Source organism: Acanthochromis polyacanthus, chromosome 5 (assembly GCF_021347895.1).
Source record: "Acanthochromis polyacanthus isolate Apoly-LR-REF ecotype Palm Island chromosome 5, KAUST_Apoly_ChrSc, whole genome shotgun sequence".
Lineage (NCBI taxonomy): Eukaryota > Metazoa > Chordata > Actinopteri > Pomacentridae > Acanthochromis > Acanthochromis polyacanthus.
The window spans coordinates 28504782-28626677 of NC_067117.1; the positions used below are offsets into that span (position 1 = coordinate 28504782).

Below are 121896 nucleotides of genomic sequence, written 5' to 3' on the forward strand. Positions count from 1 at the left end.
TGGGGTCATGTTCATTGTTGCATCTTTTTCTTCACACCAATCTGTGGAGTAATGTTGGAAGCATCATAACTTGAGAAATAATGTAGCCAGAGTCCTGGAATTTTACAGGCTCATTAATATATACATTTGGTCTTAATAAGAATAATAAGAATAATTCAAACCAGTTATATGATGGTGCAAATTTGTGTCTATTCTGACATTCTACCAAACATAAAATCTATATTTTTCACCTCAAGAGGCATTTTTTCACCTGTGATTGGCACCAATAGGAGCTTTAGAAATGTAGAGAATGGTTAGCCTAGCCGTGCTAGACCCACGTTTCTGAAGGCACAAGGGTCTAGGGAAGCTCGACAGGGAGGGAGGCGGGCTAAAAGGTTGTCTATCAAATCACTCTGCAGCAATTGGGTAGGTATACAACCAATCAGCGCAACGAATAGGGTGACGTAGTTCCTAGAGCGCCGGATTGTGGCTAAGTCCCATTAGCTTCCCAACCAGCGGAGCCAACTGGTATATTAAGGATTTGCCATATCCTGTTGGCATAAGTCCAAATACGTCTTTCGTCTCAATGAAACACTTCAGTGCCGTCCTTTGTTTATCTTTCAAGTTGAATTTTAGCTTCAAATCTTTAAGGGCTGTGGCCAAAGCCGAGTCGAAAGACAACTGTTTATTGTGCGCTGGTTGTTTCTGTCAGAATCGTCGCGCCTCTGTCGTCACTTAGTTACACCCGCCTTCTGACTCTACACTTCATGGTGATTGGTCCGGCCAGTTTTAGGAGAATCCAGCCTCGAGCCTTATGGAGGGTAACTAGACCCACCCTGGCAAAGAATTAAATTTGTTGCCGTGGGTTGTCTAGCGCGGCTAGGCTAGAGAATGGTGTCAGTCAGAGGCATATTTTGTGAGGAAAAAAAAAAGTAAATTACATGTTTTGTTTTGTTTGCATTGATGACCAATATTATGACAATCATTGGGCAAGTATGACAGATGAAACCACTCCAGTAGTGTCCCAACTGGAAGAGTTATACAATATTGGTTTTACAACTGATATGGCTTCAAGAACGACACAAAAATCAAAATGTCTGCACTCCTCTTGAAGAATTTTAACTCAAAAACTAATGTTACCTGGTTTTACCCCGGTTTTACACATGATGAACTCAATCAATTTTCACCACTTCATAAATGCTACGATGGTAAATTGTAAATTGACAGCACTTACACTGTACCTTTCTACCTTAGTTGAAAATTGAGCAACTTGAAGTTCAGAACCCCAAAGAATAAATTCTTCCATCACTGACAAAAGGTCTACTTTCCAGAAGTTGTGTATTATTGTTGACTTACAGCTACAGAGCTGGCTTAATTCCACCTCTTCAGATTAAGTCACAGAACTTCATTAAGTAAAATCATCTCAACATTAACTTAGTCCAAGGTTCACAGAGAGGACAGTGTAGCAAAAAGTGTTCCTTTAAGGATGGCAGCCAGCAGATTTGTGACTAAAAAGCAGCTCCCACTGAGAGCCACGCAGCTTATCTTCCACCAGCCTGCATGAACAGCTTTATTTCCTTTCTCTCCCAGCAATGAAACATTACAGTCTGTCAATCCGCTCTGTAATTGGTCTAATGTTGTTATTCGCTCGTGTTTATTTGTGTCGTTGGAATTTCACCAATTAGCCGAAAAGCCAACACATGGAGCCTGAAGTGCTGAAACCGCCTTATGTCCCAACATGATCTGTCTGACAGAAGCACACATCGTGTTCGCTCACAGAAGAAGCAGTTTGCCGTCAGGAAAATGAAGAGATTTTGCATCTACATTACAAATTTATGCAGGAAAGTGTTCAAAAGCTTAACAGTTTTACTAGTTAGACAGTGGTGGTTCAACAGTTGAGGCTGTAGGCTCCTAAACAGATGGTTAAAGGTTCAAACCCTCCATGATTGGGCCCCTGAGCAAGGCCCTTAACCATATCTCCAGGCCCCAAATTAGATATTGGAAAAGAGAATTTTACAGTGCTGTAATGAATTTGTGAAAATAAAGGTTTTTTCTTCTTATGGAGCACTTGTGGAGACTAAAAAAAGTCTCTACATTGTATAGTTTATGAGTTATTGCACTACCAAGACTATGTTTTTTTTTTAAAAATCAAAGAATTCAGAGCTATAGCCTCACAGAGTAACAGAATCAAAGGGGTAACAAGGTCGCCAGGCATTGCGGAGTAACAAAATAACAGCCACAAAGTACCAGAATGACACAGTAACAGGATCAGAGTGACCAAATACTGGCGTAACAGTATAACAGAGTCACTCAGTCAAAGAATAACACAGAAAAACAAAGTAAGAGTCACAGAGCAGAAGAGTTACAGACCAACAGTCGCAGTGTAACAGAGTCACACATTAGGTGCCCACAATTTCTCTGTAATAACCATAATTATCATAATTATTGCAATTTTAACTCCTCAAAGTCAAAAGTGTTTGACTTTAATTGGTAGCAATGATTATTTTGCAAGCAGAGGTTTCAAAATAGATCTGCAAATCCGTCACATTAGGACCTAATAATCTGGGCCAAACGTCGGTATAGACCAGATAGGCCTCTGTAGATTCTCAGTTATTCAGGTCATGGTAATCCTAGGAGCTTCACTAGAAAGCAACTGGACTTTTCTTTTATGTCCTTGACATTTTACCACTCATCCAAGAGTTCAGAACTGAAGAACCATCTTGGATGAGAGGTGAAACATCTTCAAGAACTTAAAATGAGAAGTCCAGCAAAGACCAGATTTCTCCTTTTGATTGCTGGAGGATTGAAACAAAAGTAAATTAGCCCAAAACTCCAGTGTCTGAGCCCCGTCTAACAGAAATGCAACAGCATAATATCTACCAGTGGCATGCTGCTTCTGACCTAAAGGAGTAAGTAATGTGTGACGAACATGAAAATTTCCCATTTGCCAAAAATATCTGGATGACGACACTGATCAGCTTTCCACGGTGAGCTTTCTGCATGGTTTACTGCATCCCACAATGCATTACAGTCATGGTTATGGGCTTTTGGTTCTAGATTTATTTTAGGTCTTCTAAGAATATGACAAAATCTGCTCGGTCAAAAATATTTGTAAAAATCTTCTAATATTTGGTTAAATGTTCTTTGGCTATTTTTGTCTTATTATTTCAGTAGCCGTCCACAAGCTTTGACCACTCCTCTTGAGATAATTGGTACAGTTAAGCTAAACTTGTTGGCTCTTTGCCACAGACTTGTTTCCTAATCAAAGTCCACAGGTTCTTGATTGGGTTTAAGTCAGGACTTTGGGGAGACCAGTCTAAAACCTTAATTCTAGCCTGATTTAACAATTTCACTTCCATTTTTGTTGTGTGATTGGGGTCATTGTCTTTTTGTAAAACCCAACTGCATCCAAAACCCAACCTTCTGCTCCAACCTCAGTGCTTGCTCTTCATTATTCCATTCATTTTGTGGAAAGCAGAATAACAGAAGTCTGCAGCATCCTATGTATCATGGTGGTAGGAAGTGCAAACAAGAAAAGGCATGAGTTAAGGTGCAAACTCCCCCTCTCTGGTCAGTATTATTAAAGTTGACACATAACAGGATGTTGTGTTTTCTCATTTTGTCACTGCACCAAGGGAAATGAATCACGCACACAAACACTGAGAGCATCTGAACACACACATCAAATCTGTGCCAGGATTACAACCCAATTTCCTTCTAACAACTTGACACATTAGTGAGAATTGACTGCGATAATAAACACAGTGTTCAATAAAGAGCTGAGATGTGGGAACTGACAGATTGAAACGTTGGACTCTCGAGGGTTCGTAGCTGTCAGGGTGATGAGGAGAGTCTCAGGGCGACTGCAGGGAGCTGCACAGTGCTCACCCGCACATGTTCACGCTGTTCTGTTCGTGTGTTCATACAGTATGTTCATGCTCACGCGTGGGACTCAGTACGGCAGCCCTCCACTGCTAATACAGTGTGGCAGCTTGTAGTGCAAGAAAACAGAGCCATGTGGGTTCTCTGCACAAATGACTTATTTCTACAGCGTTCGTATTTTTGGAGGACAGTAGTCACGCTCTGTCAAAGAAGCAGAATGCATCAAGACAAGGAAACCTCAATAAAAATCTTCTTTAATCAGCTGAAAATCTATATGTGGAATACTGTTTATCAGATCATATACACAACTGTTCAAAAGTTTGAGGTCACTTAGAAATGTCCTTATTTTTGTAAGAAAAGCTTTTTTTTTTCCAGAAATCCAGTCTAGACATTGTTAATGTGGTAAATAATTATTCTAGCTGGAAATGGTTGATTTTTAATGGAATATCTCCATAGATGTACAGAGTAACATTTCCAGCAACCATCACTCCTGTGTTCTAATGCTACATTGTGTTAGCTAGTGAAGTTGAAAGGCTCATTGATGATTAAAAACCCTTTGTGTAGTTATGTTAGCACATGAATAAAAGGGAGCGTTTTCATGCAAAACATGAAATTGTCTGGGTGACCTCAAACTTTTGAATGGTAGTGTATATAAAAAGCTGTTTCATATTGTTGTTTGTTCAATATTTCAGTTATCAGCTGCCTTTAACAAACACCATTAACCCAAGTGTCACCAGCTTGACAGAATTGTCTGAATAGACTTGTCAGCCTTCATAGTCCAATCAAGACTAACAATAGCACACTTAGTTTTTTGTGAAAAGATGGTCCCAAAATAAAATAAAGCTTTAAAAAATGAAAACTATCGATCTTACACGCTCGATAGAAAACAAGACATTGTGTTTAAACAACCATGCATCCCTATAGTTTAACTTGTTGTTCCAGCAGTGCTCTCAATTAGTCTGACCATTCTGTAGAACATAATAGTATGGCTGCACCACTATTGGACATCATTGTCCAATAGGGGAAAAATGCCCTGGTTTGTTTGTATTTCTTAAAATCAATCACGGGTGAAGCTCAGCAAAGGACACGGCTTCAGCATTCCCTCAAATTAGTGACAGTGGAATTGTTGTGGTGGAATATTTTTATGCAGAGAGGCAAGCACTGCCATTAAAATGAACAATCCACTGCAAAAAAAAAAAACTAGCATGACTGCCTTTTTGTACATCCAAATCCTCAGGAAAACTTGAAATTTTCAGTGTGGCAGGTTGCTGCTCGGACATTGTTGTTGCCGTTTCCAGTGCCTACAAAAAGTATTCACCCCTCTTAGGAGTTTTTCCCTTTTGGTGCTTTCTACCACTGAACATGGTCAACTTATTCTGGCTTTCTGGACAAAAACTAACCAAATAAGACAGTTATTGACAAATAGAAAATAAGGGATTGCATAAGTATACACCCTCTTGAAAGTGACTCACGTAATTCAGCCGAAGTCCAGCCTCACAAGTCGCACAATTAGTAGGACTGAGATTATCTGAGTGTAAGGAATGTTTCATTGTAGTATAAAGACACCTGTATCTGTCCAGTCATTGGTGAATCAGTACTCCTGGCTACAATTACACCATAAAGACAAAAGGACACTCCTAGCAACTCTGTGAAAAGATTATTGAAAAGCATAAGTCAGAGGATGGGTACAAGAAAATCTACAAGTCACTGAGTATTCCTTGCAGTTAAACATTGCTTTTAGTCTTAATATCTAATACTCATTGGTGTCATTTCTGGATCCTTCTGATTTTTTTTATGGATTTTACAGATCCATTGGGTGAATCAATCAGGCATAGAAATGGGTTGACATGTAAGGGCGACTTTAGCTTTAGATGCTGTTCAACTGAGTGACCCCTGAATGAAAGTGGCCCAACCAAGAGCACAGAACATTTAAATAAGGCAACTTTAGAATCAAGTTGCATGCAAGTTTATCAGTTTGATGCACTACTAAGGGTTAAATCATGGGTCCAACTCTGGAAAGAGGTTATGATGAAATTTCATGGCAGCTGTAGTCTTTTTTTAAGCTAACAAAGTGTTCACTGGTAAATGTGTTGAGTCACAAAAGTTTAGATAGAAAGGGTTGTATTAGACTACAGAACTAACGTTAAATAAAAGAAACATCTTTCAAAAATATCAAGTTGCATGAATGTAAAAAAAAAAAACCTTTCTTGCTTAATTAAAGTGACTGCATATTTTCAATGATCACATCAAACTCTTTTATTTATCACAAATCATTGTCAAACACTGCCATTTGTTTGTTCCTATTTCCGGTGATCACTGGTGACACTTCTGCATATCCTTCAATTATAAATTTGCGTTATTCTCTGTAAGCATCGTGTGGCTGTTTATTAGTGCCATGACGCTGTTATAAATAGCTTTACGGATGCATGTGTGTGTTCCTGAGAGCCTCACACTGCTCACTGGTACATACAGTACATCTGCAGGCAATTCAAGACATTTCCTGAGGGATATGCTACCAAGTCTATTCTCTTTCTTAATGCTTAATCCCACCATCCTTTTTGCATACTGTGATGTTGTTTTTGTTTATTGTTGTATTGTATTATATTGGGACTGACATGTGAGTGGATATATAAAATGAAACTTGAAATATTACCAGTCGCTCTGCATACATTTTTGAATGATTTCCCACTAAGTTGGGTGAACACGTGTACTGAGGGACTTATTAGGGGCTGCTTGTTAGCAGAAGCTCCACTCTGATAAAGCAACAACTCCCACGTCTATGACAAACAAGGGGCAATGAATCACTAGAGAGAGCAATCTGCTTTGCTGCAGAAAATAATCAGATATGCACACAGCGAGGACGCCTGCCTGTCATCTGAAAACTTTGAAGGGTTTTGTTTGGTGCTTCACATTCGGAAACCGCCTTTGAAGCTTAACTTCGCTGAGGCACTGATCTTATTTAGGAGGCAAAGGTTTTTGCTTGTAAAGTGGCCTCATGTCTGAGACCATCAGGACACGATGTGGGAGAAGCCGAGTATCCAATCAGAGCCGTCCCCTGCTGTGATTGACATTCTCCCACTGTGAAGTCCTGGCACCCTGCGCTCACTGACCTACCTGGCATTTCGCTCTGAAAGTGCTGCCAATGTCGCTTTCTAGCATCGGCCCACCAACCGAACTGTACAGCCGTCACAGCAGCAGTGCGACTCTCAAATGGCTTCTCGGAAGAATAATAAAAAACTTTCACACTCACATGAGTCATACTCTCGTCAAACAGCTCATTAAACTTTCTGAAACTTACATCCACTCTTCCATTCATAGAATCTGGCACGAACAAAAAAAAAACAACCCAAAAAATACTATTTATTTCCATTAAATAACTGCCAAGACAAGATGGCTCCTACTTCAGTGCAAGTGTTCTTTAAACAACCAGTAGTTAGTCAGCGTAGTTGGGCAGCTGTTTGATGCTACCTTTAATGTTACTGAACAAAGAAACACGGCACTCTTTCAGATAATGTAATGACTCACTGATCATGTTGGCAACAACAGTTTTCACTAGGGATAGTTTTGGCTGATTATCCTTCCTGATATTTGGCATTTTTCTGATGATCTGTGTTGTTACTGATGGATTATCGATGAATTAAATGGACTACTTCAGCTCCTCTATCTGTCTGTCACCACTCTGCGGTCTCAGAAATGTCTTTCAAGCAGCAAAAACTGAACAAGAGACACAAGCCGTTGGCATAAACCAGGAAATTAGCTTCTCTCAGAGTGGCTAAGGCTAAGCTAGCGGTTAAGTTACAAGACAGCCACAGGTTAACCAGAAACAGAGTCTGGAAAATAATCATTAATAATGCTTTAAGATATGAACCTTAGTGGGCAATAAAAGTGATAGAAGAGTGAAAGATTAAGATAATATAGAAGAACAGCAGACGTAACTGCAGGACACAAACTGATTAATCTCAGTTGGTCTCACATAAACAAAGGAGAGCTCCTAATTCAATCATTCCTATTTCTATTTTACATATTCACTTATAGTCACCTTTATTAATAAAGAAGCCTAGTTATAAATGATAGGTTCTCTGCTGTCACATGATGTTAAAACATTACAATTAATGTACATCAGTCACAAATATCGGTGATCGATTTTTCTTGATTATCAATAATTGACCCAAATACAAAAAAATGCTGCTGAATAACCCGCACTGTGGACCTCTTGTTGTTGCTCTGTCTGTGAGAGTAATTACATAAAAACCATCAACACTCAACTGACTTTTGCTCCTAGTTTTGATTGTACTTGGTTTTGTGACTTCAGCTGTCACTTGCACTGTCTTTGTCACCACGGTTACTCGGTTACCATGGTTAATGATTGCTGAAACATCACAGGAATAAATTTAAAACTCAGGTATACTGTGAAACAGAGAGATTTTCCTGGTCCTGGTAGACTTAATTATCATTGTGTGAACTTACTTTATGTGAAACCCCACACGCGAGTTTTAATGAATAACATGTTCTAATAATCATCTTTGGTCCAACTCTACTCTGTTCCAGTACCCTCGAAATCATAAAGAACATCCATTCTGAGGAGCTATTTTTATACTTGTGGCATCCCACCAGTCGGGGACACATGTCAGGGGGTATTGGGGTTAATAGGTGCTTTCCTTGCTACAGAGATGAGGGCATTTATTTCCACCTGTCTCTTTTAAACAATCCTCCACCATCAGTAATCTTTGCAGACTGCAGGGTGGCCGCCACACTCGGCTCATCTAATAGCATGTAGAGCAGCGACGGAGGCAGGCAGGCTGCCACTTATATAAGACAAAAGGAACAACTCGGCTTCCCTCCACGCTATCTGACTGCTGTCTAACCCACATCCACGCTGACACATCATCCGACAGAGCCGCTCGCTCACACAAACACCGTGTTCGCTCTGCAGCCGAACCGGAGCTTCTTCTTCTGAGGGGGGGAGCCTCCATATTGACAAGTGATCAAATCAGATGTGTGTTTACGCAGCAGAATAATGTTATGTCACCGCTGATTTATTTTTATGTCAACACAGCAGCTGTGACAGAGCAAAAGGGAAACACTGTCATACTGTCTGTTTCCATCATCTGAGAGGAATATGAAATAATGACGTCTGCAGACACCTAATATAAAGGATTTCTATTCATCTAAACACACATATCGACATGTTACTGACACTTTTTTGTTCTATATACCTGATTAACTACTATATCTGTCATCTGATTCCAATGTAACAGAACGAAATATCAGAATTTCTCCATAACCTCCTTAAATCTGGTGTTCATTTACCGTATATTTCATTTTGTATACACACCAATTGAAGACCATAAATTGGCAAAAAGGGGAACTCTTTGTAGGGCCATTATCAGCATAACTTAAAGACAAGTAATTCCAGAGATCTCAGACAAATAGCAATGACTAGTCAAAAGCAGGAAAGAGGCACAAACTAAACCTACAAGGACAACAAACCAAATAGAAATAGATATCGTTCGCTGTGCACCAAAGCACTCCAATATACTGCAGTGTTGTTTGGCTGAATTACAGCCATATATCAAACACAATGAAATAAGATATTGCAAAATGAGGAAGAGACAACTTCTAATTAAGCTGCTTCCTCAAGGCTCTCATATAGAAAATATATTTATTTAAGACTAATAAGCATAATGACGCCTAAAATGTTCTCTGATCTGTCGGATGAGACTTTCCTTGTTCTGCACCTTCAAGTAACACATGAGCACTACTTTAAAACAGAGAAAGAAAGAAAACATTCATCTTGAATTTACAGGATATTAAACCCACATGGACTCAGTTACCTCAGATTTTTTTATTGCTAAACTGAAAACGTGATCAGTCAGGTTTGAACAAACAGTAACTAACATCAAGTCAGTCATTACTTTAACAACTGTTTATGGCCTCAACGGCTAAATCTGGTTTTAAAAATTGTGTCAATGGTCATTTTGGACATCACTGCTCCATTAATGAGATTTGAAAGCCTACAGAAGGCTTTGATGTGGGAACTCACCCTGCCTCTGCCTATTGGAGCTTCTGTTGAAAGACTAGAGTGATTTGAGTAAGCTTAACATGAATGTACTTTATATCAGAACCTGTCCTGTTTACAAAGTGTAGCTAACCTAGCAAACATTTCCCCACACTGTAAACCATTTTAGGACAGGGAGTGTTTAGTCTGGACCTCCTGGTTGACCTTTCTGTTGTACTTTGAATGTTCTCCATCTTCCTCTCGCAGTCCAAAGACATACATGGCAGGTTAACTGAATCTAAATTGGCCTTTGGCATGGCTGTGAGTGGGCTGTCTGTCTGTTTGAGTTAGCCTTGTGATGAACTGGCATCCTGTCCAGGGTGAACACGATGTCCCGACCAATGTCTGCTATAATAGGATCCATCCGACCCTGATTCTCTATGAGATGAAGCAGCAGGCACAGGTAATGGAAGATGGATGATGGACTGTTGTGTGTTTTCAGTAAGCTAGTTTAGCGTCGGTCTAAGAAAGCATGACCTGTTTTTAGAGTGTGAAAACGAAGCTGAGGATTGAGTGATCAAAGCAAAAACAGTGTCAATACATTTTATTCAAGAAATGTTTTTGGTCCTGATGTGATTTTGAAACTTTTCAACTTCAGCGCTCCCTGCTGGAATTCAAACGCAGAGCCATTGTATATTTAAAAAACAGCGTTAAAAGCATACATAATAATAGGGAATATACACTATAGTTCAAAAGTTTGGGGTTACTCAGACAATTTCATGCGTTCCATGAAAACTCAAAGATCTATTTATGTGCTAACATAATTGCACAAAGGTTTTCTAATCATCAATGAGCCTTTCAACACCATTAGCTAACACAATGTAGCATTAGAACACAGGAGTGATGGTTGCTGGAAATGTTCCTCTGTACCCCTATTTAGATATTCCATTAAAAATCAACCATTTCCATCTAGAATAGTCATTTACCACATTAAAATTTTTTAGACTGGATTTCTGATTAATTTAATGCTATCTTCATTGAAAAAAAATGTTTTTCTTTTAAAAATAAAGACATTTCTAAGTGACCCCAAACTTTTGAACGGCAGTGTGTATCTATGTAAAATATTTTTGGATATTTCTTTAAATGCTACATAGCAAGAACATGGATGAATGCATATGTATGTATACAGTCATAAGGAACCTTGTGTTTGGATTTAATGAATGAGACCCACTTTGAAGAGAAAAATCTTTGTTTATACTGTAACTTACCAAAGTTTCACCTCATTTATGTGCGTGACCTAGTTGCTTCTTAAAAAACACTGCAATGAATGAGCTATTCATTTTGTTTTCATGTCATTTTCCTGATCTTTTGGACTAATTTTACACTCATTGGACAACATCAGGCTTGCTATGCAGTGTATATAACTCTCCCAAAATTTCCTTAAACTTGCCAGTGGATTCATTATTTTATACATCTATTGGTCTGTCTACTTAGAGGTAGCAGAAACAAGTAATCAAAACATCACTGACATATTATCACCTTAGCATTTATAAAGTTAAAGTTCATTTGGGGCGTTTTGTTGCAAAAAGTTGCATGTTTATACATCAAACGATTATGGAACACCATTATTTGTTTTAGTTGCAGTTCTAACAACCTGATGAATCTAAATCAAGCATTTACTTCCCTTAGCTCTGTTTTTAGTGTCTGCCATGAAATATATATCTGGCTCTTTGGTGTACAGCTGCATGTACACCAAAAGAAATAAGGTTTTGGGTCCAACAACCCAAAAAAGAAGCTGAGAAGGAAGACAGCTGATAATTCTCTCCAAGTTCATCACTACCAGAGATACCTTCCACATGATTACATTAATTTTCTTTGGTGTCTTTTGATTCATTGCTATTATCTAAAAAATACAATTCTTTGAAAGTTTATGCAAAACACGCAAATGAAACTGTTGCTATAGATAACAAGGGGCATGATTGTATTTCAGTGTTATTTGGAAGGAGAGTAGTTGTTGTTATTGTTTTCATTTTACATAAACTGGACTAAACGTATCGATGATCATGTGGGGTTTTCCACTCTCTGTCTTGCAGGTTTTTCAACTGGAATGCACAATGATGGATTTCCTCTTCTATTTTTGTCCCGATGTGACATCAAACATCTTCTAAAAAACACTTAAAGCAGGTCTGAGCAGCTACCTGTCTGAATATAAATGCACTCATCCTGCACACAGACATGCATCCTCCCTAATCTCCGCTGATTCTCATTTATCACTCGGATCTAATCCATCTGAACAGAAAGCTCGGCATCGGGCATCTTAACCTGAGCGGGAAACGCAATCCACCTCATTACCAAGCTCTGAGCTGCAGCACGACATCTGGGGCGTTTGAGATGAAACCCTTATTGGGGAAAAACAAGTGACATGAGAGAAAAGATCAACCGGGACATCAAGTACGTTGAGACAGGCTGATTTCTTTTTTTCCTTCAGGCAAATCCGCCTCATATTACGAAACATGGCAGACTTACTCGAGATCTAAAAGCAGCATAAGCAGACAAGTCACGATCAGGTGAACCTTTTTTGAAATAAAGTCACATATTCGCCTCCAGATAACCTCCCCTGACAATATGCTCGCGCAATAACGAGACGGTGTGGCTACATGAAACCTTTTTAAAATCATCCAAATGTCAAGTACGTGTCAAAAGACATCAGGCGAGTCAGACTGGTATGGATTTTCTCAGACAGGAGATGAAGAGAGGAGCTGAGGTAGGAGGATGCTGACGGTGCTGCAGCTGAGATCAGGCTCAGTTCAGAGGTTGGCTTGTTGAAAGAGGCAGCAGCTGCTCGGAAAAGAAGGAACCAGAGTTAGAATCCACCTTCAAAGGGTGTTTGTTTGTTGCAACAGGCTTGGTCATCCAAAATCTAGTTATTTTCAAAAACTGCCAGCCACGACTTCTGAGTAAAGCTCTGATCAGAAAACCCTTTTGATTCCCCGGACGACTGATCAGCTTGTAAGATCAGTACTGGGACTAGACATTTTGAATTTGTATCATTTTCAAAGCCAATTAATCATTTTATATTTTAGACTATGATAAACTTTCAATAGTGACTCAATAATGAGCAATAAATGAACAAGGGAACTTCAGACGGTCCATCTGTCATCCTCATTCTGCATCATCACTGTCAGCTGTTGAGTTGCACAACAGTCACTTTGGCATCTGTGAAATGTGGCACATTGTATTGTGGGATTTGAGCAATAATTAGTTTTTCTGTTCCATTGTGAAATTTGTGAGGGTTCTCGTAGTTGATAAATTAATGCATTCAGATTTCAGGCACTCGAATAAAATGGTAGACTGGAAACGCAGCGCGCTTGATGTATTCAGACACCCACTAAAAATCTACATTTATTTCTCAGATCTCATTTTTTCTGACACTATTTATGGCCAGCATTCCTCTGCAGGGTTCAGACTGCGTGCAACAACGTATGTAGGTGCGACCAGGATATTCAAATAACTCTCATCAAACCGGTCTCTCAGACGACTAACCATACACTTTGGAATTGCAATTATTCATGAGAATCATTAAAAGCTGATTAGTCAGAATGTCTTACAGCAACAAACAGCAATCACAATTACTTATTAAAGTACAAAAAAGGGTTTAAAACACAATAAAGTATTCACTGTATAACCAATTCTATTCAAGCTGACTACAACAGACACAGCAGGGTACAAACACTGGCCCCAAAAGCACTTTTCCTATAAACAATCACTTGAAAAAGTTTTTTTGTTAGTTTTTTTAAATAGTGAATTGATTTTTCTGAGTGTTGAAAAAGAAAAATGCCAAATCAAAATTTGGGTCCAATAATATTTGGAAAGTCCAGAAAAGCCAGATAATTATTTTTACTCAGTTCATGTCTGTGGGATTTTGCACGTCTGCAGTTGGTTCGAATGTAAAAGTATGACAAAGCATGATGAAACATGCCAAACAATTTTTGCCAGATGCAATAGTGGGCAGCAGGTGATCAATCAGTCTCTCCTCTGCCCACTGACGCCCCATATCACAGAAAACATAGTCTCACATAGCCAGATCGTTCTCTAGTGCTGAGACAGAACAGTGTAGAATGGTCTGACTGCACCTCATTATCATTCTGCTTTGTTGGGGAAAAAAGTTCTGGCTTGTTTGAATTACTTTAAACCAACTACAATCTTGTTGGATGGAGCTGAGAATAGGATCCAGTAACTGTGTTCACTCAAAATAGTAACAAGGCTTCTGGTTTGGTGGAACATTTGCTCGCAGGGAAGCGAGAACAGCCATTAAAATGGAAAATTTACCAAAATAATTGCACAATCAAAAGGTTTGGCAAACTGTTGAACACTCTGGTGAATCAGAATAATGGTGTTTTACTCTGCTGCTGCTTTGCTTTTGACCAGTAGTTTGAAGATGCAAGAAATTTTTAAAGGTCAGTTCATGGATTCTGCATCTTCATATTTTCATGGGTCCATGTGGAGCAAACTTCATCATCAAATCTAAAGCCAAGGAAGAATTCCAGAGTTGTTTATGGCAGGAAATAAAAAGGAATTTCCTTGTATTTGTATTGACACTGCATGGCTTGTAAGGATAGGATATAGCAGCTAATCAGCTAATGAGCACCACCAGGCTTCTTAAACAAACTGTGGCCAGTGATAACTGAAGAACACATGGTCCTTCGTACTGTGGAGAAGACGTATCCACGGGTGACTACAGGTTTCATTGATAAAATGAAGCCGTGGGTCATTGTGTTACTGTGGAGTCTGTGGGTTGAGCTCAGGTAGGAAATTAATTGCTGCAGAATGATTTCATGTGGAGGCAGGTAAAGCTGCTACACAAATACTGGATGATGCAGAAGACAAAGACCAGTTTCAACAGCAGCATAGACACAGAATGTCTGACAAAGGTTCTGCTTACAGTGTTTTTCCTGCTCCCAGTTGGTTGTACTGCATATTGGTGAATTTAAATGGAGCTTTCTGTTAGCGCTAGTAACCAAAGGCGTCACCAAATCAGCCAGAAATCTTACAGCAGCATTAATGTCTGGGCCTCCAGTGGACAGAATTCCACAACAGAGTTTGACACAACAATACCAAACATCATGCAACTGTTAAGGAATAATTATTCTATAACTGGTGAATCTACTTTCTCTGACCAGTTCATGACTCAACTACTGCTCCCAACTGAAAAAATAACTAAAAACTGCAGTGATTCATATCCCTCTAAACACTGCTCATCATTCTCAGAAGCACCGGTGCCACTAATAACATCAGTAATAGCTCATTTCATAACTGTTCCAGCAGGTCAGTGTGGACAATAACATACTCTAATCATCAGAGGGAGAACTAATAACCCAGCATTTAGCATCGGCTAGAACAACAGGTTAAAACACCCAGGTAGCAAACCTCCCAAGGCAATGAGATGGTTTTAGAGGGCTGGCCCAGCAGTAATATAAAAATAATCATAACACTGGGTCAAAACGGTCTGTGAGTCATAGTTTGCAGAGTTAGCTCACTGTTGTGTCTTTGTTAAATTGACTTCTCAGTGTTTCAGTACTTCAGTGTTATCCTCAGTGTGCTGGAAGCTGGAGCTGACCCACCGGATGGGTGAAGCCGTCATTAAAATGACAAATCGCTCCTCTGTTGGAGGAGTCACCGTGTCCTATAAGACCTTTGGGGCCATTAGGGGTTGAACAGAATTATCAACAACCTGATCTGATTTAGCTCCACAGCTCAAAGGGTTCTTCCATTTCTTTTCCTCGAGAGAAAGGTCAGCCTTCAAAACCCCAGACTCCTCCTCCTCCTTCTGGCCTGTATTTACAGCTCATGTCTGCTTGATCTGCATTGAGGATTCTTCTGTGGCCCACTGAGCCAACCTTATTCTGTCAGCTTCAGGGAGCCGAGACAGATCCTCCCTAACCTCTGTGGACTGCCGAGGCCCAGAGACGCTGAGGTCCAGGAACAGCTTGTCACAATCAGCAGCTTCAAGGCTCTATTAGCATACAGACATCACCTCGGACATGGAAATGCTTTTGTGCGAGAGGATACACAGGCTCTGTTTTCCAGTTCTGTGGCAGGGGTTTTGCCAGTTACAGCTCCACGAATTATAATTAAAATTAAAGAGGCATCAACTCTTGATTTTGCCACTTGAGGGCATGAAGAACACTGTAACAACATTAAACATTAACAGCATTACAACAACTTTAAAGCTGCGTTCATTATTGTTTAAGAACATTAGCTAACTATTGCTACTTACACATCCAGCAGACACAGAGCAGCATTAGCTTCCATTAGCATCCATTTGGAGTTTCTGTATAGCCAGCAGGGTCAGAAACTTTCCTTGTCGCTCCGTTTTGGTCTCCACCACTTCCTATGGTGACCTACTTAATTGCAAAATACTCCATTATGTTCGCTATTTGCTAATTGTAAAAGTAATGTCAATTAATTGAAAATAGAAAACATAAAATAAGCGAGTGCATAAGCATTCATCTTCATGTACGGCATGGAGCCTGTATGAATAGGTCTCAGTCAGTATTGCACATCTGGATGCTGCAATTTCCCATAATGCTTCTTCCCAAAACTGCTCAAGCTCGAAGACACCAGGTTAGCAAGAGCAATCAGACCAAAACAATGGACTAAAAGACGCTCAAACACTCTTGAACTTGTCAGTGAAATCAGTGTTTTCCACATTTTAAACTGTAAACTGGACCACAATAATCTTTTTAGGCTGCAGAAATCACAATGCGAAAACACGTAAGCAGTTTATGTACGAGAACAATCCACCCAAGCAGCTTGTCTTCAAGTGCTTATCTCTGACAGGGAAATTTACATTAAAAAAATACAACATTATGGTTCTGACCCTTCAATCAAGCATCAAATTCACATCTTTTACCACAATCTGCAAAAGCCAAAAGGAGATTCAAGTATAAAATCGATTATTAACGAAGCAAAACATTTCTGAAAAGTAAACTACATTCTAATACAACATAAATTTATCAAGTAAATTGACTTTTTCCATTCACTCTAGTTAATTGTATCGCTGCACATTTGCACAATACATGGATTTAAAATTAGCATCAACTATAAAGAAACTATGGCATTTGTGGGGTGGATTCCAGCTGTGGCCTGTGCTGGAGTATTCAGCTTTTAAATATAAATGACATGTAATTGTTTCGGGGGGCAAGCATAGTCCAGTTTTGAAAAAGTAAATGATTTTGGATTACTTTTGTTAGCCTCATAAGCTTTTACAGAAGGAATATAACCATGGGTGGAATAAAACCCCTAAAGGTGAGCAAAAACTAGTAAAAGATTCAAAGTGTACATGTCAGTGTCATTATTTCCCCAGATAACCAAAGACCAATAACTAATTACTTAGTTAGTGGCAAGAATTTTGATGATTGATTACCTGTCATTGTCTGAGATAATATTCAAAGGTGGTTATTTTCTAGTTTAAAAAAACAAAATAAAGCAATTTGAACATTTTAACTTGAGGAATGATGATGGACATGTGTCACCCATTTCTGACACAAACACTAAACAGTCAATTGATGATTTAATGAATTAACTACCAGAAGTGTGGAGAATGAAAATACTCATTAGGTGCATCCTCAAAGTACATCTGTGATTAAATAAAACAGCCCTGCTTGAGGAAAAATCAATCTGACTAAAACCACAACTTCGGGGGGAAAAAATGAGCACAATATGAAGCAAAACTATTTAGGTTTCAAAATCAGATTTTGTCTCTCTCTTCGGGACAGAATGTGAGGATAGAGGACCTGCAAATTGGAAACAAATTGGCAAATCTTCAGATTAAGCAGACTGAAATGATATAGAATAAATGTGGGCTGTTGGGGGCCTTTAGAAGCTGAGATACTGCACCTCTTTGGATATAGCAAAACTGTATGGTTTGATAAATTAGATATTCAGAAAGCAAAAACCTGAAACATGAAGATATGTGCAGATTAATGTTCATCAGGAAACGCAACAGATGGACGTTTTGATAGAAATATCAGCACTGCAGTTCTGTATAAAAGTAGAACTGTCATCACCATGTGTGTCCTTTAATTGGGCACATTGTCCAACATTCCATATGCGTACCAATCCATATGGAAATGATCACCTGTACACGGGAAAAGTGTACATTGTCTTTATTTTTAGCCTGACTATTTTTCAAACAATTCACAAACAAACTTTAAAAAAACACTTCATCATCGGCATTTTTAGATGTACTATTCCCTAATTCATATCTCTGTAGAAAAAAGGTAATTCCTACTAAATACTGACATATTTCATCACTATTCCGAACCAGGGATGGCTACACTTCCTATTCAACCTGTGTTGGTGCCGTTTCCATGTGCTAATATTAGAGTCTCGTAAAATGAGTTTTAGTGCTGTTAGATGATTCCCCTTCAGGTTGTATTAAAACATCTATTGTTCACATCAGCATTCCTCTCTGTCTTTTTCTCTTTATCGTCAGTTGGCACATTTAATATCCACGCATTCATGTGATCTCAGAGTTGCGCTCTCCGGAGCTCTCCAAGGCACTCAGAATAAATCCTGCTACTGTTGGTTACCGCGCTCCCCCACGCACTTCTACACCCACAGCACATGCAAATTCCTGCTCAGCCTAACAAAAAAAAAGCAAAAAAGAAAAGAGTTTCTCCGCGCTCGTTAAAGATACACAATACTGATGAAGAAAAAATACGCGCGAGAATTACGCACAAGAAAAAGAGCGCGCCTCAGAATTTATCACGACCAAACTGACTTTAAGTGTTCAGAAATGTGAGATTGTGTGAACTTAAAGAGCTGAATGTTTGAGAAAGGAGCTGCTTACCTGCAAGAAACGGTGACTTCAATCTTGGTCGCAGGTACGGTGGAGTTGAGCGGGTCAAATTCCCCTATTGTCGCCATGGCTGAGGCTGTTATTCTTTAAATCACTTCTTCTCAATCGCCGAAGTTCGCACTTATTCTACGAGGCGGATTTCTCTGCTGGAATATAACGTGTCTGTTCCATCCACCCGGGAATCACGGGGAGAATCTGCCGGTGTCGGTTGTAGTTGTTGTGGATGCTGACGGTCGCTGGAGCGCAGCTGAGGGTTAGAAGGCATACCTGAGGATGAGGCTTTCATTCATGGCGAGAGAGAGCGAGAGAGGGAGAGAGGGAGGGAGAGAGTGGGGGAGACAGAAAGAGAGAGAGAGAGGAAGGGAGACACCGGAGCACAGCTGTGGATCCTGAAGCTTCCTTTCTCTCCATCCATCGCCAGGTGGAGGCAGAGACCTCCACAAGTTCTTCTGGCTGCGTCGGGACGCAACTTGTGGTCCCTGTATGGAGGGCGATTAGTGCCACGATAGACTCGGGTAGGAGACAGGCAACAGCAGGTGGGAAGAAGCTATTTTTAAAAAACAGATGATAATAATAATAATGATTGAAGAGTTTATTTGCAACAACAGATAACTCTGCTTTGATAAATTTTCAGAAAACTTTTTTGTTTATTGTTTACTTGAGATAATATCAATCAAACTGAAGTTGAGTGGATTTGACTCAGTAGAAAAATACATGACAAAATAGAGAAAAAATAAATTATTAGTGTTATTATCTCAAGTAAACAGTAAAAATGTAAGTTTTCTGAAAATTTGTAAGACGGAGTTATCTGTTTCAAAGTGCTTCACAAATTGTCACTGCACTTTGGAAAGAATCAACAGTCCCTCCCCAGACTATGAGGTCTGTCATTGATGACTTGATCTCATTTGTCATCAGTGCACCAGTGTCTTTACACAGACAGTCCATGTAATCTGGAGGTCATCTTCTTCTGTTAGTTTTGCTACATGTAGGCGACCATAAGACCAGTTTGTAAGCCTCCTCATCCTGATGTCTGACAAGGAGACCAGCTTTATTTTCTTATTAAAATAAAATATTAAAATACTAGATGAAACAGTAAGACTAAAAACAGAACATGAGAGAGGGAATAAAATGCACTACTAATGCTGAGGGCTGTACTACAAAACAGGAGGTATGTTGAGCCTACAGTCAGCGTTTTTGTCTCACAAAGGTGGCTGTCTTTTAACCTGATAGATCACCATAGTAACTGATTCTGTGGAGCTAACTTGGTCAAAGGTGATATCCTGCATTATGGGACAGTGTCACACCGTGTTTCAGTATATGAAGTTTAAAGTGTAACAGTTTTAACGTGCAGCTGTCAGTTAGAAATAAAGCACTGATTGATAAATAAATATATTAAGACATGATTAACAGTTTTCTACTAGCTTTTCTGTCCTGCATCATTTGCAGTAGCAGCACTTCACCAATGTAAACTTTAATATTTGTCATTGTTCTTCTTTAAAACAACCTGCTTCCTAAAACAAGTGGGACACCATTGTTCTATTTAGGGCAGAAGAAGACTCACATGATACGTTAAACCAGTCCTTCAGTGTGACTGAGTCTGAAGCAGAAAATCTGAGTTAACTAAGAAAGTTGTTAATTCACATTTGTGATATCTGTTATCGCTGACTGGGGTTTACTTTTCGTCAAGACGACTCACACAAAGAAAGCCTGGCTATTCAAACTTAAAGTTTTTTTAAACAGGGGCACTCACTGAGCTGTTCTGGGGCTAAAACAATGAAAGTTTCCCTTGTTTTCAGCCTGGAATGTGGGATATTTAACAGCAGCTGGTTTCAAATCTCAGAGGTCTGAGGTGCAGATTATGGTGTTAAAAGTTCAGATATGTAGAGTGGAGCCAGACCATGAAGAGATTTAAAAGTGATCAACAGAATCTTAAACTGAATTCTATCATAAATGAGGAGTTAGTGTAAGGGATGTGGTTTTCATACCTGTCATATTACCATTATATAAACAAGTCAAGTCAGTTTTTCTTCTTTCTACATCAATCAGCCACAGCATCGAAACTGACAGGTGACGTAATGACAGTTTGTTATCTCCTTACAATGGTACCTGTCAAAGGGTGGATGTATGAGGCAGCAAGTTGCTGAACTGATGTGCTGGAAGCAGCAGTAAGATTCTGAGCAACTCTGACAAGAACAAAACAGTGTTGATTATACGACTGGGTCAGAACATCTCCACAGCAGCATGCAGTGGTCAGTACTTACCAAAGGTGTTCCAGAGAAGTGTAACTGCTGAACCGGCAGCAGGATCAAGGATTATCAAGACTGATCTGGACAGAAAAGCTACTGTAGCATCAACTGCTGAAAACAATATTAAACAGCACCAACAGCTCACACACACAGACAGAAAACCCTCTGTAGAATTTACAGTAGAAGTGCAGCTTTTTTAAAGATAATACAATGCTGGTTTCTCCAGTGTACCAACAAAAACATCTCAGATATGTTATAGACTTAGCATAACGTTGAATGTGTGATTGATTGATTATTCCAGCACAAGCAAGTTTCAAATTTGATTTAAAGGATACTTCTGTATGTTTCAGCCTGGACTGTGTCTGAAATCAGTCACTATACACTATTTGGCGAGTTCACCATTTTGAAGTGCTTTCTGAATGTTAAGTTCCTATGGTTACACCACATATAATGCACTCAAAGTTTCCCACAATGCACCTTGAGCAGTATATCATTGTAGCATTGTGTTGAAGGAGACTGGCAACAGATGAGAAAGTCGACTGAGGACTGATGGCATTTCCAGATTTCTGATGGCTATTTTACAGGGTTAAGATGTATTTTGTAGTGCTAAGCCCCGTTTTCAATGGAATACATCTTTATTTTACATACATAGCTTGTCAAAATGTAAGTAGTCACAAGGCAAATCCATGAGTTAGGGTGTGAAAATATTTAAATGGAAAATAACAATTAGGATTTATATGTCTAAATGAAGCAGAGTGACATATGACAACGCAGAAAAAGTTATTCTCATTTTTTAAATTTGGAAAATTTGCTTAGCAGAATATGAATTTATCACAAAAATGCTAGTCGTTTCACTACCATAGCTGGCAATGATCTGATCTGGTTTTGATTAAGTGACAGCAGTGATGTAAATAACAGCACAGATAGACGAGTAGTGTCCAAAAATGTCATTTTGGCTGAGAAGTTCCCCACTTAGTTTACTATATACAGGGTGGGCCATAAGCTTCCATGCATAGGAAAATGTATAATGTACACTGACAGTCATTAAAAACTTTGAGACCATATTTTTCAACATAATTTTTATTTTGAAGCCCGAAACTGGATTTTCTTCATATAAATCATTCGTTTAGCATATTGGCATACAGAAACAAAAATCTAAAGTTTCAAGAATGATTTCAAAATAAAGAATTTCACAAAAGAAAACGGCACCTGTCAAACACAAAGTCGCAACAGTCAATACCGAGTATGGCCTCCATTTGTTTCGATGCAGGCAGCAATCCGTCGGCGCATGCTTTGGACCAGGCTTCTGATTGTGGGTTGGGAACAGCCCATACGCCTGGATACATCACTGTAGCTCAAACCGGCCTCCACCATACCCAGTGCCCGGAGACGTTGTTCATGTGATAGACGCGGCATGATGCTGTTCACTGGACTAACAATGGTGGCCTTTTTTGGGTCTTTATATAGGCCTTCAAAACCCATTCTCAAATTGTGCAGATACTCACTGAGTATTGCTTGGTGTGTATTTGGTTCACTTTTGCAAAGTGACCAACCCATGTGCAATGAATCATGACAAAATGACAACTCATTATCTCAACTCCCAGGGCATTAGATCATCAGTAAATCCACAATGAATAATTACAACCCCCCTACAAGTAGAATTCTGCGTACATTTCTACCTCAAAGTTTCTATTGACTGTCAGTATATATTTTTTATGTTTCAGATACCCTAGAAGATGCGTTTGACGCTACCTTTTTGGGCGCTTGAAGACCATGGTGTATCAGGTGAAGACACGAGACAAAAATCATTTCAAGGAACGTATCACCAACGCCATGACAAGTATAACTTCAACTGTGCTAATGCAAGTTCATCAACAGTGGAAAACACATACTAATGTGCTTTCGAAACAATGGTAATCACATAAAGCACATTATATAAATAAAAATGGTTTTCTTTTCCCCCCCATGTATGGAAACCTATGGCCCACCCTGTAGAAGTCTATAGACAAGGAGTGGGAAATGATAAAAATACTTAATATGTCTCAACATGGAGGATAATGATTAAATCAGAAGCACAAGAATACAGCTACTGACAATATCTGCTAAAGTAAATCGACGTGTACAAGAAAGAAATAAGGAAATACGTTGCTTTCATTTCCTTTATTCACAATTGCCACCTGCAGTTCAGTTCACTTCTCACTGTAACCTGTCACTTGCTAACAATTAAGAGCAATTTATAACCAAAAGAGAAAAACAGAAGGTAGAATTATTTTAAAAATGCACCAACTGTACAAAGAAAAAACCCTTCATACAGAGGACACTGGGACAAGTGCAATGCAGCATCTTCAGAGTTAAAAATGTTCTCGCTAAACAAAGCAATTATCTGCCACAATTAAGATTGATTGGGAGGACGTCAAGCATAACGAATGAGCAAAACACGTCAGGAAATTATCTGTATTTGAAATGCGTTCAGGTTTAATTGTTTATCCTATGTAGATACTTTTTTTAGGGTGATCTGTAGCTGATTAGCTACAGGCAGGTAGCAGAAATTCTACCAAAAGAGAAAGAAATGCTACGAATTTAAAAACAAACCAATCTCTAATTTAAAAGAAGATATTTTAAAATGAAAGCTTGACAGGGAGATGAAGCCATGCCTGAAAAGAACAGAGGTTTGGAGGTATAACACTGATGCATTTTGGCTGACCATGCAAAGAACTGACACCAGGTGATATCGAACAAATTCACGAACTTCTTTAATTAAGCGATTTAAAAATAGAGTAGCACGTGTTTTGTGGGATTTAAAAAAAAACAAACAAAAAACAGATTTCGATGAGAAATGTGGTAATTTGCCTTTTGAGTAGAGTAAAATAAAAAGTTTTGAAGTTTGTGTGTTTTGTACAGAGTAGGAGTCCGGATGTAGTTAGCCTAGCTTAGCATAAATACTGGAAGCAAGGGGAAACGGAGCTAGCTGGATTGTTAAAAAAAATAGACTTAACAAAACTGATCCATTTTGACTGACCGTGCAAAGAACTGACACATGGGGTAGTATGAACTAAAATTCTGTAATGCATCAAGAAAGAAAATGGTTGAAGATGAAAGTGACTTAAAATAGCTTTGCATGTTTTTTTTGTTTTTTTTTGCAGGATTAAAAAAAATTGGCTAGCAGAATATAGAAATGCTGTCAGTTCAAGAAATTATTTCTATGAGAAATGTACTAATTTGCCTTTTTAATTAGAGTGAAATGAAAAGTTTGGAAGCTTGTGTGTTTAGCACAGAGTTGGAGTCTGAATGTAGTTAGCCTAGCTTAGCATAAATAATGAAAGTGAGGGGAAACTCTTAAAAAGTATTAAAAATGATTAACACATATTGTATGTTCACTTAACTTCTACCTAAACAGAAATGTTGCACTGTGCCATCAACCAAACTTGCTGATCAGGACACTGTACGGCCGCATAACTTTACCAAAAACGTCCAACTGTCCTTTTAAGGTTCTCTTTGCTTCAAATAACTGGATACAGTGTGGTCAATCATGAGCTTTCAATGTGTTGGTATGTATATTTTTTAACTAGCTAGCTAGTCTTTATGCTAATCTTGGCTAAACATTCCTGTCTCTAGCTCTGCATTCATCACAGAGATATGATATTGGTGTCAATCTTCTCATTTCACTCTCAAATTACATTTCCCAAATTTCCTCCTTAGACTTAATCTACAAAAACAATAAAATCCTCTTCAACCGTATTCCAATGTAGAAATGAAAGCCTTTGTGTGAATGACGAACCGATATCCCACCACCACTTCACAGGTGTGTCTGTAAGACTCGACAGTTTTATATTCCTGTACAACAAAAACTTGTAATCAGATGAGTACATGAAAATCCCCCCAAAATGTTTTACTGCAAAGCTAACTCTGCTAACACTCTACAGTCAAAACTTTCATTACACAAACAGCACCGAAACCCCAACCTCCCCCCTCTATAAGAAACAGAAAATACACCTGAAGCTGGACCACAGATCTGATCCAGTATTACTGAAGGTTAAAAAACAATCCAAAAAAAAAAAAAAAAGGCACAGCAAAAGGTCCTGAGGTACAGCAGCCGTCAAAACAGTTTGGCAACACCGACAAGCTTAAAGAAAACCTCAAGTCTGAATCTACCCGAGAAGAGTAACCTGGGTAGAACTGTCTGTCCAAGCATGACCTGAACGAAGGCGCACATGTTTCTGTGTGATAATAGCTGGGTGGGAATCTCAGCACTGGCAGGAATCAAGTGGACCTCCCTTCACCGGAGTCCAATGACATTGAAAAGGCCTTCGGTTCACAGATTTGCTACCACGACGCTCAGTGTCTCTTGTGCTACCACGTCAGTGCTACGGGAGATATGGACTCAAGTAGAGGATATGGAGATATTTGTAACTGGCAACATGAAAAGTTAGCGTGGATGAGTCTCGTTTGTTCAGAGAAAGTGAAGAAAAGACTGAAGAAACGATCGCAAAGAGGCAAGACTGGACTGCTTTCAAGACTACCTTACTCATGCCCTACATGCTCCGTGTGATCTTCTTATCTATCTAACACTGGCAGTGAAAGACGACTCTGTGGTACAAATACACTTACAACAATAAGGTCCGAGTTATTCTGTGCAAAGATGTATTCTAAAATTCCAAAACTAATGTTTGAGGCTTCAGGAGTCGAAGTGAGATAAATCAAAATGGTATCATCACAGTTACGGCCTTTTAAGTATGAAGTTCTTAAGAGTTTTTCCGGAAGAGTTTTTAATGCAGAAAAGTGAGCGAGTTCTCCATGACTGCTTATCTTTAAGGTGTAAACACAGGTTAGTGGGTTTCAAGTATCTTGAATCTTTAACCCGGCTGGATCTTGACTGAAATCTCTGCACAGATGCAACAATAAACCTATATGCAGTTAGCAGGGCAAAGATACCATCTCATTTTGGCTAACAAACGACTGAAGGTCTCATGTAAGCTTCGGTTGATTGCAGATTTTTTCCCCAATAGCCCCGTCAAAGCATCACTTCACAGCCAGTACAGACAGACGCACCAGACAGATCATACCAGCAATAAATCTGACCGTACTAAGAGCTACTTGCAAGTATTGATTTCAGACACTTTCAAACATTCAGTCTGACTCTGTAAGTCTAGACACTACATGCTTAAAGCCGTATGCTCTAAAATGGATTAGATATCGTGTTTCAATCTACAGTGTCGAATTAGAAATCCAAAGAGAAAAAAAAAGCTTGGATCCATTTCTGTGAGAACATATTAAGTGCTGTGTTTATGTCACCTTCACTGCCCACCTGAACTAAAGAAGAATAGCAGCATATAATAAGAGAACTAAAATCATAATGCTTCCTGGATATGGGACGGTCGCCGCAAGAAGAAATGTTTAAACAAAAAACAGGAACAGATTAAGGAAGAATTCATTTCTGGCTGTAACAGGTACAGACACCATTTTCTCTAAGGTGTACATTTCTCACTGTCCCTTTTTTGATAACGCGACAAGTTACATCCCTGAATGTGATAAATGAACTCTCTGTGAAAAATTATAAGCCCAGAGGACAGAAAATAAAAATCTGGGGAATGCAAAATCAAAGAAAAGTCAAGGGAAAAAAATGAATGCTTCACCCCTAACTTGAACAGAGGTGTTTGGCACTTTATTGTACTGAGTCCAGAGTCGCCTACGGGTGGATGGAAGCAGGTAGAGGGTCAAAAGTCACATTGACGGGGGTTCAGACGATGGCGTTGGTGCCACGGAGGCCGACCCCGCGGGCGAACTGCTCCAGCAGGCCGGTGATGGCGCCAGAGGGGCTCGGCGCTGAGGACTTGAGGCCGACGGTGGAGCTGTAGGCTGCCAGGAAGACTTCCCGCACCGCCTCCAGACGGGCCTGACGCTCAGAAGGGAAGGGACACCTGCAAGGCAGAAAGGAAACAAAGCAAGAGGGAGGCAAGATGAGAAGACGGGAAGAGAAAGGTCAAGGGGAGGGGAAATCTTAGTTTGAAAGTTCTCATATTTATCCGATTTGCTTTCATCTTATGAGCCTTCTTCTGTTCTTCTGGTCGTTTAGTTACATCTTTCTAGTTATCCATAAAGCCAGAATAACAACCTTCCAGAAAAATCTAAGGGCAGCAGAAAGTGTTGGTATTTTAAAAGCAAAGTCAAGACCTACCTTTTGATCGATTTGACAGATTATATCTCTTCTTAGAACTTATTCCATTTGATTTCTCCATATATTCACTTATTTTTGTCTAATTAACGTAGATTATTATTTCATTTTTATAATTTTTTTCTGTTTCTCTAATCTTTGACTTCCATCTATCTCTATTTTAATGAGACGTTTAACATTATACTATTTTGTCTCATCTGATGTTTCCTCATTGCACATTTTAATTAGGACAGCATTTCCCCACTTCCTCAATCTCTGTGTTTTAGATTCTTTTGTTTCTATGATTTTGAAAAAAGTTCGATTGATTGATAAAAACAAAAACAAGAAAAATAAGGCACTGAAACCTGCTGAGATACTGCAAACGAAGCACAGAGTGACGCAGGCAGAGATATTTTGGAGCAAATCCACTCGGACCACAATGTACTCCTGAATTAAGCATCACAGAGCTCACACTACTCATCACCACCATCTCGCTGCTTCCCTCCCCTTCTTCCCAGCTCGTCTCATTCTCTCCGAACAAAGATGCATCGATGTTATTTGCCTTCTCCGTCTGCGAGTGATGCTGGCGGGTCACACTCAATTTGGCAGCCACATCAAGCAGAAATTAAAATGTGGCCCCTGCTGGGAGCCGAGAGTCGGAGAATGAGTCAAGAGGGAGAACTCGATGGAAATTCATCTCCCTTGATTTTTCCTCAAAGTCTATCACTCCGATCAGTCCAGGGCAGCAGAAGCCATCTCTGCTGGGAAATTTTATTTTATTTTTTTTTAATGAATGCCGACAGAGATGATCCCAAAAATTTGACCACAGCGTAGCAGATTAAACTGATCTGATGACAACAGCACATTACATTCTGGGATATAGCAAACAGTAACAGTTAACTCTGGTAGTCAATAGATGTAAAGTCACTCTGAAGAGGACCAAACTGGTATAAGCAGTTGAAAGTATAACTAAAGGGGAAAGTTAAACTTCAAGGCTTGTGGGGAGCTCCTGGTCAACACTGGTCTGACCAAACTATTAGTGGGTGGACAGGTTGGGGTTTTTGGCAGCTTAGTCAGGAGAACTTGCAATGCTGTTCAATTTCCATCTCTAAGGTGCAAGGTAAGGCCACATGATTTTGGGGAAAAAACTGGCATTGTGGTATTCAGTATTTCTTGGAGAGGACCGAATAACTATCAGGAAATAATCACCCCAGAATGATTGGGGTGACTTTACAGAGGAGTGCTTTTGCATAGAAAATAATGATTAATTTTGACAAAGATGAAACTTTTTCCACCTTTGGAGCCTTTCTTACATGGTCTAACACTGACCACAGATTATGAAACAGTTCTTTTGCCTCAGATGACATTCAGATGTGGATTTGTGGTTATCACAGAGAGCTTTAAATGATGAAACAAATTAGTCGTGTTGCCTCACGGGCCGTTATATTCTCACACAACTGACTCTGATTAGCTCGTATATCACGACTATTTCTCCGTTTTAAAGACAAAGTATTTTAATTGTCACATTTAAACAAACAGCGCGCTGCTTTCACCTCCATGCTGAGCTACATTCTTGTTTATGTACAAATCTGCCTCAAAACAAGACTATGATGACAACGATCTTCTTCAGTTTTGTTGAACTAAATGAAAAAATATAAATAAAATTGTACCTAAAACTGAACATCTGCTTAACGATACACACCACAATTTATCAATGTAGCCTAAAACTAGAAGCTAGCTGGGTTGTTTTGCACAGAGAAGCCTCTAGTCTCTATTTGGGTACAGCAGTGAAGCAACTCAGAAAAGAATGAGACCAAAACTCACTTCAAAAATAGTGAAATAATGTCTTCAGATGTCCGACTTACCAAAGGTTAACGGCAGTGACCTTATCTAGATGGACTGTTTTTATATGAGCAGAGCATTTTAAACATCAATATCACATACCTGTGGGAGGCCAAAAATCACGATGGGGATTAATATTTTATCGACTACAGTCAGGTCCATAAATATTTGGACCGTGACATTGAGGAAGCATTTCACTTGCTGAAGATAACACTGAAGGAAAAATGCCCCAAGAACAAGCAGGAACTGAAGACAGCAGTGGTAGAGGCCTGGCAGAGCATCGCCACAGACCAAACCCAGCATCTGGTGAGGTCTATGGGTTCCAGACTTCAGGCGGTCAAGGATTTACATCCAAATAACAGAAGCGATAATTTAATTCATCACTATGCTGGTTTGTCCAATTGCTTTTGGTTCCTTACATATACATACAAAATGTGTGAGAATTCCTTCATGGTTCACCTGATTTGGATGTGAATACCCTCAAATTAAAGCACATGTTAATTGTTCAATTTCAAATCCATTGTGGTCGAGCCAAAATGCTGACACTTGTGTCAGTGTCCAAACATTTATGGACCTGACTGTAGCGTTTGCTGCAGTAACAGGAACCAGTTTTCATTGTCTTAGCAACTCTAATATCGCCATCTCCAGCCAGATGTTGAGATTTTACATGGTCAGACATCAGATTAGAGGGTTACTTATCCATCTGTACATTGGAGACTTAGTGTCAATGGCACCCATCTTAATCTCCCTGTGATCAATTTTGCTACTGTCAGACCAGTAATAGTGTCATCAATCTGCTGATAAAACTGACACACAATTCACATTTTTTTCTGTCTAAGCTCACCTACCAACAGCAGACAGAGATAGCCAGGTTTGTAGAATTTTAATCTGAAGGAACAAAGGATGATCTGTGTGTACACAGCCCTGGCCAAGGTCCAACACAGAAGATATCATAGCTGTTCCATAACCATTCAGGAAGTCAATTAGTGCGCAGGCAGAATTTTTCCACTGAGAAAAACGCAGCGGATTCACTTTTTCTCTTCATGTCAACAGGATCCCTCAACCACGTCCAACTGTGACCTTTGGACTTCAGAATGATCACAAAAATACACAAAGTAACCACAAAAACACCCAAAAGGACCACAAATAGATATAAAATGACCACTAAGACACATAAAACAACAAGGAGACACAAAATGGCCATAAAGAGAAAGAAAATAAACAAAGTGGCTCAAAATAACCACAAACACACACATCATGACTACAGAGACACAAAACATCAACCGAAAGAGGAAATGACCACAATAATAACCACAAATACTCTAAAGAGCCTCAAAATGCACAAAAATACTGAATAATATCATGAAAAAAAAACTCAAAATGACCACAAATAGACACAAAAATGCTCATAATGACCACAAAATATTCTAAAGAACATCAAAATGCACAAAAATACTCAATAATAATAGAACTTTGTAATCCAGGAAATGCCTCCTGTCAGTAGCTGAGGAGCTAATAGAAGTAAATGAGCACATGTGGTCACAAGGTCAAACCACCATGCATGCTGTACAGAAAGCAAACTTATCCCTTGGCAGAACTTTATAACTTGATAATTTAGTGATCATAACATCACCTTTCAAATGGAGCTTATTTTCCTTACCGTCAATAAAAAGCTCATAAATCACTGCCTTATATCCACACCTTACTTCCTACACGTCCTGTTTTCAGTGATCTGGACTACGGCGGAGAGGTTCCAGCTTTACTTACATTCGTCCGCTGGGTCCTTCGTCCTGAAAGCTGAAGGGTAGAGGGGAGTCGTAGGCAGCAGCAACAGCAGAAGAGGTGGAGGAAGCTGAGGCCAGAGGTGGAGGGAAATGGGCGTGGTCGTGGATGCTGCCACAGCCGGAAACTATCTGCCAACTCCCGTAGTCTGTGGAGAGCGAGGAGCTGGACCGAGGATAGTCTGCTGCTAACCTACAGATGACAGACACAGAAGATTAAACATAAAAGAACGAGAGAATAGCGCTTATCAACAAGCGTCATGTGCACAACTTCTCTTGAGAGTCTTAACAGAGCTGCAAGGCTTCTCTTAAGGGTTGAATAACAAACAACACCAATCTGTGTGTTCAACAAGGTAAAGAATCGGTATCTGAAATGTTATAAAGGAGAAGCAAACTGAAAGGTATTAACCTACAATCTAACCACTGCACACCCATAATGACACCGTCTTTGCTGTATCTAACGGTGCTACTGATGCCTATTCGTCTCCAAAGCTTTGAGTTCCTCTGCCTACTTATCTGGGACTCTCCTTCTGCGACTTTTACTTCAGACACAGGTTGGTAAAATAAACAGATTTGCTAACTATTTCCCCCTCTTTCAAACTAGCAAAGGGCACAAGCACAATATTCACCTAAATATAACCCCAACCAGTCGTCTTTAGAGACAATCAATCAGAGAAGAGGGGGTTTGTACAATGTGCTGTCTGACAAGTCAGAAATCAAAAGTGTGAGAGAGAGGCTGGTTGTCACAGAGGCAGCAGTTATTTCAAAATGGAGACAACTGATCATATTTTGAGACATTCTTGGAACACATTTACGGTGTTGCACTCTGTTGTTCACATGAAAAAGGACAGAAATAACCGTATAATAAATGAAAAAGACTGCTCTCTAGAGAGGGAAACCCAGCGTACTCTTATCTCTGCACAGCTGAGAATGGTAACTTATCTGCTTTAGACATTTATAGAAATAGTCGGATACAGACTGGTGCAATCTGACATCAGAAAGGTGTGAAAGGAGAAGAGTCGAAAGCTTTCCAACCTTCAATCAGCACCACTGATGGAGAACAGCAGCTCTTTAACCAAAGCATCACCTCAAGCAGAAACAGACTTCAACACAGACCAGGCACTAACTAGAGCTGAATGATTCATCTTTTTCAAATCAAAATCACAATTTCAAAGACTGCAGTTGGTAAATCGTAAAGCTGCAATTTAGAATACACATTAAAAAGTCTGTCTGACCCAAAAGCTTTACAAATTAATGCCATCCTCCGTCTGTGACAGTCACATTTTTTAAAGTGTCTTGGTGGTAATTCTCCATCATGTTATAAATCAATTAAACAGTGAATGTTGTACTGAAGTTCGCAAAACTGTTGAGAGGAAACAACTACATTTTGCAATTTGTTTGAAAATAGTTGGAATTTTTAAGCTGCAGCACTGAACAATGCTTCCCCAGTGGAAAATGACAAACACTGCCAGCAGCACATCACATTAGCTCTTCTGTAGCCTGATTACTGTTCCACATGCATCAGTGAAAGAGAACAGGCTCTGCTGGTGCACAGCCAGTAAAATAAAGAAGAGTGGAAACAGTGCCTCTGGCGATCATCCAAAATTTACACCGCTGAAGTTAAGTGTGGGTATAAAAATAAAATGTCACGCAAACTTGAAGCAGCTGAAGTTGAATCGACTGATTTACCTTCTGCCGGGGACAGCCAGCGGACTGCTGCCGGTTCGAGTGACAGCGTGTTCAGACTGGTTGGAGGAGGAGGAACTGGAAGACCTGGCCTCGTTAAGGGGATGGGAGAGCTGCTCATCCAGAGGGTTCTGTTTATTCCACACTACCATCTGAGGGGAGGAAGTGGGGCCTTTCCTCCTGAGAAGAGAGGAGAAAACATCAGCATCCCCAGAAGAGCGGCTTCCTTTTTATCTTTTATTGTCAAAACCACAGATTCCAAGATCCAAGTATCAAGAGTGGCAAACCAAAGTATTTAGAACAGAAACTACATGAAGCCTCAAAAACACCAGCCCAGATTCCCAGAGTGACTACAAAGCAACCAAAACTGTACTGTACAAGGTGACTATACACAAACACCCCAAAAAACAAACAAAAACCACGAGCCAACTAAAATTTAAAAAGCCAAAATAACCAGACAGACATCCAGGGTGCTTCACACAGCGGCATTTGTTGCATACTAAAAAGAAAAAGAAGAGGAGCCGATTTGATTTTGATTGAATCATCTTCATAGAAAATTCTCTCTGCAAATGTTTGTTAATTTTTTGCTACATTGATCCAAATCTGTCCAAATCCGGGGCTAAAGCCGGGACATCCCTAAAATGTAGGTAAACTTTCCTGCGTACCAAAGGATGTAATCTTGATCTTAGGGTCTTGTAATGACAATTACAAATACACAAAAATCTATTTAGCGCTTTGTGTAGATTCCAGACAAAATAGCTTTTTCTAAACTGATATACATTCCTGGTGCAGACCGATGCGTTTCATGTTTCTACCAGTGAAAATTACACAAACTGGAAGACACTGACAGAATGTGAACGACAAACTACATGTAGGAGTAACCATCAACTTTACAGAAACATGATTAAGAATATATTGAAGGAATGGATCCTTCAATTGTGTGTCTGTGTGTGATGCTGACCAGCTGGAGGCCTGGGGTTGGCTGGAGAACGGGTCCACAGTGTCATTGGTGAGGCTGGAGGCGCCGCCCGCCTCCTCAGTGATGAGGGAAAAGTCACTGCCCAGACTGGTCACACTCCCTCGATCCCTGGACTCTGAACCCAAACACACAGCAGTTCTTTACTGAACACGGCAGCCCAATGTGTGGATTTACAAGCACAAATATGGAAACATACGTCTTGGGCCTACTTAAAATATCAAGTAGAGAAAGATGGAAGTATACGGATGTGAGTTTTCTATTGAGGGTTAAAAGTCTGCAGTTTGTGACGCAACATGTTTTGGACTTAGGCCTTGCAAATTTCTAAACAGACAAGAAGCCTGTGTTATCTCTTCATCTTATTGTTGTGTCTTTGCTCCAACACTGTCTGAGCTCACAGTAAACACAACCTTTGTTATTCCTCATTGCGTCAGACTCGGGGCTTTAAATTTGCTTAAACTTCAAAGTTCTGGAAGATTTAAAGACACTACAACTGATGAGCTCATTAAAAAGGAAGAAATCAAATCTAACAAATAAGTTTTGACCACCTATTTACTGGAAACATTGTAATAAAACACTGTGCAAAGCTGTCATCATCACAAAGAATGACTACTATATGGTAAAGACTCCATAATGTGAAAGTCATTTTGTTGTGTTTGTTTGTTTTTGAGCGATTTTGGCTTAATAGCTTACTTTTAATGTCTTCAGTTTTTTATATTCCACGTAGAAAATAAAGGAATGCCCTGTACACATAGTTGATTACAAACTGTTGACTGGTACTATATAGTATGGCATTATAATGTACCCGTCCTCTAATTAAACGTCACAATAGTAAACTAAATAAATGAATCTGTAGGTCAGATGAGCTACATTTCTCAAATATCTGTCTGCTTATCTAACAGAAACTCTGACTTACTGAGCTGGCAGAGGTCTTCCACAGTGAAATCACCGTCTTTGAAGTGGGAGTTCTTCCTTCTGACATAAAAAAAAAAAAGGATATAATGAAATAATGTCAGACATCAAAAGAAGAGCGGATACTGGATTCACACAGTTAGCATGAAAGTATAAATGAAGAACACACCTCTGTTTCTTAACAGCAGAGAACTTCTCTGAGACAATGTGCTTCAAAAAATTGAAGCAAAAAAAGAAAATCTGAGGGAGAAAAGAACAATCTCTGATCAGACAAGATCATAAATCAGTGTAATTTGGTTTGGGAACTGTAGAGCCGTATCTGTTCAAATACACATCTAATAATAGTAGTGTGTAGCAATAAGAACAAGTTAAGGTTCATGTTATTTGTAATATATAGAGAGTTATAATTAGTGTGTAAAATAGACGTACCTCCTCCCCTTTGGAGAGTCGATCTGGCAGCATGTGACTGGACAGAAACACACAACCTATTAAACATCCTTCCAGCTATTTTGTGTTTATGTCACTAAAGCTACTCAGCAAGAATAAAGAAAGAACACAAATCATCTACAATAATGTATAAACTTGTGTCAAATACGGTGAGACCTTTGTCTAAGCAGCAATTTGAACTAGAACACAGTTTAGTTTTCAGTCATGTTGCAGGATAAAGCTGTGTCTGTCCAGCTTTGACCCTTGACTTCATCATCTTATTCTATTAAACATCTGTGTGAAATTTTGCCATAATTTTAGCCTGAATTCTTAATTAAAGTCAAAGCTGCATTTTGTGAGGTCGCGCTGAACACTGAACAACAACTTCTGATCAGTTCATCCTCAAGTCTAAGTGAAGGTTTGGGCCAAATCTGAAGCATTTCCCTCAAGGTGTTTGAAGCATACCACACCTATGACCCAAAAGCAGAATGCCTTCGACTGCTGCTGTCATCAGAGACATAAAATAGACTGGCTCAGATGAAGATCAGATCACATTGTTTGGCCAATTAACGCAGAAATTCAGGTTGTTTCAAAAGGTTCACATACTGGTTGTTGCTGAGGCTAAAGCAGAGGTTCCAAAAACTGTTACCGTAAGTTCATAATTCAAACCATCTGGAAACCACCAGGACTAAATTAGAAACGGATTCTCGTAATTAGGGCAAACTCAGCTGATCAAAGCTGCCCTGGGGATCATTACAGGGATTATAAAACCATAATTTCATTCTTCCCCATTTAAAACAACAAAATCAAAACAAACTGCTCAGAAAATGCACAAACCCAGGTCCACAATCCACTAAACACTCCTAACAGTCGTTTTCCACAGTTTATTTTGATGCTGCTTCCAGTGTTTACGGCCATGAAACCAAATCAATCTGTTACCGCACAAACAATCTCAAGTCCAATATGATTCAGCTGTGAATGATGAGGTGAGTTTCAGCAGCTACAGCACCTCTGGGCAATCACGCTGCACAACTTTCTTCACTTATTTATCTCTCTCACACTCACCCCTGCTTGGCCAGTGTCCTGAGGGTACGTCTGCTGATGTATAATTACATGGACTGGCTGGCAGTGAAGGGGCTTTTTCAGAAACTGCCTCTGATGAGCTCAAATTGGAAAGATGGTAGTGGTGGTAATTACGAAAGGACAACCCCAGGAGGGAGCTTGTGAGTTTGTGTGAGGATGAGAGAGAGAGTATCATGCAGGGAACGACAGGATGAAAGACTCCGTCAATAGCAAAGCCAGAGTGGTGCTGCTCGTCCTGTGCGTTTCTTCCTCTGCTAACGGTGCTTCACTAACCAGTCACTTCTCAATTATGTGGTGTGTATCACAACAACAAGTCGCAAAGGCACTCCTAAAGTATTGATGCTGGCTAATGCGCTGTGAGTTACGACTTGCTGAGGTCATGAAATTATGATCGTGATGTAAAAGATTATTTTTACCCGAAGAGAAACCAGTCGTAAGCGATGGTCAGATACAGGATCTCGGCCGGCTCCAAGCTGGCGTGAGCTGCACCATCCTGTGAAAAACACAAGACAAGAGCAAGTTCAATATCTCCTGTGGTGTGTGGGGTTCAGATTACACAACATTTTCGTTTGATAAGAAGATCAATGTGTTCGATTAGGTGATCTGTTCCTCCTGTCGTTACGCCTCTGTGACCTGAAAATCATTCAACCTCCACCGTCATCAAGGATGTTTACAATCCTGTAAACGTGTAATTCAGAGTATCAGGAGTGGAATCAGCTCTACTGTCATAACATCACATGATTTTTAATACTTTTTAGTAGCAGGAAAAATGCCTGTAAAAAGGAACTGCAGCACTAGCAACTGATCTAAAGGTACTCTGAGTAGAATCTGAATCATAATCATCTGAATCGTGGCGACTGTGGCTCAGGTAGTAGAGCGGGTCGTCCAATGATCGAAAGGTTGGTGGTTCGATTCTCGCTCTCGCCTAGTCATGGCTGTTGTGTCCTTGGGCAAGACCCTTTACCCGCCCTGCCTTCAGTGCTGCTCTCACACTGGCGTGTGAATGTTGGTGGTGGTCGGAGGGGCCGTAGGCGCGGATTGGCAGCCATGTTTCCGTCAGTCTGCCCTAGGGAAGCTGTGGCTACAAATGTAGCTTACCACCACCAGAGTGAGAATGTGTGAGTGAAGCACTTTGAGTGCCTTGAAAAGTGCTACATAAATCTAATCCATTATTATCATGAATGAATTCTAGAAACATTCTTTGCTGCTGCATTTCTTCACAAGAAAAAGATTTTCACTTTAATTTCTGCGTTTGTGTTCCATTTCAGTTTCATTCAGAAAAATATACACTAGCAGTCAAAGGTCTGAACACACCTTCTCATTCAGTGCTTTATTTATTTATTTGTATTATTTACTACATTGTAGATGAATATTGACAACTCACACTTTTTGTTAACATAATTTCAAATGCATTCTTTTATAGTTTTGACGTCTTCAGTGTTAATATACAAAATAATTAAATAAAAACCACTGAATTGAGAAGGCGCTTCCAGATTTTTGTCTGGTAGTGTATATAATTACAGTAGGGGCAAATATTCCTATTAAGCCTGAGCCTTAGTAAGTGTCTCTATCCCTTTCTCTAAATATTTAGCTTATGCATTTTATCAATTTAACTACATTTACTGCTCCTTTATACTGGTCCCTCACCTTTCTGTTTTTACACAATAGCAGAAAAAACGTTTGTATTGGCAATCACATTCTGTGACAAACTCACTCTGCATTAAATGTTGGCACAGCAGCCAAAAGGCGTTTTGTTTTACTGCTGCTTAGATAAAAGTTTCAAGTTAAATTATACACATTTGATAGTTCAGATCCTCCAAGTCAGCTGAAGCCCTAAAAGCTGCCAGTGGGTTTGAAAGGCATGTTTAAATAAATAAAACCGCCAAATCACATCATTAATCAGAGCCACACTCAAAGAATTGTCGGATTCTCAACTTTCCAACGGTCCCTGAACTACTCATGTGCCCAAATCTTAAACTTAAATTTGCGCAACTTGGAAAAAAAAAAAAGTCACAATTATTTTTTAAATGACAAAAATAGACAGTTTGTACAAGATTCTGTAAAAACAAAAAAAAGGGAAAATTCTGCATTCTTTAGTCATTAATACCCAAAATTCAGGGTCTTCTCGATTGAACTGCAGGCTGTGTTTACACAGAGCAGAGAACAGCGTTTGATCGTGGCTTTGTTGTTAAAAAAAACAAACATAAAAACTAGACCTGTCCTTGGATCACACTAAGAGGATTGCCTTTTATCCAACCTTATCGTTGTCCATGTTGTACTTAGAAGACTAATCTGTGTTCCTATTGATTAATGTCACTGACAGGTTGTGAAAGCCGTCATATAAGGCGAGGCAAAGTTTAAAAAAAAAAAAAATTCTGACCTCGACTATGATAAACTAAATTGGCCAATAATCAATAAAACCGCCAATAATCATGTCCATTTTCAGTCCAGACACCCTACATCTTTCAGATCAGCCAACTACTGAGTTGTGATTGTTCAAAATGAACACAGCGTTACATAAAACACCACGGGCCGTTTGTCCACATGCGGCTGACATACATCCAATCCCGATTTCTTATTCTGTTTGAAAGCAGCTCTACATGTGTAGACCGTATTTTAACGAGAGGCTTTAAGTGTGGACCACGTCTTGCATATTCATAACGCATGAGTTCTATTTTAAATAAAGGAGGTGAATACAGAGGAGTGTAATTGAGGCACGTCTTTGAAATGGTAAATGAGTTTTACGTGGAGACGGATGAGTGAGGAAGGGTGGAGAGGCCGAAGCAGATGGATTCAGCTTGGGATTACCGGAGCCACTAATGAATGTTTGAAGGCCTAAATGAGCTGCTGGGTGGCCGGTTGTCATGTGGAGAGGTGCTGGGAGAGAATAAAGGAGATGAAAAAAACTGAAGGAGAAGAAGAGGAAGAACTTACTGCCCACAGGGAGATCCTGAGGAGGGACACGAACAGAGGCGTTCGGTCCCAGCCTGATATGCAGTGCACCAGGAGACCACTCTCATCTGAAACAACACACAGCACCACCATCAAGGTCAACACTTTAAAGTGCTCTTTGAAGGATAATAAGTGCAGAATGAAGAGCTAGGGTATGTAATTTCCAACAGAGAGGTCTTGTGTAATATGCACTTGATGGATGAGTGCAATTCTTTCGTAAAGTACTGAACCCAAAACAGGAAATTAGAGTGTATCACAGTGAATGAGACCACTGTAAATAACAATCTACACATTCAGTGCTGCAAAACATGAGTGAACCAGAATCCTCAATCATCCCTAAATGAGAATCCTTTCATAAACTACCACCCATCAAAACAAAAGGTAGTTTTCAGGAGAAAGACTGAAGCTAATTTATAATACTCACTTACAGCTAGCACGTTATGAGGTAGTGTATGCAGTTTAATACTACAGCCCTGTAATAAATCCTCTTTTCATGAAAGCTCTAATTCTTATTTTTGGTTTTAACAAGTGTTGATTTGAGCTCTGCGATTGTTTGTGGTGCTGATTCCGTTATACAGAAAGAATTTTCTTCCCTATTCTGAGGAACTCTGCTTAACATAAATGGGATGAACTAAGTAATAAAAAACACCATCAGTGTAAATCTTTCAAGAATGACTATATTGTTGAATCAACACTCATTTAAGACGATTGTTATACTAGACCCCAGAAAAGATCGACGTAGCCATGGTAACGTCATCTACTGGTTTGGGATCTGTCGTTTTGAACCCTCGATTTTGGCGTTTGATCGTCACCACCATGGTCTTTTAAAACCCAGTCAAAATTAACAAAGTCTATAAATCACTAGCAAGCCCTGCCTTAACCCCATCGAGCCCAGTGTAGCACAGCGCTACGGTTCATTTTTGATTGGTGGTAGATTAGACTTTCTTTTGCGTAGAAAGTTCAGGGAGTTAGACTAACATTTCACACATTCATCAGGTCTCTTTCTCAAGGGTTTGTAAAAATACACAAGTGCACAAAAAACATCCTTATAAACAAGACCACAGGATACTGTGCAACTTTTTTTTTTTTTACAAATTTGAGGGATACAGCTATACTTTTCCAGTATTTTGAAATATGTGAAAAAAACAAAGGATTTTTTTTTAGGTTTATTGCACTTTTAAGCAATTTATTGTCGTAGTTAAGATACAAGTCAATACATATTAAAACTTGGGACATTGGGGTTATATTGGTTTAAAGCAAATGTAAAGGAAATAAAAACACTCCAAAAAATTACACTACATCATGTAAAACGGTCTTAAAGGGTTCAAATATACCCTGCTTCATTGTCTCTTTTCTTCTAAATGGGACCATAATTTACAGAATTACCTTCATGTTGTATTCAAAACGTCTTGAAACTGGCGATTGAGAACACAAACTCAATGGAAAATGCTTACGATGTGACAGATCAAGAGAAAAGTAGTTTTCTCATAGATTTCTATACAATCGAATTCCTTTGTGCCCTGTTTCTATTAAAAAGAATGCAGGCTTAAAGAGCTTCAGCATTTCATAGACTGTTTTAGTGTTGCTGAGTGTAATTAACACTATCCTACAACATTAAATAAAGGCTATAAACGCAACCAGCATTTATTAGGTTGTTCATTTTGACAACAGAAAATGAACACACCGACTCCTGCTAAAGCTGCATTTGTGATTTATTTTTTGGGCCAATTAAGGACAGAGGAAGACTTTAAAAAAAAAAAAAAACACAAATATATTAGCTGGACAAGACTAGCAACAACATATAACATGTACTGCTGCATCCCACTGGATTCATGACTGTTTAACACTCGCTCTCTTTTCAGTTCTGTTTTAGTCCTCATCTCCTGAGAAAACTGTTCAACGTTCCACATGTTCACCAGCTACGGTCTCATTTTGTGTATCTGCTGTGAAGTGCTGAGCAGGTTGAGTATAGAAGCTTTTTGGTTCCCTGAAAACAACGACCTCACAAAACTAAACAATGAAGGCAAAGGAAACACATGTAGCAGCCAATAGTTAACTGTGTTCCTCACATTACACAAAGAAATTTGAACCTGTGTTTTCACTAGTTTAGCTTCAGATTTTAAAACCAAGTCATGGAGGTTTCAGGGTTGAAATGTGAGAGCAATTTTTATATTTAGAGATGTCATATCCAGTTGCTCTCCTGGTTTAATGGGGACTCTTTAAAAAGGCATCCATTTCTGTAACACTGAGTTGGCATAATGGTTTATATATGGTGCAAATGTAATATTCACTTCCACTGATGCACCCTAGAGCTTAGATGTTATGCGTTACAGAATTATAAAGCAGCTGACTGTATGGTGGTGTCGGTAATTTATTCCGCAATATGTAAATTCTCCTCAGAAGACGAGTCTGGTTATTGCTCTAATTGACATCATTAATTTAGAACCACATGTTCATTTGTAATGATACGATCAGTGTTTGTTTTCCCCATCAATTAATGATTGAAATGTCAGTATATAATATCATATTGAAATGCAAATTTCAGGTTTCCAGATCTCAAAGTGATGCCTCATTTCTCTCCAACTGTTAAAGATTTTTAATTTACTATCATATATGAGAAAAGAATACAGCAAATCTGTACACTGAGAAGCTGTAACCAGAGAATGTAAATGTTGGATTACAATGATTTAAAACACATATTAATGGTAAAGGTGTCCACGCTTTGGTTCCTGTCTGATTCTATACAGTACTAACATAAAATACCACAAAAGAATCTTTAAAAGATGAGAATTACATATTGAAGTAGTGTCGTACTAAAAAAAATAAATAAAAAAATACAGAACTGGTGATGATTTTTTTTAAAACTGATTAATAAATTCTGCACTTTTATAAACATCCAAAGTGAATCAATAAAACCAACTCATGATCAAATCAGGTTTTCTATCACTGAAAGATGAGCACTGTAGCTTCATGTTTTTGACACGGAAAATCTTTTCTGGCTTTACTTTGGTGCTTTAAGATCAATAATAATGAACCATCTACACCAGGAGTGTCAAACATAAGGCCCGCGGACCAAAACCGGCCTGTCATGTTTCCAGTCCGGCCCACAGGATGATTTTGCAAAGTGTAAAAATTGAAATGATGAAAATGAAAAGTGACTGTGAAAATATTTAAAGACACTGAATATTGTGCAATGTAATGTCAGTCAGCAGCTTCAGTAAAAGGTTGGTTTTTTTTTTGGTTGAACCCTGTTGTTGAATTGCTGCCACAATTTTTATGCTTTTTTTTTTTTACGTATAAACTTTCTACATTTACAAGGCAGGGGTACACCTTAATTTTCTTCCTTAATAGTTCCCACTTTAGTTGGTGTGCTGTGTCAGGATTCCTGCACAGATGTGGAAATGAATGGCAATTTGAACTATTTCTAGATCCTGACAAGTTGCTTTGATCAAACAGTAAAATACTCCATTGTTCAGGTCCAGATTCATGTGACTAAATATATTGTTGTTGTGATTCACAAACAATAAACTGAGGCTTGATACTGTTGAAATTTATTTTGCTTAAGAAATTTCAAAATGTTTTGTAAAAAGAGTCATTACATGTGAATATTGTCATAATGCACTTTTTTTGCACTAAAACAAAATGATAAAATTTGGATTTGTCTGTATAGCGGTTTTTATGGTGTGATGTTACTGGTCCGGCCCACTTGAGATCATGTTGGGCTGAATGCGGCCACTGAACTAAAATGACTTTGACACCCCTAGTCTACGGGAATAATCAGCAAAAGATAATCAGTCATTAGCTGCAACTAAATGTAAGACTGGATCCTTAACTGAGCCAACAGAACCTCATCGGATCGTATGAACCTACCATCACTGTTGATGATGTGGAGAAGCAGCTTCAGGTAGTTCTGGGTTTGCTCCACCAGGTCCCACGACTGAACACCAAACACACACACAGAGTAAAAACACACTGCTTTTACAACAGAGAAATAAAGGCATTAAGTGCAGTGGGGTTATATTTTGTATTAAGTCATCCTCCACCCCACTGGGGGGCACTATTGTTCTATACATACTGAATGAGGTTGTTCAAGTTCTTCATTTAACAAAATCAAATATTAAAACCTGGATCTCTATGATTTTTAAGTCATGCACAATCATATTATTCACATTTTGGCACCATTTAGCTTCACAGATGTGGATTATAAAACAGTATGTGGGTTTCAACGGCTGCACTATCATTATTACCCACTTCATAAGCAAAGTACTTTTCAGGCTGGACAACAGATGGCACTGAAACATCACAAATACTACAAAGCATAACTTTGTTACACCTGTTACAAAGTGGAGACAACAAACAAAAGAACAGACAGAGAATAGAAAATGAATCATAAGAAAAAGAGAAGATGAGAGCGATGAGGAGGACACAAAAAACTAAACAGAAGAGTTCACCTGGTACTGAGTCCAGTCAATGTTCAAGTTCTGAGTAAAGCATACAGGGATTGTCAAAGGAGCATCCACATAGTCCTGTAAGGATTGAAATTAATGCAAAAGTTAAAATAAATGCAATAGAAACATGTTCTCATCACACACTGAGCTGACTGTTAGAACAGACGCTGTACCTGATTCCAGTTGAAGACCAGACCTTCAGCGGTGTAGTCTCTGTCTTTGTAGTCTTTAAAAAACTCACACCCTGAAAGAGGCAGAGAAAAGCAAATTCACACACAGTAATCATCAACTATATGGAAAGCAAGGCATCGAATGACACAGGGATTAAAACTACTGCCTCCAAACACATTTTCTGATGGGTCAACTCATTGCTTCATTGCATTTTTTTGGTCATTTAGAGTTTGTGCTGCGTAAATCTAGAGCACAGTTTATTTTACAATGTTGAATATCTGATCAAACGGCTGCTACAAGTTCAAACCTTACTTCAATCTAGAAAGGTAAACGTCATAACATTCAAACTAAAATCACTGTGCATCTAATTGCTCTGCTTAGAGATTAATTTTTATCAAACCATATCACATAGAAAGACAGTTTTGATCCTAAATTTGAGTTTTTTGTTATCAAGATATGGACTCAGTGGGACTTTTATTACTGTAAAAGCCAACGCTCTACAGTGCAGTTGAAGATCTGACTGGTCTTTTGGAATAAGTCTAAACGTTTCCATTTCCTCCAGTGTGGGAATGTAAACACAGTAGTAGCACTCAAACCAAAATTCAATTCAATTGTATTTATATAGCACAAATTCACATCATGTCACCTCACAGCACTTAGCACAGTAATGTACACACCTTATGAATAATAAACAGAACAGAAAACCCTGTACATCTAATTGGTTTGTTTAGAGACTGCTTTTCATCAAATCATATACAGAAAATGACAGTTTTGATCCTAAATTTTAGTTTTTTGTGACCAAGACTGCAGTGAGTGGGACTTTTATTACTGTAAAAGAGTAATAAGTTCTACTGATATCAGCTGATTTACAAGGTTTGACATCTTCTCATGGTGTTCGGCACACTTTGTTATGCAGTGATGTAGCTGCAATAAGTGCATTTAACTTCTATAGAAAGAAGAACTGGATGGCATGTAGAATGGCCGTTAGCCGATCATGTGATAAAAGCCAATACTGCATTATAAACTAGTATTTCTAGTGGAGTGACTGAAAAGGCTGCTGGGTACCTGGGTAAGGCACAGACAGCAAGGTAAAGTCTGCATAGCGTTGAGCCTTGTCCACCTTCTCAGAGGACGTCACACTGCAGAGAGAAAGACACAAAGATGAGATCCATGATTGGCAAAAATTACAAAAGCACCCATTCTACACAATAAACTGCCATTTAAGTTGCCATAATGGTTAACAAATAACATTTTATATCCATTATGAGGTATCGGCTCCACAAGACTTCTCGATGTGTCCTGTAGTATCTGGTATCTAATACACAACATAATCAGTCTTTATTTCATCTGTGTGCGGTCAGAATATTTTTGGCTCATCAGTTTAAGTTGGTGTATACGCAAGAATAAACTCTCAAAGCAACAAAGTACGGCTCCGTTTCATTTTAACAGTATGAACAGATGCTCTGTTGTTGCAATGACGAAGCCACGTCATTGAGCTGGTAGGTAACAGAGTGTTCTGTAGTAGCAGTTATTAAATTCTGGGGCCACAGCCACACACTGATTTAATAAGTGAACTACTTTGTAGGGCTGGACCCGAATATTCAGTCGTGACGGTGGTATCCGAATATTAATTTTGAGACCAGAATATTCGCCCCTACCCCCCGTCAGACGTTACAGAGCGGACCGAATACTCGGACATTCGTCATTAATCGGGGCCAAATATCCGAAGCCCAGAATCTGCTAATCAGGCCAGCCTTACTACTTTGAGCTGTAGAAGGCAGTTTTTAAGGTAAGCGGTTAGTTGTTTCTTGGTGAAATACATGCTTGGGGTCTTAGTTAACATTACCTAAGAATACATATTTGCACAAGCTTCTTCATTAAACTTTTAATCAAATAAATACTCATTTTGGGACTCACTGGTTAATCATTTCAACTGATGTGCTGCGAGTCACAAAATATTTTCTGCCAGGACAATAAATAGGACAAACAGAAATAGGTGGTCCCGCTTTGCATTTAGTGTTTCCTGTAATTCAGAATTAAAAGTCACATCAGTAATGAGTTACGTCGAGCTTCAGCTTGCTACTTCATAGCATGGCGGTTCTGTTTGCTACTATTACGAGCCATTCTTTTCCTCAGTGTTTTTCCCTGGTCTCCTACCTGCTCCTTCATCATTCATTATGTATTTTCAGCCAAAATGATCTGCTTAAGTGTATCTCAGAATAGTGCAGTACCATCTGCTCCATGTGTAACCTAACAGCTGCCATCAACAACTGCAGTGGTTTAGCTTCTAAAACGCACACAATGATGTGACAGTGATTACCCTGCACTAAAAACAAAGAGCTGGATAAAGCTAAAGTAAATCTCAAGACTCCCTGGTCTAAATGTTGTACAGCACTTTGCGCTGTTTTTTTGTATGAAAAGTGCTTTATAAATAAAGTTTGATTTGATTTGATTTGATTTAGAAATAATCACATCATTCTGCATTTAGCCGGCCTCCTCCTAACTCAATTGGTGGCGAACACTTGTGTAGTCAGAAGTCAGATCAGATGCTTTCCAAAAGCTTTGCTTTCAACAAACTCCAGAGGAAATAGTGACCCAGATAGCAGGCAGAGTGTGAATGAATTAGTCCGTGCTGTTCCTTACTTTAGGCCAAACTTAACCTTCTTGTTCTCCACCATCAGGTCACAGATGTAGCGAACCGAGAGGTAACGTAGCAGCTTAATGTCGTGGCCTCGAACCTTGTCGAAGAGCTGGGAGTCCCCATTCCTGATGGAGCGGAGACAAGAAAATTTTAATGAAAGAAAGAAAATTTGATGTAATTGACATGGAAGAGCCGCATCTCAGTAACGGTAACATCATACTTTAAGGCAACTTCATTGTTGCCTTTTGAAGACCTCTTTAATACCAGTTTGACCATCTCAAGCCTATGGATGAACGATTAATGGACTGTAAATTGAACTCGTTATAAAACAATATCATTTTTAGGACATGCATGATGCAGCCTGTCTGACCCAGGCATTTAACTGTTACCAGTCAAATTCATTCAATATTACATGTCTACCCCCCTTGTAACTATGTAAAAGAAAACATATATACGAAGGAAAACCAGCAGGGATTAAATACACTTTAATAATTTGTTACATTACATTTTGATTTTAACAATAATACTGTGTGCCTTCACTGAATTTGTGCATGTTAATAAATAACAGAGCAGAGGGTTGCTCTGACCAATCAAAAATAATTCATTCTTTTTGGAGTTATGACAATTAGTTGAATAATATTCTAAACACAAGGAAAGTTACATGTAAAGATTTTGATAACTGTTTGTGTTCCAGTAATTAAGTGAGAAAATTTGGTAAACATTAGCTGGTTTTAGCTAAAAATGTGCAGATTTTTGTGGAAGATGACGGTAAATGACAGAAAAAACAGAAGGCAAAAGACAAATTTTCAGATGTTTAGCAATTTAGATTTAAGTTTTATAACTCCTAGTATGTCCTTTCTTGAAGGAAACTGAATAAAGTGCGTTTTTATTAATCTGGTGAAGGGGTTCGATTACCTGACTGCACTGTCATCCTCTGGAACCTCCTCTGACTCCGTCCACGTGTCATCACTGCCCCCTACAAAACACAGAGGTGGGAAAAGATCAGAGTGAAGCAAACCTCCACAAAATGAGGCTACAAGAAGTCCCAATTAAAAAAGAGAAAAAAATCTTACAAATTTACAACAGAAATGTCAAATAGGACTTCTGCAGAGTTCATCTATTTAAATTTAAAATCCCTCTCAGGTCATTAATTTAATCCCTAAAATGGAATTAAACCTTTCAACAAAACATATAATGAATATAAAATAGAAGAAATGTCATTATTGATCTCAGAGTCCTACAGCAGCTGACAGGAGAATGTAGTAAAGCTCAACTGATAAATCAGCTGGAAAACAGAAAAGACATGTTTGAATATGGTTTGCTCATCAGAGAGCAGAAAATAATTTTTATGGGAAACGATCCCACTTAGTACATATTGTAATCACAACATTTAGGGTCAAATGCAAGGACTATATATATATATTAAAAAAATGCACTCATGGTGAAAAAAAATAATAATAAATAACATTCGCTGATAAACAGTATTTCATCAGACTTTTCTAATACTCAAAAGATTCACATCTGTTCACTGTCTGTTTCGTTCATTTTTACAACACCGCAAAAGTTCAAGATCTACTTCTTCATTCTGACAATACTCTGGACTCCATTATAGGACTGTTTTCTAGTCTGTAAACGAAGGACGTCGAGGACACACATGCAAGCTTTCTTCTGATCACGTGGCTGACTGTTAAACTGATGCACTGACAAATATATTATCATATCTATCATATCATTATTAGAATTTGTACATTACCAGTCAAAAGTTTGAACACACTTTCCCATTCAATGGTTTTTATTTAATTATTTTATGTGTTGTTGATTAATACTGAAGACATCAAAACTATAAAAGAATACAGATGGAATTATGCTGTAAACAACAAAGTGTTAATCTACAGTATAACGTAAAGAATAATACGAATAAATAAAAAGCATCGAATGATAAGGTGTGTCCAAAGTGGTAGTGTGTATTATCTCACTCAATTACAGGAACATTTTTATAGTTAAGTATATGTAAACAGCAGTAGATCTGCTGCACCGATTTCTCACCTGCAGCACCTAATTTGCATTCACAACTAGAAACATTGACAAGAGAGCTGATGAACAAAGTTTGACATCTTTTCCTGACACTTTTGTTGTTGCTTTAAAGGACCACCAAAGCCACATCCTTCATGTAGCCCCGTCCACAACGACTGTGGTTGGTTTAAAGAATTAGCAACGAGCCAGATAGTCTTTTCCCCTTTAGCAGAACGATACTGAGCTGCAGCCAAACCACTATGTTCCACAGAATGGGCTGGCTAATTGAGGCTCGATGTGATGAGATACTAGTAAAAGTGTTTTAAAGGAAAGCATCTGACAGACAAATGAAAGAAATATAAATGAACTTGGTCAACAAGCTGCTCTACTTGGCATAATTTGTGGATAGTTCTCAAAAGCATTAAACGTGTATTTTTTTTTTTTTAAATGAGGAAACAAAGGGGAGTTTACAAGCTTGTGGCCATCTGTCAGCTTGATGCAGGCTAATTATTTCTTTATTTACAGTCACAGATTGTTTCTGTTTTAGGCTTGATATCTGAAATTCTAATTTAGAGGGATTAAATGCATTGAGTAAAATGAGTCACACTCAATATGTAGTTAATTTGTTTAAAACTCGAAATAAGTTCATTTCATACACTTTATCCAGTCATTTAAAAAGAGCCGTCTTGGCATGGCAAGCAGAGTGAGGTTTTATTTCCTTCTAATGGCACAAAAATGGATCTGAAAACATCAGATATAACTTAAAGGGTAACTCCAATGTATTTAAAATGAGTTTTACGTTCAACTCTATTGGTCAAGTAAGTCATTTCTGAGAAAAAATTTGAATAATGATGTTGGAAACAGGGGCTAGTAATGTGTCATCATACTACAATGTTCTAGAAAAAGACACACTTCTGTAATATTGTGGTGATTCTTAATGAAACCGAACCTCAGTCATTTAAAGAATCACTCAGTCCCAGAAAGAACATTTTAACATTTGTCATCTGACAGGTGCAGCAACTATTCCCAGGTCAGAATCTGTGAACTGAAACCTAGCATGGAAAATCAGTCGACCAGAGCTTCCCCTATTTGCCCTAAAATTAAGTTGCGTGTGCTTTTGTGAACCATTTACCTGAGAAGATGTAGTTGTAGCCCGTGCGTCCGTACAGCTCCCCCCAGCCTGCCAGAGTGGACGACCGGCATATATGCTGCAAACGAGGAAGAAACGATGCGGGATCTGACTGTTGTTGCAACAATCATTATCTCAACAACAGAGAAAAACAAAGAAGTTGCGGCAACAGAACACCTTAGAAAGCTTTCTTAAATGTCATAACAAATACGATAAAGTTTCGATTCAGCTAAGCTTTGGTTTCTGTAAGAGGAACTGAGACCGCGCTTGTTTCAGTTTTAACATTTCAAGGAGCAATCACAGTGAGGTGTAGATTTACAGGCTTTTGACCATTCAAAGTCCAAAAATTATTTTCTTACAGCTGCTTTTGGTTTCTACTATGATCAACAGCCAGTCTTAAGGACATTTCCAGAAGACTTACAATAAATCTATGAAAAAAATAAATAAATGCATGATTGTTTGTGACAAAGATAGATGTGCTTCAATCATTCCTCTATAGAAAATTAAGAGTTGTTGGAGTCACTGGAAACTCAAGACTGCCAATGATATGCATGATCTTTACATATATATGTAAACTTTTGTTTGTGATAGTCAGTACATCCTCCAGCAGACGAGAATTATTCTTCCTGAAAATACCATGACTATAGTAGACGCTGGCATAGGAGATGCTTATTTATTGTGCCTGTCTAGTAAGTAGAATTTATTTATATAGCACCTTTCACATATAAAATCACAAAGTGCTTTACAAGCAAAATACAACAAGGATAAAAGCAAAAACAATAATGGTAAAGGTATTAAACTGTTAAAACAGGGGTCAGCAGCTAAAATAAAGTGCATTAAAACAATAAATAAAATAAAGCAGTTACAGGTCAAAAAAGGCCTGTCGGAATAAAAACGTCTACAGCTGCCTCCTAAAAGCTTCACAGAAGTCGACCGAGCTCAGCTGTAGAGGAAGAGCATTCTACAGTTTTGGTGCAAAAGCTTGGAAAGCACAGTCACCACGGGTTTTATACGTGAAGGACAGCAAGAAATTTTTATTGACTTGATCTGAGAGCTCTATTTGGGACGTAGAGCTGACGGAGGTCGGAGATATACTGTGGCGATTGGCCACGGAAAGCCTTAAAAGTAATCATCAGTATTTTAAAATGTACTCGAAAACTGATGGGGAGCCAGTGAGGAGTGAACAGGACTGAGGTGATGTGAGATGAATACGATTAAGAGAGGATTGATTTAAACAGGTATAAAGTGCGTTACAATAATCTAAACAGGATGAAATAAAAGCATATAAAGTCATCTCCAGTTCCACTTTGGATACCGTGGATTTTAACTTGGCTACTTTATGTTTTGTGGGATATTTTATTGTTTGGGGTTTTTTTGCATTTAAAAAATTATTGTTTTTTTTTTTTTTTTTTTTATTGTGAACCCTTGTGTAGCTGCTGCATAACAAATCACCCTTCAAAGGACAAATGATAAAGTTGAAGGAAATACCTTGCCATTGTAGAGGATGACCGGACAGACGAACCTCCCTCTGCAGCGAGCCAGCTTACTCCGGTTCACCAGATCCTGCAACTTACTGATCTGCACTGTGCTCTCAAATCTGCTGGAACAAACCACCACATTGTGTCCATGTTAGTCTACTAACCACTTAATTTAATCTGAAACCATTTGTGACAACACAGCAAAAATCAGCAGACAAAAACCTGACACTTTAAAATCGTCAACTGTTCTCACCGACACAGATGTAGGTCACAGTTAAGTGGAGCATTCAGCTTTGGCAACAAATAAACTTTACAACATCTGATTCTATCATTAGCCTCACTAACGTACATCTTTACTGCCTGCTCCAGGGTCAAATAAGTTTAGGTGCGGCATTCTTGAACGTCAAAGATAATAAAGAGTGAAGTGACAAATCTGCCAAAGGTTTTTGTGGCAGGATGGTAATAAAATGTTACGAGTCAAACAATCCGCAGCTCACTCAGCATGCCATTAACCCCATTTTCCATTCATGTTGGTCCATCATATCAGTTCTGCATTATTTGTCTGCGTGTCTGGCATTCCAACATGCAAAGCTGTTCAACTTACAGTGGAATTTACAGTGGAATATGCAGTACAGTTTATTGTCAAAGGGATAAATAATATCCCCCCAGCAAGTTTCGTATCCTAAACGGGTTCTAAGCTTATTTTCCAGAAAATTTACAGTACGTGATGCAATCCAAAAGATTCGGTGCACGGAGCGCGTCGTGGTCATGAGCATGCAATGTGGGAAGTCAGGAGGCTGCACGATAGTGTAACCAGTGCAACTGAAGCAGAGAGCAAACACCACATTCTGTGTCAGCCTTCATGCCGACAGTCATCACTGGTGATTTGAGATGTGTCTGCTGCTACCACGAAAGAAGACTCAGCAGTTTCCACAGGACTACAATAAAGAATGCTTGTCGTTTCTTACACGTTCACAGGGTTGTGCATTGTGAATTTAGCGTCCGAGAGCGAGCATTTAGTAAAAATGGCCTACAGTGTGCTGTGGGTGCATCAACGCACAGTGATTCTGCACCCACACCACTTGTATAATTTATTTAACACTCTGTGACCGCTTTCTCTCCCCCAGAATGAAATTCAAGTTGAAGAGATTTGCCGCTAAGTTTAGGAAATCTAGCGCCTGACATTAGACGGAACGGGACATCCAGGGATCATGTGAAGAGTTTTATTTTCAGGATTTTTTTTTTTTTTTTTTTTTACTTCATCTCAATTCCGGTGCTGCAAGGAATCACTGAAATGTTGTTTTTCAGTTTTATAGGTTGACCCACTGGAAATTACGAACAGCATATGAAATGAGGTTTGCGTACAAATGAGGGGATTTGGCAAACGAGTCCTTCGTACTACAGCATGTGAAGCATTTGAGGTAAAGAATGCTTTTGCTCCTGTGGTGAAGCACGGATTATATTTCCAGGAATACGCTGGGAAAATAGCTCAGCTGCATTAACCAGCGGAGAAAAAGAAGGATTTATTGAATCACGGCGTATTACTTCCTATTTCCAGCTTCAAAGTAACCTCATGTGACAGTAGAGTCACTTCATTCCTCCGCTGCCTGCATGCTTTCAGGCTGGATATAGAGGCTGCCCTTTGCTCCGTGCACCAACGTAAGGTGAGCATGGTCAGCAGAGAGACACAAACAAACAAGAGCAGTAATTGGTAACCGAGCGGCATGGACTTTGTATCAGAAAAGGATGGGATTGATTGAGCAGTGCAGAAATACCTGTCTCGCTCCACATCTGTGCATTCATACTCCAGGAAAACTATCTGGCGGGGGTAGTGGCCACACACTTCTCCATTGATGTTATGGATGACACTGTACTTGTAATCTCTGGCAAACAGCTCCAGACAACGCTTCTCTATTGCCTCCACCTGACAGAGGGGGAAAAGAACATTGTTATCGATCTTATTGGTTTCTTCTAGATCAAAGTAAATAGTCTAAACAGTTTTGAAATTATCAGTGCCTGAAAAAGATAATCAGAAGGTTTGGGTTGATCCCAGCAAAATTGTCCGAATTCATCGTTACAAACTGCATTATTATATTTAACACTGAACAAGTATCTAGGAATTTGTAATTTATTAAGCTATTTCATCACTGTTTGCTTGATTTCTATATTTTTGACGGCAAAACACAACTCTTGCCAGTTATCAAACCTCAATTTATCCCCTATGATATGAGAAAAAAAACCATGAGTTGAGCTAAAAGCTTAGTAGCTATTTGTGGCAAATCTTGATTCAGTTTCCTATAATTATCTGTAAGGTGGATAAATATCTGCTACTAAAACAATAAGCTAGTGTACTGCATTGACAAATTAGTACTGTTTAACTTTAAAAATACATACTGAGTGCATTAGTGAGGTGTTTGATGAAACTTTAATGGTAGAAAAATCTATGATTTGATTTATTTTGTGCATTAGTGAGCAAGATTAGAGACTGCACACACAATAAGCTCATGTTCTTTACTGATTACAGCTTACATAAAACTGTCTGTACTTTCATTATCGATCACCTTATGTCTTGATCATCCTTGCATTCAAACACGAGTAATAAGTAAAATAAAGCATAAGCTCCTTATCGATTCTGGACTTTTCTTCTCTTTGTGTAATTAGAGTCACACCGTGGTAAAGATGTTCTTGACCTTCCTATTCCTCAGAACTAATACAACTCTTAGCAAATTATAAAACACATCATTTCCCACAATACATGTTTTGTCAACTGCTCTCCAAAGAGACAACATAACCAGCACTGACTTTGAACAAAAACACTAAATGTAAGAAAATGTGACTGTTCGTAATAGATTGAGCACTATATCTTACCCGAGGAGTGACTTCCTTCGCTCTGTACTGTGTCTTTGAAAATAAATCTATCAAATCCGCTATTTCCTCGCTCTTCCTGACCGACAGTCCGTAGGCCGTGAAGCCGCCGGCCGCGGAGGGGGAGGCGGCCATCATAGCGCCTCGACCCGCTGCGGTGGCCTCTAGCCGCACTCGACCTCCTTCAAACACCGCAGAGCCTTGTCCTGTAGAACGGGAAGACCGACCAGGCCATCCCTTCCCAGCCAGCTTTTTCCTGACTGCCCGCTTGAGGGGGCCGGACCCGGGGAGCCTTCCGGAATTCAGGGCACCGGCAGGCTGCTCCACTCAAACACAAGCCGACACAGCCCTCTCAGCCGGCCACTCGCACAACACCGCCGCGGCCGCTGCTAACTAGCTCCCGGAGTTAGCACGACTCGCTACCAGGCTAGCTCCTTAAGGTGTAGCTTTTCCACAAACTCAAAACCCTCGTGAATTCATTTGAGTCAAATTCAAACCTTTGTTGTCCTCCACATTACGACAAAACGGGTTTCTGACATGAGTTTAAACCGCTGCCCGTCTCTCCACGCCAGCACCAGCTAACTGAACTCCGGTCACCCGGAGTCAGGACACCCCGAGGATCCTTCCCCGGCCTTCTCACGTTTCCTCAATGTCACGGCTTCATGTCTCCGTTTTCAGCACGACCATGACAGTAAACGGATTAAAGACATACAGCAGTGAATGCCGTCGCTGCAGGGTCTCAGTGCTGCATATGTTGTTGTGAATGACAGATCCAGCGGAGCAGCGCGGTGTTGCAATCCGTGTTCTCCGGTCTGAAGGTACAACAGGCGGTAAACAGGAAGCAGGCGCCACCACGTGACTGCCATCTCCCCCCCTTTAAATGACGTGTGCTGAGGCTGATGATTGGACTCAGTATGGGAAGTACAAAGTGCCAAAATTCTCCTCTGTATAGACACACTTCAATTAAATCAGAATTTCAATGTAAAACGCTACCTAAAGCCAATTAAATGCTCTGAAGTTCAAATAATATGACTTAAGACATTTTATACATCATCAAAAACCAAAAACGTGTTTCTTCTTGGGGTGCTCCAATTACAACAAGAAAAGCACTCAGAGAGGGCAGTACTCTGCCAAGGCTGTTCAGTCGATGGTGATTTCCGATGGATGAAATCTTTTTTTTTTTTTTTTAAATTCATGGTCTGCAACGGTTGATTTGTTGTAGGATCGCAATTGTGATCGTCAGCAGGCAGCTGACGTAGTGTTCACTTGTTGTCATGGTTACAGTGTGGCCGTGCTGCATTGTTGCAATGATACAGAACTCTTCGACAAATCCGTGGATCCAGACTATAAGCCGTATCACTGCCAAAATCTAATCAATTGGTTCTGGTTCCCTAAAAAAAATCATCGAAATCCGTTTTTAAGTAATGTTGCTAAAAGACAAATAGACAGACAAACCTAATTTTAACCCTAACATAGATGTTTATCTTGTCTTGAAGTGCTTTACACATCATCAAAAGCCGAAAAAGTGCAGCTTTTTACAGAGCTCTGATTACTATGTAGTGTTTCACACAGACAGACGATGCTTTTTATGCTGTCTAGACTCTGCAGGCTGTGGATTATGAAATATTACCTTTGTTTGCGTGTGGTTCACATAGCAAAATGTTTTTTTAGGCTGTCAAAAGTTAAGAAAATACAATAAGATGCAATACAATATGATATGATACAAAACAACAGGATAAGCCTTTATTAATCCCACAGTGGGGAAATTTGCATTGTTACAACAGCTAATAATTAAACAAATACCAGTAGAAGAATGAAGAAACAAAAAAAACGTGCATGCGTGCTGGTTCAGACTGTTAAAATTCCTCTAGTTGTAGAAATAGCAATGTTGCACATACTGATGATATTTTACTGATTTGTTCATGAGCAGAAATACTAATAGTATGGTATGATAGTACAATATAAACTTGTGCAGATTTCTCCGTAAGTTGAAAAATAATGATATTGCTTACATTCTTGTAGATGCAGGAAACCTGATGTTGCACAGACAGAGTTTTTAAAAGTGTAAAATATTTATAATTCACAGCTTTGAATATGTTTATATGGCACCAAAATGAAATAAAATATTAAGTTACAGTATGGAATGCTGGAAGGGCCATAATTCACCTCTATATGCATGCAAATTTCTAATATCAAATATAATTAAAAATTTTATACACTTTTGGCCTTTTCTATGGACCTCCAGTACAACCAAAAATGGGCTTTTGAGATTTGTTGACTGAATAATATTGGGGAAGACTGATGAGGGAAACCTAGAGTGAAGTGGTCAGTGACTTTTGAAAGAGCTTTTTGTTTCTTTATTTGTTAGAACATTTGATGTTGTTCTATGTTTAGTAATTGATTTACTAGTGTGACTTGTGGTTGCCTAGTTAGCAGAGGCAGAATGTGTGTGAAGTCTAATTCTAATGCAGTAGCAACAGTTGTCCTCAGGTGAGTTTGGTATTTCCTGACAGCTCCTGAACACACCACTATAGAACTGGGTGGACTCCTCCCATGTTTCAGCCTCTGATTGAGGGGATTTAAACCACCTGTAGCATCATGGCTGACTTTTGTCTACTTCCTGGTTTCCACATGGGCTCCTCTGTCACTGTAAGGCAGGTGATGGAATCAGATTTAAAGATGTTTTTTGTTCATGTGTACAGAGTGATGAAGGAGCATTTGTTTGAGTGATTATGTTGGTGTCTGTTTGGCTGAGGTTTCTGACACCAAAGGCTTGTCTGCTTTTGTGTGATGTGAAAGCTGCTGGTCCCCCTCAAGTCTGCATAGCCAATACACCAATACATGTCACATTACATGTAATCAACTTTGTTATTATATTGGTAAAACTGATGATGACATTGCAGACGAATATTCTCTGGTGTAACAATTTGCCCGAGTAATGGATGACATGAGGAACTACTTTTGAACTTCACCCCCAACCAGGCCGGACTGGCAATCGGGAGAGGCGGGACTTTTCCTGGTGGCCTGCCTCCTTATTGGCCTGCCTGGACAGGCCAGCCACGGACTGGCAGGCCAATGAAAAAAGTTGATCGGCTTTTTGGCAGACAGGCGAGAGACAGCAGCGCTAGAAGCCTTACAGAGTACACGCCCACCCTCCTGTCACTCACACAAAGCAAGTGCTCTGAGCTCTAAATCAGAAGGATAAGGATTGGTCAAAGTGACATTTTTTAGAAGAAACGTGCCATGATTGGTTAGTTGCTTTATGGCCCGCCCCTTCATAGCGAAAACCATAGATATATATCTATGGCGAAAACGGGGAAGCATGCACTGCAGAGCGGTTATATGAGAGTGAGGCGAGAGAGTGGAAGGAGCATGGGCGTAACGGACGCGGAGTACGCGTGGGACGTGTCCCCCGCACTTTTCACATCTGTCCCCTCTGTCTCCCGCACTTTTTTCAGCCGTTACAACAGCTAAACCCGTTATTAGCATCCAGTAACGTGTTTTCCCGAGCCGTCTTTGAATGCACCATGAGCGCATGCGAACGCAGGTGTTCCAGAGGAGACGTGCTGCTGTGCTGAGCAGTGCTGAACGTGCGTCTGGAGTAATGTTTAGCAAACCAGCCAGAACCAGCAAGAAGCAAAAAACTTTACACAGTTTTTTCCAAACAAACCGTGTAAGTTGTGTGACCTTGTTGGATGCAAACAATGTTAGACCTGTTAGCTAAATGATGACAAGGTAAAACGTGGCAATATATCAATATGTTAAGCTAGTTAACAATAATTTAAATGTGGTTGCCTCTGTTACATTACTGCTAATTAGTTTATTCTTGGAATAAACCCAGTCCTCTTTCATTTCTGGGCAGAAGATGTGCTCACAATTGCTCTCCATGTATTTAAGTCTTTTGGTCCCAAAAGAGGAGAGTCAGGGAGGAGAAAAAAAGAATAGGCTATCTATGGTATAATTTTACAACTATTTTTTACTCCTCTTTCTAATTCTATCTCAGAATTTTGATTTTCAGATTTTTTAATGATTATTTCCATAACAAAGAGCAGAGTCAGGCAGGAGATGGACCAGAGGCAGCGGCCAGCAGTAATGTTGACCATGCAGGGTCTGCAGAGGTGAAAAAAATATATAAGTGGCTGAGAAAAAAATATGTATCTATGGGTTAAAGTGATTTTGAGGTTAAATTCTACTGCAGTTTTTACTCTTCCTAATGCTATTTCGGAATTTTTCTTACCACATTTTTTATGTTTATTGCCATAACAGAAAGAGCAGAGTCAGGGAGGAGATGGATCAGAGGCCAGCAGCAGGGACAAGGATGTAGGGTCTTTACAGGTAAGGAGAGATTATAACTTCCTGAAAATAAGATATCTATTGCAGGGAGAAACCAGGCAGTACTGATCATTTCATGTTCAGTGTTTGGCACCTTTGGCTACTTGTCCAGTAGATGTTCAAGGGACATTGTTGTCAACTCAACTAGAGTTTGGCCACTAAAACTTTAGATTTTATAGTTTAAAGTTTTATAGTTTAAAGTACTAGTCTAGTTGGTCCCCTGGTATTGTACTGTGGCTGTTAGGGATTGTGTGGTTCTTTACCCACTAAGGACGGTGCAATTAAATGTAAGAGAATGATAAATTGCTCTGAAAAATTTGTCCCCCTCACTTCTGAGATGGTGGTTACGCCCATGGGAAGGAGCGAAGATTATGGAGCACCCTTACTTCAAGTAAGTTTACAAACGGTCGGTTCTTCTCACAAATGCATCATCAGACTTCAACTCCAAAATATAATAAAAAATGATTGGTATATTATTGATTTGCTTGGCTATATTAGAAAACTTTGTTTCATTTTGTCAGTTGCAACTTGACTTACAATTTTCAGTTATAAAATGAACATTGGTGTTTGCATATACTATTAGCTATGACCAGCTGACATCTAAATGATTTGCTGACAAAATAATATATATTTTTTTAATTCCACATGCTATATAAATAATAGGAAAAGGATAACATTGGAAAAATTGGTGAGGGTAGTGAAGACATTACAGAAGAGAAAAATACTGGACTGTATGGAGCTGTCGTTATGGTTGTGTTTAATAGACTTACTGTCTGTTTAGTAGTGTTGTAATTGCTATAACATAACTGTAAAAGGCATATTTTTGGAAGGAAAAAAACAAACTTTTGGTGCATTGTCCCACGTGACACCTTGCGGTGGCGGAAGTGGCCTGACTGATTGGAAATCTCCCGGCCTGAATTTCTTTCCCAGTCCGGCCCTGCCCCCAACAGATTTCTTCACTTTTCATACCTGCTGTCTTGAGAAGAAACTGATGCTGACTCAAGTAGCATCACTTAAGGTCATTTATCAGACTTTACACAGCTGATTTTGGAGGTTTTATTTAAACCCTTTTACCTATACACTACTGTTCAAAAGTTTGGATTCATCCAGACAATTTCACATTTTCCATGAAAAGTCACACTTTAATTCATGTGCTAACATAATTGCACAAGGGTTTTCTAAATATCAGTGAGCCTTTCAACACCATTAGCTAACACAATGTAGCATTAGAACACAGGAGTGATGGTTGCTGGAAATGTTCCTCTGTACCCCGATGTAGATATTCCATTAAAAATCATCCATTTTCAGCTAGAATAATTATTTACCACAATGTCTACACTGTTTGTCTGATTAATTGAATGTTGTCTTCATTGAAAAAAAATTGCTATTCTTTCAAAAATAAGTACATTTCTAAGTGACTCCAAACTTTTGAACACTAGTGTACATTAGCACAACCCAACACCTGGTACCATACTTTACCTGGTAAAATCTACAGAGTTTCCCTTTAAGAATAGGAAAAGGTCAAACCTATTCATGACTGATTTCTTCCACTCTGGTTTCTGACTAGTCAAAGGATAGAGTTCTTGTAAATTCTTTATTTTAACAGGTAAAATCTGTTGAGAACAATTTCTCATTTACAATGATGACCTGACAAGAGGCCCAGTTCAAAATGTTGCTGCTGGTCTACAAAGCACTGAATGGTCTTGAATGAAAATACATCCTGGACTTGTTAGCTCCATATGAAGCAGCCAGAGCCCTCGGGTCATCAGCGACAGGTTTATTGTGTGTTCCCACAATCAGAACTAAAAACAGTGAAGCAACATTCGGCTTTTATGCTCCTCACCTGTGGAATAAACTTCCTGAAAGTTCCTGAAGGTCTGCTTAAATGGTCGACTTTTTAAAATCAGGCCTCAAAACCATGTTGTTTAATGTAACTTTCTCTTAGCTATCAAATCTGTTTTCTTGATTTTTAAGGAACTTTTATGATTTTAATGTCTTAATGTCTACTTTTAAATCATCTTTATAAAGTTCTGCGATGTATTTCTTCGCCATCGTAGAGCATCTTGAATTGTCTTGTGTATGAATTATGCTTTACAAATAAACTTGCCTTCCCTTCTTCCAATAGAAAATATAATGAAAACACTATATGTATATATATATATATATATGTATATATATATATATATATATATATAGAGAGAGAGAGAGAGAGAGAGAGAGAGAGAGAGAGAGAGAGAGAGAGAGAGAGAGAGAGAGAGAGAGAGAGAGAGAGAGAGAGAGAGAGAGAGAGAGAGAGAGAGAGAGAGAGAGAGAGAGAGAGAGAGAGAGAGAGAGAGAGAGAGAGACTCAAAAAAAATAAACGCAACACTTTTGTTTTTGCTCCCATTTTTTATGAGATGAACTCGAAGATCTAAAACTTTTCCCACATAGCATTTCTCTCAAATATTGTTCACAGATCTGTCTAAATCTGTGATAGTGAGCACTTCTCCTTTGCTGAGATAATCCGTCCCACCTCACAGGTGTGCCATGTCAAGATGCTGATTAGACACCATGATTAGTGCACAGGTGTCCATTCACCCATTCTCTATACACCGCTTTATCCTCACTAGGGTCGCAGGGGGTGCTGGAGCCTATCCCAGCTGACTCGGGTGAAGGCAGGGGACACCCTGGACAGCTCACCAGTCTGTCACAGGGCTACTTATACAGACACACAATCACACTCACATTCACACCTACGGACAATTTAGAGTAATCGATTAACCTCAGTATATATTTTTGGACTGTAGGAAGAAGCCGGAGTACCCGGAGAAAACCCACGCATGCACAGGGAGAACATGCAAACTCCATGCAGAAAGATCCCAGGTCCAGGCAGGGATTTGAACCAGGGATCTTCTTGCTGCAAGTTGAAAGTGCTAACCACTACTCCACTGTGCAGCCCCTAGTGCACAGGTGTGCCTTACATAAAACTGCACCTTTCAGAGTGGCCTTTTATTGTGGGCAGTCTAAGGCACACCTGTGCACTAATCATGGTGTCTAATCAGCATCTTGATATGACACACCTGTGAGGTGGGATGGATTATCTCAGCAAAGGAGAAGTGCTCACTATCACAGATTTAGACAGATTTGTGAACAATATTTGAGAGAAATGGTGATATTGTGTATGTGGAAACAGTTTTAGATCTTTGAGTTCATCTCATAAAAAAATGGGAGCAAAAACAAAAGTGTTGCATTTATATTTTTGTTGAGTGTGTGTGTATATATAGTCTTAAGAGTGAGCTGAATCTAGTAGAACAAGTTGCATTGCAGTTACCCAGGCATAATCTATTTTATTAGTCTCGGAGGACTGCTTTATTCTCATGGGGAATATAAGTTAATCATGATATTAATTTATGCAGAAGATTGTGAAAGTCAAATTACAAACATATCCAACCCTGTGTGAATCAGCTGCATTAGAGCATGTCTCACTGTAATCTTTTAATATGCAGCTCGGTATAATCAAGCTGTTCTGATGTTAAACAGATTCAAATTTATACTATTGTCAAGAGCTGAACATGTAAAGTCAGAATAAGAAAAAAATCTAATATTTAGCAATAACAGTGTCATTTTCCTTAATATAAAGAACCAATTAGCCCTGATGTCTACCTCACATTGGTCAACAAATTTCCATTTTTGCATACATATATAAAAGAAAGGTATTATTTGAGCAGCTTTTAACAGATTTTGCTTATTTTCTTTCTTTGAACTGACCATCACCGTGATCTTCACAGTTTCTGGGGCTCTTCTTTGCTGTATTTCAGCTTTACATTTAAAAATAATAATTTAAATGTCACTTCCTTAAACTTTGCTGTCTTTAAAATTTAAGAGATATTTACACTTCCTGCCCTTTATTCATGTCAGCAATCATTTGAGCAGTGGTGCGTGTGTGATTGTGGCTGTGGAGGGAGAGTGTGTGTTTGTGCGTGTCTCTGTTGGTTTGTGCAATCACAAAAATGTGTGAGTGTGTGTGTGTTTTGTGTGTGTTTAGAGGTGGTTGGGGAGGCAGCATGAGGAGACAGAAGCAAACGGAGCGTATTAGAGAGGAAGAGGAGCCACAGCAGCCACAGTCATGGGCTCGTCGGTGCGCACAGCGTTGGACCACTGATTTATATATATTTACACACGTTTTTCCAGCACACAGGGTAAAATTTTCTCTGTGTTTTTTTGTCGTGTTTTATTGAGAGGAGCATGTCAAAGGCTGCGCCAGTGCTTGTTTCTGCTGGAGCTCTGTTCCTTTTCGGAGGATTCATCATCACCACCATCACCTCGGGGAAACTCCACGGAGCCGTCGCGTCTTGTCAGTGAAGCCTTTTTGGTTCTGAACGCAAAGCAGAGCGGACAGATCACCGTTAGATTATAAGGAGGAGGTGAAGGAGCCGACAGGAGACGATGCTGCTCGTCCCGACCGTCCGTGGAGGCTCTGAGCGGCTCCGGGAGCTCGACTGTCGGATCTTTACGCGCTGAGAGGAGCCTGTCAGGTGAATCACGCTTCGAGACTGAACTGATTGACTGATCAGAAGGGGGGAAGGAAAAGAGGAGGAGAGGAGGGGGGAGGGCGTGTGGATGTGAGACCATTTTTTTTTTTAATTTGAAAAAAAAAAGATCAACATCTGGATTTGCTGGTTGGTTCGAGAAGAGAAGGAAGGACGCGTCACTGGACCTTTCACTGGACCTTTTGGACATTTGTTGCAGGAGGATTGCTATTACATTCTTTTTGTACAATAATTTCCTTTCCTGCTCTATTCCCGAAAATAGAGGAGGATCCAGAGGAGAGAGGACACCAGGTTGACACAGGAGGGGTTGGGGGTGGGAGAGAAAAAATGCTGCCATCGCAGGAAGCCTCCAAAATCTACCATGACAACTACATGCGCAACTCCCGGGCCATCGGGGTCCTGTGGGCCATTTTCACCATCTGCTTGGCCATCATCAACGTGGTGGTCTTCATCCAGCCATACTGGATCGGCGACAGCGTCAGCACGCCACAAGCCGGATACTTCGGCTTGTTCCACTACTGCGTGGGCAACGGCAACTCCAACCGGGAGCTCTTGTGCCAGGGCAGCTTCTCCGACTTCGCCTCCATCCCTTCAGGAGCCTTCAAGGCTGCGTCGGTCTTCGTGCTCATGTCCATGGTGCTCATCCTCTCCTGCATCGGCTTCTTCGCGCTCTTCTTCTTCTGCAACACCGCCACGGTCTACAAGACGTGCGCCTGGATGCAGCTGCTATGCGGTAAGGACGGAGGACCCTTTGGGGTTGTTTTTGGGGGGGATGATTGAAGGAGGGGAGTCCTTCGAGGCTTTTGGGGTGTTGGAATCCCTCGAGAAGAGGAATATCAGGATCCCCATGTGTTCTAACCAACATTTGGTCTCTTTCTTAAATGCCACCATCCAGGGTCTCCACAGGAGCGCATTGGTCATTCTGCGCACGATGGACTGTCTCCTCTTTGAGCACACAGGTGCTCTAGAGCTTACAGTTAAGCTGAAATGTGATCCTGCTCTTGATGGGGAGCAAATATCAAAATCAGATCTCCAGAAATCCATCTGAAAGTCTTGTGAGGCGTTCAGGATCATCACTTGAGAGTCTGCGTGTCATTATCAAACTAAAATTATAATAGTCATCAGTCATCAACAAAAAGCCTTTTTAAAAGCCTTGATGTCAGACTCTGGTCTTCCCAAAACCATCGTTCTGACACTAGCTGTTGTTTTTCATTCCTGGTTGAAAGAAAGTGTCAGTATATGTAATTGTGTGGAATTATGATAATGAAATTACTTCAGCAGCGTTGCATCAAAGATCACTGCTTCTATTTCGGTTGCCATATCTGCCTCCCAGATTAGCCTACATTATGCATGATCTGCACATGCATTCCAGTAATATATCCCCACTCAGTGCCTTCGTTCGCCTGTGCAAAAGCGGAACAAATGCTGTGTAAAGGCTGCATTGTGTGTGTAATTGTATTAGGAGGTGCAATAAACTGTCAGATAGTCAGAGCTAAGTAGATTAGAGAGGGATGCATTGGTGGAAAGAGTCTGTTTCCATCAGTGTTGGGGGGATTATGTTGATGAAGCTTTGTCAGTATTGATCATTTTCTGGGAGATTCTTGCTTGAGTTTGGACTTCTAATCTTCTTTTGCGGTGCTTCATGTACACATACGCTGGCAGATGTTGTAGCAGTTACCTCCATTCATTCCCAAACTCTGCCATCAGAGCGTTGAACAGATTGTATCAGTTCAGGTGGAGTCTACAAGTGTCTCCCACCAGCTCAGCCGACATCAAAGAATCCCCCGGCGAATTCCCTAATCACACAAACTGCTAATTAACTTGACGTGATGCAGATGAAACTGGTCTCAAATGTGTTTGAAGAGACAGTGTGCCAGCGTTGGTGGCAAGTGGGAGATGGGTTTCACCGTGTTCAAGATATGAGCTTTAATTGGAGGTTTATTGAGTTTTCCTCTCTGCTCTCGGCACGATTATCTCACAAATCATCACTCCGAGCTTCTGCACTGAAAGGGTAACGCAGAGATGTTTGCGTGTGAAGAGGGAGAGGGTGGGGGTTAAATGTGCATCGGTCTGGAAGGGCTGACATTATCTGGGAGGAGGTATTGATGGCTAGATTATTTCTTCCTGCAAGGCAGTCGGAGTCTTGTGGATGGAGGCGGACTCAGGACCTTTAGAAAGCATCAACTTTATCTGACTCTCAGAGGGGAAAGGCACGAAAACAAAAAGAGCCACAGACAGATGGATTCAAAACCCGATAGATAGAGAAGGGAAAATGTGGAGCTAAAAAAAGTCCCAGAAATTCCATCCTACACTGGTAAATTATTTCCCAGCCTTTAGGTTAACTTGTCAGTTTCTTTTCCTCAGGTCTAAAATTCTAACAACTTTCTGTAGCACAAATCTATGGAGAGGAAGCTGGACTTTGACTGAATACTAGAGTTTGTTTCCCGTATCTTCTTTTTCTGTCAGGTTTTGGATAATTCAAACACTTTGGTTAACAAAGTGGGCAGCTTTTACTTTCCCCAGTTTTAACCAAGTGAATAATCTAAGCTAAACCAAAGCGCTTCGTGTTGACTGAACGTAAACACATTAACATGAATCATGCTATAGTTGTGATTAGCCGATATTATGAGTCATTCCACCTTAATTCACCAAATTAATTATAAAGTATGCATAAGACTGCATGTTTAAAGCTCTTATTGATGCCAATCACAGGGAAAAAAGCAACCTCTTTGAGTAACAAATCAAGGTTTTGTGGTAGGTGGAATATTGGAATTTAAAAAATGACATGGACATTTTTTTTAACCAAATTTGCACCATCATATAATTGGTTTGTATTACTCTGTCAAAGCAAGGTTGCACTATTTAAGATCACTTGTACATATCAACTGGCCTCAAAAATGTCAGGACTGTAGCTGCATTATTTCTCAAGTTATGATACTTCAATCGTGGATCTGCAGACTTGCACAAAGAAAAAATAGAAAAAAGGACATGACCCCACTTTCTTTGGGAATTTTTAACCAAAAACTATTACCTTTGACCCAAGATTTTGCACATGGCCAACTCAATAAAGATTCACCAGTCTAAAAAAAAAGACCTGTCAATTTGACTGTGATCAGGTATGGGGCGTTCGGTGAATTCACAGCTTACCCGTGTCCTCTCTGTGACCGTTGCTGGCTGTCTCGTGATCGAGGTCTTTGTGTACAGCAGCATGTTTTCTCATCAAGTGTTGCCTCAAGCTATTAGGCAACATTATTAAACACAGTTGTGTGTCCAGGGAGCTTTTAAATAGGCTCAGTGGAGCCCATCGCATCAGCATAAACTGAGTCAGCGTCTCCTCATAAAGCAACCTCGGCCACATCCAGAGGATGGATGTGAAACATTAGCAAAGCCTCAGCAGAGTTTAAGGGTGGACGTAATGGCAGAAGCTTTGCTGTGTGGTCCAAATTTAGCAAAGTTATATTTGCATATGAGAATATATATCAAATTTAATGTTGTGTTGATATTAGTTAATTAAAAGTAAAGTTAAATTAAAGTAGTGAGAATAGGTCCCTTGAGCTACCTTTTAGGCTGTAGCTGTAGTCATTTTTATTATGACGAATTTAACCTGTAACTCACTGAATTTTCATTGTTTCTTTTTCACCTATTGGAAAGTTAGACAACATTTCCAATAAACATTCATTACAAACAATTTTATGACTTATCACTGGTGAGTTATGGCCATTTTATAATCAGTTACATAAAACCCAAAATGTGTTCAAACCCCAGAAGTGAACATCTTGGCTAGCTGTATGGTTGGCTCTGGCTCATATGGTAGAGAAGTTGTGCATTATTGGCAGGGTTGCTGCTTAGATTACGGGTCACCCTGCATGCAGAAGTGTCCTTGGGAAAGACCTTGAACCGCAGGTTGCTCCTGATGGCGGGCCAGTATCTTTCTTGGCAGCTGTTGTTGTGTGAATGTGTGTTAACTTAATGGACTGATGTGCTTACAGTTTAAAGCAGAAAGCCGTTTCCTGTGAAGGAGTTGAAATAAACGTGCTATCTGCTCAGACCAGACAAATTAGCAACGTGCTGTTGAACATAGAGGAGCATTTAGAGTCTAAAGCAGTGACGCACGGATGACGAAGGAAAGTGAAAGAATAGAACTCTTAAAGTGACTCAAAGTGTCCAGTGGATGTATTTCCCATTTCAACTCCTACAAGTGATGCATCTGTAACTTTAAATACTTTTCCCAGTCATGTTTCAAAGTATTTGCTGTTGAAAAGGAACATTTTCTTTTAATGAAGTGCCACATTGATGACCTGCATCAGAGTTGGCAGAAGGTGGTCTGGGTAGATGGTGGGTTAATAAAGCACACTGCATTTACACTAGTCTGACTAACCGGATGTAGACTATGGGTAAAAACCTGCCATTGGAGTTCCCGTTTTCAAAATCCACTTCACTACGGGAAGCAAGAGCAACAACCTCTGAGCAGCAACTTATTGCATTGAAAGTTTCACTGTTTTTGACCGAAGAGGGCATGAAAATGTTCCTCCAAAAGACTAGTTTGAGGAAATACCAGGTTGCTTCCTTTGCTTAGCTTCACCGAAGACGATTGTGGTTGATTTGACAAACAAGCCAGTGCATTTTTCCCTTGTAGTAGAATGATTGTGAGGTGCAGCCAGACTATTATGTTATACAAAGTGGGCGGACTAAACAAAACTATTCTCACGCCAGAGACCAGGGTCACAGCCAGATGCCCGTTTAAAGATTTAAAGAACAAAGGTGCTTTGGATAAGGTTTTGAAAAGACGGTGTTTTTGGTTAAATGTGTCTTGTGTTACTTTGGACTTTTACTGTATAACAAGGCTGCCATCTTTCTCTAAGCTCATCTTAACCAAGGGTTGTGATTCTCTACATATAACCATAAAACCTGATAATACAGCAATGACTAAAATTATAAAAGTAGAAAAAGAACCCGAGTCATTAAAAAAAAAAATCAGTGCAGATTGACTTCAAATAGTTTGGATAATTTTTTTAATTTACAAATTAATGCTGACATTTATTCCTAAACTGAAAATTTCATTATTCATTTATTAAATACATGTTCCAATGCATCAATAGCAACCGGTATCTAAATGTAAAGGGGATGCAACCAGCAGTATTTCTGCAGTAAAATGTCATTTAAATTCAACAGCATTGATCCCTGTAGTTTCTGGATGCTCAAGTCTTCATTCCAGTTGTGAAAAGAGAGGCGCTACATGGCATTTCCATCAAACCCTTACCTCACCATTAATGCCTGTTAGCGTTGTTGAGTTTTCTCCCCTTCGCTGCCACAAAGGTTACATCTGACATCCTCTGGAGGAGGCTGACATAACGTGTAGGAAGATTTCAAATGGGATTCTCTGTTTATTCAGACTGGCTCTTCTCCCTTTCTTTTTTCCCCACCTACATTCCCTTCTTTAATTGTATTCCCAACATTAGTGTATCTGCCTCACAACTACTTTCTTTCATCCCTTGATTAATTTCTTCTGCTTCATCTGCTTCAGTCTTCTCAGCTTCCCCTGAGCCTGCTGGTGTTTCCCAACAACACATGGAGTATCAGCAGAGGTGTGAAACTGAGAACACACTCAGGTTTACGCTTCACTGAAAACACAAACAACAAATCTTGAGAGTGTTGTGACATTTGTTTGTAATTTTTAACACTATCTTTTGGGATTTCTGCATTTGATGCATCCTGGTGTAAATGTGCAGCCACTTGAGACTTAATATTACTTTTTGTATGGTAGGCTTCATTGTTTTAAGGATTTCTGTCATGTTCAGACATTCTGGAAGGCAGCAGTGAATGAATAAATGGTCTTTTTTTTATGTCTTTTCTATTTTAAAAGTTGGCAATCTGTAAACAACAGACTCTATAGATACTTTGACAGGCCAACGCAAACTAGTGCAGCACAGACAAGTTCTCTGATCGACCATTGGCTCCAAAATTTGAAGAAAATGATCAGACTAAGAGCTTTATTTCCAAACAATAGATTCTTCATGTACTGGAGAATGAGAATTTAAGTACTGTAAGTGCTGTAGAGCATCAGAAGTTACAAACTGAAAGCATTGGTGTAGAAAGGAGGTTGGGGTTGATAGATGGGCCACACTAAGGATAACGGGATTAGTGTCGCATGTGAGACCATTATTGAGACTGACGTTTGTCTTTACGTTCAGTTTTCTCAGGTTCAGGCACTAAAACTGCTTGGTTAGGTTTTAGAATATATGCTGTGGCCTTCAACTTTTCCATTTTCTGGATTACGAAGGTTACAAATTCTAGCCCATTTAATTATAAAACCAGTGGGCTAAAAAGAAGTGACAGAAAAGCTACAAGTAAATGGCAAAAATGTGCTGATTTGACATATTTTTGTCGCAAATCAACCTAATGCAAGACTAAGAATGTAGTTTAGTGATTGAGGAATTTAATTTTTGGAAGACGGGACTCATTTGTGCCAAAACCTAATCAAATCTTATTTCATCGCATTTCATTTCTACGGGGCCGAGGTTTTTGAACCCAAAAGCAGCTACTCAGAGGCAGGTGGATAATTAATGATTTAATAAATGAGTTCAACGTAAAACACTCCACACGGGAGGCACAGAAATAAACAGAACAGGGCTCTAAACCTAAACAGGAGCAAGAACTAAACAGGCCGCAATACAGGCTTAACTAAACACATAAACAGGGATAACTCACAACTAAACAGGCGTGGGATCGGGAGCCGAGGTGGGGATAGAGTTCCGAAGCTAGGCCGGGCAGACGGGGAAATCCAGAGCAGGAGGGGAGACCGGAGCAGGGTGGCTGGAGGAGCATCAGTAGTAGTGAACCAGACAGGTGTGCCCCAAACAATGACCCAGCACCGAGTGGTTGGGAGAGCCAGCTTATATCAGCCACTGATTGCTGATTAGGAGCAGCTGCGGAGGACCGCAGCCGCTCCCAATCAGCTCAAGCCGACAGCTGGCCAGGAGCGCAGCACAGGAGGGGGAGGGGCCATGACAATTTCAACACTTATTGTTCACAGTTTTTATATTTCAGTATCTCCTGCAGCAGTACACTCTCCATGTGGCATTGATTCACAAAAGTAAAGCTTTGGGTCTCCACATCAAGGTCCTCCAGAGGCTCATCTCCTAAAACCTCCTCTCAGCTTTAATTGATGATTTTAGTGGGAAAATCTGACTTCTCTCAATGGGCCTTTCTCGGGGAGCTTCTTCTGAACATCTCCTTTAAAAGCAAGGCATGTTGAGCAAACATCTTTATTATGGTTTCTAGGGGGAAAAATGTGATTCAAAGAGAGATAGTCAAAAGAAAGGGGATAGGTGCTTAAAGGCATGTAGGAGGAAGATTAAATGCACGTTAGGAAGAATGGTAATTAAAGAAGTAGCGGAATCTGGCACATAATTGAAAGCATGGAGGATGTATGTGTGTGTTTGCTGCCTGTTGAGGCCCTGCTAATGCAAACCTAATCTCCAATCAGGGGGGAAGACTGCCTGGGGTTTCACATCACAGCAGCAACACTCTGTATACCCATAATCCTCAGTTCTCTCCCTAGAGGTTAAGCCTCAATCAATTATTCTCAACGCTTTGCAAAAAAGCCATCGCTGCTCATAGATCACACCGTCAAGGCCTCCTCTTAACCTCCCAAAGAGAAAAGGGCAAACAAGTGAAGGATGTTGAGGATATGTATATAAGAATAAAAAAAGTTTAATGGAATCTGGAAGTATCATAAGTCAGAGATATGTCTTTACAGCAGTTGTTGTAAACAGATCTATGTGTACTGTATTCTATCTATAGAATGTCTTTTTTTATACATCGGCCCCCAGACTGTAATAGCAGCTGCTGCCACAAGTATAAAAAGCAGACACTGGCCTCACGGACTTGTAAGAAGCGTCTCCCTTTCATTGATTTGCTTTCTGATTATTCTTTGTGAGCAACACAGAGGACTGCTGGATTGTTTTTATTCATTTAAATGGTAACTTATGGACAGTTGTGTTTCCATTTTTTTACTTCTCGTGATTCTGCACATCATCTGTGATGTCATTGATCTACTTCAGATAAAACAGTGGAGCTCTGGTTTGCTGGGACATTTAACAGACTTCATTCCAAAATGTAACATCTTCCTCAGCTGACAGAATGTATTATCTGTAAATCTGTTGAGCTGTATGTTACTAAAACCACGGAATGAAGCCGTGTGCTTACAGTATCACACACTGTATGCATCATATTACTATGGGAACCTACATGTAGTCAGTCAGTGATGCAGAAATTGCATTATTTTTGTTATGTTTGGTCTTGATTTGCTGCCTAGTCCATTTTATGTTGCAGGTAGTGCAGCTATTTGACTATATTTAGTCAATATCTGTAATTTAACTTTAATCTGACAAAAAGCTGAAATGATGCCCTGCATTGTGGGACAGCGTCAAACCTAAATGCACTTCTTCAATGTTGTGTTTAAATGTATAAAAGTGTAAAGTTTAGCAGCTCTGATGTGCAGATATCATGTTAGAAATAATCAGCTGCATTGTCCGCTAAAATAAATATATTTATACGCATTTAACAGTTTTCTGCCAGCCTTCCTATCTTGCATCATTTTCAGAAGATGCACTTTAAAAAAAATATATATTCCCTGTAGCTCTACATTAAAACAACCTGTTGACTAAAGTAGGCCGCACACGATTGGTCCACTTTGTGCAGAGGAAGAGTCACATGATGCCTTTTTATCTGAGCAAGCAGAGTCTTCAGCAGAAATCCTGAGTTAACAAAGAAAGCTAATAACTATCATTGTGATAGAGGTTATGTTTGACAGAAGTTTTAGATTCTGTAAAGTCTACTTATACAAAGAAAGAAAGGCCAGCTATGTTAAGTGTGCTTCAGCCATCTGGAATCTGCATACATATTTTATATAAAGTTTGTGGTTACTTCTAAATAGAATGCAGCACTTGTGGTTGACAAGACATCCATACATTAGCTATACACCACTTAATCCTCATTGCTGTCACAGAGGGACTGGAGTCTATCCCAGCTGACTTAGGGTGAAGGCAGGGGACACTCTGGACAGGTCACCAGTCTATCACAGGGCTACATATAGAGACAAACAATCATACTGGCATTCACACTTACGAACAATTTAGAATCACCAATTAACCTCAGCATGTTTTTGAATTATGGGAGGAAGTCTGAGAACCCAGAGAAAACCCACGAAGGCAGAGGGAGAACATGCAAACTGAAAGATCCCGGGAAGGCCAAGGCACAAACCGAGGATCTTCTAGCTGTAAGGTGAAAGTGCTCACCACCAAGACACAGTGCAACCCCATTGACAAGACATCATTATCTCATTTAAAAATGATCAGGTTAGAAAGTTGCAACTGGCAAACCATTAGGAGTCACTAGTGCATCAATAAGGACAAGAAGCTCATCTCAGAACACCACCAGCACACCCAAGCTGGTCTTGTGCTTAAATCTGCACCGAGTGCCCTTGAATTAGTTTTCTGTCATTTAGAGTGAAGCAGTCAGGACTTTTCTTGAAATTAACTTATTTACATATTTCTTTGGTGGTGTTATTTTCTTGGTGGGAAGCTGAGCTGCTTGTATAGTATTCCTACATATGTGGTTGCCTGTGTGCCGTTGAGGAAGCAGCCCGTTGGGACTGGAGCTGAGCCTAATGCTCTCTGGCCGGGTGCAGATGATAGTTTAATCAGCTCTGTGGTGCAGCTCTGCACCGGGGCTCCTCTTGGCTGCTGGGCCTCGTGACGGAGCTCTGCTTTGTGCCAGCAGACGCCTCGACAGACACTCGCCCAGTTAGAAACACCAGAGGGACATCTGCTCTGCACCGGACCAGAGGACCAAGCCAACCCTGAGGACAGATGGAGGGAAAAAATCTGCCAGTAAACAAAGCATTGTGTTGCTTTGATGCATATTTTATTTGACAATTCAAAGGACATTCTTTTATTCAGATTTGGATGTGGTTAAAGCTAGAATACATTCCAGATCACGAAGGAAGTATGCAGCAGTTTCATTGAAAGCACTACCAGCCGACTGCTTACTGAAGCTTTAAAGTGCCTAATGGATTAATACTTTTTAAGTATATCATAAATGTATGCCGGCTCAAAGCCATTAAATGATTTATAAACTAACAGCAGCACTTTAAGATCTGCCCAGGGACTAACTGGAAGCTTGAAGGAAATGTACAATAACAGGAATAATGGACTCGGCTTTCCAGGTTCTCTGCAGGATTCTGAATGTGCTGAGTGTCTTTATTGGAAAAGCAGAGAGCACAAAGAAAATAGTCCACCTTTTTCTGAGATAAATGTGTCCTTCTAAACCTTTTGCAAGGTATATGAAATATAAAGAGTTCATGCTTTGTTCTGTCTTGCCTTGATGAAGCTGTTGGAGCCCAGATCTGTTTAAACAACCCGAATTTCTAAGTTGGACTGATGTTTTCACAGTAAATGTGGCTATAGAAGTCGAGTAAGCTCATTCTTCATAAAAAAAAACAAACAAAGAATCTCTTTCAAATCCGCCACTAGTATCAGAACAGCAGTAATGATAAAGCTGGTGCATGGTGATTTGTCAGTCTTACTGGCCACAGCAGGAGTGTTGACATCTTAATTAGTATCTGTGTAATGTGGATGGCCTGATTCAACAAGGTTCTTGGTTAAAACTTACCAGCTGGGTTTGGCCTTTGTGGGTGGTTTTCCATGTTCATGGTCCAAGCTGCTTCCTCCTTTCCTCCCAAATAACATGTAGCTTCAGTTAGCTGGCAGATGCCTCCTAAAGTTGCCTTTAGGCGTAAATATGATGGCTAATGGTTATCTGTCCCTGTTGGTCCATTTACACATAGTATTAACATGTGATCTGTATGCTGACAAGTTATCTGGATGTTAAGCCTTCCCACCCTGGATGTTTCTGTACTGGGTACAGTTTTTAATTTACTAAAACATCACCAGTCACCATCTGCAGAAAGTTGGAGAAGCTTGAGGAGCCACTTGATTCTGTTATGATTAAAAGGGATACAGCACTGTTGTTTTATTTCTGTTGCAGCAAAATTATGTTGAGATTTTTTAGACCAGGTTCTGAAACCAGAGTTTATTTTCTCTCTAATTTAGAATTTAATTTGATAATGTATACTTACACACGTGGACAAAATTGTTGGTACCCCTCAGTTAAAGAAGGAAAAACCCACAATTCTCACTGAAATCACTTGAAACTCACAAAAGTAACAATAAATAAAAATTTATTGAAAATTAAATAATCAAAATCAGCCATCACTTTTGAATTGTTGATTAACATAATTATTTAAAAAAACAAACTAATGAAATAGGGCTGGACAAAAATGATGGTACCCATAACTTAATATTTTGTTGCACAACCTTTTGAGGCAATCACTGCAATTAAACGATTTCTGTATTTGTCAATGAGCGTTCTGCAGCTGTCAACAGGTATTTTGGCCCACTCCTCATGAGCAAACAGCTCCAGTTGTCTCAGGTTTGATGGGTGTCTTCTCAAAATGGCATGTTTCAGCTCCTTCCACATATGTTCAATGGGATTCAGATCTGGGCTCATAGAAGGCCACTTTAGAATAGTCCAACGCTTTTCTCTCAGCCATTCTTGGGTGTTTTTGGCTGTGTGTTTTGGATCGTTGTCCTGTTGGAAGACCCATGACCTGCGACTGAGACCAAGCTTTCTGACACTGGGCAGCACATTTCTCTCCAGAATGCCTTGATAGTCTTCAGATTTCATCGTACCTTGCACACTTTCAAGACACCCTGTGCCAGATGCAGCAAAGCAGCCCCAAAACATTACTGAGCCTCCTCCATGTTTCACCGTAGGGACAGTGTTCTTTTCTTCGTATGCTTGGTTTTTGAGTCTATGAACATAGAGTTGATGTGCCTTACCAAAAAGCTCCGGTTTGGTCTCATCTGTCCAAAGGACATTCTCCCAGAAGCTTTGTGGCTTGTCAACATGCATTTTTGCAAATTCCAGTCTGGCTTTTTTATGAGTTTTTTTCAGCAGTGGTGTCCTCCTTGGTCGTCTCCCATGAAGTCCACTTTGGCTCAAACAACGACGAATGCTGCGATCTGACACTGATGTACCTTGGCCTTGGAGTTCACCTTTAATTTCTTTGGAGGTTGCTCTGGGCTCTTTGGATACAATTCGAATGATCCGTCTCTTCAATTTGTCATCAATTTTCCTCTTGCGGCCACGTCCAGGGAGGTTGGCTACTGTCCCGTGGGTCTTGAACTTCTGAATAATATGAGCCACTGTTGTCACAGGAACTTCAAGCTGTTTAGAGATGGTCTTATAGCCTTTACCTTTAAGATGTTTGTATATAATTTTTTTTCGGATGTCCTGGGACAATTCTCTCCTTCGCTTTCTGTTGTCCATGTTCAGTGTGGTACACACCTTTTCACCAAACAGCAGGGTGACCACTTGTCTCCCTTTAAATAGGCAGACTGACTGATTATGAGTTTGGAAACACCTGTGATGTCAATTAAATGACACACCTGAGTTAATCATGTCACTCTGGTCAAATAGTTTTCAATCTTTTATAGAGGTACCATCATTTTTGTCCAGGCCTGTTTCATTAGTTTGTTTTTTAAAATAATTATGTTAATCAACAATTCAAAAGTAATGGCTGTTTTTGATTATTTAATTTTCAATACATTTTTATTTATTGTTACTTTTGTGAGTTTCAAGTGATTTCAGTGAGAATTGTGGGTTTTTCCTTCTTTAACTGAGGGGTACCAACAATTTTGTCCACGTGTGTACATTGTCAACTATACCTACATAACCTTGATGTTTAAGAAAAATGCGTATGTCAGACGTGAAGATTGACAATGATGTGCAACCAGACCAGGTATTACTGTAAGTCCATGCCAAGGTATTCACCATGTATAACAAATCTTTGTACAGTTTTGGTGGGCGGAAGTCTTCTCTTGGGGATCTGACTTACATTAACTTTAAATGTTTATGAACCCATCATGACCAGTCAAAGTCGGTGGATGTCACTGAACTTGGCTACTTCACTGGTACATCCCTAATCATCCATTAATCAAGGAATGAAACAGCTAAAATTATTCAGATGCATGTGTTACATGAGTGATCTCAACAACTCAACAGTTTTTCGCACCCCAACACCTCCTGCTATCCCCACCTCCCTCACCCTACCACTCGAGGCAGACAGCCACCTTTCCTGAGCCTGGTTTTGTTGAAGTTTTTTGTCTTCCTCTCCTTATCCCAGTGGGTTTGTGTTCCTTTCCACTGTCACTCTTCGGGAATCCAGAGGCAGTTTTGGATTCTTGGGCTTTTTCCTTTCTCTGTTTGTAATTCTTAAGGTCTTTATCTTACTATATTAAGCGCTTTGAGATGATATATGTTGTGAATCTGCACTATATAAATAAATACTGAATTGTATTAATGTGCAGGTTGCTATTAAAGGCAAAGAGCTGATTTGACAATGGTGGAGCATATTTACAATGAGCTCAATCACCTGAATGGATCTTTACTGAAGGTGTGATCAAAGGACTCCTCCAGTTTGTTGCCATTGTGTCATGAAATGTTAAATCATTTGGTTGAAGTTGCATCTGTACAGGTTGTTCAGAAACCTGTGAAAGATACTCGTGCAACCGAGGCGTGTTTCTTTAAGAGTACATCAGAGAGCAAACAACATAAGGGCTGATACAGGTTTCTAAATTCGGGATATCATGTTTACATGCACAGCAACTGGATATCCATGTAAACACACTCTGAAGCATAGTTCTTTCCTAGTCAGACTCGATGCTTTAAAAAATAATGATGCTCTCTGTGGTTTATTTACCTTGACATCAATATTCCATTTTGTTTTTACTTTTGCTGTCGCATTAGTAGACTGTGCAAAGACAGAAACTCCCTGCAGGAACTTGGCCTCTCCTTCTCTTTGTAAGTCTTCATTTTTTCAAAAATTGTGGTCACAGCCAAATCTGGCTTATTAAAACAGCAACAAATCATTACTAACTAGGCCAAGTTCTGCTTAGAAACTTGTGGCCAAAAGCACAATAACTACACCGAGAGAAGAGATGGAGGAGAGTGAGATCCTGAAGGATTGTATTCTCTGAATGTGGGCTAATTAGACACAAACAAGTCTACCCTGCTGCAGGCATCACAGTTTCTCTCATTTCCCTCTTTTTTCCAATCTTTCACTCTCATTACTCTCTCACTAATTTGTGGACTGTGGTGAGAACAACAAAGAAAGTAACCTCCTGCGTTATCGTACGTATTCCCAGAGCCAACTGAGGGTAAGATAAATGAAGATATTTACTTTGCAGGCTACACTATTTATAACAAGTTTGGGCAAAAAAATCTTCCATCTTGGCAAGGTGTAATTTGAGGTTTGGGGAAATCCTTCTGTTTACTTAAAGCTTGTATTTTAAATCAGGTTTATTAAGCCGTCAAAAGGCCTGTTAGCACAGCTATATTTCATTTTTTTACCCTTTTTGTTGTTGTTTAGATTGCAGTTCTGTGTTTGTATTGTGACTCTATACTGTATGAAACTGGTATATAACTGTTTGCAGCATGTTTTGAGGCAGCTAACAACAAACAGATGATTCCACCATCATCCAGTGACCAGCTGTGGTCCACAGCTGCTGTAAAAATAAGGCCTTTGCCAGTGTCAACCCTGCCAAAGCTGTAGGGTCAGACGTCATTCCTGGGCGCATCCTGGAAGACTGTGCAAAACAGCCTAAAGATGTTTTTGCAGACGTCTTTAACACCTCGTTCAGTCAGACTGTAGCATCCTCAGTGCTGCCATCATCCCTGTGGCCAAGAAGTCAAACCCAGACTACATGATTGACTTCCGTTTTGTAACTCTCACACCCATTTTGATGAAATGCTTTGAGCAGCTTGTCATGAAGGACATCAAAACCTGTCTCCATATAAACGTAGATCTTCTTCTTCACCTCAGCTTTTAACACCTTAAGTCCACAACAGCTGGTGGAAAAACTGAGGTCACTGGGCGTTTGTACTGCAACAGGGTTTTCAACTTCTTGAAGACAGAGGTGTCCAACAGTCAGGGTGGGCAGCCATACGTCAAGAACAACCTCAGTGTTACGACCAAGACGCTAGGGTCAGATGGATGCATCAAAAAAACTGATGTTACTGGTTTGGGTAAAGAAATGTATTGCGTAGTGACACCCTTGCAAAGCAAAAGTGATAATACAGAGAAAACAGGGTTGGTGGATGTTGCTAAATCAAAGAACCAAATAAAACAAAATGAAGGCTAACAGAGTCAAACAACCAACTCCTTAGCCAAACACAACAGCAGCACCCATTACCAGCAAAAAACTAAACAATCAAGTGCCACAAAAGCACACGTCAACATACAAGACACAAGTAGCTCTCACACCACATTAAACAGCTGCTAACCGAGGCTACGTCTTCCCAAAGACATGGGTAACCTCCACACTAAGTCAACAACTGCCAACAGAAGTTACAACATACACAAATAAACAACTTCTCCACTAAACTGACAGCAGCTGATGGAAGTTGCAACAGGAACCAGGACAAACTGCTCACATTAAATGCCAGCCGCCCAAACTGAGAGTGTGGCTGAGAATTTCTACTCTCCAGGTGTGATGTTGGCTTCAGTTGACTGGATGAAGGTGGAGGGAACCAGATGATGGTCCAGTCAGACAGGTCGAGAGGCAGGGAGGACAAAGGCTGATGTGCAGGTCTTCAGCTCCAGGCTGATCAGCTGAGATGACTGGCAGCTGGGGTTCTGGATCAGGCTCTCAAACCAGCCACAGTTGGGCCCACACAGGCCATCCCCATACACAAAGTCCATAAAAGTCCACCACGACAGCAAGACGGCACACAAGCATTAGGGTCCGTAACACTCAGCAACCACATTTTCACCCCATGGCCACATTCTGAGCCCCCTGCTTACCCACGACTGCAATGCCAGATCTAGCTCCAAACGTGTCATTAGGTCTGCTGCTGGTACTTCAGCGATGGGTCTCATCACTGACAATGACCAGTCTGCCTTTAGGATGGAGGTGAAGCAACGTACTGTGTGATACAGATCCCACAACCTCTCCTGTAATGTTGAGAAAACCAATAAGATGGTAATCAACTTTAGAAGGGTTAGCGAGCATCATCATCACATGCCACTGACCATTGATGGAGCTGCTGTGGTTAAGGTCAGCAATGGGAAGTTCCTCGGCCTGTCTCTGGTGGAAGACCTCACCTGAACTACCAACACCTCGGTCATTCTGAAGAAAGGCCAACAGCGACTCCACCAACTAGGAAAGACAGGCCTCCCAAACACACACCAAACAGTATTCATCCTGGTATGGGAACAGCAGGATGTCTGGATGTCACTAATATGACCAGATAGTGAAAACAACCAGTAGGACCATTCTTGGTGGAGATTTTCCCAACAGCGTTACATCAGCAGAGCTTCCCTGATCTTTAAGCACCCTCATCCTCCGTCCTACTGTCTGTTTTGCCTCCTGCCTTCAGGTAGGAAGTACAGAAGCATCTGTTCCAGATCCAGCAGGAGGCTAAACAGCTTTTTAACACAAGGATCATCAATAGACTCACATGCACCCTCTAACCTCCATCTCAGCAGTGTCACCTGAATTGACTGAACTACCAGCTGCCACAAGCACCTTAATAAACTGTTATTGACAGTATGCATTTTATTCCCAGCTACACTTTACTGCTTTTTTAAAACTCACATTTTGTGATTGATTTATATTTATAGTCATTATTTTATTTGAGTGATACTAGGACTGGGAGAACCACATTTCATTTTTTTATGCATTCAAGTGCACAAGAAATGACAAACAAATCTTAAAGTATGTTTTGTTTTAAGATTATTTGATCTATGTAAACATTTTTGCAAGCTTATCTTGATACAAGAAAACACTATGCAGAAACAAAGTAACACTGACACAAAATAATTCAGACCAACGAGAAAACAAACACTGCAGATGCCTGAATCGGGGACAGCATCAGTATCAACACGGCGATGCTCAGGCAGCTGTGCAGACTGTCGCTGAAGCCAACTGAGCTGCTAATGAGGGGAGCAACAGAGCAAGATGCAAGTGAAAATCTTGTTTGAAATGGCTCAAGTTATTTTGCTTTAATGAGCCCTCGCTGTTTGTTTCTCCGTGGTGACCTAAGACATTTGTGACGCTGGCCGTTGATTCTAATCTGGTGTTTGCTCCGGGGCAGATGATGATGATACACGAGCGAGTTGCTCTGCTCCGTCTGCAGCTCACAGTTCACTGGACCCACTGAATCCAAACATTACGTAAAGACAGTCTATATGAACATGTAATGGGCTATTTTGGGACGCTTGCTACTCAGAGAGCATTTTGTATTTTCTTGACACCACTGCTTACTTTGTCCTAAAACCCACAAAAACAAAAAGGAGGAAGACTCCCACCCACCCTCTCGTATCTTACATCATCTTTACATGTGAGGCAAACAGGAAGGAAAGTTGCATCTACTGTATATATACTGTGTTGTGCAAATGTGTTCTCAGCTCCATCCACCAGGCAGCACCGACAGAGAAAAGAAACAGCATCTGTCTGGTTAGTGCTTGACATTTTTAGGGTACATGATGTCTGAGACATGGTTTTTTTGGAGGTTCATGCCTTTTTCATCTGCTGTAATGGTTCCCAAGCACGTTCCCATCAATTGGATTGTGAGAAACATTTTCCTTTTCACTTTCCTTCCTTTTTATCATACACAAGCAAAAATCCACAATAAGGTAATCAAATGCAGGGGAAAGAATGATCTTCCAGTGGAAAAATAAATGAATGAACAAATTAAAATACAAATTCCAGTCCAAACTTAAGTTAACTTACACGTGGATTTGGGCTGTTATCACTTATAATAACAAGAAAAACCTTAAGAGAGCCCAGTACTCCGCCAGGGCTGCTCAGTCGTATCATTTCCAACAGATAAGTCCCGAAAAGTCTGCAGCCATACACAACTCTGCTGCATTCCTTGGCAGAGTAATAATAATAATAATAACTTTCTTTATATAACACATTTTCAAAACTGAGTGTACAAAGTGCTTTCCAGACAGTTCAAAAAAGAAAAGGGGTATATTCAGAAAGACCGTTGAACAACAGACGGAACATCAGTCCAAACAGAAGGAGAAAGACTTAAAGTGGAGAATTAGAGTTAAACATGGTAGAGGATTTTCAAAATAAATCAATACAACAACGCCAGGTAAAATCATAAAGGAACTAAAAATGCCACATCCAAGCAAAGAAACAGGACAAGAAAATTGAGGGTGAAACCATAAAGACAGTAGCATAAGTAATAATAATTGTAGTAGTGACAGTAATAAATACATAAATAAGTAAATAAATAGAGAATAAAATGAACAATAAAATAAAAAAAAAACTATTACACCATAAAATAGACAACCTAATGTAAAGAAAGTCTATAAAAATGGGTTTTAGGAAGTGATTTAAAAGAAGATTCTGTAGTTTTATCTCCTCAGATAGGTCGTTCCAAAGCTGTGATCTTGGTCACGGTTAGATTTCAGTCTTTGCAACAGTCAGGAGACCCCATTTGAGCAGCTAAAGCTGCTAACAGGCTCATATGGGGCCAGCATTAATGCTAAATAACTTGAGGCCCTGACAAGCTTTAAAAGTGACCAGTAAAATCTTAAAATCAATTCTAAAAGGAAGCCAGTGGAGGGAAGCCAGGATCAGGGTGATGTGATGTCGTCTGCTGAAACCAGTAACTTGGGAGGGGGTGAAATATTATTCACATTCAAATAGTGACATTTTAAAGAGCCCAGTGGGTGATATAATAAAAACTGAGACCAGGATGATAAACATGTACATACATGTGTTGCCAAATCAGCCAGGATTCAACCCTTGAAATGAATTGGAGCCATTTTTGGAACTCAAATGTTCGGATTGTCATCGTAGCTGTTGAGTATCAGGGATGTAGTTTTCTGAGTGTCTGTGTTTGGATTGTCAGTGTGTGTTTACTGCTGCTGTGGATTTATTGGATCCTCTGAACAAAACCCTGAGCAGCGTCTCCATGTCTGCCTCGCCGTCTGGGCAGAGTCTGAGAAATAGGAAGCAAATATATATTTTAGGTTGCCTCAGCCTCCCCTCCTCCTCCTCCTCCTCCTCCTCCTCCTCCTCCTCCTCATCGGTCCAGCCAGTTGCCACGGCAACCTCGCTTGCCTCCCGTCCTTTTCCTTCCCTGCGTCTGAATCCCTCCATCCTCATCTCCTCTCAGTGTCTCGCTCTCTATCCTTCATCTAGTTCTGTCAGTCTGGTTTTCCATCCATCAAGCATTTTGTCCTCCCCTTCTCACGCTTCTCCCTTTATCTACTCGTGCTTCTGTACTTTAGTTTTCCCTCTTCGCTCCTCTTCATACTCTCGATAGAACTGTTGCCTACGTCTAATGTTTAGGAAATCAAAATACCACATGAAACATAAACATATACATGCTTATTCGTCTTGAAGTAGTATTTTGCGGATAGTTAGGAGGCACTGCTGGAAGGATAGCGGCTCGTGTCGACCGATGACGCACAGTTGCACTAATTTAGAAACATGCACACACACACACACACACATCCATCCCTTCCCCCAGCTCACCTCTTGTTCTATGTCTGACACACACACTCGCACACGTTTAATGTACTTGAAATTCTCTGTCCATATTTTCTCCATCTGTTGAACTGTGGTCCATATGTTGTGTTGACGTTGCCAAATGCCTTCGCCCTGATATGGAGTTGAATGAGATGACAGCAGAGCATCTTTTTTTGTCCTTGCACGGTGCAATCAAGCAGCAATCCTGTCAGTGCATTTAGAAAATTTGATTTCTGAAGTATTGTAGGAGAAAAACGAAAAACCATATATGCAAGTATATCTATGAAAACTTTTAAATATAGCTTATTTGGTGTATTAAAAGCCACGAAAACAGGAGTGTAGCCGGTGTTGTTGAACATACACTATCGTTCAAAAAATTTGGAGTCACTTAGAAATGTCCCTATTTTTGAAAGAAAAACAGTTTTTAATGAAGATAACATTAAATTAATCAGAAGTACAGTCCAGACATTGTTAATGTGGTAAATGACTATTCTAGCTGGAAACAGCTGATTTTTAATGGAATATCTACATAGGGGTACAGAAGAACATTTCCAGCAACCATCACTCCTGTGTTCTAATGCTACATTGTGTTAGCTAATGGTGTTGATGATTAGAAAACCCTTGTGCAATTATGTTAGCACATGAATAAAAGTGTGAGTTTTCATGGAAAACATGACATTGCCTGGATGACCCCAAACTTTTGAACGGTTGTGTGTATGAAAAGTAAGTGCTAGGTGCAGTTGTAGGTAAATGTTTGTTCAGTAAATAAATAAAAGGTACATAAAGGTAATATGTGCAAAGGTGTAGATATTTCCTGATTCCTTAAATGGTACAGTAAGCGAGTTAACAGTAAGAAGATTAAATTGAGTTGAGTTTCTAGGAGGCACTCGGATCCAGTCAATGAAAAAATCACACTTTATGTCAACCTGGTGAACTCCTCCTTTAATGTGGCTATTGTGGCTGTATGATTTGTGTTAACTTTGGAGGACTCAAGTCAATTGGATAAAATTAACGTGTGCCTCTTTTGGGTTTCTAAACACATCTTTCTTTCACATCAGTCATTTCAAACTCGTCTGTGATTCAGAGTAAAAACGTAAAGCAGCATCTCTAAAGGCCATTATTACTCCCCCAAGGAATGCCAGAGTCATACGATCGGCGTATGTTTGTCTTTCTGTCTGTCTGCGTGCAACATTACTCAAACATGGAATTACGAATTTGGGTGAAATTTTCAGGGAAGGTCAGAAATGACACAAGGACCTGTTGATTAGATTTTGGCAGTGATGTGTCTTATAGTCTGGATCCACGGATTTTTTAAAGATTTCTGTGTTATTGCAAGACAGCGTCACTGTAACTATGACAACAAGTGAATGCTGCATCAGCTGCCTGCTGAGGATCACATGATTGCAATTCGACTACAAATCCAGCACTGTGGACTTATCAGGACTTATCCGTCAGAAATGATACAAGGTAGAACTGATTAAATTGTGTTGGTGTTTCCGAGTCCCATCATTTCTTATTTACATATTCAGGTCATGTGATTCGGTATCCATACATAAAGTACACGTAATACACGCCTGTGCTCAGCGCAAGATCATTTTATTTGTAGGTACATCTATATTAAATGACCACATTCTGTGGTGCCGTGATTTCATCCACAACTTTTTTTAGGATTTCAGGCATCGGAAATGATACGACTGACCAGCCTTGGCCGAGTTCTGCTCTCTCTGAGTGCTTTTCTTGTTATTATTGTTAAAGGGATCTAGAAGCGGTGCAACGTTAGATCTTGCATATCCATACACACGTTTCCTTAATATTGAACTAAATGTTCATTAAATGTCGATCAAGTTGTTTAAAAAATGTCTCTGTTGCTTTTGAGTCTTTGCATTCATCCTTCACATGTTTCATTTAACTCCTCACTTGTTAACTCTGATTCAGCATCATATTAGTCCATGTTGGAATGCGAAACTACTTTCAGCTTTTTGAGCTACAGTCTAACACAGGTAGACACACCTGTACGGTTGGATGTAGATTCAGCTCGTAAAGTGACCCAGATGTAGAAAATACAGCAGCACAGGCGACTTTAGTCTGTGTTTATGTTGGTTCAGAATCACACAACTATTGACATGATTCACGTCACAATCATGTTTACCTGGCAAGATATAGGAGCCCGATTAGTTTCCTCCACGGATGTATTAAGAAGAATTTTATGCTCTATTACAAGAGCAAAGTTTTCTGAGCTTTCCAAGCAGGACTGTGGTGTGGCGAGCAGCGATGATGTTGGCAGAGCAGGGGGACAGATGGAAATTTTCTGCAGCAATTATCTCCAAACAATGTCTGCCAAAGCCATTTGGAAATTTAAAACTAAAAAATAACATTACATTGTCTAACTACATGCACTCGTTGGCATTTTGCTCCGCAGATTAGTACGTACCCTTCACAAATAATAAACTCATGTCTGTTTGTGCACATTAGCGCTCGACGGTGGCAATGTGCCTCGGTTAGGTTAGTTTAGGTCATCTGCTCCACCGCCTCACAGTCTGTCCAACCAACCGTTAATTAACGCCTCTGAAAAGCCTCAAGGACAGCTGGGAAATGGAGTTCTTTCTTCTTTTCTTTTTTTTAAAAGAAGAGTGCAGAGGGGGAAAAAATCAATAACACATCTTAGGGTTACACATCTGAGAAATCAACAAAAAGAGACCATCAGTCAGCCATCAAGAGATTTTCTCCTCTCTTTTATCCTGCAGACTAAATAGTTTTTGTTTGGTGTGTTCAGCTCCTGAGGTGCTCAGCTAGATTGCAGGTTTCTCTTATCTTTTGTTTCTCCAGTACTCCAGTGAGTGGCTCAGCATTAGTGGCACGACTTCAGTGAATTGTGTTTCTTTTATACCTCATTTTCTGGTTGTGATGTTTTGAATATTAACTTTAGAAGTTGTAATGGCATGAGGGTTTCAATAAGTATTACTGTTGTTCTAAAAACCTGTTTCAGGCAGAAAAGCTTTTAAATTCTCTCAGATTTCCTGGAACGATGCAGTGCTGATAAACTCTGAGTGTCTCTGAGCCATATTGCTGAGTGTCAGCTACCTCCTACAACATTCGTCAACACAACAGCTCCATCTGTGGAGAATATTTGGCGATGTACTTATTTTCTTATGCATCTTCCAAAATCCCAAAAAAAAGCAGAAGCTGTGGAAATCCTTTCCTCGTTGGAGTCACTCTGTTGTTGTCGTTTGTGAAGATTCACATGCTGCTGACTGCAAAACTGCAACAAAATCACTGCGGGTATTCACTGGAAAGTGATTTAAAGAAGGAAAAAAAAAAGGCTTAAAATGATCATCGCAGGAAACAACTCATCAAACCCTCTGCTTTCACAGCCGATTGATTGACAGACTGATTTTAATTGTTTGTTGCTGGAGTTGGTGGATGTTTTTTCAGGAGGAAAATGTACACGGGAAGTGAAGAAATACGAGTGAAGAAAGTGAAGGTTTTGTCGCTCTCTGTCTGTCTAAAAGTGGTAGTTTGACATTGCAGACTAAAAAAGTGGTGTCAATATCCATCAGAATGTCTTAGAAAGAAGTAAAAAAACATTTTTTAATTTAGATTCATCATGATGTGATACTAAACTGATTCTTCCCAGCAAACATGAGCACACACACACACACACGTACAGTTCACACATACAGGCAGGAGAGGAGTTAGCAGAACACTGTGACCTCCCAAGCAGCGCTGACACAGATTTAAATGAGGCTCTGTGAAATATTAGGAGAAAGTCGTGCTCAGGACTGAAGGGAAACCACAGGGAACAGAAACTCTTCACACCACATTAAACCGGTTGTGGTCGCATCCAAAGAAACACTGCAGAAACTCACAGTTTCAGTACGTGTGAAATTTAAAAGAGACAGAAACACCTGAAAATGTGTTTTCTGCTGTCATTCAGGCCATTTCTCCATTGTTCTGTTTTTATTTCTTGTTTGGCAGAAGCTGAAATGTTCCTTTAAATGCAGGCTATCTTTAGCAGACTCTGTAGCTCTCATTTTCTCATAAGATACAAGAACTTATAGGGATTTTATTCATCATAAAGCAGCACGATTCTTTCTGAACCGTTTACTAAAGGCAATCCTGTACCCTACAACCTACCTATAGACCTGCTGCAGCAAATGCATGTAAAGGACACAATGCAAAGGTTCCTTTTGCCGACATAGTAAGGAAACATGGTTGATTTTTATAACTGTGTAAACAGAATGTGACCTCTGATGCAAAAGTCATGAGCTTTGTCCACCCTCCATCCACCCCAGCCACCTCCTGCTAACACTGTGTTTTGTAAGGAGTGGTTCACATCAGCAGATCTTTGTTCTTAAGAAGCTCAACATTTTTCATTGTTTTTGAATAAGTGAAAGTAGCTCTGCTTGTTTAGAGAATGTTCTGATAGATTTTGACACCACTTTTCTAGCTTATATCTACAAAACCCGAAATTATAACAGGCAGGTACTTGATAATTTACAGCATTTTCTTCCTTTGCCCTACAAAATCAATCGTGTGGCACTTTTTGAAAATGTAATTTGGCGTTAAATTTCAGTGAATCTTCCGTTTCCTGGAAAATATTGGACTGAAAGTATGAAGAATTATTAAAGCATCTATTGCACCTAGAGGCAGAATTATTTACATATTTATCTGAAGTGTCATTTTTGTCTTTTAAAATTATGTTACTCTGGGAATCCTCACATCTCCCCTGAACTACAGTTTGTGCTGCTCTGTAATTCTAAATTTTCACAGCATAGACCTCCTGGATCGTGTTTATAAAATGTAAATTTGCCTTTTTGTGACTATTCTTTGCCATGTGTGCACAATTTAGCAGCACTTCTTGCGACTGGATGAGGTAGATAACATCTAAGCAATCTATCGTGGTAGAGCAGAGTCACCCATGATAAAAATACTAGCAACAATGATCTACACATTTTTAATATAAAACGACTGATTTTAAAAGGTCAAAGTGAGAAAACACGGCTAGATTTTCCCTTTGCATCTGTCATCCTTTATTCTGTCGGGATTTCTTCTTCTTTACTATCTCTACATATCAGCTGAAACCTCTACAGGCATTTATGTCCCGGCACACACTGAGCTCATACACTCAACAAAAATGTAAACGCAACACTCTGTCTAAATCTGTGATAGTGAGCAGATAATGGGCAGTCTAAGGCACACCTGTGCACTAATCATGGTGTCTAATCAGCATCTTGATATGGCACACCTGTGAGGTGGGATGGATTATCTCAGCAAAGGAGAAGTGCTCACTATCACAGATTTAGACAGATTTGTGAACAATATTTGAGAAAAATTGTGATTTTGTGTATGTGGGAAAAGTTTTAGATCTTTGAGTTCATCTCATAAAAAATGGGAGCAAAAACAAAAGTGTTGCATTTATATTTTTGTTGAGTGTACATCAGCTGAGTTTCCTTTTCTCTGCAATAGCGATAGTCCAGTAAATGAGGCATTCAGGGAACCATCTGTTCGGGCCAGCCTGGCCTCAGCTGGACCCTGAACACACCGAGGGACCACTCTGGCCTTATGGGAGCAAACACACACACACACAGTTCCCACTAAAGCATCTTTTTCTAGCTCAAATTAAAAACATTCACGTGCCAAATGTGCACAAACACGCAATTACGGAGACCTTCAGATATGTTGTCAGTGTGTACAGTTCACTCTTCAAAGAGGAAAGAGTGTCCCAAGGCATTATGGTTAATGTGAGCATCAGAGGGAATCAAGCTATTCTGTAGTGTATTTGTTGATTTTAAAGGAAAACAAATTAAACTGCGTCCATATGTGCCAATGAGATCCACACCAGCCTCTCAGATCAACATATGGATCACGTTTCCTCATTAAATTGAGTTCCCTGTGTCTCTTCTTGCATTATCCCTAAAGAAAGAAAGGTTGGGACACCAACTTGTGTTTTTATCTCAGTTATGTGCTGGAAATAGTTCTAGGTGAACAACACACACGTCATATTGTGTCTACTGAGACGTTTTTAGCTGCGTCTTTCTCACAAATGAATACATTTCTGTTAGAATCCAACAGAAGTACAGTAACCGCTCATATTTTACCTGCACAATAAGCATGTTAACACAACCCTGTAGTAAACAGTGAGCCTTAGAGGTGTTTTTAATTATTGCAACAAAAATGAACGTTACTGCACTGATGATGGATGAGGCACCTGTAGCACATTGTGGCAGTTTTTCAGCCAAAACAGTTCCTATTATGGACAAACTAAAGACTTTCAGAGCCTCAATCAGTGTTTATAAAACACATAACTTTTTCTTTCAAATATATATTTTTAAAAAGTAATTATGTCCAAAAGCAAAGCATTATTTTACAAAGGCCAAGGTGTTTGAGGTTTATAGAAATTTGGTTTGCCTCTTTTTGAACATGAATATGCCTTAAATTATGAAGCAATACTTTTTCATATGTATTTTGGTCTGATAATGCACATTTTCTTCTATGTGCAGCACACCAAAGTAAAACCTCATTGAATTTAATAATGTAAAGAATGAAAGCCAGTGTTTTGAAAGAAAGGTAGCATTTCAAAAGTTAGGAATTTGTCCTGGAACACTACTTGAATAGTCGTTTCTGATTCACAAATGGCACTAAACTAATTCCTCCTCACCTTCACCTTCAGGTAGATCTTTGTCTGCAGAGCTGTTGACATCAGATTCCTCTAGTATGAAAAATCTGACACGCGTCATGTTACTGTGACACTAAGACAAACCTACACGTCGGCATCGTTGTGTCCGAGTTGAAGTAAAACATGACATTATAACATCGCCATGTGTGATTTTCGTCCAGCATTCTTTTTTTTTTTATCAATAAATAAATTAATTTTATCATTCATTTTATTAAAAAAAAAAAAGCTTGTTAATCCTATTATTCCATACTTTGACTAAAGTAAAACACTCTCTAATTATTCTCAGAGACATTTTCTGTGTGTAATTAAGGGTAGTACGATTTCAAGTCACTACTCACTTTTAGAAGGATTTTCAATGAATTCACTGACCATTGTGCATCATTTTGTTCACAAATCAATGAAGCATTGCCAACGTAATGAGGAAGCAATGTCAGTCTTATAATCTGCATGTGCTTTGTACCCCCACCGTCCACCCCAACCACCTCCTGTTAGAACTATTATTTGTGAGGCCTTGTTCGGATTAGCAGACACTTTTTGTGAATTGTACTCAACAGTTTTGAGTGTTTTTTTTAATATATGAAAGTAGCTTGAAGCTTCATATTCTATCTGGTGTAATTGATTGTACCACAGTTAGTCTATATCAGTAATTAATTAGCTTGTGATTGCTGTTGTATTTAGGCCCGTCCATCAACCTGACAGACAAAATACGATTATTCAAATAAACAGTTCAATCTGTTGTTCTTTATATAAACCTGGATGATCACCAGGGTATACTGTAAGTAACACTGAGGATTATGTCCAAAGAAAACTGTAAAATTATCCTCCATGTTGGCCCTGTTGCTGTGTTTCTCCATCTGCTGCTTTAAAGAACAATACTGGCAACCCACTTACAGCACAGAAACGACAGAAAAAATAACATTCTGTCTGTTTCTCTCTCGTTTTTATCCTGTTAGCTTCATGTAATTCTCTACCTGGCCCGCTGTTTTACACCTAAACCTATTTTCTTTCCCCACCTGCCTTCACGCCGACTTTCCAAGCGGGCTTTGTTCCACAACTAAACCCCTCTTGCTGTAATGATTTTCTTCCTCATGCTGCTTTTCAGTGGAGCACATCACCTTGACCCCATCGCTCTGCACATTATTGCATACGCCGGCCGGAAAAAAAATCCAATAACCCACAACCCAAACATCATTACACTCTCTTCTTTCTGCCCTCCAGCCGTTTGTCTGGTCCTCGGCTGTGTGATCTTCCCCAACGGCTGGGATGCTGAGGTGATCCGGGACATGTGCGGCGAGGACACGGCCAGGTACGCTCTGGGAAACTGCTCGGTACGCTGGGCCTACATCCTGGCCATCATCGGCATCCTGGACGCGCTGATTCTCTCCTTTCTGGCCTTCGTGCTGGGAAACCGGCAGAGCGACTTCCTGCAGGAGGAGCTGAGGGCCGAAAGCAAAGGTGAGAACTGGAATAACAGTGGAACAAAAGATAGTGTTGTTACAGCTGCTGCCCGCGATTCTAACTCCAGTCTTTTGCACGTCAGTACAAAGTAAACCCAACAGGCATTACTATCCAACTCAATAGTGTCTGCAGCAACACTTTCAGGAGCCTTCATTTTTACAACAGCACCACCTACCTCAAGGTGTGAGTGCTAAAGTGGACAACTTCCTGTTTCAAAGGAGACTTCCACCCAAGTGCTATTTCTGCTTATCACACAAAATGCTGCCTGATGTCCAAGTACTTTATAAGGTTTGATCCATCCATGCAGCACTTTCAAACAAGTGATGCGCTTAAAAGTTTATTCAAGACAATCTGTTACTTTATGTCCAATTACTTATAATTCTAAAGGTTCATTTCACCCAAATACTACTCACTTAACTTGTTAGCTAAGAGTTTCATTTGGACAAATTGTGTAGTTAGACCACAATAGAATAGAATAGAAATACAAATAATTTATTGATTTAATGATGAGGAAATTCTGTTGTTACAGTAGCAAGCAGAAAGAGTGAAGTGGCCACCACTGCAATAGAAATAAATAAGCAAAAATATTTGGTAAATACGGTATACGAAGTAAAAATAAAAAACAAGAAAAATATACTAAAGTACAAAATGCTCAATAAAATGTAAAATATACTATGAGTAAAATGTATTAAACTGAAGAATGCACCGTGAAGTGTTGAACGCACAAATATACTATAGTAAATACACTCAACAAAAACATAAACGCAACACTTTTGTTTTTGCTCCCATTTTTTATGAGATGAACTCAAAGATCTAAAACTTTTTCCACATACACAATATCACCATTTCTCTCAAATATTGTTCACAAATCTGTCTAAATCTGTGACAGTGAGCAGATAATGGGCAGTCTAAGGCACACCTGTGCACTAATCATGGTGTCTAATCAGCATCTTGATATGGCACACCTGTGAGGTGGGATGGATTATCTCAGCAAAGGAGAAGTGCTCACTGTCACAGATTTAGACAGATTTGTGAACAATATTTGAGAGAAATGGTGATATTGTGTATGTGGGAAAAGTTTTAGGTCTCGGAGTTCATCTCATGAAAAATGGGAGCAAAAACAGAAGTGTTGCGTTTATATTTTTGAGTGTATATAGAGTGAAAATGATGTGAAAAATAACAATAGAATTTGTAGTAACCCTGATTTCAATATATAATACAACAATGATAATCAACGAAAATCAGCAACAGCACTCACTCACAAAGAAGACATTAACCCTGTTTAAGTGAAGCCACTAGAGCTAGGATCTTAAATATAACCTGTTTCCAGCTGGTGCATCACAGTAAATGTAGATTTTTGTGTCTTTTGTTGAGAGAAGCTGCAGCATCATCAGAGCAAGTGAAGACTGGGTTAAGTTAAGAGAAATACAGAATGAATCCTGCAGTTTTTCTAAATACATGAAGGAAGTTTCCATGGTTACGTGTCAGATTCCAGGATGTGGTTTCCTCTCTGTCCGCAGTGTCTCAGTTTTTCACTGGTTGCATTTCAGCGTCTCTCAATTTTATTTTATTTCTGTTTTGTTCTCTGTGTTTGCTTACTTTCTGCATCTGTAAGTCTCAGAACATGAGCAGCTGCTATGTAAGAACCTTCAGAGATGTGTCACACTTACATGCAACATGAAAGATGAACTCAGGATTTGTTTTTAACCCCCAACTTTAATCACTAATGACTGAATTTCTTCAAATGAACACAAAAACTGCCTGGAAGAGTGATGGCAAAACATGCGTTTTGTTTAAACCGGGATCAACATGTAGGTGCAACACACATAAAGTTAGTCAGAGATGAACCAGCTTCTCGGAGTGTAAATGTACTGTTGTGATCAAATTCATACAAAAGCAGACTAATATAAAATCTGGGATATTAACATTAACTTTGTATTGCACATACAAAGTGATGTTTCAGGGATTCAGTCTGAGGTTTGTGGGAGTTATGTTGAGAACATAAGGCGGGCTAAAAGGTTGTCTTTCAAATCACTCTGCAGCAATTAGGTAGTTATACAACCAATCAGCGCAACGAATAGGCTGACGGAGTTCCTAGAGCGCCGGCAGATTGTGGCTAAGTCCCATTAGCTTCCCAACCAGCGGAGCCGCGGAGCCAACTGGTATATTAAGGATTTGCCATATCCCGTCGGCATAAGTCCAAATACGTCTTTCTTCTCAATGAAACACTTCAGTGCCGTCCTTTGTTTATCTTTCAAATTGAATTTTAGCTTCAAATCTTTAAGGGCTGTGGCCAAAGCCGAGTCGAAAGACAACTGTTTATTGTGCGCCGGTTGTTTCTGTCAGAATCGTTGCGCCTCTGTCGTCACTTAGTTACGCCCGCCTTCTGACTCTACACTTCATGGTGATTGGTCCGGCCAGTTTTAGGAGCATCCAGCCTCGAGCCTTATGGAGGGTAACTAGACCCACCCTGGCAGAGAATTAAATTCGTTGCCGTGGGTTGTCTAGCGCGGCTAGGCTACAGGTGAGGTAGCTTTTACTGGGAAACTAGCATACCTGAATGACATATAAGTAACCAAATCGTTGAGTACAGCTGTGAACAAAAGTTTACGTACACTTGTAAAGATCACATACATCATGGAAGTCTTGAATTTCCAAGGTCTCCTACAATTCCTCTTTTTTTGTGGTGGAATCATTAAAACATATGTCTGTTTCCCAAAAACAATCATGCAATTTATGTTTTTCACTGATTATTTGTATGTCTTCTGGAAATATGACAAAATCTATTGGGTTGCACGATCGGTTTTGGCGATGTAGAAAGCTGTGGTAATCAGATTTTCTTAGTGACATCTTAACTGTCTATGGGTGATTACAATCAGCTACAGCTGCCGACTCTTCAATTTATGTAGATCATGCATTGTGGTTCTTTATAGATTTGCTACAGGTCAGAGTGTAATTAGACTTCAGGCACAATGAGCTGACTGTGTTCTTTTGTTTCTTTTACAGATTTCGCTGTGTCGAGGGTAAGTACACTTTGTTTTTACTGCTGAATCTGTGGTTTCACGGTTGAATTACTGTGTTTATTATGTAATCAAGTGAATAGGCACCACATTTATGTGTCAAACTTACTTTTATGAATGATATAACACCTTATGTGTATATAATCTACAGACATTTAGACAGCTGGTAACAGTAATATTAATAATGACTCTATTCTATGAGGTATTGCAATAACTGAGCGTGCACAGAAACTATAACTGCAACCGAATAAGCTTCAACATTGATGTGCAAAAATGACAATTTTAATCAAAAATCTAATTTACACTACAATAAAGTGTGCAAAAAGTGACTTGAATACCAAATTTCCACGACAATAAAGTAGAAATCAGATATTTTTTAACCCTGTAAGACCCGTTGTTGCAAAAAAATGCAACATCAGTTTTATTTTTTTTAAATATATATATAAAATAATGTAATACATATAAAATAATTTTATATATATATATATATATATATATATATATATATATATATATATATATATATATATATATATATAATATATATAATTTTGTATTTATATATTATTTTTGCTCATTTTTTGTTTGGGTTTAACCATATATCCAGGAGTTAAATTTACATTTTGCTTCAGCATATTCACTGTCGTTCATCCTCACTGCATCCATCTTCTACAATTGATATACTTTTACAGTTTTCTTTCTTCATGATTCAAACAGTGACCAAAATGCGTTTTCACTTGCACCATTGGGTCTAACAATACTTGATTAATTTTATAGGGTTTGCTTTCGTGCTGTCAGTGGATTTCCCCAAAGACAAATTGCAGATCAACCAATAGAATAGAATTAATCAATGATCCCGTCAGTACATTATATATAACTGCTAGCTAGTTTCAGCACTTCCTACCAGTCGCATTGTCAGTGTCTTTGTATGTGCTAACACTAGAATTTAAATGAATTCCCTTTTTATCTAATTATTATAATATTGTGTTATTAACTAGCTTAGCTGGTTCATGCATAATACTTTATGTTCATGTTAATAATGTTCTCTCCTGTTATAATGGCAGCCTAACATCACTGTTTCTATATTTAACGGTGGTTTTATTGTCCTCAGCTGGTGCTTTTGCAAGCAGCCACATCCGGAGCAGAGGGTTGTCAGCACAGATCAGAACATGTTATACTTCATGTACAGTCTGTCAAATGACATCAATCACAGGCCACTATAATTTTTTTTTTATAATCAGATTAAGCCCTGGATATACCAGCAGCTGTTAAGTCTGCCAGTGACTACAGGGTTTTTGCCTTATACAGCAGTGCAGTAATCAATCCCAGTGTGTATGAGTGTGTGCAGTTTGCCTTCAGCTGACTCCCTGGTGTCAGGTCACATATTTTTCTCTCGCCCTCACGAGACACCTGATGTTTAGTAACATTAAAGACCCCAGTAAAGTCACATATGTTGTGGCCAAGCTAAAGAACAGTGCTCAGGCAGAGAGATGGAAGAAGAGAAATCCTCGTAGAAACACCCTCAGGCTCAGTGCTTTCCTAAAGAAAGAGGTCGACTTCAAGTGGAGATGTCAAGTCGAAGTCTTTCATTGAGGAGTTTGCTGCACACATCAGCCTCTCTAGATTTTGTATGTGTGTCTGTGTATGTACAGTTGTGAACAAAGGTTTACGTACGCTTGTAAAGCTCATGTACATCATGGCACTCTTGAGTTTCCAATGGCTCCCACAACTCTGGATTTCCTACGATGGAATCATTGAGACACATTGTCACAGAAAACACTCATGTATTTGGGTTCTTTCATAAATTTATTAAAGGTGTTCTGGAAATATGTCAAGATGTGTTGATCAAACATGTACCTAAAGCAATGTTAACATTTGGTTAAACATCCCCTGGCTATTTGATCCATAACTAGATGCATTTTGTAGCCGTCTGTCAGCTTCTGATTGTAACTTTGACTCGTCCTCTTGACCAAATTGGTGCAGTCAATTTAAATTTATTGGCTTTCTCATTCAAATTTCTTTCTTCATCACAGTCTACAGATTCTTGATGGGGTGTATAAGGCAGGACTTTGGGGAGAGCAGTTTAAAAAATCCTAATTCTAGCTTGATTTAGCCATTTCTCTACCACTTTTGATGCATGTTTGGGATCATTGTCTCATTGAAACACCCAAAATACACGTAATACCCAAGATAATATTATTTTTTTCTGAAGAATGTGAAGGTAATCCTCCTTCTACATTATTTCATGTACTTTGTGTGAAAGTAAAAAAGGGACTGAGCATAATACTGCCACCACCATGCTTGATGGTAGGGTTGATGTTCACCTTCTCTCCTTCAGACATATGTTATGAACTACAGAATGGTCTATATAAGTGAGATGATGGCTGTGTGAACATCTAACACTTCTACCATGACAAAAACATGACTTTAAAAAAACAATTAAAACAAACAGCGTAGCTAGTTAGCGGTCTTCATGCCACCTTTAAGTGTCAAAAAATTGTATCAGAATAAGTGATTTTTGTAACAGTCATATGGGCAGAGAGTTAGCGGGATGCTAGTGTGCCTGCTCAAAATGTAGGTGCTTGAAACACGGAACATATTCTTAAAAAAAAATCCCATGTAGCCCAAAGGTATTGCCCCCATAAGTCTGTAAAACTGTTGACAGAACACTTCCAACTGCACAAAGCTGACTTGTCTCTTTATTTTACATAAAATTTTAATCCATGGAGATTTCAGTGGCAAATCCTGTCTAGAGTCTGGAAAAGTGAGTTATATTCTGGTGACATCATCACATCACAAATGGAACTGAAGAAGTTGGAAATCTTTTTTAATGCACATCTTTTGGTTGTTGTTGTTTTTTCAAAGCTGCAAAGGGCAGCTCCTATCTACACTGGTGTGAACGTGGATGTTTCAAATAACCACTTGTTGAGCTTTATTTAAATCACAATCATCTCATTTTTCTTCCTTTAGCTCCATCTTGGTCCTTCTCTGCGAATGGATGGAGTAAGAGCCAGCAGCTTGTTGATGTTGCAGCATGTGATCCTTGCATGCACGTAGATCATTTCTAGAACTTGATGCAATGTGATTTCCCTTAACCTCTCCTTAGTTTTGTGTTACCCTCTTGTCAGTAATACATACTTTATGTGTTTTATGCCACTGAAGAAGAGAATGGAATATTCTCTGACATATTAAGGATTGCTTACAAAAAGTACAGCCATGGCCATAAGTTTGGACACAAGTACCATGACGCTTGTGAATCTTAGAAAATACCACAAAATTGTCACTTACAATATACTTATGTTCTGTAATAGACATCAAAACAGACATAAGTCATGCTGTGTCCAAACTTATGGCCATGGCTGTATATTGTAAGTGACAATTTTGTGGTATTTTCTAAGATTCACAAGCGTCATGGTACTTGTGTCCAAACTTATGGCCATGGCTGTAAGCTGAAGGACTGGTTACAACGTGATCTTAAGTGAAGGAAGGATTCTGCATTTTAGCAAATTATTGGCTTTCATTATAACATCTTGATAATATCAAACTTTTGCCTTTCCCGATTTAAAAATAACATTTTGTACCAGCAAGTGCTCATCTCAGCTCAGCATACAGGCTGTAGGGAGGTACAGCTCAGTGCAAAAATCCACCTGCCAACATCTCTAAAGCTCAGCATGCTTAAACAAGTCCTGGTTCATCTCACTAACAGATGAGTCTCAAACATTAATGTGCTCCAGATCCATCGTTTTGTAATTAATGGAAGCTGACTTGGAGAGAAATAGGAGCAGATGTGCTATATACTCACACTGAGCCATGGTGTGGCTCAGCTCCGTAGCATTGGTCTGAAACTTATGTGTTTTCTGAAGCAATAAATGTACCTGTAGCTCCCGTCCTGTTTAATCACAGACGACGCTTTTAAATGCAGACATTTGTTCTGGATGTCATGCCGAAGTGGTGAAATGCTAATGTCCATGCTGTGAGAATTGAATTAACAAATATAGAAATATATAACTCTCAGCACAAATTCAAAAAATGAAAATTTAAAGAAATGCAAAATAAACACAAGCAACAGCACAATGTAAACATAGATACAAGTTTCATACCTCATTGGACGCATAAACTTCGGGTAGAAAACCTCCAAAGAAAACACTGACCTCTTCTCCAGTCCTCTCGTGCATTCATAGAATTAGCAGGTGTGCTGCTCCATGTAGAGACCGCTATAGCACATCTAAAATAAATTACCTGACCCCAACAAGGTAACATTTGTTGCACAGAAAGGTTCCCTTTTAGACAATATTCATAATTGCATGTTTCTTAATCTTTGAAGCTTATTTACAACTGTCAGGCATAACATGACCACCTGCCTAATATTGTGTTGGTTTAAGTCGTCAAAAATGCTCTGAACCATTGGCCCTGGACCAGAGGACCTCTCAGGGTGTCCTGTGGGGTCTGGTACCAGAACATTGGCTGTGGACCTGTTGGGTGCTCTGGGTTGTGCAGTGGGCCTCTGTGGATCAAACTGCATCTTGTTGAAGGTTGATCAGAATGGGATCGAGGAAGTTTGGAGGTCAAATCAACATCTTGGGCGATTGTCATGTTCCTCAACATGTTCCTGGGATGCATTTTCCTTCAGGGGTGGGCCAGTGACATTTTGGATTGGTTGTTGGTAGAGGTACGGACCCGTACCCGTAGCCTGTGAACTACGGATACGGCACTTTCCACTTGCCAATCAGATACGCGAGATCTGGTCACGTGACTCCCGGTAGACGCTAGCGGTACGGACCCGTAGCATCGGTACTACAGGTACGGACCCTAAACCTAACCCTAACACTAACCCTAACCCTAACCTTTGCTTACCTTTCAACAGTTTGCAGTGGTTAGCAGCTTCTTGACTCGTGAGACTCGCGTACGGTCCGTATCTGTCTGGCAAATGGAAAGTGCCGTATCTGTAGCCCACAGGCTACGGGTACAGGTCCGTATCTGTAGACACTACCTTTAGGATTGACATTTACAGTGTGCTTGTTCTTGGACAATGTTTCCTTTGGTGTCTAAGTCTCATCAAGACTGACATCAAAATCTGAAGATTTCTAGAGGAAACCCACATAGTACCAATATGATCAATGGTTTTCACTTCACCTGTCAGTCATCATGATGCTGTGGCTGACTGGTGTATAGAAAATGACAAAAATACAATTTTATTAACTAAATTATCCCTGTTTTTAATTAAAAATAATGAAATGAACTTAAGTTGTGTCGCTGATTTCGATGGCAGCTTTAGTACCTGTCAAGTTTTCGACCACCGGTGACGCTGTGGCCAGTGTTTTGATTCGTGGGTCTGTTTTTCTTGCAAACACACAAAGATGCAACATTTACCAATTTTGTTTTAGAGTAAATACAGTCCAGACGGTAGCATATTTTCAGTCTTTAGGCTTTCTGCCTCAGCACATTTCATTTGGAATTAAAAACAATGGATGCTACATGAATGTGCCGACTCTCAATTAATAGGTTTACTAAAAACTAATACTGAAAGAAGTGGGAGATATTGCAGATGTAGCCATTTACTGATGGGTCCAATTATCAAGACTTCTAGAGTAGTAGGACACTTAATTACTGAATGTTTCTGTGGCATCTGTGTCATTTAAACAGCAGCTGAATTAACGATCGTGCACGTGATTCATTGTGAACTGGGAGTCCGCATTAAGGTTATTGTTGAGCTGTCGGTTAATATGAGGAGGATAAGGAGACCAAGCAAGTAATGAAGCTTAAAAAACACTCAAATCTCTTTATAAATATCAAAAGTAGTTGGTTTGTTACGCCAACACGTTTTGTCAATGATCAACAGAGGAGAGCAGCACTGGAGGGGAAAACAAAAAAACATAAGAACAAGGCTAAAAGCAGTAATGATAGTAGGAATAGTAAAAAAAAAATAAAAAAAATCTAAATAACGAAATAATGAGTAAAAGAGAATAAAATAAAATAAATAAAACAATAGAGTACATGATAAAAATCTTATGGATCCTGCTGCACAGATGGCCTAAAGATGGCTGATCAATGCTGCCTTCACTTGTACTCAGACACTGTAGTTGCATTCACTGAAACCAGGACATCAGAGTCTCAGTGAGTGAACTTCACCTGTCCATGTTGGCCACTCTCCTCTCCCCATCCTCCATGATTCACTTTTGGCCAGTTTTTAATAAAAGTACTTGTGTGGAGGATGAATCACCAGAAAGTGTTGCAGCTTTTAATAGCCGCCATCGTCAACATCCCTCAAACCCCCATCGCCTCCATCCAGCCCCACGGCTACAACCAGGAGGTTCATCCAGGGGCAGCTCTGACTGGTCAGGACAACAAATAAGAAGCTGCTTTCTTAATTTAGTCACTGATTTAAAATGCTTCTTGTTATGACCTTAAGTTGCTCCCACTTGCCTCATCAGGTTCATCCAAAAACAATCAACATTTTACTGAATTCTTCATGTAGCAAGGATTTAATGGAACATAGTTTACTGCAGAGCAAAACATCATAAGAGAATTGTCAATTTTACCACTCTTCTCTAATTTACTTGCTAGAAACATATAAATTATGAGTGCTAATATCTTTTTAGTTAAACTTAAAATGTCTCATTCTGTATTTTCAGACTATAGAAGTTAAAAAAGATGAGACATTTCAGCTTAAAATGATTAGAGGAATAAGAGTTAAGAATTTACTCAAACTTAAAATCCTGCCCTCAAGATGACAAAAAAAATGTAAAGTCAGTTTTGTAATTCTTTCTTTGTGGTCTTCTTTTACTCCCATAGGAATTTTTTTGGCGGCCATCTCTCAATTGTCCTTCGACCTTCAAAAAATTCCTGGATCCAGACGGTGATTCGGATCACCTCCAAAATCTAATCGATTGTTACTCTTGCTCTTCCGGACATCCTGTAAAAAATTTGGTGAAAATCCGTCCATGACTTTTTGAGTTATGCTGTTAACAGACAAACAGACACACACACACACACACACACACACACACACACACACACACACACACACACACACACACACACACACACACACACAGACAGACAGACAGACAGACAGACAGACAGACAGACAGACAGACAGACAGACAGACAGACAAACAAACTCCAGTGATTACATAACCTCCTGGTGGAGGTAATAACAGCAAAGAGCTTAAAAAGACAACACTGCACTGAAAGAAATAATGTCAAGCAGGAAAAGGTGTTGTTTAAAGCGAATCTGGACAACTTGAGAGGAAATGCATTAAGGTATGACCTTTTGTAGGCATTGCTTTGTAATTTGTAGTTTGTTTTGGCTCCTTCTGTTGTCTTTTTCAGCTTCCATTTGCAGCTACATGACTCAGACAGAGGAGAGAGATTAGATTCAGACATCCATCCATCCATTATCTATCCACCACTTAATCCTCATTAGGGTTGTGGAGGGCTGGAGTCTATCCCAGCTGACTTATGGTGAAGGCAGAAGACACCCTGGACAGGTCACCAATCCATTGCAGGAAACAACCACACTCACAGTCACACCTACAGACAGCTTAGAGTTACTAATTAAAGCTGCTGTCCGGAGTTTCCGTTTGTTTTCAATTTATGTATCATTGTTTAACAAAGCTTAAATGTGTTAGTCTAGTTCGATACTATAATATAAAGTTAGTATAACACGATATGAAAATTTATTCCTGAGCTCCGCCTTCCTCTCATAGACCCCCATGTTATTCCAAAAAGCGCCGGTCGCTGCCGACCAATCAAGTTCGAGCTTCAGTTTTGTCATGCTGTCAATCAACGGTTACGCGCACAGCAAGCAAGCCCATGCAGAGGTGGGCGAGCTACGCACTACGCAACTGCGCGCACATTTGTTTTGCTTGTGGAGGAGAGAGCATCAGGGATCAGCAACTTCCAGAAAAATTACCAATCCCACGGCTCGGGGTGCTCGCGTCGCTCCCCGACCACGGCCTCCATAGCCCGCCTGACGGCTTCGTTGAGATGCCCGACCTCTGGACGAAGATGTTGGGGCGTCTGGGACATACTCTTCGTCAGAGGAGTCATGCAATTCTGAACTCTAGATAGAAATAAATAAACAATGTAACACATATACACGCGTAAATGCACTAAGTTTGATAAACAACGTCATCGAAAGGGATACATGAGTGTAATCACATATTGAAACTTTACTCGTTCGTCCTAGCAGATTCATGTTATTTTGGTATTAGGACAAGTTAGACTCAATACAGAATTCTAACGTAATTCCTTTATTATTTACTAAATGTACTAAATGTAAAAGAGGGGAAAACAGCAAAACAGGCGAGATGCTGCAGCACTCCGGGCACTCCTATCAGGTACTGCGCGCGTGCACAAATAAAGGGGCGAAATCAGAGGGAGGGTGGGACCAACAGTGCTTTGGGAGACGCTGCGATTCAAACTCCGGACAGCAGCTTTAACCTGAGGATGTTTTAGGACTGTGAAAGGAAGTTGGAGAACCGGGAGTAAACACGCCATGCACAGAGAGAACATGCAAACTCCATGCAGAAAGAACTGCGAGGCAACGATGCTAAACCACCGAGCTGCTAGCCATGGATGCACTCTGGACTCTCTAAGATCTGAAACTACAGTTGATGATGACATGAAAAAGATGCGTTCTGGTGCAAGTCAAACAGCAGTTTTGAAGCTTCAGAGCTGAGAAATCCGCTTCTTGGACACTTTACCAAAAGACTGAGTCTAAAAGTGTTTCTTATTCTCTTTTTTTTTTCTCAAAAATAGCTTCTAGAAAAGAAGAACCCTGAAAAAACTCCCTTATATCCTCCCCTCTTCTTCCTCACCCCTGACCAGGCATGTCTCACCCCTGTAAGGTTTTTCTACTCATTTAAGATGATGCTACTTCTACTCTCATGCCGTCTTTTCTTCTGTTTCTTCTCCAGATTGAGATCCGGGACACCAAGGACCCAAGATATACACTCCAGCGGTTCCACTGAGAACCAAACTTCCTCTTCTAGCTCCCTCCTTCCTCCCTTTTCCTCCCTCCATCCTGCTCCTCCTCGTCCTCTCTCCTAAACTCTTCAGGTTAAAATCTTTACATCTGGGCTTCTAAGCCAAAACTCAGCAGTTTGTAAAACAGGAACTGAAGTGGAATCATCTGAGAAGCTGTTGAAGAGAAACCAAGAGGAAGAAGAACGATCAGCTTTATCAAACTCTGGGATAAAATCACTCAAACACACAGTGTCTCATATGAAAGTCATTGATAATGATAATGGAGCTCATAGTGGGAGTATATTATGAAAATAAATACATATTTTTATCGAGTAGGAAAGAGCAATTTCCAGCTTTAAAAACAACATTATTACGTGCGTATATAAAAGCACAAAGGTGCTACTTGAGACAGAAAAAAAAGAAAATTTTGTACAGCCACAGTGTAATTTTAAAGTCTTTTTCAAGCCACTTTTAAACTTCTCTTTGTATATGACAAGGTCTGATCCCAGGAATTAAAAAAAGAAATGAGATGTTTCTATGGAAACAGGGTAAATACACTCATTTAAGCATTTTGTTGCCCCCATTCATGGAACGTCCCTGTGAGCCGTGGAATATTTAAACCTGTTAACATTGTCAAATCATGAAAAAAAAGTGTGGATTTGTCCTTAAACCTTGTATGTCCTCCTTCAGTCCACATTATAGAAAAGAAACGAGAGTAAAATCCATTCAGTCACATGTCAGTTTTTGCTTTTCTCCTCCCGTTCTGGTCGCTCTCGGCTCTGCTCTGGGTTTTATCTGTACGTCCGTCACCAGGAAAGGCCCTGCATGCTGCATCTGTCTCAGGCTTGTAATGACAATTCTTCCTCTACAAGCTCAGTGGGGCTCCGACTCCGCTAAGTCTGACAGGCTGTTTGCTGCACTGTCCAACCCACCAGCTGAGGAGCTGAGAGGACGAACCAGCACAGGTTCACATCGAGAAAACGGACATTACCGGCTCGGATTCCACACAGAACCCTTCTATGGACTGAAAATACTGCTTTAAAGTACATATCTTGGTTATTCCGCCCCATTTCACTGAAAACCTCTCACCTGATCATCTTCAGTTTGAAAAAAAAGGTAAATATTGATTGAGTTGAGAATGTGTAAAATCTGGGCTCATAATTCTTAAAGAAGGTGGGTTCATGTTGACTTGTACGCCGTTTTCTTCACACCAATCTGTGGACCAGTGTTTGAAATGCCAAAACTTGAGAAATAATATAGCTAGAGTCCTGAAATTTTGTATTATTGCTCCCAACTTTCCCAACACAGTGTTTCTATGTGGCTAACTTTTCGCTAATGAGGATATAATAAATTCAAACAGATCTTAGACATATTGCTTGTGGTACCCCTTTTTGTACAATTATTTGAAGCACTATGAGTTGGAAAAACATGATTTTTCTTTTAGCCCTATAATAATATCTCACTCTTCCTATTGGGACCATTATTGGAGACGTTTCACCATCATCACTGCTCAATGCATGTTTAAATATTGACCATAGATGCAAAAAAAAAAAAAGTTTTAAAATTCATGTTGGTGACAATCACTGGAAAATAAATCAGCCTTTTAGGGCGAAAAATAAAGGTTTTATGGTTGGTGGAATATTGGAATAGAAACAAAACGTCAAAAGACATTTTTGATCAAATTTGCACCAACATATAACTAGTTTATATGATTCTATCAAAGCAGGGTTGTACCACTGAAGACCACATGTACAAATCAATGTCACAATATCACATTATTTTTCAAGTTATGGCACTTCAAACGTTGATCCACGGATTAGAAAATGCCGCAAAAATTGGTATGACTCCATCGTCTTTAAGAATTTTTTACTTCAAAAAGTAATGTTACCTGTGAGTCCAGTTTTGAGACATGTTTTATTTAATAACATATGTATGCACAGAAGAAAAGTCAAACAAATATGAAATAAAATTTGGTGACTTGAGGTAGAAAAATCCACGCCTGAACTCGACATGTTCATTAGAAGGCACAACTGGATGAAGAGGTAGAAAGAATCATCATCATTTAATTTTACCATAACAGATTTAAATGCTGGGGCTGCTCAGTGGGGTAGTGGTTAGCACTTTTGCCTTGCAGAAAGAAGATCCCCGGTTCAAATCCCAGGGTGGGCCTGGGATCTTTCTGCATGGAGTTTGCATGTTCTCCCTGTGCATGTGTGGGTTTCACTCTGGCTTCCTCCCACAGTCCAAAAATATGCTGAGGTTAATTGGTTACTCTAAATTGCCCATACGTGTGAATGTGAGTGTGACTGTTTGTCTGTATATGTAGCTCTGAGACAGACTGGCGACCTGTCCAGGGTGTCCCCTGTCTTCGCCTGAGTCAGCTGGGATAGGCTCCAGCACCCCCCGCTACCCTAGTGGGGATAAAGCGGTGTACAGAGAATGGATGGATGGAGATTTAAATGCTCTTTTCTCGACCAACCTTGTGCTCTGAAAACACATTTGAAGGCAAAATGGACATCTGACATTCAGTCCTACAACATTAGTCAAAGAACTGCAGAAAAAAAACCTTGTCAAAAAGAGTCTGAAGTTTGAAAGCTCTGCGGCTCCAAATGGTTCAGCATATGTCTTTTGCAAAACCTTGAATTTGGTGTCAGACACACAGAGGTGCAAAATTAAAGAAAGCATCACTGAATTAACCTTCTACCGTATCCCAGAACAAAAAAAAAAAAAACTGTTGTTGTGTCCTCATCAACCCCCAATATACCTGATACATGAGCACTATTTCTTCAAGACTTTTAAGAGTTTCCAATGAGTGTAAAATCAGCAAAGTGCTTCTTCTTTTTCTCCTCACTTTAGTCTAAATGCTGTGCGACTGTCATCATTTGCTTTGACAGTAATATGACAGCATTTCTACAAATATATGTTTTTCCCTGAACAGTTTGGAGAAGAAAATGGTTATTTTAGTGTGGTTAGAAGGCAAAAACAGAGAGGTCAAAGCCTTAAACAAACACTTGAAAAGTGTGCAGTACAACATGCAGTCCGGTTTCCATCCCAATGAAGTTAAAAAAATTTTAAAAATAAAGTTTCTATCAACTAGTATGCAGTAAATATTAGGAGTTGGGTGCAGATTGTCAGAGCTAATTCTCTTTGTAACCCTCTGTAGAAGAAGAAGCCACAGCAAATGTAATCTGAGTTTTGTACCCCACACGAGACATTAAGAGGAGTTGAAGTAATTAAAAATACATTTATTATTGAAACGAACAGTGACAGTTAAAGCTCAAATGATGCTCAGAATGTGTCTGTTTGATTTATCTATCATGTGAGGAAGGTTACAGTCTCCCTCATTAGGTCTGTTTTTATTTCACTTTGTCACATTTTGATTTAACTTTTCTCTTGAGCCAAGTGTGACAAATGTATTTTGAATTGCTAGTGTTTCCACTCACCTATTTTTTTTAATTACAGATTTAAAATATGCATAATAGTAGGTACTCATTTCATAAAATAATATGATTTTTGCAGCTCCACTAACCTGTTTTTATGGGGAAGAATAAATAACTGCACAAAGCAGAAGTGGACTGGACTTTGGTTGGATCCATCATTTTCTTGGTCACTACTGAGGATTTTGTCAGCAGGACGGTTGTTATTGGTGGGATCTTTGATGCAAACGATGACATTTAGGCTTCATTAGTAGCGATGACTCACACGTCACAGCTGAGCACACTTAATGCAAAAAAACCCGTTTTCTCTTTCTCTGTCATTTTACCTTCTTCTCCTTCAGATGTTGGCTTTTCTTGCTCTACTCCATCGTCCAGTTGTGCCTGATTAAAGCGATCCCTGACTTTCTCTTTCAGTGCTTCTTTTGTAAATGGTTTTATGTTGGTGTGCTGCTCTTGTGGTGATGTTATTTTCTATGATTATGGGATGCTGTGATGTTTCTCATTGCTGAAAAAGGAAATGCTTATGCAGGACTGGCAGCCGGTGTCATAAACCACTTTACCACCATCTGTGTTGTTGTTTTATCAAGAAAATGAATAAACTGATTGACTCAATCAATATCAGTTGACCTTTTTTGTAAATTTAAATTCCGCCTTTTCAGGTTCTTTCTTTAGTAAAACGGAAGTGTCTTCCATCATACGCAAAGTTCATCTTTTAAATAAAATCCATTAGAGATCTGTCTGAATCAAATATTGACTGACTTTATTGTTTTATAACAGGATTTGTTAAACATCAGATGAAGTCATCCACTACTTGTCATACAGAGTTTGATTAATTCTACATTACCTGCAGGATTCTTCAAGAATAAACAAGCTGTCTGATTTATTTGTGTAATATTTATTATCAGACCAAAGAATTCCTGAGTTTTAAATCTTTAGACTAACAAAAATAGTGACTATTTATATGAGCAAGATGCTTTTGTTCAGTTCCTGAGTTGACATTCAAATCAATAACCATGGCCCCGTGTAGAAAATAACTGCCAGAGGAGAAGAAACAATCTGATTGTGAGACTAAATACGGGAAAATAAAATGATACAGGCACATCTGTGGCCATCACAGCTGCAGCAGTGATCAGGAGGTATGGAATAAGCTATAGTGCCACTAATCAGAGCTGCAGTGATTGTTCTTCATAAAACTAGGCCACGAACATGGTGCTACTGTGGGAAATGATGTGTTTTATAATTTGCTAAGAGTGCATATTAAAGAGTTGTATTGATTCTGAGGAACAGGAAGGTGAAGAGCATCACTACCACGGCGTGACTGGAATGAAACAAAGAAGAAAAGTCCAGAATCGATAAGAAGGAGCTTATGCTTTATTATGCAAAGATGATCAAGACATAAGGTGATTGATAATCAAAGTACAGACAATTTTTGATAATAAAAGTACAGACAGTTTGATGTAAGCCGTAATCAGTAAAGAACATGAGCTTGTTGTGTGTGCAGTCTCTAATCTAGCTTTGCAGAGGTGAAGTCATTCCTACGAGAGCGATAATGACAAAACATCAGCTGTGACAGAGGAGAGCGGACCAGCGCAGCACTGGAGGGGGCGGCCAGCCTCGATAGCTATACACACTGTTAGAGTATAAGAAGACTGGGCCAGGTCCATTCGAACTGACTGAACACTTGTTGTTGGTTAGGGACAGAGGATTCAGTCCCAGAGCTCTGTATCGCATGTTCAATTTTGCTGTAATAAATACTCTTTTTGATTCTAAGAAGAAGTCTCCTGGCTACTCCATCAAAAGAATCGGGCGGAAATAGCTGTGTGTGTCTGTGATTACCACAGTGGATGCATAGTCCTGACAGTGACGCACGGAGGTGTTAGTGTGATAATGTGAGGCTGCATGAGTGCAAAAGGTGTTGGGGAGATTAAATGTATGGATGGCAACATGAAAACCTGTAGATCCATCAAAATACTGACTGACAAGATGAGAAAAATCTGCAGAAACTTCAAGAGAAATATTCTAGCAAAGCACACTTCCAAAAATCTCCCACAGAAATTTCTAAAGAGGAGCAAAAAATGTTAATGTCAGATTTATTCATACAGCACTTTTTAAGGTGTATGGCCAACCAAAGTGCTTTACAGTAAACTAAATCATCAACAACATGAAAACAATAAAAGCAAAACAATTAGACGGTAAAATAAAACAGATTAAAGATCCACTAAAGGTGACTCTGCTCAGCCAAAGGCCACAGTGAAGAAGTGGGTCTTAAGAGGTGTTTTAGAAATGGAGACGCTATTCACAGACCGCACAGAGGGGGGCGATGTGTTCTACAGCGTGAGAGCCACAACCGCAAAGGTTTGATCTCCTCTGGTTTTCATGAGGGATCGAGGAACGTCCAGGACCATCTGGTCAGCTGACCTCAGGGCTCTGGAGGGTTGATGCACCTTAACAAGGTCAGACAAATATTCTAGGGCCAGTCCATTCAGAGACTTAAAAACAAATAAAAGAATCTTAAAATAAAACTAGAAGTTTTACCAAACTTGGACCGCCCGGCGACAAAGATGACCCCCGTGACCTTGAAAATGAGGTCACGGTCACCAAATGCGAACTTGACCTGTGTCTTATTATGGTAGACCTGTGTACCAAATATGGTGAGGCTACATCAATATTTTATGGAGTTATCGCACGGAAACCAAAGTGTTACAGACAAACACACAAGCAAGCAAGACCATGCAGGTAAAAACAATACCTTCCGGCAAACACAGTTTTGCCGGGCGGTAAAAACACAATTACCCAGCAAAGTGCATTGTCTGACATGAATCCAAAGTAGGGTGATTTAAAGAGAAAGTTAGAGCAACACAGACTGAAGAAGGATGACTATCAGAATATTTTTACAGATATTTAATATCTTCTATGTTGAGGATTGAGTCTGTCTGAACATAAAGGTGGACATTTGAATCTCAGTAATGTTGTCTCAGTAATAAGGAAATTATAAATTATTTGACATATAGGTGACATTGCACAGGGCATACTCTCTTGTTGTGAATGTGGCACAGCAAATAGCTGATGCTGATGTTAGCACTAATGTTAGCATGCTTATGTCATCTTACTGAGGATAAATGCTAAAGTCTGTTAGAAGTGTCTTTATAAAAAGTCTCGTGCACCAGTGGAGCCTACTTCTTTCACATCGTCATATAAGCCTCTCTTCCCTCCTCAGTCTTTACAGGAGACATCACGGCTGGAACATGGAGCTTTACGAGACACTGCGATTCTGTTTGTCCTCTATGTGCAAAAACTCTGGTCCCATCTGTTGGTGAAGCGTCGAAGCGTTAAGGATCACTGCTGGACTGTCACTGATCGTCAACCGTCAGTTCTGACCAAAAACACAGTCATGATTCTATTACTGACACTCCTGGGCATAAAATCCATTTGACCGATCTTCCCCTGGATATTTTGAGCATTTAAAATCAAGCATTCTGTGTTTTTTTATGCTTCAATTTGCTCCTTTTGGCATCAATTTGCAGTGGAACTGTGTTTGTTTATGCAAAGGAAAACACAAAAGTCTGGCACCAGGTCAAAATATAATGCAGTGAGGAGCTCAGGGATTCTGTGTTTCTTGTGTAGATCAATTTTTCTCATTTAATATCATTTCTAAAGGGACACATGGACGTGATTCAAACCTATGCCCTCTTTTGTGTCTTAGTTTGGGTGAGTAACAGTAAATTGATTTATCTGCCCCTGGAATAACAACTGAGATGTGTATCAGGATTAAGATTTATGCTTATATTCCAAACTTTCTGTACATTAAGGCCGTAAAACATGTTTGTTGACATGCTAAAGAAAAAAGACCTGTCTGTTTGAAGAATTTGTTCGTATTTTAAATAGAAGGGGCATAACGGGGAGGTATTCCCTGCTTACCTAATGACATATTGAACACTGGCGTTCCACTGACTGACATTGTTTTAAGAATCACAATAATTAAAATAAAATGACACAGTTCAATTGTGGAGATGTGTTTTCTCTCTGTCTCCTATTGTTCCTGATCTGTTTCTGCTCTGACCTGTCTCTTTTTGGCTCCCTCTGTCTGTCATCTCTCCCTCCTGTCTCTCTTTCCCTGATCACTCGTCTCCTTGCTCTCCCTGCTTCACCTGGCTGCGCTCTACCTGCTGATTACTGCAATGATTGTCAGCTGCAGTAAACAGCCAACTCAGCTCACCTGCTCACTTCCTCACCTTCAGGTATTTAAGCCTTGGTCTTTCAGTCATACTCTGCTGGGTCATAAACTTATATCCTATCATGGACTCTGCACTCTCTTTGGATTTGCTTCCCCACTTTTTGGACTCCGTTTCCCTGTTCCTGGATTTCCCACACGTGGACTCGGTTCTCACGGATTCTTGTCAGCCCTGCTTCAGTCACTAGCCAGTAGTCCTTGTCTCATTTCCGTCTGCCCTTGGATTCCCTCAGCCTGTCCCCCCCCCCCCTGTGTTTGTTCTCCCCCATCTTGTGAGTACTCCTCCTGAGCTTAGTTTTAACGCAGTTTAGTTTTGTAGACCTGTTTCTGTATTCTTAGTGTTTGTTTATAGAGTTCAGAGTAGTTTGGTTGTGTTCTGCCCCCCAGTTCAGTTCTTCATTTATGTATTGGTTTAGCTATTTATTTTAATAAGTCTCTCATTTATTCAGCTGTCTGACAGTTTTCTGTGTCTGCGCTTGAGTACTCCAGCTCCCCCCTGACACTTTCATAGTATCAATACTTAATATTATAGCTTTAATGACTGAGAGGAGTTAAAAATAGGCTTGTTTTATTGCAGTTTACTGTAGCCAACATCCATCTTTGACCATAGGACAACTCCAGAATAAACCCCAAACAAGGGAACCTTGCTTAAACAAAATTAAATAAATGGGGGTGGGTTTGAATAGTTCTTAGCATGTTTTGTTTAACAGTTTGTAGGGTTTGTTATCTCAAAATAATTTTGAATTTTTGTTTAATAATTTGTTTTAATAATTTTTAGCATTTTTTAAATAATGTTTTACTATTTGATGATTTGTTTGTCAATAAAAATCTAGAGTGAGAAAACAAGGAATCTTCATACCTTTACCTAAAGTGTGCATTTTCTGATTCTTTTCCATAAACAAGAGAAACCTGTGAGCAACATGAAAAGAGCTGTATTATAAACCTCTCACTTTGGTGGAGTAGAAAGACTCCACAGAGGTGTTCAGGATGAAACGGGGGGGGACGAGTATTCCAGCTAGCCCCCCTAAATGTATTCTAGCTAGTTTGCATAAACTAGCCTTCTATCTGGAAGCTACTGTGGTGGAGAGATTTAAACGTATTCTTTTTTAGACGAGCGAATTCTCGGAGGTGAGAAACAGATTTTGGTGCTGGAAAAATTGACCCGAGAAATTCAACAGCTGGATGAAGGCTGCCGAGTTAAAAAATGTATAAAAAGCCAGACTCCAAACCATTCGTTACTACTACAAGCATCATCATCATGGATCAACTCGGCAACAAAGGCTTTTACATCACCCTGCCTTCCAACACCAGCGCCAGTGTGTTTAAAAAAACACGTTCCAGTTACCACGTGGACTTGGCTCACCCCACTGTTTCCTCGAGGATTTTTTTCAGCAGACTCTCCAGGGGCCGTGACACGTCAACAAATGACACTTGACTGCAGATTTTACAACCTATTTATCAAATGGCCAGTTGAAAATAGCTTTTTAAAGGGTGAATGTAAAAAAAGAAAATTTAACAAGCTCATCTGAATATGCAGTCAGCAGTTACATCATGGTGTATAGATATTAGCTTATTGCTATCAACAGTTTACGTTAGCGACACTGAGTTAGCACCGGGCCCAATTAGCTTAAGCTACCAATGTGTTATGTAACGTTAGCTGGACATCAATATTTTGGCCGTTTCTCAATTCTAAGTATGCAAGTCCGTACTCGTGTTCTTGGTGAGACCACATCGAGGCTCAAGTTCATTTGGAACACCAGGGTACTTGATAACGTCCCCTCGTTCTTTTGCTCCGGTTATTTTTACCGTGAAAAACGACAAAATGGAACAGATGTAACACAGCCTTGCATGTTCATGTTTTAATATTAAAACAGTTACTGTGTATAGATTGTTATAAAAAAATTTAAATGATTTACAGCCGCTGAATTATTGACAGCTGTAATTTGTGATGCAGTTGAACTGAACCGTATCATTCTCAGTTCTATCCACAAAAACTTTTTAGAAACTGCTGAAAAAATACTAAACCTTTAGGAGGACACCTCATAAACAGGGACGGATGGTTTACAGTTTTATTACTAACATTACTGAAATACAGTCTACATACATACCTTCTAACCTGGAGACTCACATCTCCGAAACCGTTAGAATATTTTTTTAATCAGGCTTTATCTTGATAAACTGACCACATATTTGACATTTACACAACTACTTTCTCACCTGAAATAATCTGAAAACTACATTTTGTGTCATGACAGCAGTATTCCCAAAAAAAAAACTTCTGGTACCTCTGAAAGTTTCGTCCTCGGCCTTTCCCGCTAGTCGGTGCGAAATGCGATCTGGGTTATCTGGCCACACCAAGTCTGCACAAGTCTGGCCCGATGCAGTCTTGATAAATGTGGGCGAAGCGAGAACATTTTGGGGTATCACCTCTGTTCTCGGTCAGATGCGTTCTTCCAATTGGAACAGTACTGGGTCTCTGACTGATGAAGTTTCACGAGTCCACGAGAACGAAAGTACGGACAAGTACAGATATTAAGAAACGGCCTTTGTGAATGTCTGTTTAACCAGTAAAATATATTATGAGTTATCTTAAGCATGTACATTAGTAGTGTGCCATACTGCAAGATCTGGTATTGTTCCAATACCGAGTAAATACAGGACCAGTATCGCAAATATTGATACTGATACTCCAGACTAATTTTTGCAGTAGTAGATTTTTGAGAATTTTTTTGCAGTTACTTTAGTAATGTCAAATATTATTCTTTTTTCTTGTCCTGAAGTCTTTTATTCTCTTCAATTTTTTTCTTTTCTTCCTGCGGTTCATCAATCTTTCCCTGGATTTCTAGGTTTTTTTTTTGCTCCAGGATTTCACTCCTCTCTAGTTTTGTTTTAATGTCTTTTTTTCCACCTTTTTCTTCTCCTCTTTTATCTTCAGCTAAGCCTCCTTCATTTTCTCTTTCACCTCATTCAGTTCTTTCTGTTTCTTGTCGTGGTTTTTCTTAGATGTGCCGAGGTTGAATAACACGTCCGGTGACACTGTTGCTTTTATATCATATGATTTTATTATAAAAAGGCAGCATCTGAACAGGCTCCATGGTCTGCCTGTGGAGTATCCAAAAGTCAGTAGAGAATCTCTCAGAATGTAAAAGACAGCATCTGATCAGGACCCATGGTCTGCCTGTGGAGGAGCCTGCCAATTGATTCCTCGCCGACAATGACCAGCAATCAGGTTTTATAGGTTTTCAACATGTAGGGGGTTACAACAAATAGTTCTTTATTGCCTACCATATGGGAAAGCAGGGAGCATCATCAAACAACCTCCCTTCTCTACAGCAGCTGAAGAGTTTTGGACAGAAGAACCCTTATAAAAACTCCTCCAACAGGGCTCTTTAAACAAGAAACCACATTCCAATGACATGGGTAGAATTAGTCACACATGTAGTTCAGGTTCCATCTGTGGTCAGAAGACAAAGAACCACACCAGAGCAGACACTACATATAACAAGCAACTCATATCAAATACTAGAACAAACAAAACAGATTCCATTCTACTAACTTATTAAGTAATACATGTCTCAGATCAGATACCACATTCTCATCCACAATCTTCCTCTGTTCCTCCACTTCTGACTTCTCTTTGTTGACTTCAACATTCTGAGCTTCTAGAACTTTCCGAGCCTCTTCAAGTTCTTTCTTCTGAGCTTGAAGTTCTTTCTTTATCTCCTGTGATATTTTGTTTTCGTTCTGCAGCTGTTTTCTGTTGCGCTCGATGTCTTGCAGCTCGGAGGTCTTTTGGTTAAGCTTTTTCACGTTTCTCTGCACTTCTTTTTTCAGCTCGAGAAGTGAATTCTTCTCTTTTTGCAGATCTTTTCTCTGCTGCTCGAGTTCTCTCTGACTTGTCTGGGCTTCTTTTTTTCTGTTGATCCAGATACCTCTCTCCTTCTTGAAGCGCTTTGTCTTTCTGCTCAACTGCTATCCAGTTTATCAGGACTTCTTTTGTCTGTTTTTCAAGAAAGATCTTTTCCTCGTGCAAATCTTTGCTCTTCTGCTCGAGCTCTTTCTGGTTTGTCTGGAGTTCTTCGTGTTGTTTCTCCAGAAAGATCTTTTCTTGAAGATCTGTCTCCTTCTGCTCCAGCTCTGTCTGGTGTGTCTGGAGTTCTTTCTGTTGTTTCTCCAGAAAGATCTTTTCCTCGTGCAAATCTTTGCTCTTCTGCTCGAGCTCTTTCTGGTTTGTCTGGAGTTCTTTCTGTTGTTTCTCCAGAAAGATCTTTTCCTCATGCAGATCTTTTCTCTGCTGCTCGAGCTCTTTCTTGGCTTTCTGAACCTATTTTCTTCCCTCGTCAATCGCCTTTTAATGCTCTTGCAGCTCTTTGCTATACCACTCCCATACCACCAAAGTGGAGTAGCATGAGTGGAGTCTGAGAAAGCAGCTTTACATCCTTCCCCAAAGTGATCACAAGCCAGCATGGAACAGCAACTGCTAATGCCGTGGTGGCTTCAGCCTTTTCTGTCATTTTTTTTCCATAATATTTTTGAGTTGCCACGTGTTTCTTTTTTAACATCACAAAGTTTGGCATAGAAATCAACCTTACAGTATAAGCAGTATGTCCTTGTGTCATCGCCAATAAATGGTTTCAACCAACCTTTAAATTCGGGGTTTGATTCCCATTCTTTTCTGTATTTTTGAGGATACAGCTTAGAATGAGACATGATGACCTAGCTAGCGACAGATTATGTCACAGAGCGACACACACACACAGTGGATGGGGTGAGTAAGTGACTAAGGCTGTGCGAGTTACATTCAGTGTTTTATTTCAGTGATAGTGAAGACAAGAAGGAACAAGAAATAAATGTGAATCACGCTTTGTAAGTCAGGGTGGGATCAGAGTAAGTTACACCTTAGTGTATGTGGGAGTTTGATTGCAAGAGACTGGACAATATTCACATTTTCACTTTTACTGTTATTTTTTTTGTATGTGTTTTTCTGTCTTACTGTGACATACAATTTATGGTCCAGAATATATCACCCGCTGACTTCTGCATAATCTGTTTCCATGTTAATGCGTGCTCAAAAATTAGACTTTTCATGACGACTTCAATAGTGCAGATTTGAAATCACTGTCATTTCAAATTTTCAGGCATTTACTTTTAATATATCCTGTGACACTGTTGTTGTTCACTGAAATGAGAAAATAATCACATTACCCATTCATTGTCTCAATTTCTCTGCCTTAATATTTCTTAAAAGCATCAAGAAAGGCTGCCAGGTTACATAGAATGTTTTGATTGAGCCCTTAATACAACTTCTATTTTTTTCAAGATGAAGATATGTCATAACCTCCTTAACCCAATGTGAGTAAGCAGGAGGAAGAGGGTCTTTCCACCTGAGCAGAATGAGTCGGCTGGCTAGAAGTGTACAATAGGCTAGCATATTGCCCTGCTGTTTGTTAAGGTCTGTATTCTGCGGTAAGACCCCAAATAGAGCAATCTAGGGGGATGGATTGATTGTAACACCCAACATCTCAGAAAAGGCTCCAAAAATCAATTGCCAAAAATTAAACAATTTAGGGCAAGCCCAAAACATATGAAACAGGTCCGCAGGATCTTGTCTACATCTGTCACATTTAGGATTCACCTCTGTTCTAGTCTTGGACAGTCTGACCTTTGACCAGTGCAATCTATGAACAATCTTAAATTGGATTACAGTATGCCGCTGACAGATTGATGATGTGTATATCCTGTGAATAATGTTCTGCCAAGTCGCATCTGAGATCTGTTCCTTCAAATCTTCCTCCCACTTAGTTTTCAGTTGCTCTAAAGATGCCGAGCCATGTGAACTAAGAAGTTTGTAAATCATACCTATAACCTGTTTTGTATTAGCCTTAAAGTTAAATATACTGTCCAGCAATGACTCAGGGGGGCGGAACGCAATGTGATGCTACAAAACTACGCAATTGGAGATATCTATAGAAATGAGATCTAGGGATACCAAATCTATTCACAAGCTGTTGAAAAGAAACAAAGTTGTTGTCAAAATACAGGTCCTTAAACAAAGAAAATCCTCTCTTAGCGCAGACATGAAATGCTCCATCTACAATTGAAGGGGGAAACATGATTCTTAATGATTGGAGCCAAAAGACAGAGATTATGAATCCCAAAAGACCTCCTGAACTGATTCCAAATTTTGATTGAGTGTAACACAACAGGGTTAGAAGTATAGTGAGAGGTTGGTTTTGGGGATGAGAGTTCGCACCACAGGAGAGCTGGCAGGGAGGTCAAGTCACAAGAGGCCCTTTCCAATGTTAACCAAAGGAGGGTGTCTGAAAAGTTCTCATCCCTCATCCAATAGAGCAGCACTCTAATGTTGGCTGACCAGTAGTAGTTTAAGAAGTATGGAAGTGCCAGGCCACCCTGAAGACGGGGTCTTTGTAGTATGGATCTTCGAATCCGTGGAGGTTTCCCATTCCAGATGAAACTTGAGATAATATTGTCAATAGAGTGGAAGAAAAATTTTGTCAAGTAAATCGGAATATTTTGAAACAAATAGAGACGTTTAGGCAAGAAAATCATCTTAATGGCATTAATTCTACCACTTAAAGAGAGGGGCAGTGAATCCCAGCCTGTGATGTCTTGTTTCAAACCATCTATGAGGGGTCAAAAATTATATTTGTAGAGATCCTTATAAACAGGGGTTATCCATATACCCAAATATTTAAATTTTCTTATGTTAATTTTGAAGGGTGTGGAGTTAAAAGAAATAGATTTTGCCACTGGATTAATTGGCATCAGTTCACTCTTTTGAAGATTGATTCTATAACCAGAAATACTCCCAAAATTATCCAAAAATATTCAATAGTTTAGGGATGCTATTCAGGGGATCTCTGAGGTACAGAAGTAGATCATCAGCATAAAGAGAGGCCTTACACTCCTGATCACCTCGAATAATTCCTTTAATACTGGTATCCTGCCTTATAGCCAGCGCTAATGGTTCTATAGCAACTGCAAATAGAAGTGGTGACAGTGGGCAACCTTGTCTAGTACCTCTTTGTAGGTTAAAAAAAGTAGAAATGTTATTGTTCGTGGGTACCCAGAGGAAAAATTTACTCCTCAAAGCTTGCTCTTCGACAGCTCAGGAGACAAATTTGAGATTCTCATGTCAGCCTAATTTTAGTTTCTATTTTGTCTAAAGGTTTCTCATACGTTTCTCCTAAAATTCACGAGGAGAAATAGATGAGACAGGATAATTAGAGGGAGTCATACTTGAGACTTCTGGGAGATACCTTGCTAATCTCAATACAGTGTTTTTAATGGCTCCTTTATTTCTCCTCTGGAAAAGAAAATGAGCAATACTGGAGCTACATGTGAGACTCACTCACTCCTCGACGGGCTGGAGATTGAACTGCAACCTTCCAGGTGCAAGACGGCTACTCTACCTACTGAGCTATCCCACCCTATACACCAGGGCCGGCCGCTGGCATAAACACTCTATGCCGTTGTTTATAGCCACATCCACTAGAGGGGGCCACACCACAATAAGTGTGTGATTCGCATTTTGTCCCTGTCTAGGATACATTTTTTAAAAAATAAATATTTGCTGTTAATCATGTGTATGTGTGTTTTAACCCAATTACAAGCTGTGCACGTGAGTTGGTAGTTGCCCTGTGCATGTTTTGGGGCCACAAAAAAAATCTTGCTTAGGGCCACCAAAGTCCTAGGGCCGGCCCTGCTATACACACACACACCTTAGAAATGCTGCAACAAATAAGAAGTTGCCAGGATACAGCCTAAACATCTTGAGGCACTTATAATAATATATGGTGACTTCAATCATGTCACCCTCTCCTACCACTCGACTGGATTTATCATTCTAAACAACACGGATCATCCACTCATAATATCGTGATGGGCCTCTCTCTGGACTGCAGGATGGAGAGATATAGAAGATCTTTGTACCCACAGCAATGAGGCTTTATAATTCTATGGCAAATTAGACCCTCCAGAAAAACGCAGATAAAAATCCTTGATTATGCGAATAAATATGCGGGGTTTTTATGCCACATTATGCGGGGAAATTGCGGAAAGTTGCAAAGTATGCAAATAGTTGTGAAATATGCAAAAATATGCGCGATTCACCTGCCGTCTGGCCGTGGAGGGATGTGTTCTCTAATCAGACACTGGGATTGCTGTGGGGTTACTGGACTGACAGCCTGTGCTTTCGGAGGGGGAGGAGCTCACAGCAGCACCTGCTGCTTGTTGAAAACAGTAACTGCAGAATGATCCGAGTTTTCCTGTCAGTCTCCAAAACGGCAGAAAAAATCGCTAGATTTGTGGCTAGTCGCTTTTGACCAAAAAAAAGTCGCTAGGACGCTTTGGAAAGTTGCTAGATTTAGCGAGAAAGTCGCTAAGTTGGCAACACTGGCGCCGCGCTCCGCATCAACTCGTGCTTCTACTGTGTGTGTGAATCCGCAAACTGATAACGTCAGGCCGGGCGTCACATAAAAACTCACTCACAACGCCATTTATATCAGTTATAGTTTTCTCATTTCATCAGGCCTGGCGGGTTCCCCCAATCCTCCCTCCCCTGTCACCAAAAAAAAACAAAAAAAAAACGTGATGACAATAAACCCCATCCTGCAATAAATCACACATAAATGTGGATACTGGGGACTACTAAATGAACAACAGGGTAGCCCCAGCCCACTCTCCCGAACACAGAAAGTACACTAGAATTGCACGACTACGGCAAGGTAAAATTAGAGACAATGCCAGTTGTAAACATCATTATAGGCATACAATAGGATCTGTGTGTTTTTGTTAAGATTCTCACCAGCGAATGTCTGTCAAGACACACAGGAGTAAAGAAAAATGTGAGAAAAAAGAAAATGGTACCTTTTCACGTATAGGCACAAGTTAAGTTAATGTTCTTCTGTAAGTTCGGTTGCTGTTGTAGCAGTTTTTACGTGGGCCATCACCTTCTCTGGGTCCCGAAATTCTTTGGTGTCCCCATTGTATGTGATGCGGAGACGGGCAGGAAACAGTATTCCTTAGTGGACATCACTTCTGCCACGGAGCAGGTTCCTGATGTCGTTGAACGCGACGCGGGCTTTGGGAACACTCGCTGTATAATCCGGGAATATGGCGATCGGTTGCCCTCTGTATTGCAGTGGGCCCTGTTGGCGAGCCCAACGTAACACATCCACACAGTCCTGATAATAGTGCAGTTTAGCAATAATGACCCGGGGTCATTTGGTTTCCTTGGCATGAGCCCTCGGTGCGAGCGGTCCACCACGATATCTTTCTCCAACTACAGGACTTCCTTCAGCAGTTTGGAAACTGAGGCAGTGGAGCTCGATCCTGACTCTTCTGGGATGCCCATAATACGTACGTTGCACCGCCGTAGCCTCCCTTCGATCTCCTCATTCTTCCATCTCAGTTGAGCAGCCTTTGTTTTTAGCTCAGCAACTGTTGCTTGTAGTGCGGTGATCTTGTCCAACCATGTTGTTAATCCTTCCTCCACACTGGCAACCGTGGCTTTCACACAGTCCATATCGGAGCGGACGGTCGATCTCAGCTCTTTCAACTCATTTCTAACCGTGTTGAGTTCGTCAGAAAGGACACTTTTCAGCTTGGACCTGATAATTAAAGCTATGTCCGCTCTCAAGGAGGCGAGGACTTCTGCTTTCAAGGCTTCAGCATCCATCTTTCCCTTATTCATAATTAGCTTTGTTGCTAGCAGCTGGGCCGGAGTATTTGTATTTACGGAGGTTGCTCGCCATTTACTTAACATAGAAAATCCAAACTTACAATATCACTGTTTGCAGATATTAAGAAGCAGTATCCATGTGAAGTTTGACACAGAGGTGCGTAAAAATTGAGTTTTAGGAGAGTTTAGGTTGGACCTCAAAGTAGTGTTTCTTACTCCATTGCTAGCTCACTAGCCCTAGCCCCCCCCCCCCCCCCCCCCCCACACACACACACACACACATTTAAAATTTAAGTGAATCTATGAACATTTGGACACCTGCTGGCTTAAAAAAATCATTAAAAACAGTTCCATCCATTATGAATGAACACCCAGCCTGTTTGTTCCATGGAGCTACTACACGGCACAGCTGATCATTTAAGACACCAATATTAGCTCATGAGCAGAGTTTACCAACAGAACAGTGAACTTACAACATAGTCTTACAAACACACTAGTACACAGAACATGTATGTCTGGTATTTTTCCATTAAGACAAGTTGCACACTATGCACAAGTGAATGTGAATTAGCCATTTGGCTAATGTTGTTAGCTTGTAATGTCATTAGCACAAGTCAGCTCGTTAATCAATACCAATACGTAGCATAACAGCTGGATAGCTCAGTGACTTTGACATGGGAGATCAGTGCGATGATGTGATAAAAGCTAGAGAAGAATATACGCCTAATAATTTAGAAAGAGTTAAAGAGTTCAGACAACATGCATTGAGTCTTAATGTTATCATTTGTAAATAATATTGTAGCTTTTCTTGCATTTGATAACCACCATATAATTTATATGTGCATTGTAAACAAATGATACTCTAAACACAGGAGAGCAAGTGGATAATTGCTTTGTTTATTAGCATTCTCCCCCCACTAGTCCCCATTTTAAGGGCACAACATTCAGGCCTATTGAAGAAATGCTACCTTATGTGTCTTTCTTATGCTAAGATGGCCATCATGAGTTGTCCAATGACATAAGTGCTTGCGAGTCATAAACATAGTAATGTTTTCCATCATGGCTTTCCCTCTCACATAAGAGTTTGGCATTATCAAACACAATCTGTGTTAACAATAATGTGATTGTACGGGGGCTTTAACAGGTTACAGCGGATGCATGTGAGTGTTAAGAAATTATCTTACAGAACAATTGAAAATGGTCAATATAATTTGAGAAACTTAAAATTACAGTACTGGAACCTAGTTAAAAGTACACAGTACAATAATGAAAACTGACTGAATCTTGCTCCAGTGAGCTCATAGGATCAGATTCATGTAATGTGTAAACCTATGAATTATTCTCTGCACTTTAGGCCTACAGCTTTTTTTCCATTCTGAACATTGTGGCTCTAGCCAACAATACAATCCAGGAGGGAGCCTCTGTTTCGGTGTGTGAGGCCACAATGCTGAACCCCAGTTTGTTGTACAGGGCCACAGCAGGCATCTGGGTGGAGCTAGTCTCCAGCACCACCTTGGAGAAACCTCGTTCCTTGCAGAAGTCGACCCCAGTCTGAGCCAACCTACGGCCCAGACCCAGGCGTCTGCACTGCTGTGAGACCATCATTCTGCAAAGCCACCCATGTTTTTCCTTCCCGCTGTGTTTGACCACTACAGCCCCCGTACCGAGGACCTCTGGCCTCCCATCAACCTCAGCCTCAGCCACCCAGAAACAGTCATCTGGTCTGCTCAGATAGTTTCCAGGGATGTCCTGCATGTCTGTCCGAAGGTGCTCTCTGACATAGCTGTCATAGAGCTCATAAGAGCAGTAGTAGATGAAGCCCACCCAGACTGCAGGTAACAGCACAGCCCACAACACAGAGCCAAGGAGGTATCCAGCAACACACAGAGCCAGGGTGATGGCCAGGTAGAGAGGGCTGGTCATGGCGTTGCGGAAACATGGGCCGATTTGCTCACAGGTGCAGATGCTGAACAGGGCCAGCGCCGTGTCTTTGTCAGAGGGACGATACCGACGGATCACCAGCTGCATGACGAGAAGAGCTGCAGAGAAAATAAAAAATCTATCTGAAGTTTATGTAGCATGTAGGCTAAGATAAGATAAGATTGCTCAACCCTGTGGAAGAGTGCAGTAAACACGTGTTGGACTAATGCAGCTATGCTATTTAAGTATTTTTGTACTTTAATAAAGCAGTGTTTCTTCAATTTTGTGACCTCGTCCTGTGAAGTGTGTATTTACCAGCCTTGCATCAGCAGAACTTGGTTTGTGTTTCATTACTGTCAGCTCCAATTTGTGCCTTAACCCTCGTTTTGAAGTTTGAAGCTTTTTATTTGCCGTGTGATATTTGTGTGCATCATTTTGAACACGTTTGCCATCCAAATGTATGAAATATATTGACATTGGGA

The 121896-nt window shown here is 39.8% G+C and overlaps 4 protein-coding genes across 8 annotated transcripts in view; 1 reads left to right on the forward strand and 3 right to left on the reverse strand.

Annotated features, from left to right (window-relative positions):
• Positions 1 to 19156, reverse strand: part of LOC110955772 (copine-9-like) — a 209958-nt gene extending 190802 nt beyond the window's left edge. The window contains 1 exon segment of the mRNA XM_022200897.2: positions 18714 to 19156. Within this exon segment, the coding sequence (XP_022056589.2) occupies positions 18714 to 18790 (77 nt within the window). The 5' untranslated portion in view covers positions 18791 to 19156.
• Positions 19157 to 23113: 3957 nt separating this feature from the next.
• mtmr14 (myotubularin related protein 14) lies at positions 23114 to 54389 on the reverse strand. 2 transcript variants are annotated; one of them, XM_051948494.1, is made up of 19 exons: positions 53526 to 54389; positions 52433 to 52581; positions 50668 to 50776; positions 49183 to 49258; positions 46953 to 47013; positions 46040 to 46162; positions 44462 to 44535; positions 43399 to 43469; positions 43229 to 43303; positions 42648 to 42714; positions 38760 to 38845; positions 36242 to 36318; positions 34746 to 34782; positions 34486 to 34556; positions 34321 to 34379; positions 33390 to 33522; positions 32432 to 32608; positions 30729 to 30935; positions 23114 to 26886 (listed from the first exon to the last, which is right to left on the reverse strand). In XM_051948494.1, the coding sequence occupies exons 1-19, from the start codon at positions 53658 to 53660 to the stop codon at positions 26706 to 26708; spliced, it is 1968 nt and encodes a 655-aa protein (XP_051804454.1). In that variant the 5' UTR covers positions 53661 to 54389; the 3' UTR covers positions 23114 to 26705. The 2 variants fall into 2 exon arrangements, with proteins under 2 accessions (XP_051804454.1, XP_051804453.1); XM_051948493.1 differs by having other exon boundaries at positions 50668 to 50779.
• A 7424-nt stretch (positions 54390 to 61813) lies between these two features.
• lhfpl4a (LHFPL tetraspan subfamily member 4a) lies at positions 61814 to 106172 on the forward strand. Of its 4 annotated transcripts, none has more exons than XM_051948518.1 (5): positions 61814 to 63116; positions 89894 to 90130; positions 93140 to 93156; positions 101917 to 101985; positions 102075 to 106172. In XM_051948518.1, exons 1-5 carry the CDS (start codon positions 62711 to 62713, stop codon positions 102126 to 102128), a joined length of 783 nt encoding a protein of 260 aa, XP_051804478.1. In that variant the 5' UTR covers positions 61814 to 62710; the 3' UTR covers positions 102129 to 106172. The 4 variants fall into 4 exon arrangements, with proteins under 4 accessions (XP_051804478.1, XP_022074855.1, XP_051804477.1 ...); XM_022219163.2 differs by lacking the exon at positions 101917 to 101985 and adding an exon at positions 96124 to 96156 and having other exon boundaries at positions 61817 to 63116; XM_051948517.1 differs by having other exon boundaries at positions 61826 to 63116; positions 101917 to 106172.
• A 14668-nt stretch (positions 106173 to 120840) lies between these two features.
• LOC110969129 (putative N-acetyltransferase 8B) lies at positions 120841 to 121527 on the reverse strand. The gene has a single exon (XM_022219162.2). The coding sequence runs from the start codon at positions 121520 to 121522 to the stop codon at positions 120851 to 120853; it is 672 nt and encodes a 223-aa protein (XP_022074854.2). The 5' UTR covers positions 121523 to 121527; the 3' UTR covers positions 120841 to 120850.
• Between the last annotated feature and the right edge of the window lie 369 nt (positions 121528 to 121896).

Bases quoted from the DNA above. Each gene is read 5' to 3' on its own strand.
- LOC110969129 (XM_022219162.2), bottom strand. From the start codon at position 121,522: ATGCAGCTGGTGATCCGTCGGTATCGTCCCTCTGACAAAGACACGGCG.
- mtmr14 (XM_051948493.1), bottom strand. From the start codon at position 53,660: ATGATGGCCGCCTCCCCCTCCGCGGCCGGCGGCTTCACGGCCTACGGA. The intron at 47,014-49,182 runs GTAAATGGTTCA...TGTGTTTTGTAG, and splicing joins CTACAACTACATCTTCTCAG to GGGGCAGTGATGACACGTGG. The intron at 36,319-38,759 runs GTAAGTTCTTCC...TGTTTTTCACAG, and splicing joins TCAGGATCTCCCTGTGGGCA to GATGGTGCAGCTCACGCCAG.
- lhfpl4a (XM_051948517.1), top strand. From the start codon at position 62,711: ATGCTGCCATCGCAGGAAGCCTCCAAAATCTACCATGACAACTACATG. The intron at 63,117-89,893 runs GTAAGGACGGAG...TCTGCCCTCCAG, and splicing joins CTGGATGCAGCTGCTATGCG to CCGTTTGTCTGGTCCTCGGC.